Source organism: Molossus molossus, unplaced genomic scaffold (genome assembly GCF_014108415.1).
Source record: "Molossus molossus isolate mMolMol1 unplaced genomic scaffold, mMolMol1.p scaffold_m16_p_1, whole genome shotgun sequence".
In the NCBI taxonomy this organism is placed as follows: domain Eukaryota; kingdom Metazoa; phylum Chordata; class Mammalia; order Chiroptera; family Molossidae; genus Molossus; species Molossus molossus.
Window position 1 is genome coordinate 229,629,347 of NW_023425344.1, and position 123,884 is coordinate 229,753,230.

A 123,884-nucleotide genomic window follows, 5' to 3' on the forward strand; every position below is an offset into this window, starting at 1 on the left:
CCGCTCACTGGCTGCCTGACCTGGGGTAGTCACTTAACCTCTCTGTGCCCAAGATTCCTCATCTGTAGGATAGCATGATAACAGAACCTGCCTGTTCTTTGTCTAGGAAGCAGAAACCACTCTAAGAACTTTAAGCAAAAAAAAAGAACTTTAGGCAAAAATTTTATTTTAAAATCCTCACCTGAGGATATTTTTTCATTTATCTTCAGATAGAGTGGGAGGGAGGGAGGGAAGGAGGAGGGGGGAAGGAGGGAGGGAGAGAGAGAGAGAGAGAGAGAGAGAGAGAGAGAGAGAGAGAGAGAGAGAGAAACACTGATGTGAGAGAGACACCTCTCGGTTGCCTCCTGCATGACCCTGACCAGGGCCGGGGACCAAACCTAAACCATGGTACATGCCTTTGACTGGAATCAAACCTGCGACTCTTTGGTCCATGGCCTCACACTCTAACCGCTGAGCCAAACTGGCCAGGGAGAAAAACAGAACTTAATACAAAACCACCAGAAGGGTTAAAATCTGGGTCTTCAGAGCTGAGCAGAACTGACCCACTAGACAAAAACCACTCCTCAGCCATAGCCAGGAAGGGACCACTGGAGCCTCACCTGTAAGCCAGGGGGCAGGGAGCCTCGCAGCCTGCACCACTAGTGCCTCTGGCTCCTCACCCCCACCCTCACCACCAGGACCAGAGACCGGGCATTGATTGATCTGCGGAGAACTCTTCCTGTCCTCAGCAGAACGCAGCCCGGGCAGCAGGAAGGCGGCCTCCTCCCCCTTCCGCCCTATAAAGCTATCTCCAGTGCATCTAACTGATGGAACATGATCTGTGTTCAGAAACCCTGCTGCAAGGGAGTATTGGAGATGTAGTTTTTAGCCTTCTAGCTTCTGCAGGGAAGGAACACTTGGAAAAGGTGGGAATAGATGCTAAAGGCCATTGACTCGATCCAATGTGTAATCTGATAGGTACATTAAGAAAGTTGGCATACTGCCTGGCATACAGAAATTTTAATAGATGTTAGCAGTTATTTTTGTTACTGGGCCGGGGGGCATCAGCAGGTACTGCCAGGCCCCGTGCACAGAACCTTGGCAAAGAGAAGCGGCAGCCACAGAAATGTGGTGCTGTCCGTGGTGCTGAGTGCCCTTCTGCGGCTCCCTGCTGCTGGCTGGCTGCCTGATTCTTTTAGTGGGCTGGATGGCAAGGTGGAACCCCAGTCCACTCACCCTGTGCTGGGGCTCCAGGGGTATCTGATGAGCCATTTGGGGTTTCTGAAGGAGGTTGACCTCAGTCTTAGGAAGAAGATAGCAGAGGCTACAATCAACATTTGTGGTACCCTAGCTTACAAAAATGTCTCCACGTACCATCTCCTCGAACTCTCACAACCACCCTGGTGTAGGTAGGATGGACATAATGATATCCATTTTATAGAAGAGAAAACTGAGCAGCAAAAGATTAAATTGCAGCTAACAAGCGATAGATTCAGATTTATACCCAGTCTTCTGCCCCCAACTCACATGTTCTCTCCACTCCACACTGTGACCCGGAGAGCAAGACTTGGTCGCCAACAATGTGTTGTGGGGAGGCAAGTGTATGCAAATCACCCACATTTCATTGTTTCTCTCCTGAGTGTAGCCCTGGATAAAGGAGCATCTATCTTTCTCTCTGAGGCCCATTGCATGCTGGTTGTTGTGGGACAACCACGACAGCATGGGCCCTGCCATCAAGGAGTTCTCAGATTTGTTGGAGAACTGCCTGTTCATGTGCATATAAAAGCGAGAGAATAGTGCCAGGCCAGTAAAGAGGTGGGGACAAGTTCCAGACTGGACTGCCCATTGGAGGAAAGCTTCAGGGAGCTGGACCCAGGGGCTGTAAATGCTGATGAGACCAAGGTCTCAGTCCAGCCCAATTAGTGGCTCAAGCCTGGTCAGGGCAGGGCAAGCAGCCATGAGACATGAGGACAGGACAGAGGGCAAGCATGGTGCCCCACGAAGACATGGCCGTGCCAGTGACCTCTGGCACTGGGAGAAATGCAAGAGTTTGGGGATTCAAGTGAAGAGGTGATATGGGCTCTACAGGTCTCCCCAACTTTCCACAGACTCAGAATGAGATGGGAGGGGGAGGGGAGACCTGAGAGGAGGCTATAAGGGCAAGTCTCGTGAGCTGCCCTGTTGCAACATGGTTTAAGGGACACTGAGCTATTGTCCTTTATCCCAAAATCTCCTCATTCTCCCTCCTTATTTAGTGTGAGTCAGAAAACACTTTGGATCTTCAAGAACTCATTTAGATGCAAATAACTGGTAACCTTAAGCTGGTGTTTCTCTGTGTTGGCTACATGTAAGAATTGACTGGAGATTCTCATTCTTAGAGTCTGGAGTGGGGCATGGGTATCTGGATCTACTAAACCCCTTCCAGGTGATTCCATTGCCCTACCCCCACCCCAGGGCTTGACCCAAGCCCAAGAGCCCTGAATGGGGAGCCATAAAACCCAAATTCTGACCCCAAATCTGCCACTTTCCCCAGCCTGAGGCACCTCTCAGTCTGCTGGCAATCCAGTTTCTTCATATATTAAATTGGGAAGCCATTCTTTGCTGTGAAGGTATGAGGAGATCATGACTCGAGAGCAGTGTAGAGCAAGGAAGGGCTCTCTGACACTTAGGAGAAGATGCATGGCCAGCTGGGAAGGGGAAGATGCATGGTAGGCGGGGAAGGACATTAACCGGAACCTTCATTACGGTAACAGTCCTCCCCTCCTCCACTCCTGCCAAGGACCTGGCCTCCTAGCAGTGAGCGGGAGCCTGGACCACTGGGCTGAGGTCCTGGAAGGGGTGTGGGGTAGGAGATCTGAGAGCAGAGAGCATGGAAGCTGATGTGAGGAAAGTCCCAGGGCAGAAGGGGAGAAGGGAACTCCAGTTATGTTTTCAACGCCCAGAACCATGGGAAATAATCCTTCCTGTTGTTAACAAAAAGGCAATGAATTATTGAAGAGACTGAGAAGGTCAGATGGTGGCAGGTGGCATGTGGGGGTGGGCGGATGCAGGTGCTCTGGCTTTGTGCACTCTAGGGGGACAGGACTAGCAGAGAGAAGGTGGGGGTGCCCCCCAGCTTCTTCTCCTAGGACATGGCTTACGGCTACAGTGATTTGCTTCTGCAGATCAACATGCAGTCCCTATGGACCAGCTCCTGAGCACTTATGGGGATGCTGGAGCAAGTGAGTTCTGGGCAGTGCCAAGAAATGTAGGCTGTGTGGCTGCAGACTGTCCCTGAGACATCTGGGTTCCTAGCTCCAGCCACGCCCACAGAGACCTACCACCGAAACCCCTCCCCTTATGGACAGGAGACCCAGAGGAGAGTAGACACCTGCTCCAGGACACACAGGTGGCCCGAGCCCAGCTCTCCTGGGGTCTCTCAGTCCACAGCATTTCCACTGCAACACCCTGAACGGCTGAGGAAGGTTCTGTCCCTGGGCTAGGGTTTGAGAGAGAGTGTCCCCTTCCTCCGCCTCCTGCCCAGCACTGCCAGCCCGGCAGAGGCCCAGAAGGACCTGAGGTAGCAGAACAGTGGCTTATAAACTGCCCACATTCAAGGGCCAGCTCTGCTACTTACAAGTACCATGACCTTGGACAAGTTAGTCAACCTCTCTGGGCCTTAATTTTCTCTTCCATCTAGGGATGGTTCTCGTACCCTAGGGTACTTGTGAGGATTACATGAGCTAGTACTTAAGTGGGAAGTATTTACCCTATAGTAAGTGCTCAATAAATGTTAGCTGTTAATAAGATTGCCCCCTCCTAGGGCTTCCTGGGCCACCCTAGCTCTGGGGTGTGGGCCCCCCCCCAGAGGGCTTAGCCTTGCAATGGGGAGTGGGGAGCAAAGTGCTGGCCTGACTCAGCAGTAGCTGAAATCAGGCCGTGTTGGGAAGGAGGGGTGTGAGGGATGAGCCAGAGGAGGAACAGACAAAGCAGGTTCCTTGGAAGCCTTTGCCTGGTTGCTGAGGAAAACTTTGCCAGGCCTGGGACTGATAGGCCTCCAGCTTTTACCACTGGAGGCTGGGATGGGGGAGAAATGGGAGGGGAGGAAGGCCATGCACCACCTCATCAAGTAGGATGTGCAGCTGAGGAAGGACCTGAGAATCCTGACTCACCAGCCAGCACTAACACCATCTCTCACTGCCCTTTTTTTGCCCCAAAAGCAAGGCTGACATTTGCTTTCCAAGCACAGCAAGAACCGAGGCAACAGCCACCTCCAGGCTGCAGTTTGTGGGGTACTGGTCATCCCTTCCCACACTCCACATCTTTCCTCTTGCCTGTTCCAGAACAGAGTAGGTGGAAGGAGACTAGAAGTGGTCTAGTCTGGGCTAATATTGAGCACATACAGTTCTCAAGGACAGTGCAAAGGGCTTTTTAGGAATTATCTTTTTTTCTTCTTCTTCTTCTTCTTCTTCTTCTTCTTCTTCTTCTTCTTCTTCTTCTTCTTCTTCTTCTATAATCTTTATTGTTGAATGTAGAATGTATTACAGATGTTCCTCATTTATCCCCCATTGACCCCCTCCTCCCCACTCCCGCCCCCCTCCCGCCTTTTCCCACACTATTCTCTGTGTCCATTGGTTATGCATATAACTTCTTTGGTTTATTTCTTCCCACCTCCCAACCCCTTTCCCTTTGAAGTTTGTCAGTCTAGCAATGAACTTGTACTTCTTAATCCCTTCACCTTTTTCACCCATTCCCCCAACCCCCCTCCCAACTGGCAACCAACAAAATGTTCTCTGTATCTATGAGAATGTTTCTGTTCTACCTGTTCATTTTGTTTGTAGATTCCATTGTCAATAGATATGTATTCATTGCCATTTTGTTTGTTCATACATTTTATCTTTTTCTTCAAAAAGACCCTTCATCATTTCATATAATAATGGTTTGGTGGTGATGAACTCCTTTGACTTTTTCTTGTCTGGGAAAGTCTTTATATGGCCATCGATTCTAAATGACAGCTTTGCAGGATAGAGTAATCTTGGTTGTAGGTTCTTGCTTTTCATCACTCTGAATATTTCTTGCCACTCCCTTCTGGCCTGCAAAGTTTCTTTAGAGAAATCAGCTGACAGCCTAATGGGTACTCCCTTGTAGGTAACTAGCCGCCTTTCTCTTGCTGCTTTTAAGATTCTCTCTTTGTCTTGAACCTTTGGCATTTTACTTATGATGTGTCTTGGTGTGGGTCTCTTGGGGTTCATCTTGTTTGGGACTATCTGTGATTCCTGGACTTGTATGTCTGTTTCCTTCACCAAGTTAGGAAAGTTTTCTGCCATTATTGTTTCAAACAGGTTTTCAATTTCTTGTTGTCTCTCTTCTCCTTCTGGCACCCCCAAGATGCGAATGTTGGCATGCTTGAAGTTGTCCCAGAGGCTCCTTACACTCTCCTCATTTTTTTGGATTCTTTTTTTCTTTTTGCTGTTCTGATTGGGCATTTTTTGCTTCCTTATATTCCAAATCGATGGTTTGCTTCTTGGATTTACGTACTCTACTGTTGAATCTGGGTAAATTATTCTTTATTTCAGTTAATGCCTCCTTCATTTCTGACTGTGCATCCATCATTTCTGACTGGTTCTTTATTATACTCTTGAGGCCCTCCCTAAGTTCACTGAGGTTCTCACTAAGTTCATTGAGCATCCTTATAAGCAGTATTTTGAACTCAGTATCTGTTAGGTTGCTTATCTCCATTTTGCTTAATTCTTTTCTTGGGGTTTTGTTCTGTTCTTTCATTTGGGACCTGTTTCTTTGTCTCCTCATTTTGGCTGCCTCTCTGTGTTTGTTTCTGTGTATTACTTAACGATAGGTATGGGGCTAGCGGAGACCAGATACTGCTTGTTTGAAAGAATTTAGGAAAACCTGAAGCAGGATCCAAGACAGGCCAATCCTATGGTTAAGCAAGTGGTGACATCTTGGGTGGGCCTGAAACTTGGGTAGGGCGGGGCGGGGCCTCAGGGAGTCAGCAGGGCGGGGCTACCAGTGTGAGCCTGGTTGCTGGAGTCCCAGGTATGGTGATTGTCTGCCGCCCCTGGGAAGGGCTCACCAAAGGAACAAAGGCCTCTGACTGCACGTTTGTCCCGGAGAAAGCCCCCTCTCCAGCCCTCGCTCCAGTGCCAAACAGCTAGTTCTTCCCTGTATGTCTCTGGTGCCCCTCGAGCTGCCTCCCCTCCAAGCTTAGAGGGAGTGAGTTGGATAAGTCCGTGCGCGGGCCCTTTAAGGAGCTGCCTGGGGCTCCAGCCTCCTCAGCTTCCCTGAGCCTCAGTTCCTGCTGCTTTTTCCAGCCAGAAGTTATGGGGACTCTCTTCCTGGCACTGGAATCCTGAGCAGGGCACCTGGTGTGGGACAGGGACCCTTTGGTCCTCAGGAAGGACCTTCCCAGCCAAGGTGTCCTCCTGATTTTTATCCGCCACACGTGGGTGTGGGACCAGCCTGTCCGCTTCCGCCCTCCTACCAGTCTGGATGTGGCTGCTGCTTTAATTCCGTAGTTGTAGGACTTCCATTCAGCTTGATTTCAGTCGGTTTTGAATGATGGTTGTTCTGTAGTTTAGTTGTAACTTTGATGTGGTTGTGGGAGGACGTGATACCGCATTTACTTACGCTGCCATCTTGACTGGAAGTCCCGGAACTATCGTATTTCATGTTCCCAATGACCCTGTGAGGCAGTAATGCTATTATCCCCACTTTCCAGAGGTGGAAACTGAGGCTCAGAGAGGTGGTCACTGATGGCCCATGGCCACACAGAGTTAGCAAGAGTGGATCAGGGACTTAAGCCCAGACAGTCTGCTCCAGAGAGCCCACGTCTCCCTGACGCCCTGAACAGCCTCCCTGTGCTCTGATGTGACGTTCATGGCCAAAGAGAGGAGTTCCCCGATGTCCCTAACCAGGCAGATCGGGGCCTCTGCTCTGTGTTCCGTTAACCTACTCAGATTTCAAGTTTCATTCTTTCCAGTGCTAGTGCTTTGGTCTGCAGAAAGCTTTTTGTCCCTCTTCTTCACACTCAAGGGCTGGTCTTCCCTCCAGAAGGGAGGAAGGCCGTGGCATGGTGCAGGGGTGAGGGGAAACAGCGAGGTGCTGTCCAGGTTTCCATGGCAGCCGTCCCTCTCATGACCGCCTCTGCTTGCTGCTAGAGAGCTGAGGAGGGTGGTGAGAGGGGGGCGAGGCTGTCTTCTCTCTTCCTTCCTCACCTCCCCTTCAGGGTGGGCAGCCAGGTGAACGGAAAGCTGTGCCCCACCAGCCCTGCTGGATGGACTCCACGCTTGGATGCTGGGACCTTGTGATGGGGGGGCCTCCAGGCAGAACAGCCACCTGGGCCAGGCCTCCCAACTGCACTACTCTTCCGGAATTTCAAGGGCTGTGAACTCCATGAATAGGACCTCATGTCTATACCTCCAGGGTCTCTGCAGGGCCTGACAAGAGTAGATACGCAGTGAATTGTTGTTGAAGGGATAAATGAACAGATGAAAGAACAGACCAGTGAGCCATCCTACACGCTAGCCACGAGTATTCATTTCCACATTCCCATACGCCGTGCTCAGTGTCCCCTCTGGGTCTCTGCCAGGGGCTTCCCTCTGCCCACACTTCCCCACCACACTGTGCTGATTCCCGCATCTGCCCACCGCTCAGCTCGGAGGTCACTTCCTTGCAGAGGCTGCTCTGAATCCTCCACGGCTCCCTTTATCCCGCTGGCCTATCGGAGCGTGTGGCGGCACGCGCCTGGGTGCTCGCATGCCTCCTAGTGAGTCTCGCAGCCTCGTGTGGGCAGGAACCAGTCTTCCAGGCCCCAGAGCCTGGCATGATGCCTGGCTTGGGGTAGGTATTGACCCTTCCTTGTGGAAAGAAGGGAGGAAGGAAAGGAGGGGAGGAGGGAGGGAGGGATGCTTTTGGAATGAGGGAGCTGAGTGAAAGAGCAGCACCCAGAACGCAAACCTCCTTGGAGCCAGATGATGGACACCCAGGGCTCCCCACAGCCTGGGACCCCATCCCTTCCCTCCACATGCACAGTATTAACCAAATAATACCAGCAGTTCGCCAAGTGCTCTCACATCCCGGGCCTGGTTCCAGTCCCCAGACAGACCCGAGAGGGCCTCATAAACTGTGTGCCTCGTGTTAAAGGCGGGGCGTCAGCAACTGGTGCTGGGATAACTGTGTAGCCACGTGGCAAAAGATGAACTTGGATGACGTAAAAATTAACCCAACATGGGTCGTAGACTTCCATGTAAGAGCTAAAATGATAAGATTTGAAGGAGAAAATCTTTAAGACCTCGAGTCAGGCAAATATTTTTTAGATATGATACCAAAAGTATGGTCCGGAGAATACAATTTGATCAATTGGACTTTATCAAAATTCAAAACTTTGGTGCTTCAGAAGCTACCGTGATGAAATGAAAAGACAGGCAGCAGACTGGGAAAAGCTATTGTAAAACACACGTGATAAAGCACAAGCTCCCGGAGCGCAGAGACACCCGAGGGGTGTCACTGCCAGAGAAGACGGCGCGGGTAACTGTCTCCTGGTCTCTCCACTGTATTTGTTCTGCAGCAGGCACGTAGCTGGGTGCAGCCCCTGGCCTGCGTTGGACCCTCACTGGAGAACTGACTCAGGTAGGAAGTCTCCCAGAGGCCTTCAGACCATCGGATTCACCTCCCTCCCCAGTTCTCCACCTGCTTCCTCGGCACGAGCTCCCCCCAGTGGCCACCAGCAGAATTGTATCATCGTTGTAAGTGACCGACATCCTGAGAAGGTTAGATGCTTGCTCCATCCACCAAGAGACCCCCGAAATGCCATTACAGCTACTCTGACCCTCGGGCTGTTAAAACGTACCATGCTCCATGTACACTCCTATAAGTTCACACTTTACTAAACATGTAGTGTAAATGAGTTAACCAGTGACCTGGTTGTAATAAAACGGGGCAGCCTAGGCAGGAGGAGAAGGGAACAGAAAGTAGGGAAACGTAAGAGGCAAGAGGCTCCCTGCTCCTGTTAGACGCTGATCTGGACGGGAGGAGGGTGAGTTTTGTGCTCTTTCCTTTTCCTCATGGCACCCCTTTCCCCCTATTTTCCCGAGTTAGCACAATAAGCCCCAGACCCCCAGGCCCCTCCCACTGCCGCATGCCAGGCCCCTGACCTTTATTCCCTCCCCAGCCCCTCCTCCTAGCTCTCCCCAGCTCCGGGAACCATTCCCCCCTGCCCCCTGGAACTCGGTGTCCACGTTTCCTTCTACAAACATCTGTGGGATACTCCCTGCGTTCCAGTCATTATTCTCCGTGACTGACAGATCTTAACCCCTATTCCTCTTAACAACCCCCAGTTAGAAGCGGGCACTGACTGCTAGCACCATCCCCGGTTCACAGAGGAGTGGATGACGTGGAGACCTCAGTGGTGAGTAGGTGTTGGAACTGGGGTTCAGTGCCATTGAACCATGAAGCCCAGGAACACCCCCCGCTCCTCCTCGGTGTCCCACCCTCTCACTGAGAACTGAAACCCAAGACTTCCCAGGACCCCACTTCCCTTACCACCATCTCATGGGGCGGTTTGTTTCTCTCTCAAGCTACTGGCCTGGGGATGGAAGAGAGATCTTTCTTGCTTCTCTTTGCAGCTTCCAGACTTTCTTCTTTCCTCCCCACTAAAGCCACCGTGTCAGCCTAGACATCTTATTTCCCCTCTTTGTCACAGGCATCGACTCCTCCCCCCAAGTCACTCCCCACTTCCCTGAAGAGTTCAGTTCCTGCCTCACGGTCAGGCCAGTACTATTCCTGTCTCCGTTCTCACTGATTCCGATGTCCACACATCCACAGAGATGACCCTTCCAACGCTCTAGCCTTGACACACCACTCACTCCATGGCCATGCCCTAGACCTTATCACTGCCAACAACCACAATCCCTTCTTAGTATCAATGTCACCCAGCTCGTTTTCCATCAGCCACTTCCTGTCTGTCCGTCCACACCCTCCAGTACTCGGCAATCTTCTACCCATGGAACTCCAGCACCTTTCACGATTCCTCGCCCGTCTCACGTTCCCTTTCTCTCCTTACCTGGCTCACAGTCCTCGGACAATTGTGAAAACGACTCCCTTGCGTACACCTCCAGTCCTCTGGTCTCCTTCTCATACTTGCTTGGGGAAACCTCTAACCTGTTTAAATCTAGCTGTCTGCCTCCTCCGCACCTGCCCCCGCACAGGTGACCACAGCCGGGGGAATGCACAGCGCGTCTGGCTGCTCCATGCACCCCCACTGGGCTCTTCCTGCTGCCTGGCAGTCCTGCATCCTCCTAATCCATTCACCAGATCACTGCCCTATACTCCCATTCCTGTCTGTCCTCAGACATTCCTCATCTGCCCACCAACAGCACTGCACACCTGAGACCTTCCTCCTTTTACTGAGCAAATCTAGCAGTAAGGAGAGCACGCCCAGACTGCACCTACATACCTGCCTCCCCTCCTGCTGCCTGGATCAGCTCTCCGGGGGGGCCGAGGCCACCTTCTTGCTGCGCACTGGTCCCAACCCCTCCCCATCCTCGCATTGCTCGGCGACTCTGTCTCTCCTACATCACCAGGTTTTTATTTTGTGCTGGATCGTTTCCATCGGCGTTCTCTATACTGCTCTTTCTCCCGTTCTAACCGCTTCCACCTCTTGTGACCTTTGAATGCATTGTTCATGTCCACTGGCTCCAGTCTTCTCCTGTCCTTCACTCCCATTCCAGCCTGGCCACCAAGCAGCCTCCACGTTGTTTCAACCGCGGCTAACTCTCCGTTGTCAGCTTACTCGACCACATCAACACAAACAGTCCCTCCCTTTACCTAGAAGCTTTCTCTTCATTTGGTGTCCAAGATACCACCCTCTCCTGCTGTTCCTCCTTCCTCCCTGGCTGCTGTTTTCTTCTGGGTCCTCCTCGTCTACATGGGAGCATCCCAAGGCTCAGATCTTGAACCTCACTCTCGTTGGGTGACCTAGTCCCATTCCTCTAAGAGTCTTCTTGTGCTGGTGACTCCCACGTTTGTGTCTCCAGTCTCTCCTATGAACTGCAGGCTCATATATCCAACTGTCTGCTCCGTCTCTCCACTTAGCTGTCCAAGCTCAACTCCTGGTTCCGCTGCCAGCCCTCACGCCCAACCTGCACGTCCTGCCTTTCCCACCCAATAACAGCAGCTACATGTTCCCAGTTTCATCCTGGACTCCTCTCGCACACTCCCCATCCAGCTGATTAGTGCACCTTGTGGGCTTCATCTTCAAAATAGTCCCAGTACGTGACCGCTTCTCACCCCCTCGGCGGCTTTCATCCTGATCATCCATTGTCTCCTGCCTGGATTACGGCGATTTCCTCCTAACTGACCTCTCTGCTTCCACATTTATTCCCAAGACAAGGAGCAAAGTGAACCCTTTAATATATAACTCATTTCATGTCACCCCCTGGCTCACCCCCCCCCCACCTGCGTCCTTCACTCTCCCCTGTTCAGCCACCTGGTCTGTTCGCTCTCCCTCAGCACCGCAGGCAACACTGCACCCCCAGGCAAAGGCCTGAAGTGCCCTCTCCCCCCTAGCTGCACGGGTGGCCCGCTCCCTTCGTCTTTGCTCAAATGTCATCCTCCTCGTGCAGCCTTCCCGTCCTGCTCTTTCCAATTCTGATCTCTCTCACCCCGCACGGCGTCTTCCCACCGAAGTCCCAGGAGGGAGGGATTCTGTGTCCTGGTCACTGATGCATCACCAGCATTAGTCTAGCCTGAGGCAGCTCTTCACTGAATATTTGTTGAATGAATGAATGAGTGAATGAATGAATGAGCCTACTTTTTAAAAAATGAGAATAGAGTTTCTAGGGTGAGATGAGGGCTGGAGCTAAAACAAACGATCTTTTAAAATCAGGACAACTTTGCAGAGAAGCCCAAGCAGCTACCAGTGGCCTCCCGTTTTTACCCACACTTTCCACTCTTATCCACGCCTGAAGAACATGGGTCCAGGGGCGGTGAACCCTGCCATGGAGTCTTCTCCAAATGCTCCGGCTCACTGCATTGGCTCAGGTCCCCGGGCAGGTGCTGGTCTCCCCCCTGGTTCAAGTTCAACATTAGACAGTGATGTTTAATGAGTCACTGCTATGTGCCAGTTACTCTCTATCCTACCCTAATTTAATCTTAGGAGCATTTGCCTCTCCTGGGAACTGGATCTGAGACTCGTCGGGTGTTAGAGGTGGACACCCGTGAGCCTGTCCGCCTGTCCCGTGAATGCAGTGTTCTGAGACCTGACTCACCTTTGTGAAGTTTGTTCATTTATATCAGGGGTGGGGAACCTTTTTATCTGCCAAGGATCATGTGGATATGTATAACATCATTCAAGGGCCATACGAAATTATCAATTTGAAAATTAGTCTGCTGTATTTGGTCAGGCTAATTTGGTGACGTGTGTGAGGTTAGCTGGTATTGATTTCACAGGCCTGATACAGCCCGCAGGTCGGACGTTCCCCACCCCTGATTTATATACAAGAAGAGCTTCACAAAGGTAGACCTAAGACCATTTAGATATGTGTTTTACAGTTCTTTTCGTAAAGGGATCAAGTGGTGCAAAATGCCAGCGCTCCCCAGAGAGCTGGGCTGTTCTGCCATCACGGCCCTGGGTTCGAAGAGGCAGCTCTTACAGGATGGGCTGTGTGCCATCTCGGGGCACCCTCCAGGCTGGCACTGCACCGGGCCTGCTGTGCACTCGGCGCACCGAGCCCCAGATCCCCGGCAGCTCCTGTGTTTTGCGAAGTGTGAGCGGTTTCTGGAATCAGACCTGGATACCCCTCTGTTCACCAGGGAGCCTCCCAGGATGGTGGTCACGCCGGGTGCCCTGAATGTGGTGGAAAAGTCGCGGAACATGACAGAATCCGAGTGCTTTCAGTCTCGGAGTACTGTCCTGCGGGGGCAGCCCTTCGGGGGCATCCCCACTGTGCTGGTCATCAACGTCATCTTGTGGGTGGTGAGTCCTGGGATGGCGGTGGGCAAACCACAAGGCCTCAGCTGGGGTGGACAGTCGGACTTTCACAAGTGACGCAACAGGGGCCCCAGCTGTTCAATGGACACCACCCCAGTGGTAGGGACTCCCGGAATGATCCCACCCCGGGTGGCCCCGGTGGGTGAGCCTGGGGGAGTGGGGGCTGGTAGAGAGGGATATTTTCCATGTGTCATTGTCCAAAGACCCCCTGGCCGGTGCCCTGGGGCCTCCCCTCACCTTCCCCTTGCTGATTTCTTCAAGGGGTGTCTTTCCCGATAGTTCTAAACATGGCACCAGTGCCTTCATTCAACAAACTCTGAATGTCCACTTTGTGCCAAGAATCTGCTGGGCACTGGGGCTCCAGAGTTGAAAAGGCCCCTACCCTAACAGCTGGCTGCCTAGTGGGGGAGGCCTGGGGACCTCAAGGCCAGGGTCTCTCCCAGGGAAACGTGGGGGCTGGCCCAAGGGAAGGCACCACAAGCTCTCTGGCCCCATCTCCTTTCCTGGCCCGTAGCTCATCGTTTTGATTTACTCCTTCCTCCGGAAAGCCGCGTGGGATTATGGGCGCCTGGGTCTGCTGATAAACAATGACAGGTGAGGAGGGGCGGGCATCATGCCGAGAGCTGCTTGCTCCCTTGGAGAATGTGCTGCAACGGGGCACAGCTCTGATGGGGGCCCAGGCTGCAGCGGCGCCACGTCAGCAGGTGGCATCTCATCGCCCATCCCTTCCCCTGCTCTGGCCCTCCCTACAAGAAGGTGACTTGGAGGGCACCCATCTCTGGGCACGGGGCCACTCATTTCTCAGACCTCAGACCTTCTGGATCCCATGACTCCCAAGATGTGTTGAGCACCTCGTAACAGGGGTGATTAACATTTGTACCCAAAGTGGTGTGCTCAGCAAAGGAGCTGAGGTGTGTCTGCTGCTGAGCAGGAGGCCCTGCAGCCCTAGGCCCAGGGGGCAGGAGAGAAGCAAGGCAGGCACCCGAGGCCTCTTCTCTCCTTTTCTGCCCCCACCCCTGCCCCCGCCGCTTTTCCTGCCCGGCAGCCTGACTTCGCTGATCTACGGGGAGCACAGTGAGAAGACGTCTCCCTCGGACATTTCCCTGGAGATGGAACACAAGGACAAGGTGGGTGCTAGGAGGCCTGGGCCAGGCGGGTGGGGCTCCTGGCTCTGGGCTGCAGCCCTGCTCTGTGCAGAAAGGAACATGCCCATAACTAGGGGCTTTGCAGTCAGCCAGACCCAACCACTTCAGCCGTGTGCCTGTGGACCCATTCCTCAGCTCTGCAAGCCTCGTTTTCCCAACCAGAAAAGTAGAGACGGTGACCTTCCCTACATCCCAGGGTGCCAAGGAAGTATTAGCTAGTTCTAATATTTTATTTATTTATTTGTGTTTTTTTTAATTTTCAAGGTAGTTTTAATTAATTAATTAATTTTTTTTATCCTCACCTGAGGACATTTTTCCATTTTTTTGTTCAGATAGAGTGGGAGGGAGAGAGAGGGAGAGAAACATTGACGTGAGAGGGACACATCGAGTGGTTGCCACCCACACGACCCAACTAGGGCCTGGGACAAACTGCAACCGAGGTACATGCCCTTAGCAGGAACCGAACCCGGGTCTCTCTGGACCGCAGGCCGACGCTCTAACCACTGAGCAAACCAGCCAGGGCTAATTCTAATATTTTAAAGGGACTTTAAAAACTAATTTATCTACTCTTCCCAAACTCCAACCCTCTCACAGCCCCAACCCTGCCCTGAGCTCCCGCTCTGAGCTAGGACTCACCTTCTTCGCATGGAAGATTCCAGATGTCAGGCAGAGCCTCCCAATCACCCCTAGCAACAGAGCTGGTCTTCTGCCTGCTCTTTCCTGTGGAACGCCAGTGCTCCGCTGGTTTGTTCGTTCAGCCAGCTGCCATGTGCCAGCCTCTGGCCTTGGGGCTACGCACTAGGCAGCAAGTAGAATGGACCCAGCCCTGCCTCATGCCACCTTCTTCCTGGGTGAGCGACACAGACAGGTGATACAGGACAGTGGTAAGAATGTGAAGGAAAAGGGGCAACGACAACCCTCACCAGCAATGGAACGGAGCTGAAGTACTACAGACGGGGCCAGGGACGGTCTGGGGCGTAGGAGGACATCTGAGCAAGCAGGACTGAAATGCAGAGAGGGAGGGAGCCGTGAACACTTCCTTGCCCATCACACCCCCACAGCTGCGGGTCCCTCTGCCCTGTCACCACAGCTGTGCTCGCTGTCTCTATTTCCTCACCTCCCATTCACTCCTCAACTCCTTCCAATGTGCATTCCACCCCACCATTCCATTTAAGGTTAATTTCTCCAGACAACTCCCAAGGTCATCAGTGGTCCCATGCCATGAAACCCACGGGACGTTCCTCAGATTTCACCTCAACTCAGCATCCCATCTCATCTTCCCCTCCTATCCCATCCCATCTCATCTTCCCATCTTATCCCATCCCATCCAATCCCATCTCATCTTCCCATCCCATCCCATCCCATCCCATCTCATCTTCCCATCTTATCCCATCCCATCCCATTTCATCTTCCCATCTTATCCCATCCCATCCAATCCCATCTCATCTTCCCATCCCATCCCATCCCATCTCATCTCATCTTCCCATCTTATCCCATCCCATCCAATCCCATCTCATCTTCCCATCCCATCCCATCCCATCTCATCTCATCTTCCCATCTTATCCCATCCCATCCCATCTCATCTCATCTTCCCATCTTATCCCATCCCATCCAATCCCATCTCATCTTCCCATCCCATCCCATCCAATCCCATCTCATCTTCCCATCCCATCCCATCCCATCCCATCTCATCTTTCCATCTTATCCCATCCCATCCCATCTCATCTCACCCTCCCATCTTATCCCATCCCATCCAATCCCATCTCATCTTCCCATCCCATCCCATCCCATCTCATCTCATCTTCCCATCTTATCCAATCCCATCTCATCTTCCCATCCCATCCCATCCCATCTCATCTCATCTTCCCATCTTATCCCATCCCATCCAATCCCATCTCATCTTCCCATCCCATCCCATCCCATCTCATCTCATCTTCCCATCTTATCCCATCCCATCCAATCCCATCTCATCTTCCCATCCCATCCCATCCCATCCCATCCCATCTCATCTTCCCATCTTATCCCATCCCATCCCATCCCATCTCATCTTCCCCTCCTGTCCCATCCCATCTCATCTTCCCATCTTATCCCATCCCATCTCATCTTCCCATCTTATCCCATCCCATCCCATCCCATCTCATCTTCCCATCTTATCCCATCCCATCCCATCCCATCTCATCTTCCCATCTTATCCCATCCCATCCCATCCCATCCCATCCCATCCCATCCCATCTCATCTTCCCATCTTATCCCATCCATCCCATCCCATCCCATCCCATCTCATCTTCCCATCTTATCCCATCCCATCTCATCTTCCCATCTTATCCATCCATCCCATCCCATCCCATCCCATCTCATCTTCCCATCTTATCCCATCCCATCCCATCCCATCTCATCTTCCCCTCCTATCCCATCCCATCTCATCTTCCCATCTTATCCCATCCCATCTCATCTTCCCATCTTATCCATCCATCCCATCCCATCCCATCCCATCCCATCCCATCCCATCCCATCCCATCTCATCTTCCCATCTTATCCCATCCCATCCCCATCCCATCCCATCTCATCTTCCCATCTTATCCCATCCATCCATCCCATCCCATCCCATCCCATCTTCCTATCTTATCCCATCCCATCCCATCCCATCTCATCTTCCCATCTTATCCCATCCATCCCATCCCATCCCATCCCATCCCATCCCATCCCATCTCATCTTCCCATCTCTTCCCATCCATCCCATCCCATCCCATCCCATCCCATCTCATCTTCCCATCTTATCTCATCCATCCCATCCCATCTCATCTTCCCATCTTATCCCATCCATCCCATCCCATCCCATCCCATCCCATCCCATCTCATCTTCCCATCTCTTCCCATCCATCCCATCCCATCCCATCCCATCCCATCTCATCTTCCCATCTTATCTCATCCATCCCATCCCATCTCATCTTCCCATCTTATCCCATCCATCCCATCCCATCCCATCCCATCTCATCTTCCCATCTTATCCCATCCATCCCATCCCATCCCATCCCATCTTCCCATCTTATCCCATCCCATCTCATCTTCCCATCTTATCCCATCCCCATCCCATCCCATCTCATCTTCCCATCATATCCAGTCCATCCCATCCCATCCCATCCCATCCCATCCCATCTCATCTTCCCATCTTATCTCATCCCATCCCATCTCATCTTCCCATCTTATCCCATCCCCATCCCATCCCATCTCATCTTCCCATCATATCCAGTCCATCCCATCCCATCCCATCCCATCCCATCCCATCCCATCTCATCTTCCCATCTTATCCCATCCCCATCCCATCCCATCTCATCTTTCCATCCCATCCCATCCCATGCCCACCCCATGCCCATCTCATCTCACCTCACCTCACCTCACCTCACCTCATCTCATCTCTCAGAAACAGCTGACCCCGTAGACGATCTTTCCTTCCTGCACAGGCACTTTCCATTGCTTCTGTTGACATCATGCTCTCTGGGTTTTCCTTCTGCTTCTCTGTCTGTTCCCCCCTACACCTGGATTTCTCCACAGCTGACCCCAGACCCTCTCCTTGATTTCCACACCCCTCTCCCTGGCAACGTCATCTACACTCATGACTTCAATTGCCACCTCTGCACTGATCCCTCCTACACTTCTATCTCCAGCTAAACCTTCCTCTGGGTTCCTACCCCATTTATCCAATGGCCTTCAAAGTATCTCCATATGGGTATTGTAAAAGTGTCCAAAACATGCCATGATCTCCCTCCCTAGATCCCTGGTCTCAGACTATTCCCACCTTCTATCAGGTGCACCTCCCTGCTCTGGCACAGCCCCCTGATCATGACTAGTTCATGACCACATTGTGTTGCTTTGACTTTCTCAGTTTCATTTCTCTCCACCTCTCCCACCGTCCCCCATCCAGGCCTCTATCATCTTTTGCTTGGATGACTATAGCGGACTTTGACTGATCTCTAGGTTCATGCTTGCCCCGTTCCCCATCCAGAGAGGTCCATGTGAACGGGGACACTCATCCCCTGCATAAACCTTGAGTGGCTTCCTAATGCTCTTGGTATGAATTGCATATGCCTTCACCTCATGGTTTGGCCTCTTGCCCACCTGTCAATCTGTCTTTCTCCTTCCAAATTCTTCACCCCTGGCCCATGGCCATCTTTTAGATCCTCTAGAGTGCTGCCTCCTTCCCCTGCTCTTCCTTCTCCACCTTCCCCCTGGCCTCTCTCTGAGCCTACACAGATCCCAGCCGAAGCACCACTTCTCTACCCCGTCTCTGTTACATACTCACGGGAAAGCGTCCTCTTTCTTCAGCATTCCTAACAGTCTTCGGCAGTACACCTGCCCGTCAGTCCAGTGTGCCCGCTTCTGCGGTGATGTCAGGGCTGACCTGGTCCTCTTACTGCTGCCCCAGTGCCCAGTCCCGCCTCTCGTGTAGTCAGGATCAGACACAGATCTGTGGACCCAGCGAGTGAGTGGAACCATATTCCTTGCATTGTCACCCTCCTAGAGACCAGGGCCCTTTACTTGCCAAGCTCTCTCGATCGGAGCGGGAACCTCAGACAAGTTTTTCCTCCACAGAACCAGGACAGCCCCACCTACCTTGCCCCGTGATGCTCAGGTTTATTTTTAGAAACATCACTTTGGTTGGTTTTTAAATTTTTTACAATGACAAAAATTATTTTATTTTTAAAGTACTAAGAAGAGAAATCGTTACGGCAGCTAAGGGGCAGTCAAACCGAAGAGCGTAGAAATTCAGTGAGGAGGGGGAGTGCTCCAGCGAGCATGGTGGGTCTGAGCCCGGCCGGCTGTGCGAGAAGCACACGGGTCTCACCAGAGTGCCCGAGCCAGTCGGGGCAGCAGTCATTGCCCTGTGTGGGGAGTGGGGAGGATGGGGCCACCAACATAGGTGCAGTGAACTGGGCACTGTCACTCGGTCTTGTCAGCTCAGCTGGCCCCTGAGAGCGTGTGTCCATTTCCTGCAGGAGTGGGGAGAAGAGGGGAGTAACTCCTCAGGCCCACTGTTCAGCTGCTGTTTTCTGAGTGGGTCATGCCTTGCAGAGCTCTGATGTATGTGCAGGTGTGTGTGTGAGAGACAGAGACACAGAGAGAGACAGAGACAGACAGAGAGGTCAACACATGCTCACTTATACATCTGGGTCGACATGATTTTCATGGGTACACGGGCCACACTTCTACATATCAGCTCTGCCCTTTCATGACAGTCCGGTCTTGTGTGAAATCCAGGACATATATGTACTGTGTGTGGTATTCATGTGCACCTGTCTTCGAAGGGGTGGGAGTAGTTCTGGGGAAGGGGTGTCCTTCACGGTGCATAACCACCAGGGACCGTTAAAACCTACTTGCTCCTTTAGTACATCGCCGTCCTGTTCACGCAGAGATGGGCTGTGGAGAGAGTCTCCATGCAGGGAGGGGGGGTGGCAGGACTCAGCCCAGCTCTTGTATACTGTTCACCCCATCCCTGGGGACCCTTCCAGTCGCTGCTGCCAGCATCATGCCGTTCTCACCATTGCTCTGACTCATTCCTTGGCATCTGACCTTATTTTAGTTCCCCAGGATATGGCTGGGGAAACGGGCCCCTCTGAAGTGGACGCTCCCCAGGTGGACATTCCCACTGTCAATCAACCTAACGCAGGGAGGGGGATTTAGAAGGTGGGCCTTATGCTGATGGTAGCAAAGAACTTCCTTCTTTTCTTGTTTGCCTGCCCCTCGTTGCTTCCTTTGGGACATACCCGTTCCCCAGTCCCTGTGGGTTCAGGGGACCGTCAGCCAGTAGGCCTGCCTGGTTCACTAACATGCTCATGACCCAAATGGGGCCAGTCAAGAGCTCGGCCTTTACCAAGGTTTGGTTAAACCCTCTGGGATCCTGGAAGGAAGCATGCACCAGTGTAACCTAACCAGCTGCCAGATCGGGCAGCTTTTATAACCATGGGTCCCAGCCCACCCTCATGCACCCTCTTCCCAAGCTGACTTTCTCTTGAGTCCCCCTCCCTCACAAGGCCAAGGTCCCCTTTTCCCACCACCCAGAAACTTCCGACAGCAAGAGCCCAAGAGAAAGGCAAAACCAACAGAACCCTCAGCTGCAAGAGAAGAAACCCAGCTCACACTAGTATTACAACAAAGGGTAATGTGTGCTTGAGTGTGGGCAAGTCCAGGAGCAGCAGCTGCTTCAGGTACAGCTAGATCCAGGAGTCTAGTGTTGCCACCGGGATCTCCTCTCTGGTCCTGTCTTCTGAACTGGCTTATTTTCTCAAACAAGATCCTACTTGTGGTGTCAAAGGTGGCACCAAGCCACTCCAGGCTTCTTGGTATTTACCAAGGTGCAGGAACTCGGGGGGAGAGAGACCCTGTCTCCCAATACCCATACCAATCCCCTTAGGAGAATTCTGATGGGCCCTGCTTGGGTCATGCTCCCGTTGGTCACCTGACCATTGGTGGCAGCTACCTACTTGAAGGACAACCCATGGGACTGCTACATGCATGGGGGAGGGGCATTCCCAGAAGGAAGCGATGAGGGACAGATGGAAAACAACTCATGTCCACCCTGGAAAGAGTCCCTTCTGTCCCTCTAGCCCAAGCCCTTGTTTCCTATCACAGGATGCCAGATGGCAGGAATGTCAACGCACTGAGGGGAGACATCTCCCTCAGCAGTCACCGCCGGTGCCTAGCCGAATCAGCCTCTTTCCAGGACTCGGGCGCTTTCTTGACGGCTCTTGTCGGGGAAGGAGAGCCCGCATGGAGCCTCCCTGCCTGGGACGAGGCCAGCTGCCTGGGTTCCCAGAGCGGGTGGGGCTGGCCCAGGCCTGGATGTTCTCACGCTTCCTCTCCTCTCTCCCCCAGGGCTGCTATTCCTGGTTCTTCAACACCATCACCATGAAGTAAGTGCCGGAGCCTTCTGAGCTGGCCACAGCGGGGTTGCCTTGTCCGGGGAGGGGGTGGGCAGAGTCGCCTGTTCTGTGACCGGGCCTGGCCTGAGTTCTGTGTGCACACTCCCCACCCCCGCCGACCACCTCAGCTGCTGGGGCAGATGCTCTCCAGGTTCCAGGTGGCGACATGGGAATGGGACACAGCTCACCGTCCATTTTCTGTCTGCCCTCAAGAAAGAACCACTTTCATATGCTTATAAAAATGCTTTTATGAGCTCCAGGCCAGGAAAAAGAAACCCTTCCTGCATGCTGTTTGCTTTATTTCTGTGACCATCATTCATCATATTTGTCAAAACGGGGACAGAAAGAAAAAAACAACCGCTGGGCAGAAGGGCAGGCTTTCGCTCCACCTCGGCGCCCAATGACAGGGACAGCCCCTCGCCCACCCGACCTTCGGATCTCATTAGTGCCGGACCCCGTTTGGCCAGGAGACAGACCCCAGTGACCTGTTTTGTCTTGCTTCCCCATACCAGCCAAACACTTCAGTCAAGCAGACACTTACCAGAGCTCTGTGGTCTACTACGTGTGCGTGTACATGTGCACACACATACATGTACACGTGTACACAGCTCTGCCTCCACCTCGGAGCCCTGTACATCCGAATTTCCCTAAATATCCCCATCCATTCTTCGCTGCCCATCCTTCAAATCCCTTCTCCAGGGCCCTTCTCTGCCTGCTGATGCCTGCTTTTGGGGGCAGCCTCACTGCCCCCCAAGACCTCCCGCACCAGGGGCCTGCAAAGACTTCTAGGTCGTGTTTTTCATGGGCCTCCACACCCACCATTCACGGGCTTCGCTGGGGCCATCGCACATCGTCCCAAGCCCCCAACCACATGAGCCACACCAGGGCACCCACCTCTCTTTCCCTAGAGCTGCTAAAGGGCCTGGGACCTGTGGGAGCCCAGGGCCGCCTGACTGGGCCTTGGGAATCCAAGCCAGGCCTGGGCCCAGTGGCCTCTGGTGTCTGAGCCCCAGTCCCACCGATGGGAGCTCCCCAGGGCCTCAGCCTCCAGTCTTCCTTCGAGATTCAGTCCCCAGAAAGTAATATGGCTAATTTGCTTGTGGTTCAGGAAGCTTAGCCACATGTGGCGGGAGCAGAAGGGAGACTTTTATTTCTTGGCACTTTCTCTGGTTTTGCTTTGTTAATTTTTAAAACATGCGTAAGCTCACATAAACACTTTTCATTAAGAGTAACAGAAAAGTCCCCCTCCGGCCTCGCACGCCCCTTTTCACAAACAGAGGCACTCCCTGTCAACAGTTTCAAGGGCGTTTTCTTTTCGACAAGCATTTACTATTTTTGCATTTTAAAAATGACCAATGACGCCTATGAACATCTGCGCTTGTTTACCCTGGGAGGCTGTATGGGCTGACTCCAGGTTCCTGGGTTTAGCAGCTTCACGAACGATGGGCAGGGGTGTGCTGGCAAATGAGGAAGCCCTGTGCATGGGGGAGAGGGAGGAAAGACTGGATGAATGGGCCTGCCGTTCTGACCACATCCTCAGGTCCGGGAGAAAAGGGACCCGGCAGGAGAGTTTGAGGCTGACTTCCTAGGTTTTCTCTGCTGTCTGCTGACATGTCAACAGATATACACAGGGCAGCGAAGGAAGCGGCTGCGCTGGGAGGGAGGAGCATACGTAAGGCTTCCTGTGGTGGGTGTGTCTGTGGTGTGCGTGTGTGTGTGTGTGTGTGTGTGTGTGTGCACGTGTGCAAGAAGGGATGCAGGTCTCTGCGCCGGTGCAGAGCTGTGTGCACAGCTGTTCATGCATGCACCTGGACCTGGAGGTCGGTGGGAAGTCAGTGTGGGGGTGTGTCTGTGAGAATCCCCTGCCCTCACTCCACCCCTCCATCAGGAACACATTATCCAGGAAGGGAGGGAGGCTGGGCATTGCACTAGGCATCCTGTTCGCTTTGAGGACAGTTGAATACATTTACTGAGCAGGGACAAGGAGGCCAGAGTCCCAGTGTGGTCTAGTTGGAAGGCAAAGGGTTAACAAGGCTCACAACACATAGTTCCTAACGAGGAGGTTATCATTGCTCTGCAAAGCGCATCTAGGAGAGCGAGAAATTACTGCCGACCAGGAGGACCGGGAGAAGTATAGTTTTGCGCTAGGCCTTGAAGGATGGGAAGAATTTTGAGCATTATTTGTGGAGGGCCCATCACAAACAAAGAACTGTGTGAGCAAATGTTTGGGGCAGAGATGGGCCAGGAGTGTCCAGACATGGCAGTTCTTCTGATGTGGCTGGAAGCAAGGGTACATGCGAGAGAGGGGCTCAAAGTTTGAGCGGGGATCTCAACTTCCACACTGAGAATCTCAGGCTTTGATCGAGGGGCAGTAGAGAGCCACTGACTGTTTCTGAGCAGGAAACTCAGGGTGGCGTCTGTTTATAGGTAGGAAAATGGGAGGGTGTCGGGGTGGATGGCAGCTGGGAAAGTCTGAAGGCAAGGTGAGCAGCTAAGGGGGCTTTTCCAGGATCCAGGTCAAAGGACGTGGTGACCAGGGAAACAGTGGGCAGGAGGCGTAGGGGAGAGAGGTCACGGGCTGCCGTCAGTGGGTCATGGTTTCCACCTGGCTTCCATCTGGTTGAGGAGGAGCAGAAATCAAGGTCTGGTTTCTGAGGAGACTGGTAATGCCACTGACTGGAAGAGGATGAAATGTGATGAGTTGGAAAAATAATGAGACAGGGCCAGGGCGAGCATGTGAGTTGACCAGCGAGCTATTGAAAAAAAATAGGATTGCAGCTTAGGAGACAGGTTGGAGGGAGAGATTTAGATGGGTGCACAGAGGTTGACGTTGAAGTCGTAGGAGCACACGGGTCACCCAAGGGAACATGACCAAGAGAGGCCCAGGGAGAGTGTAGTTGGGGCAGTAGGAAGAGGTGGCAACCCCCAGGGCCGGTGCTTACTGGGCCAGTGGCTGGAGGCTGCGGAAATGAGAGCGGAGGAAGGACCTGGGCTTTGACTATCTGGGCCTCCACGGGGAGGGCACTTTCAGGATAAGGAGGTGTCCGAGAAGTGCGGGCAGAGAAGGAAGGTCCCTCTTTTGAAGAGGTGGGTGTGGGGGGAGGGAAGCAGACACTGAATGGAACTCGAGGGGCCACAGGTCAGGGAGCAGATGCTTGAGGAGCTTCTGGTGTGATTTCAGAGTAACAAATGAGCACTTGAACCGGGTTGTAGTTTAAGGGAAGAAGTGTGGGTGGATGTGGAGAAAGGTGGATGTTCATTTAAAGATGAGAGAGAAGGACCCCAGAAACTGCAGGCAGAGAAGGGGAAAGGACGCGAGCAGAGACGGGAGTTGACTGTGAGTAGGAGAAAGGTGATGGCTGCACTGTCATGGTGGTGGCACTTCAAAGAGTGACGGAAGAGGAAAGAAGTGGACAGAGGAATATAGACAGACTCAGAAATACAGCTTCCCTGGAAACTGTGAAATAAGCTGCTGAATATAAGCTGGGCCTCGGGTGGAGATGGAGCAAGGGGCCCAGTTCGGGAAGCAGGAGTTGGCAGCCCCGGAAGGGCAGTCTGGTGTTCTTGACCCCTCCAGTGATGGGCGGCTCCCAGGGACCTCACCTCACCTCACCTGGGACCTCACCTCACCTCAGGCACACGCTTTCTGCCGAGTGACCAGATCGCAGCCCCCAAGTCTGCAGCAGGACGCCCCCTGTTCTCCCTGCCCGAGTGCAGCCTTCTCACCAATCCGCGTCCTTAGGAGTCAGTTCTCAAGTCCAGGGCAGGAAGTGTTTTAAAAATCGAGAGCTCTAAATAATTCCCTAAATGGGGATATTGAAAGCCTGGAAGATACGCTCTTTGCAGTACTGTTCAAAAATAAAGCTGGATGCTGGCCTGGATGCTCCTGGGGCAAGGGGGAGTCAACTGTGGTACGTCCACAGTGGAGTGGGGAGGCCACGTGGTGCTGGACATGAACCAGTGCTCCATACACGGAGGCCACTGCCACCGTTGTTACTGTGCAGCCATGAAATACTCAGACATGTAAAATGGTCAGAAAAGGCTTAAGATGAAGTGCTCACAAAAGAACAACACTGCAAATGCCGTTCATACTCCAGTCACTAAGTTAAACCAGCACAAGAAACTGAAGGAAATGAACCAAAATGCTTCATAGTCATTGTCTCAGGTTGGATGAGACTGTAGGTGAAGAATTTCCTTCTGTTTTGTATTTTCCAAAGTTTCTATAATAAATCTGCATTGCTTGTAAATTTTTTTAATTGAAGTATAACGTGCACACAGGAATGTACACAGAAGCTAAATGCCCAACTCAGTTATCACAGAGCAAAGCCCATGCAACCACCGTCCTGATCAGGAGTCAGGACATTGCCCACATCCCAGAACCCCTTTCCTGCTCCCTCTCAATCATCCACTGTCACCTCCCCGTCTTCACAGGTAACCGGCATCCTGACTTCTAACTCTATAGTTCAATATTGCTTATTTTTTAACTTTGTCTCTAAAATCATATGGTGTGTATTGTTTGTGCCTGGCATCTTTCAGTCAACGTTGTATTTGTGAGGTTCATCTCTGGTCATTCATTTTTATCTCTGTAGAGCATTTTATTTTGTATCTACATCGTGTGGTATATCTACATAGCTACAATAGATCTAGCACTACATATATTTCTCACAATTCTTATGTTCATTCTACCTTTAACAGACAATTAGGTTGTTGCCACTTTGGGACTATTTTACGTACTGCATCTATGGAGTCCTTATACGTGTCTCTTGATGCTCGTGTGCACGTACTTCTGTTGGAAGAAACCTAGGAGTGGAATTGCTAGGTCACAGGGTGGGCATCTATCCGGTTTCCGTAGGTAATGCCCACTGCTATCCAAACTGGCTGTGCCAAAGTAGGTACCCATGGGCAAGGGAGAGCTCCCGGTGCCTCATACCCTGCCAACACTTGATGTTGTCCGACTTTCTGACTTTGGCCACTCTGGCAGTGTGGAGTGATAGCGCACTGTGATTTTAAGTATTCTTTCATAATTTAAAGAATTAAAAGAAACAACTGTTTAAAACTAAAGCTGCATCTTGATGTCACGAGTGGTTTGTCCATTGCCTGCACCATGTCAAGCACTCCAGATGTCTGAATGCTCGATTTCGAGAGAGCTTCTGTGTTCCCAAGCGTGACGTAGCCTCTGTCTTCAATGTGCCTGTGAAATCCAGTAAATACATTTCAGGCATAACAGAGGCTCTAAAAAGAAGGGTGATCTTTCTAAACAACTCAGACTTTGGGTAAAGGCGGTAATCTCTCCCTCCCCCCACCTACCTCCCCCACCCCACAGAGCTGTGGCCACACCGGCCCCTGAGGAATGTCCTCGTCTGTGTCTCTTCCAGGAACGCAGATCTGATCAGCAAGTGTGGAGACGATGCCCGCATCTACATCATGTTCCAGTACCATCTCATCATCTTCGTGCTCATCCTCTGCATCCCCTCCTTGGGCATCATTCTGCCCATCAACTACAGTGGCAACGTGCTGGGTAGGCAGAGCTCAGCGGGCCCCGGGCCTGGGCCACTAGCCCTGAGAGTCAGCCTGGCAGGCAGGACAGAGCTGGGGTTCTGGGAGTCTAGAAATCTACAGTTTAATGCCACTTCTCATAACTAGTTTTGTGACCCCTTAGGCAACCTGTGCTTTGGTTTTCTCGCTGGAGCCCTGGACACTGGAGAGGATGCCTCCTTTGTCCCAAGTTTAACCCAGGGTCTGCCACCTAGCAGACACCTAGTAGTGATTCAGTCTAGAACTGCACGTTTATCCATGACCCCCTCCGGCACCTGGCCAGGTGGTCCTGGAGGCCCTTCCATGACGTGTAAAGTCCCTGAATCTGAGTTCTTCCTGTGCCCGCTCTGATGGACACGGACCGTAAGTGCAGAATGTGTCTCACATTCGTCTTCCCCCAGTTGTTATTACAGGGTAAGTCCTTCCGACTAAATAACATCGTGGGTGAGGGCTTGGGCTTCAAAGACAGACAGATCTCGATCCCCCAACTTTGACCCACATCTACTTCCCAGAAAACAACTTTGCCCAATCTAGCAAGTTACGTCATCTTGTATTTGGTGAATCAGTCTCCCCAGGCCTTGGTTTCCTCAACTGTGACGGGGAGGGAGAGAGAACGTGTGTCGAGTGCCTGCCGTCGCAGGTGCTCCGTGAGTAACAGCCAGTATTTCACTTAGGACCGGGAGGATGCACAGGGCTGTGTGAAGGCTGTGCAGCCGGGTGGTCTAGAATAGACCAGGTGTCAGCCAGCTCCACCCTAGTTGCTCAGGGTTCTACCGGTTTCTCCTCGGGCCAGAGGTAGACCCCGGTGAACCCAACGTGGCGCCGAGCCCTGCCGCCAGCGCCACCGCCAGAGCCTGTCTTTCCAGGGTGTCACCCTAACCGGCGTGTTGGCAGTGACAGTGTGACGCAGGGTTTCTAGACACATTTCACGAAACTGGAGATGTCTGAACGGACAGACACTCTTAGCCAGAAACATTTCCTCTGTCCGAATGAGGGAGCGTCCCATGCTCTGGAGTTTAGGTTATTGTCATTGCTGCCAGTGGGAACAGTGTTACTAATCTCATCCTTTCCCTCGTGGCGGGACTTCAGGTTCCGTCAACAAGCACTGACTGGTGTCGGGGGGTGTCAGCCAAGAACTGGGGATGACACGCCAACACTGGTCTTGCTTCGTGGCTGAAGAGCCCCAGTGAGCAGCCCCAGGGAGAAGAGGCCTCTGCTGTTTTTGTCGGAAGTCAGGGACAAGCTCTGGGGAGCGAAGGAAGAGCAGGTCGTAGGCCAGCATCTCTAGACCCTGGCACTCACTCGAGAACCCTGAATTCTGGCACCCCACAGCAATGGGGGGGGGCAGGCTTGCAGTCAGCAACTTTCTTCTCTTTCAGACTGGAATAGTCACTTTGGTCGGACCACCATCGTCAATGTCTCCACAGAGTAGGTACCTGATCCTCTTACCTCCCATTCTGCGGGCTGGGGGTTTGGGTGGGGAGAGGAGGGCCAGCGTGTGTGTCCATAATGGGGGCACTGCTTTGCTGATCAGAAAAGCCTGGTTTCCTTGGGAACCCAGGCCCTCAGGGAGATGCGGGAAGTTATTTCCTTGGTGGGACAGATTCTTGGTGCCTCAGTGTTCCCTGTGATGGGTGGAACCACCCAAACCAGCCACTCCCGAAGACTTGGGAAGATGGCCCTATTTGCTCAGTATGTCCAGTTCCCAATAGGCAAAGACCTCATAGAGAGTAGGACTTTGAGATATTGCTCCCCTGCCCACAGTCGGGCCAGGTAATGGAGTGGAGCATGTGACTCCCATGGTGGGATGGAAGAACCAGGTGCACGCCCCATCGCGCCACTAGCTGGCCCTGGGTCTGGGACACTGCACCCGCCCCTCTAAGCATCATTCCTAGTGGTGGGGGAGGCCAGTGGACATGATCTGTAAGCCCCTCCAGCCCTCATAGTCTGGGAACCATGGACTGTAACATCAGCCCACCCAGTGGGTGGCCAAATCCATCTGTACCGAGCCACAGGGAGCCTGCTGGGGCGCCCTGAGCAAACAGGCCCACAGGTGCCTTGGCTAGGTTTGCCCAACTTCCTGAGAAAGTGGAAGCAGCAGTTCCAATAGGTGTGACTGGGGGTGCACACTCCTGCCCCCCCTCCTCTCCCCTCCCCCTCCCCTCCGCGCTGCACCCCTGCAGTCCATCGAACTCCCCAGTCAGCAGAATGGAGCTGTGGTCTCCTCTCACCTCCCTTCCGGCCAGCTGCTCCCGGGGTGCCGCCAACCCCAGAGCGGAGCTTGCCAGCCTCTTCCCGGGCCGCAATGGTGTGAGGCACCTCCGCCTCCTAACGCCCGTGAGTCGGTCCGTATTGGCAGAGAGCTGGGATGCTCCTCAGAGACCACGTGGTCTTCTCCCCGCAGGAAACCGGATGGAGGCGTCCAGCTAGGTGGGGAGTGCTAGGTGATACCTCAAGCACCCCAAGTGTTGAGGAGGAAGCCAGGCAGCCTTTCTCTCCTCAAACCACTCCAAATAAGGCAGGCCCCATTTCCGAACAGTCCTCCTGGCCAGATGCCGGGGGACAGGTCACGGGAGCCCAAAGCCCAAGTGCCCACTCTTCCTGCCCCAGGGGAGGTGTTGCGGATCTGCGGGGTCCTCCTTCCTCTGGGCCTGCGTGTGACCCGAGTCCCTCATCCCAGAGGTCGGGTAGCTGAGGGGGTCTGAGCCGCAGCCGCTGGCAGCAGGACAGTGTCTAGGAGTGACCTCAGGCAGATCACCTACCGCCCTGACCCTGACTTCCCTAGGGTAACATGAAGACAGTCACATGGCGAGAGTCTAGTGAGAAAATGTATAGAAAGCGCCTAGTCCCACCCTGGGTCTGGCGTAGAGTAAGCGCTCACTAAATGTTGGCTTTCGTTAGTTGAAGCGGGACACCCCCATCTTACCACTGCCGTCCCTTCCAAGGTGCCTGAGTATCTGGAAGCACCCGGGGGGGGGGGGTCCTGGGGAGACCGTGTGGGTGGGAGAGAGGTCTCACCCTCCTGCGTGTTGCTCCTGGCAGGAGTAGGATTCTGTGGCTGCACAGTTTCTTGTCCTTGTTCTACTTCATCACCAACCTCTTCTTCATGGCTCATCACTGCTTGTGGTTCGTGCCCAGGAAGAGCTCCAAGGTAAGTGAAAGACCTACCAGAACCGCTCCCTCCCAGCGAGAGCCCCTCCCCCGCTGGACCGCCCCACTCCCAGCCTCAGAGGCTGCCCAGCTGGGCACGTTCTGCACACCTGTGGACCACCACCTGGCACCCCTGCACAGCCAGCCCAGTTGTGAGTCCACTGAATCACTTCCAAACTGGGTGGTAAATAGCTGCTCCCAGGTGCCTCCTACCCCTGCTGCCCTGTTCCCTCTCCAGGGACCCCTGGACCTCCTCACCATCTGAAAACTCAAAAGTTAAGAAACCCCTGGACCAGCAGGGTCCTGCATCCTAAGTGGCCAGTGCCCCCTGCTGAACCACTGGGTAAATATTTTCACTAGCCTTGCCTACTCCAGTCATGCCCAAGCTCTTTGGTCTTCCAGAATCTTCCTGAGGTCAGAGACCCCAGGTCCTGCCCGCGTGTCTCCCCACTGTCTTGGTTTGGGTTACCCCCACCCCATCTCCCAAGCAGACCTTGAGACAAGGATTTGAGCAGCACTGGTTTGGGAGGTGATCCCAGGAAGGACCACTGGACTGCAGGGGTGAGGGTAGTGGGCCTGGGAGAGAAGACCTCTGATAAAACGGAGCAGCGAGGGACAGCTCACCCCTGTGGGAGCCAGCACCTAGTCTCATGGGGAGCTCTTAGAATCACAGTAAAGCATGTGCCCTGGAGTTTCTCAAGCTAGTGGGGAGCAGTTGGGGGTGTTTTCCCACCAACTCCCTGTCCACCACTGGCTGAGGGCTGTGTTTGGGGCTTTAACTCTTCTCCACCCCTTGCTCCGCACGTGGGCTGGGCATGTTCCACTCTCATCAACTAGAGGAGAGACCCCAGGTCAGGAAAGACTCGGGCAGAGTCCTGTGCTCAGGAGTCTTGGGTGTGAGATGAGCACGCAGGGCTGTGGGCAGACACCGCAGGGAAGAGGCGTGCCCTGCGTGGGCTGGGGGCCGGACCAGTGCAGAGGAACCACCCTGGCTCCTGGGCTCAGCCTTTGAAAGGTTCAGTGGAGTGCAATCAGCTCCTTTGAGGCCATCCGTCCTAGTGAACTGGTCGACTTTACTTCACCCCGGAACCCACACCCACACACCCATGAGAGATGACCCCGAATGCTTCTACCTGCCAGGTGTGCAAGCAGAAGGCCTGCTCCGGGTGCGTCTGGGCCACCTGAAGACCCAGACGTGCAGGAGTCCATGTGAGCACGGTCTTCCTTCTCCGTTTGCCCTCCCCACCCAGGTCACAAGGACACTGATGATCACCTATGTCCCCAAAGACATCCAAGACCCAGAAATCATCATTAGGCATTTTCAGTAAGTGGGTTGGGTGGTCTGCGCATGGAGTGTCCCCTCCTGGTAACTGTCTGGATTCTAATGTGGGTAGGAAGGGGTGAGAGACACCCAGGTGGTGGCTTGCCCTGGACGGGGCTAAGGATCAGCCTTTCAGAATGGGGGAGACCTGGGGCCAAGGCAATGCTTCTAAAGTCAGGGTCCCCTGCATGTCGTGGTGTCGGGAGAGGTAGTGTCCCCTTCCCTCGCTGCTCCGATGACGAGCCCAGGGAGCTCCTGGGCCACAGTCATCTAGAATAGGTCATCTTGAGACATCTTTTATGACCCAAGTTCCCAGCCCCAGGAGCTAATGATCTCCAGCTCTGCCCCTTGGCCCTATTCTGGGTCATCTGGGAAGGATGTGGCAAGTCTCAGATTACCAGGGATCAACCCTGAAGTTTGGCTTTAGGAGCAAGAGCTGGATTCTCCATCCAAGAACCAGGACCCACAGGCAGCTGAGCCACCCAGCCCTGTGGGCTGTGGTGCTGGGCACAGGGTAGGGTGGCACATCCCCGACCCTGCAGCTGGCTCAGCACCCATGTTTGTGGCTGCAGCGAGGCCTATCCAGGGTGCGTAGTGACCAGAGTCCACTTCTGCTATGACGTCAGGACCCTGATTGACTTGGACGATCAGAGGTGAGGCTGCAGCGGGCCTATCTGGACCTGGGGTGGGGGTAGAATGGGAGGATGTGGCTCTGCTAGCCCCTGACCACAAGGCCCCCCAAACCCCCACTGCCTGCCGGCTGACAGGCGCCATGCGATGCGCGGCCGGCTCTACTACACAGCCAAGGCCAAGAAGAACGGGAAGGTGATGATCAAGATCCACCCCTGCTCCCGCCTGTGCTTTTGCAAGTGCTGGAGCTGCTTCAAAGAGGTAAGTGGCACAGGTGTGTAGGGACACAGCGGAGGAGGGGCTGGGACACTGGGTCTCCAGGCTCTGTCCAGGGCTCAGGCAGTGCCCCTCACCCACACCCTCAGGCCCAGGCCCCATCCAGCCTGCTCCGGTGCCGTAGGACCTTCCTCCTTCCTGCTCACCCACCCTGCCAGCCTGTTGAGAATGTAGAGCAATCCAAGGAAGCTTGCTCTGGCCCACCTCCGGTCTCGGATGGGCGGGCCGGAGAGAATACAGTAGGCTGCTGCAGCCTGCCAGGCCGCGGGCTTGCAGAGAGAAAGGACGGGCACATTCGAAGGCAGTGGGCATGTCTTATCGCCTGCTCACTGTGGCTGCAAGGCAGCCTCAAGGCTCGAACCTGCACCCGGGCAGCACTGAACTCCAGTCCAGAGATGGAGTCATCCCCCTTTCCTGAAAATGCCGCCGACACATTCTTTCACTCCTCTGGAGTCCCCCCTAAGTCTCAGTGCACCCCAGCCCCCAGCTATGCCTCACTTTCCCCAGATCTAGGAGCAGGGAGTGAATTTTGGAGTCATAGCCTCTTCCTATTCTAGCGTTGGGTTCTTAGAGCCCACCTGGGGTCCTGGGCCCGGCTTCAGAGGGAGCTGGGGTGGAGCCGAGGCCTCAGGCCCACGGCCCTGGGCTGCCGCGGGGAGAGAGGTCCCATGTCCGGGCGAGGCCTCCCTGGAGCTCAGCCCCCCGCTCTGAGGGCCGCACCTCACCCCAGGTGGACGCGGAGCAATATTACAGCGAGCTGGAGGAGCAGCTGACGGACGAGTTCAACGCCGAGTTCAACCGCGTTCGGCTGAAGCGTCTGGACCTGATCTTTGTCACCTTCCAGGACGCCAGGATGACAATGCAGTGAGTGCCAGGGCTGGCGACTTGCTCTGCCCAGCCCCCAGAGTGGCCTCTGCTTCTCTGAAGCCACCCTGTTTCACCCCCATTTCAGCCGAGGGAAGGAGGAGAGAGCCCTCCAGCCTACAATATCCTGACCTCCTCGGCACCCCCATGGCCGCCTTTGTTCCCCCCAGAAGCCAGCTCAGCTTGTCTCCAGAGACACCTGGGCCCTGGGCTCCTCACTCCCGTGTGTCTTGCTTCAGCATGTGGGTGTCCAGAGTAGCCTCTGAGCGCTCGGTTCCTCTTCTGGGGCAAGATGATGCCCGTGTTCACTCTCCACTCCTCACCACAAGCCGCAGGGTCGGGGTAGAGAGGCTCAGCTTCCATTTCTGCTCTCCTGCTGCTGGCCCCCCTCGTTCATAGCCCCCCTCCTCTGCCCCAGCCTCTGGCTGCCCCATTTTGATAGGGAGCAGAGTTGGTCTACTCTGGAATGTTCTAGAGGCTCCTTAGATCCTTAGCACTGGATCAAATAGATGAGAGCCCCAGAATCAGTCTCTTGAGGATCGTGGGGCCTGAGGAGCCTGGCCGTGCACCCCACTGTCCTGTCCCACCCAACCTTACAAAGGAGGTGGGGTTTACAAATCAATGTGTGCAAGTTTACAAACCACTTGCACTCTCAAATTTCTTATCTGTCCAGTTTGGTTACTTATATCTTCCCTGCCTGCCTCCCGGAGGCTTCGGAAGGGCTGTGTTCTCACCGGGCGTGTCACATGCAGCACTGCACCCGCACAGCAGAGCACCGCGTCTGTCTGAGCCGCCTCTCGCCCTCGTGGGTGTGGGTGGAGCGGAGTGGAGTGCGAAGCCCGAAGAGGGGAGTGTGGTGCCAGCACCTCCCTGGCTGTGTCCTCGGCACCTCGATGTAGTGATCTCCGCGATCGGGATCGTGTTGACCGCCAGCCAGCACGGCGTCAGGCACACAGGAGGAACTCCGTGATTGCTGGAGACTGGTGTTTGGAGGAGGGTGACATGAGTGCCTCCCTGGCGAGCTCAGGGAAAGAGCACGTCTCCGTGTTGTCACTGCTGTCAAGGGGCCAGGACATTAACTGCCCCTCCCTTCGTGGGCAGTCCCTCCCTCTAACACCCCTTTCCTGCAGCAACTAGACTTCAGGAACTGCCCAACTCAGGTGCTGGGAGCCGTGTCCCAGGATTCAAGAGGCCCCAGGAAGTGCATGAGCCCCCACCTGTGGAACGCTGGTGGCATGAGATCCCCCAGGCCCATCATCCTCACCCCCAGACTTCTGTCTCCTTCCCCACCTCCGCAGCATCATGGAGGATTACAAGTACGTCCACTGTGGTATATATCCCCAGCAGTCCTCGGTGACCAGCACCATCAGATCCTACCGCTGGAGGGTTGCCTTTGCCCCACACCCCAAAGACATTATTTGGTAAGACCCTCTGTCCGTCCCCTCTCCTCTGAGCTCCTCTGAGGCAGAAGAAGGCGCTGGGCAGCAGAACGGGGCGAGGAATCGGGCCTCTCCTCCCACTTCATTGCTCACTTGCGGCCCCCACGGGGCTGGGCCATGTCCTCTCCGGAGCACCGCAGCCCCTGCCCAACCTCAAGCCCACCCCACCACACGTATGGAAGGCACCAATTCTTGGGGGGGAAGCTTTCCCTGCAGAAAGAACTTGTCTAATTTTTGGCTCACCTATGCAGTGTATCCAGAGCTTCACAAATGGTGTGGCTGAGGGAAAGGCCCAGGGCCCGTTGCACGCAGGTCTAGGTGGGAGGGGCCGAAGTAGACCAGGCAGCCGGGCCCACGGGGGGCAGGCAGGACAGCATGTGGGCTCTGGCTGAGGGCTGGGACCTGGGGTCCTCAGGGCTTCTCCTTCCTCCATCCCTCCGCAGGAAACACCTGTCCATCCGCCGCTTCCATTGGTGGGCCCGCTTCATCGCAATCAACACCTTCCTCTTCTTCTTCTTCTTCTTCCTCACCACACCCGCCATCATCATCAACACCATTGACATGTACAACGTCACCCGCCCCATCGAGAAGCTGCAGGTACCTCTCTGCTCTGCCAGCGCGGGGCGCCCAGGGCGGTGAAGGGAGAACTCCGGCGGGGGGGATGGGGGCCGACGGGGACACGGCTGCAGAGCCCACGCCCTGCCAACGTGGTGGAGTCTCCTTTATTCCAAAGGAGATGAGCGCTGGTCACTGCCCATCTTGGGGGCTGGGGCTGGGGAGCAAAGGAGAGTGGGGGAGCTGCAGGCAGGTTCTGGGGTGAGTTGGGGTAAAGGGTGGGCCAGTCAAACATGGACTCAGAGGGCCCCTTTAGGTCCGCCACCCAGGCCCACCAGCCGCAGAAGAGGCAGCAGAGAGAGTGACGAGTGTCACCGCTCTGTGCTCCCCAGTCCCCTGAGCGGGGGTGTTTGGGGGCTAGGGTTGAGGGCGGGGAAGAGTGAGGGAAGTTCCAACACAGCCATCTGGGAGGTGCAGGACCCCAACTCTGTGTGGGTCCTCACTTCCGGACACACCCTCTCCAGGATGCGAGTGCTTGGCTGCAGGGGCCATTCCCAAAGTCAGAGGATTCTTCGAACTGACCGGTCCAGAGGGACCAACTGGCCAATCCTAATTCTACAGCCTCCAGGCTGTCTTCATGGGCCTAGAAGGCCTCTTTTCAGATGATCTCATCCCTATTCCAGCAACACACTATACACACGCACATGCACACACACACACTATACACACATGCATGTACACACTACACATGTGCATGCACACACACAAACAGCATGCACACACTATACACATGTGCATACACACGCATACTATACACATGTGCATGCACACACACGCACATGCACACACACTATGCACACACACATGCGCACACTTATACACTATACACATGCGCATGCACACACACTATACACACATGCACACACTATACACACTCACATGCACACACATGCACTATACACACACTCATACACTATACACGCACATGCACACACTCATACACTATACACACATGCATGCGCACACACACTATGCACACGCACATGCACACACACACTATGCACACATGCATGCACACACTACACATGTGCATGCACACACACAAACAGCATGCACACACTATACACATGTGCATACACACGCATACTATACACATGTGCATGCACACACACGCACATGCACACACTATGCACACACACATGCGCACACTTATACACTATACACATGCGCATGCACACACACTATACACACATGCACACACACTATACACACTCACATGCACACACATGCACTATACACACACTCATACACTATACACGCACATGCACACACTCATACACTATACACACATGCATGCGCACACACACTATGCACACACACATGCACACACACTATACACACATGCATGCACACACTACACATGTGCATGCACACACACAAACAGCATGCACACACTATACACATGTGCATACACACGCATACTATACACATGTGCATGCACACACACGCACATGCACACACACTATGCACACACACATGCGCACACTTATACACTATACACATGCGCATGCACACACACTATACACACATGCACACACACTATACACACTCACATGCACACACATGCACTATACACACACTCATACACTATACACACACACGCACACACTCATACACTATACACACACATGCACACACTCATGCACTATACATACATGCATGCGCGCACACACACTATGCACACGTGCATGCACACACACATCAGCACACACACCTGCGGCTGACTTTTGTTCTCCTTTGTCATCTTCATAACAGGCTCCGGGAAGGAGCTCCACAGCCTCCCTGGGGATTCCTTATTCACACCCTCCCCTCCTCGCACCGCTTCTCACACAGCATCACATTAAAAACGGTGTCACCTCCCTGCGGTATGAGACATGAGTGACAGCAGCTGGCTGTGGCCCAGGCTGTCCCTCAAGTGACCTCAGCATAGAAGGTCTATGCCCCTTGGGGATGCCACTTGACCTTGGGGTGTCAGCCTCTGCCCGCCCCCGGTTGGGCAGACCTCAGGCCAGGAAGGCCAGTGAGAAAGGCCAGGCCCACTGTGCAGCTCAGGGGAGCTAGGCCTGCTCTGGGGCTGAGCCAGAGAAGAGTCAGGTGTGTGGGAGAAGGCGGAGGTGGCCTGGAAGGGGAAGGGGCATTCTTGCACTGATGTCTCTCTGCCCTCCTCTGCTCCACCCCCACAGAGCCCGATCGTCACCCAGTTCTTTCCCTCCCTGATGCTCTGGGCCTTTACAGTGATAATGCCTCTGATTGTCTACTTCTCTGCCTTCCTCGAGGCCCACTGGACCAGGTGAGCTGGGACCTCCTCCCCAAGGCCTGCTCTTCCCAGCCCCTCCCCTGCCGCCCCCTATGACCCCAGCCTGGTGCTCTGTCTTTCCATCTGGCCTAAGGGACGGACTTAGATACCTGAAACCATCCCAACATGGGATGGCTGGGTTGTCTCTGGGCCCCTGGCCTCAGGGATGCTGAGACAGGGCCACCACGTAAGAAATGGGGGTCTGAAACCAGGTGTCCTTGGCAGCTCCCTTAGCCCCCAGCTATGCACTGAGGGGGTGGAGCTGTGGACAGGGACACAGGCAGAGGGCACAGATGAGACAGAGAGAGAGAACTTGTTTGGAGAATGTCGGGAAGGCTTCTATGGCCATAGCAGAGGAGCCCATGAATTCAAACTGACTGGGGTTCCATATTCCCACACTTTAAACAGTCGGGAACTACTTCCCATTTGTTAGCCCTAATAGTTCTTTGGTGGCGAATTGGATAGAGAGTATATATCCTGGGGCATGTGGACCTGCTTTGGCTTGAGGGCTACATGGGTTTCTAAAGTTATTTCCTGCACCCAAAGTTCCTACCATCCTACCAAGCAGCAAGCCAGGAAGTTTGCCCTAACTTATCCTTACTGGTCTCTCTTATGGCCAAGAACAGGGCTTATGTTGATTATTGAAGCTCTCAAGGGATTCTGAGTATCACTGATAACGTCCCTTTAACAGATGCCACGTATATGGCACATACACCTCCCCTTCCTGGGCCCAAGGCAGACATCACTAGTTGCACATGCTCTTCTTTCCTGCTGCTCCGTGTCACAGCACACCTCACAGACGGTACCCTTCATCCAGTGTCTCCATGGAGACGCTGTTGGTGTGCACTATTAAATCAATCGTCTAGGCCAGGTAGTGGTCTCTCTTCATTCTGTAGTTTTAAGCCTTTGGTTCTTATCACATCTCACTCACTCATGAATCTTTCTCTTTGTTTCCTTCCAGATCGGGTCAGAATCAGGTCATTGTGTATAAGTGCTACATCTTTCTAGTGTTCATGGTGATCATCCTGCCCTCTATGGGGCTGACCAGGTACCTCGCCTCTCATCATTTCTCCTCTCTCAGCATGTGCCGGGGATCATGCGAACTCTAAGGTGTCAGCCATGAACTCTGACCTCAAAGAGCTTATCATCAAGCTTATCATCATGCCTACCAGCTACCCAAAAGCCCAAGCTGGGGAAATGCAGCCAGTGTACAGTAGAAATTCAGAAGGAGGAGGGAGCACTGTGGGAGAAATGGCTGCAGAATTTGGCTGAAGGAGGTGGCCTTGAGCTGAAAGGCCAAAGGGTTAGGAGCAGGTGGCCCAGGACTAAGAAGGAAGAGAGGCCCTGGCTGGTTTGGCTCAGCAGTTAGAGCATCGGCCTGTGGACCAAAGAGTCCTGGGTTCAGTTCCAGCCAAGGGCACGTACCTTGGTTGCAGTTCGTCCCCAGCCCCCGTTGGGGTCGTGTGGGTGGCAACCAATGGATGTGTCTCTTTCACATCGATGTTTCTCTCTCTCTCTCTCTCTCTCTCTCCCTCTCTCTCTCTCTCCCTCTCTCTCCCCCTCCCACTCTGTCTGAAGATAAATGTGAAAATATCCTTGGGTGAGGATTTAAAAAAAAAATTTTTTTTTTTAAAAGACAGGCGGTGTGGACTGGCCAGCTAGAATATTAGGGTGCAGGAGTCATTGGGGTTTGGGTAAGGGAAGCCAGTGCAAGAAGAATTGACCGCCAGGCGTTCGTTGATAAATTCACTAACTAGAGGGCCTGCCTTGTTCTTGCTTCTAGCTTGGATGTCTTTTTCCGCTGGCTCTTTGACATCTACTACCTGGACGAGGCATCCATCAGGTTCCAGTGAGTACTTCCGGGTGCACTCCCAACGTGCACTGGGGCTCTGCGGGTTCCCACCAGGGGACCTGGGCACCCTTTACCTGCTCACACAGGTAGCGATGGTGCATGCGACACTCTCGTTAGGCAGCCTCTTCACCTCTCCTGTGCCAGTCTGGTAAAGCCCAGGGACCCCTTTCCTGAAGTTTCTGAAACAATTGTAGATTCACATGAAATTAGCCCCCCACAGTGTCCTGGGTTCCCTTCATCCAGTGTCTCCCAGTGGTAATATCCTGCACAACCCCAGCACAGCAGCACAGCCGGGAAACGGGCCTGGAAACAGTGCACACAGCGTATCCAGGTTTTGCCAGTTTTACATACGCTCTGAGTAGATATACTCTGTGAATACACAAAACACCTGGATTACAAAGAATACCAACCACACTGAAGTATAGTTACCAAATATTTTTAAAAATCAAATTTGTAACATGATCTTTGTAATACATTTAATAACAGGACCATGCATTTTAAATATAAGCAAGCTAAAGGTACATTTTTATTGACTTACGGGCATCAGTGGGCAAGCTGATGGTTCTTAGTTGGAAGAAGACTACTAATGGGGGTGGGGGAGGCCTGTGACAAGGCAACGGGCAGGTCGGGCTGAACATCCAGCCAATTTCACTTTTTAAGGTTTACAGACGTTGAAAATCCCAATTTTCGAATGACACCCGAGCTTCCTTAGCTTACTCTGTAGAGAAAGTGCCAGAATTCTCCGAGCTTTCTGTACTTTCTGCAAACTATAGTTACGAAGGAGTGCATCTTTGGCCATTTAATGTCTTGAATACGGTTGATCTATGAGAAAGAAAGATACTGGGAGCCCATGACAACTCTGACACCATGAGAAAGAACAGCTTTTGAAGGAGTTCTGAAGTATGTTCAGGGTTCGCCGATCTCTCTTTTCAAGGAAGTTGACAGAACTGTGTAGATGGGGACCCTGGAAAGCAAGAGGTGTCTGGGTCACCAGTGTGGGAACAGGCAGCTTGGCCATTAGATGGCTGGGTGACTTCTAGTTGAGGTTGGCCAGCTGCGTCAATATGGGTCTGCGGAGAGTTTCAATCACGTCTAGTTTAGCGGCGTGTCGGATAACTAGCATCATTTTGGTGAGCACAAATGGTACTGTAAGATGTCAGCAGGGACTACAGCATGACATGAAAGCATCTTAAATCAGTGGATGACAGACCCACAGCCGTGGCTGACATCGCTGTGGGTTTTTGCTCATGTTCTTCATGGAAGGAAATGCTAAACTGCAGTTAGAGGTTAGTGGAAATAAAGATGTAAATTGTTCTCCATTTAAAGTCACAGGTCCCCCTAAACTCTCCCCATGGGCTCTCCAGGGCCTGTGGGTCCAGGTCGAACAGCCTGCTTTAGATGAAGCCGGCACACGGATCCCCTAACACCGCCACACGTCCTGAAGACTTCTCTACCCTTGCCCTAAAGGGCCCTGTTAACTGAACTGGGCTGGGAGCATCTATATATGAAACGCACGCCCCCCATCTTGACGGGCAACAGGCAGGCCATGGTGGACGTCCAGCGATTTCGATTATTTTTATTTTTAGGGTTACAAACCTTGAGAATGTCAATGTTCAAATATGTGAGCCCCCCTCCCTTGGCTCTCTCCTCCTCCCTCTCCACCCTCTGCCCCGCCCTGGCTGCTGCTGCGGTCTCCACTCCTGCCACGCCCAGGTGTGTGTTCCTGCCCGACAACGGCGCCTTCTTCATCAACTACGTGATCACGGCAGCTCTGCTGGGCACAGGCATGGAGCTGCTGCGCCTGGGGTCGCTCTTCCTGTACAGCACCCGCCTCTTCTTCTCCCGGTCGGAGCCGGAGAGAGTCCACATCAGAAGGGTGAGGGCAGGCTCTCCCCTGAGCACACCCTCAGAGTGTCCCGTGGGAGGGTGTCACGAAGGGGGCCTGCTGGCAGCCCCGAGTGTGGGCGGCATGGTAGGGGGCACGCTGCTTGGACTCCAGGTTTGGAAGGCAGGCTGCTGACCAGCACCAAGAGGACAGATAAGGAGCCACAGGAGCAGCCACGCCAAGGGAACCAGGCCACCTTGGGGTGACTCCTGTGTTCTGCCGTAGGACCAGGCCATAGAATTCCAGTATGGGCGCGAGTACGCGTGGATGATGAACGTCTTCAGTGTGGTGGTGGCGTACAGCATCACCTGCCCTCTCATCGTCCCTTTCGGTGAGTCACCCAGAGCTGCATCCCCTCAGGCTGGAAGAAGGAGTCGAGCCCCACAACATCAGGCCACGTCCTGGAGCAGGAGGACTCCTGGGCTGGCCTGTGGGCAGGGCGGGAAGTGTCAGGACCGCAGCCTGGTCGGGGCAGAGGCTGCATGGTGATTGACATGGGATGTGTGTTGAGTGAGTGCAGGAGGGAATGACTCCACCGAACTGGCAGAATAGGTTCTGGGGGCTCAAGAGAAGATGCTGGTCCCAGAGGCCGGCCCCACGGGACTGCCACAGCCTGTCCTTGGCCCTTGCTGCTCTGACACACTGAATCTGACTTCTTAGTTGTGTGGGGACCTTGGGGTAGCACGGGCCCCGACGGAGGAGCAGCCGCTGAGCGTGGCTCCATCTTCCGGTGCCCAGGGCTGCTGTACCTGTGCATGAAGCACGTCACTGACCGCTACAACATGTACTACTCCTACGCGCCCACCAAGCTCAACGAGCAGATCCACATGGCCGCCGTCAACCAGGCCATCTTCGCGCCGCTGCTGGGTCTGTTCTGGATGCTCTTCTTCTCCATCCTGCGGTTAGGTAGGTACCAGGCCCGCCCAGCCAGGCCCCCACCTGCCCTGTGCTCCATAAGCCCCCCCACAGCTCTGCCAGAACAGAAAGGCCACAGGAGCAGGGCGCTGCTCAGCAGCAAGGCCCCCAGCAGCCTCTCTAGGCCTCAGGGGCTCCCATTAGAGCCCTTGAAGATAAGGGGAGGCTTGGACCAGCGCCATCCAGATCATGTGCATTTTGGTTTACCACCCTCGGGGCAAGAAACATCACATTCCTTCATTGTAACTCGGAGCTGGCAGAAATGATGTTAGCTCTCAGGCTCAATTCCCAGGACATTCCCTCTGGGATCTTACAAGATGCCTGGTCTTGTGAGTTGCCAAAAAGCCTGCAGGATTCCAGGTCTGCCCAGCAGCCAGCTGTTGCCCTTCTCTTGGCACAAAGCTGCTGTCCCTGTTCCCACCGGCCAGAGACTGGAAGCGCTCACACTGGCCTCCCCATCCCCCTTCCGCCCACACTGTTCTCTGCTTCCCCCTCGGGGACACTTGGCCTTCACCTTCGCAGTGGCACGAGGAAGGGAGAGTTCGTGTGCGCTTCCTCCCCCATCACCATGGCATCTGTAAACACTGAGCTCTCAGTCACCGTGTACATTACCCATTCGTGGTTACTTGTCCCCCTGGCCTTTGTCCCTCTAGCCTTCCCCTGCCACCTCACAGATTTCATTTTGATAGTGCTTTTCTCTGAGCATGAAGGACTACATGTTGATTATCAAAAGCAGATCAAAGTTTGAATCCTCTGAAACCCGAGGTCAGCTGCCCCCAGACCTCATCTGTGTGCATGCTTGGGGGGAGGGGGCAGGGCAGAGCGGGAGGGAGTTGATCGGTTTATTGCCGCTTTCCAAAACTGTGAGCTTCATTTTGTAACATCCAGTCCTGTCTCCCGAGCCTCTTCACTGAACATTGTGTTCCGAGCAATCTCCTGTGTTATTAGAACGTTATTTCACTAGCTGCCCTAATCTACCCATTTTAGTCCGTTCTCCGTTGTTGGACGTCAGTGTGTTTAGCATTTTTTGCCATTATAAAATCATGATCATCAGCGTTGTTATACAGTAATGATGTAGACTGATTTTTACTACTTACCTAGTTAGAAAACAGCTACCCTAAAAAAGTTACCAAGGGAAACATGAATGACTTTCCGATGCTGGGTTGCTTCTCAGGTCTGTGAGCACTTGGAAAGACCACTGTCTGTGCTCACTTGGAAAGGGCTCCCAGAAGGGTGGGGTCAGAGACCGTATTTTGGAGCAGTGGCACAAATGAGCAGCTCGAAGATACTTCCCAGGGACTGTGATGTGTCAGGGAACTGATGGGTGGAGAAGGACATGTTTAATGGGCACTTAATCGGACACTTAAGTCAATTTTTTCATGGAGTCCACAAGACGCCAAATTCTTTTTTTTTTTTTTAATCCTCACCCGAGGACTTTTTTTTTGCATTTATCTTCAGATAGAGTGGAGTGGGGTGGGGGTGGGGGGGAAACATCGATGTGAGAGAAACACATTGGCTGGTCACCACCCACATGACCCCAACCAGGCCAGGGAAAAGCTGCAACCAAGGCACATGCCCTTAGTGGGAACCGAACCCGGGGACTCTCTGGTCTGCAGGCCGACGCTCTAACTGCTGAGCCAAACCAGCCAGATTCTAAACTGCTCAAGCAGCACCACAGGAGAATGTCGCTGTGCCAGGCTCACGATCCCAGGTGTCGGGAAGAGCATGGCCGCTCTGCTAGGCGTGCAGCCCTCCAGAGGTGCTGAGGGGGCCCCAGGTGGCCTGCAGTCTGGGTAGCATCTCAGCTGGCAGACTCCTGGCCACAGCTCCAGCACCAAGCCCCTCGTCTCTCGTTGGCAGGTTCGCTCCACAACATCACCATCTTCTCCCTCGCCAGCCTGATCATTTCCCTGATAATTGCCTTCCTGGGCACCTGCATGGGGAAGTTACGGAGGGCAGGTGACTATGAGGTGAGTGGCCAGCCTGCCTTTGGCTCTCCCAGCCCCCGGGGGGCCGAGGGCTGGGACACCCTCCTGACTCGGGCACCCACAGCACCACACAGATGAACGGTTCTCGCCTTCGTCTCTGATTAGGGGGCGTACAAACTGTGTGTGTGTGTGTGTGTGTGTGTGTGTGTCCCTTGCACTGGCCCGGACACTGCTCCCCTCACAGGGTGGGGTCTAGAAGACAGACCGCTGTCCCCTCTCCTCCGCCGACAGCAGGCTTCCGGCCCGCCCCTCCCACAAGCTGAGCCTGTTCAGCCACTGAGCTGCGGGCACCATTCCAGGGCATGGGGGTTGAGAGAGGATGGAGTCAAGGGGAAGGGGTGTAGTCAAGGACAGTACCTGGGGAAGGGGGCATAGTCGTCGCTTTTCGGAGTTCCAGGACACTGACCTTGAGGCTGTCTGGAGGGAAGCCCGGCGTTCTGGGCTCCGTGACTCCTCCCTTTTGCCAGTGGGGCCCAGCCTGGTAGGTGGAGAAGGGCGCCCATCTGTGCCCCCTGAGAGCCGCGCCCACTGGGCCGGGTGCTCTCGGCGGCGTTTCCCAGTGAGGTGTCGGTGTGTACGTCCGGGAATGGTCTCCAGTGGATCAGACGCTAGTTTTCATGGTTACCTGTTTATTTATTTTTCTGCTTATAGCAACTGACACAGTTTTCTGTTTATAGCAGTGAAGTGTTTCCTTTTAAAATGAATGTGTATACGGAAAAGAAAGTAGGTTGCTCTGGAGTGCTGGCCCCCGTGGTCGGGGGGGGGCCTCTGGAAGAGGGTCCTTGTGCTTCTGGTGGGTCTGCCGAGTCTGGGGGCTGGGCCCAGGCCCCGCTGCCCTCCCCGCCCGGCCCCTCCTCCACCCCCAGCCCGGGTGCCAGACCACCAAGGAGCAGAGCGGATGGCGCCTCTGGCTCCGTCTTCCCAGTTCAAGGAGGACACGATTGTGTTGCCCAGTGTCCACTGGAGAAGGACGGTGGCGGGGGACCGGGCCATAGTGGGTTAGGACGTGCTCCAGAGAGAGGGGAAATCCTGGGAAGAAAGAAGAGAGAGTTGAAGTCAAGGCATTTCCTAGACTCAAAGCAGGATCATCTTTGAACCCCAATCCCAAATCTGCTTACTTCCTTCCCCCTGTTTTGGTTCTTTAGAATGGAACATTCCCGAAGGGTCACCCTAGCATCCCAGTCACCTCTCCGTCCCCCTGAGCTGCAGGGCTAAAAAAAACAGATCAGTTGAGTTCAGAGGGAGCGATAGGCCCCGGTGCAGGGTCCAGGCTCCTCTGGATGTGGGGAGGGAGGGGGCCGAGGGCAGATACCCCCATTCTGTGACCCTCCGTGTTTCTCCCCACTGCTGCAGCCTCGGCAGGAGATGGAGGCCGTGTTCGACATGGAGCCCAGCAGCACCTCCTCCACGCCCACCTCCCTTGTGAGTCAGTGCCTTCACCCTGGGGGGCAGATCAGAGGGGGATGCTTAGAGGGGGGGCTACTCCAGCGGCATTGTGGAGGCACGAGCATTTGGTGCCTGCCCTGGGTAATGGGGAGGAGCTGGGCCCCCCTCCCTGGGCTCCCTCCTCTGATGCAGCAGGACTTGGCCCAGGTCCAATTGCTGCCGTGGCCCTGGCTGAAGAGCTGGGAAGATAGAAGATCCAAGTATAACTGGAGAATCTCTAGAAGGCACTCAGAGAGGAGGAGAAGGGTCAGGGAGAGCCCAGCCACAGCGAGCTCAGTCGTGTAGACGCAGGGACGTGCTGGGGCTCGGCCTCAGGACCGAAGGCCGCCTGCAAGGGCACAGGTGCGCAGACAGGGCCGCAGGGAGCTATTGGTCTGGACTGAATAGTGAGGCCAGGGCAGCACCGGCTGAGTGAGCCCGTCGGCGTGTGAAGAGACAAGGCCAGACTCAGAGTGCAGGGGTGCAGCAGGCTGGGCGTTGGCTCCTACACGCGGCTCAGCCCCGAGGGGCACGAGCACCCGCCCACACCCAGCCACAAGCGAGGACGCAGGGCCACCGATGCCAAAGCCCAGGCGCCTGGGAGGAACACTGACGGGCACTCAGGGAAGGCTTCCCGGAGGAAGGAACACCTAATCCAGCTCCAGGAATGGGAGTCGGGTTGCCGAGTGGAATGGGGTGTGGGGGAAGAGCATTCGAGGAAGAGGCTCAGCCCGTGCAAAGGGCCTGGGAGAGATGACCGGGAGCATGTGGGGAGCAGAAGTGAGCCTGCTGGAGAAGCAGAGTGGGCTCCAGCTGTGGCAGTCAGGTGAAAGTGGGGGCACACCAGGGCTGGACATCGCACCTCAGTGCACGGAGCCCCGCCATTCTCGCTCTCAGCTTATGATGAACCCACACAGTAAGGGTGCCTGCATTCATTTTACAAAGAGGGAAACTGAGGCCGGACAAGGTCAGTTAAGTGAGGCCCTGGGGCACTACTAAGCAGGCAAGTGGCAGAACAGTGGGAGCCACGTCCGACTCTAAAGCCTGAGGTTAAAAAAAATTACTGGAATAGATTTTTAAATATTTCATTATCACAACAGTGGTATATGAACCTTGTACATATGGAGAGACACAAAGAAGCAAAAATACGAAAATAAAAAGTTCTTATTTTCACCACGCAGCAATGACCAACAATACCTAAGTTATATTCTTTCATATATAACAATTTTTGCTAAAATGAAATATTACATACTGATTTATAACCCGCATTTTTTGTTAACAATCTCCATCTTTCCATATAAATTTTTACCTCTTCAAATACTCAGTCCATCTTCAAATTGTCCTAAGTGTTCCAGAAATATCTTTTACAGCTTGTCCAGAAGAACCCATTCCCTGTGCCCCTTTAATTCAGCACCTGTGCATGTCCCTTTAATTCCAGCACAGTCTTTTTTTTTTTATCCTCGCCCAAGGACTTTTTTGCATTTATCTTCAGATGGAGTGGGAGGGAGAGAGGGAGAGAGAGAAACATCAACATGAGAGAGAAACATCAACTGGTTGCCACCCACACAACCCCAACTGGGGCTGGGGACAAACTGCAACCGAGGTACATGCCCTTAGAGGGAACTGAACCTGGGTCCCTCTGGTCCACAGGCTGATGCTCTAACTGCTGAGCCAAACCAGCCAGCGTTCTTTTTTTATTAAATTTATTGATTGATTTTACAGAAAGAGGAAGGGAGAGGGAGAGAGAGAGAGAAACATCGATGAGAGAGAGCATCAATTGGCCGTCTCCTGCCTGCCCCCCACTGGAGATCAGGCCCACAACCTGGGCATGTGCCCTGACTGGCAATGGAACCAGCAGCCTCCTGGTGCATGGGTCAACGCTCAGCCACTGAGCCACACCGGCCAGACTAGCCCTGTCTCTTTTTAATGCTCGTTTGAGAGACTAAGCTGGTAGTCCGGCAGAATGTCCCACCTTTTGGGTTTTTCTGACTGTTTCTTATGACGTCTTACAGCAGATTCCACTATCTCTGGTATTTCCTAAAAACGGGAAGTTTAGACCCAAAGCCTTGTAAGATTCAAGTTCAACACTAGGTGCTAGACCACAATACAGGTGGCGCTGTGCCTCACGCCAGGAGATACAGTGTCCCATTCATTCCCGTGAATGATGCCGACTGACTCCTGACTGGGGGATGACAGCTGGCTTCTTCCATTGTTCAGTTCCAACAGTTTTTCCACTCACCTCCAAAAGGTCACCTATGCGGTTTACTTTGGCTTAATGCAAATGTCTAGATTCTTCTGTAGGAAAATTGTTCCCTCGTTAACTAGGGAACAATTGGTTTCACTGATATGAATTCCTACAGGAAAGGTTCAATTCTATCCCATAATGATCTATTTTCAAAACAAGGGGTTGGTTTAAAAGCCACTTCAGAGGATGACAAACAGCGCTATCCCTAGTACCTCCTGTGTTTCTTCCTCAGTTCAAATCCTGGGTCACAGGCCAACCAATGACAGCCCAGGGGAGTTGTGGATGGGCCTCTGAGCTGTATGAGAAAGTGCACTAGCTCAGGAGTGGGGGGAGAGTCTCCCCAGACCCCAGCCAGGGGAGCCACAGGTCCTTCCCCGGGTTCAGCCTGACCCGGGACAGAGCGGAGCGGGCATGGCCCCCGCGCTGAAGGAACAGTGCCTGGGAGTTGGGAGACCTGCACTAACGGGCCCGGGAGCTCGCAGATGCTCACTCAGTACCAAGAGCAACGGCAGGAGATGGCAGGACCTGGGCATGGGGAGAGGGGCAGGGGCTCGGCGGGCAGGGCGTAAGGGGAAGGGTATGTCCGGGCCTTGCCCCGGTGTGGCCTCACCCCCACCTCCCCTCTGTCCTGAGCAGCTGTACGTGGCCACCGTGCTGCAGGAGCCGGAGATGAACCTGACCCCGGCCTCTTCCCCCGCCCGGCACACCTACGGCACCATGAACACAGCGCCCGAAGAGGGAGAAGAGGACAGCGGTGTGAGGGGCTTTGCGAGGGAGCTGGACTCGGCCCAGTTCCAGGAAGGCCTGGAACTGGAGGGCCAGAGCCAGTACCACTGACCAGGACCCAAGGCCTCCCCTGACTTCTCCAGCCAGGAGGGGTAGCCAGGGGAGGGCCAGGCAGGAGGAGGCACGAGGGCGGCCTGGACCTCCCCACGACTTCCTGCAGACTTTGGAAGGGCCTAGCGAAGACGTCTGCCCATCTCGCCATTGGGCGCATGGAGGCCCCAGCCCGCTGACCAGCTGCAGTGGGAGGTGCTGGGCAGTGCACAGGGACCCCAGGATAGAGCAGAGGACAGGCAAGCTCCGCATCTTGGGGGAGGTGGCTGAAGCCCTGGACACAGACTGACGGCTGCAGACCTTCCTGGGGTCACGATGGAGAAATGTGTGCCTAAGAGAAGAAGCAGAGACGCCCACGGAAGACTCCGGGGTCTTCGCCACCCTTCCACCAGCTGCTCTGCCAAGGAGCTTCTGCAGCTGCTCCGACCCACCCGCCCTCGCTCCTGGCCCCTCTCCCCTGCGTCTGAGGAAGCAAAGGTATGTGTGCTGGCCTCGTCAGCCACACAGATGAGCCTCTCAGCCAGGCTTCCCTGCATGGGGTTCTGCAGAGAAAGTTTCTGCAGCCCACCGGAGCAAGGGGCACCTGAGACCCAGGACTCCAGAGAAGGTGACTGAGGCCCTTCCTGTTCCTCTGCCCCTCAGCAGATGTCCCCAGGAGCAGCAGGGAGAGACCCTTCTCCTTTCTATTCCTGTAAGGGTAGCTGGGACATGATCACTTGGGGCTCATTAAACAGGACCTGTGTGCATTTTGATGAAGGCAAACCTCGGCTGTTGCTATAAGGTGGAAGGAGCAGAGAGGCAGAATTCGCAGAGGGAGGGGGTCTTCTCCCAAAACACTGGGTGATGGGAAACCAGATGCACCTCACCAAGCCCCAGGGCCTAATCAGAGGACCCCCAAGGCCCAGGATGTGGCCGCTGAGAGCTGCTCCTGCCTCATACCCACCTGAGTGCGGGGCCGCAGCTTAGGATAAGGAGCTCATGCTTCAAACCGAAGGCCCTGGCATCCCCTGCCCTCCAGGTATGTCCCTGCTCTCCTCTTGGACCGAAGACCACTCCTGGCTACAACACTGCGGATGCCCAGCGAGGGGTGAGGTTGGGGTGGGGCTGTGTCCCCCAAAGAGAAGCCCTTCCTGGTGGAGTAAGGCTTCTAGCAGGGCAGACACAGGGAAGGGATATCTGGGGCCTCAGTGGACCAGAACAGGCCAAGTCCAGTGGGCTCTGCATGCCCCAGAACTCTCTAGAGCTCCTTCCTCCAAAGGTCAGGGTCCCTGCCATCCACCTGTTGAAGGTGCGCCCCAGGCTCTCCTCACCGGGGTGTTTTTACTGGGTCCCAGGCACATGGGTGCCCTGAACTCCGATCCTTGCCCATATCCCAGCTCTAGAAGTTTCAAGCTTCGTCCCAGAGACTCTCCTTGGCCAAGACTTTGGCTTGAGGGATCTTTCCAGAGAGCTTGCGTCTACTAGGGAGGAGGCAGCCTCACCCCCTCCTTGTCCAGCTAGGGAAAGGAGGACTTATATCCAGCCAGTCCTTCATAAACCGAGGCCTCACAGGCCCCCTTCCCCCTAGCATTTCACCAGCCGACGGGGGACGGGTCCTTTCCAGACAGGGTGGCCAGGGCCCAGCGGGGAGCTCCAGGTGCTGCCTGGCCCCGTGTGTACTCGGAGTGTGAGGACGGGAGGGAGTCCAGCCAGAAGCTGGCCTGCGGGCTCGCCTTCCCTGGGCACTACTTGCTGGCACCTACCTCTAGTGTCTGGCCCTGCTGGACTGTCCCTCCTCTGTCCCCCTGCCCACCTGACAGCCTGTGGAGGCTGCACATGCAAAGGGTCCCAGCACATGACAGGGCGGCATGTCTCGGGGCTTCCCCCTCTGAATTTGGGTCAAGTGCAGGCTGGTTCTGAGAGGAGGCATTGCCAATATTCGGAAAGTTCCAGAGTCCACTCACTTCTCTTCTCTTCCCTTCCTGGAGCCCCAGGGCAACTGGCAAGGCCCCACCACAGCTGTCTGACCACTCTCGGTCACTGTGGGGTGCGGGCCTGCTTCCGATTCCTTACGCCCCACACCCGGGCCCCTCCCCCTCAGCTTGCTCTCCACTCACACCTGCCTCACACTGGCCTCCACCTACCCCACTGGCCTCTTCCCAGCTGCCCCTCCCCCAGCTGCCCACCGCAGCGCCCCTCCCAGACCTGACCATCCTGGAGGGAGCTGCCCGGGGTGGGGGCGCAGCACCGCCTAGACTGGAGCCTTTGAGAAGCGCCGCACTGGCCTGGAGCAGCTCCGGGCCTGCCTGCCTGTCCCTCAGGCGCTCTGGAATCAAAGTGCCTATCAGCAGCATTGCGTCCTCCGGGGACGGCGAGGGGTAGGACTTCCCTTGGCCACCACTACTAAAGGAATGTGCCAGAATGCTGAACCTCCTTGTGATGAATGCTGTGACCGTGCCTTGAATAAACAGTCCTCCCAACCTCTGCTGGCCTGTGCTTCTGCCTCTGCACCGCCCAGCAGGCTTCCCTGCCCCGGGCGGGAGGAGCCGCTCAGAGTCTCCTTCCAGGGCCAGCAGGTCGGGTCCCCCAGACGGCCAGCCCTGGGCCATTCCTTGGTCCAGCAGACCTTTCAGGGGACTTTGCTCAGGCAGAGGCAGACGGAGAAAGACGGAGAAGCTCAAGAGGCAGGGCTCTGGTCCCTCAGGCATGAAGTCCTGCAGGGAGAAGGGGCTGGTCAGTCTTCCCTGTCCCCAGCAGGCCAGGAGGGCTGGAGGCCTGGAAGATGGGACTGGGCAAGAGATGGGACTCGGGGACAGGTCGAGAGAGACGCCTGGTACAGGGAGGCCCAGGCGCGGTCTGGATGGCCGCTTCCCAAGAGGCACCGGGGCCCCGCAGGGCTGCGAGGGAGGCAGGAGAGCCCCGGGCTCCAGGAGGCTCTGCCCGGAGGCCCCGCCTGAGGTGCTGCAGGCGCCTCCAGGGCCAGCTCTCTGCACTCTCCCAAAGCCATCAAGCTGGAGGAGGAGACTCGGGGTCCTACATCCGTCCCAACTCCAGGTTTCTAAGTCCATTGTGTGGCAGACATGGGGGAGCCTGGGCCTTGACAGCCAGCAGCCCAGCATCGCTCAAGCCTCCAATGCTGGGTTCTCCGTCCTGGCTGCAAGAGAGTCTCCTGGGAGATGTTCAACAATCCCAGTGCCCAGGCCCAATCCCAGGACACGCCGCTTTCTGGGGTGGGGCCTGGGCACCCCTATTTTACAAAAGCCGCTCTGCCAGGTGACTCTTGGGTGCAGGGAGAATTGAGTGCGTAAGGAAACCGATCCCAGCCTCCAGTCCCTGGAATGGGGGACGCTGGTCTCAGCACATCACACTGTGTCTCACCTGGGGGCAGTGTGGCCCTGCAACCTGGGAATAATTACAGGTCCCCAGGCTGGGAAACCTCCTTCGCTCTGCCTCCAGGGAGCTCCAACATCAGGCGCCTGGTAGGTAATCAAAGCTTAGGCCAAAACAAACATTTGCTTTCCGGTTTGTAGGGGATTCATACCTAGCTCTGGCACAATGCTGCTGTAATCTTACTTTGCAATAAGTACTACTTGTGGGCCACACAGACACACACCGGCCTCAGGGGTCACTTCTGGCTACCTCATCACCTTCAGCAGGGTTTAAAGCATCTCCTCCTCCCTCCCCTCCAAACACAGAGCTCAAAGTGGCCATCCGGTCAGCCTTCCCTTCTCAAATGTGATCGATTATCAGCACGATAAACGTATAGAGTGGCTGGCATGTAGGGATAAGTGCTTTGAAGGACAAATCAAGCAGGATAGGGCGAGGGTAGTGACTGGAGATGGGGAGGATCCCGGACAAGCTCTGTGGGCATGAGACGTTGAGACGTGACACGAGCGTCACATGAAGGGGGCCGGGCAAATCTGGAGCGTGGAGCATGGGCTCCGACCACCATGCAGACGGTGGTTAAAGCACAGACCAGCTGAGACCTCTGTGGGAGCAAGTGGAGGTAAGAGGTCTGAGGCAGGGGAGGAGAATCCGCAAGGGAGACTGCGGGAGGAGGAGCAGCGAGGAAGGAGAAAATCAGGAGAGCCTGTTGTCCCTAAAGCCCAGGGGAGACAGGAACTCAGGAAGGAGAGGGCCCCCAGCTCTAGCCACACTTGACAGTAAACACAGGCCAGAGAAGAATGACTTCAAAGACGCCAAGGAGACGCATCAGCCAAGTTACAACGCTGGATATGGCTGGATATGCCGTTAGACAGACAAGCTGGTCTCTCCCGCAAATCAAGGGCTGGGGGATGGGAGAGGGGCTGTTGAGAATGAAAGGTTTAAGAGACACACCAGATGTGACGTGTGGCCCTGGGGGGCACCCTGAGTTGAACACACAGCTGCAGAAAGACATCTTTGAGACATTGGGCTTTCAAATAGGGACTGGGCATTAGGTGAGGCTGAGGAGATACGTTCATCTTGGCAGGTGTGTTGATGGCGTGAGCTAAGAGGTGAAAAAGTATCAGCTAGAAGTTCACATGGAAGACTTTGCCAGTGAGAGACCAAGGAGTCTGGGCTTTGCTTTAAAACTCTCCAGCCAGCCCTGGCCGGTTTGGCTCAGGGGTTGGAGCGTCGGCTTGCAGTACAGAGAGACCCGGGTTCGGTTCCCACTAAGGGCACGTACCTCGGTTGCAGTTTATCCCCGGCCCTGGTTGGTCATGCGGGTGGCAGCCACTCGATGTGTCCCTTTCACATCGATGTTTCCCTCTCTCTCTCTTTCTCTCTCTCCCTCCCACTCTATCTGAACAAAAAATGGAAAAATGTCCTTGGGTGAGGATAAAATAAATAAATAAATAAAAATTAAAAAAAAAAAACTCTCCAGCCAAATCAACTCTCCAGCGCAGGGGAGATCTTGACTGCTCACCATTGATGCTGGGTGAGGGGTACATGGAGATTCACTGGGCTCTGATTTTTGTGTATGTGAACACCTTTTCCATAATAAAAAGTTTAAAAATAAAGGATAGAGTGATCAGCTCTTCCCAGTGCTGCTGAGCAGAAGAGCAAAATGAGGACTGAGAAATGGCCCTGAATTTCGCAGGATAAAGGTGGTTGATGACCTTGATGGTAAGATCGGGTGTGTGTGTGTGAAAGACTGGTTGAAATAGGTTACCATTTGCTCATACAAGTGAGGAAACAAACAATTGTGAGGACAGACAACTCTTGTTTTTTTTTGTTTTTATCCTCACCCGAGGACATTTTTCCAATTTTTGTACAGATAGAGTGGGAGGGAGAGAGAGGGAGAGAGAAAGAGAGAAACATCGACGTGAAAGGGACACATCGAGTGGCTGCCACCCGCACGACCAACCAGGGCCGGGGACAAATTGCAGCCGAAGTACGTGCCCTTAGCAGGAACCGAACCCGGGTCTCTTCAGACCGCAGGCCGACGCTCTAACCGCTGAGCCAAACCCGCCAGGGCAGGACAGACAACTCTTTTAAGAGTTTTTCTAACAAAGGAAGTAAAGAAGCAGGGTGGTAGCTGGAGAGAGAAGAGGGGAGCAGGGTGGGGTGACTTCGCATAAGACGGGACATGTGAATGATGGACTGAGGAGGAATATGGGAGAGGACTACAGGGCTGAGGGAAGAAAGGAACCACACACACGCACGCACACATGCACACACGCATGCACACACGCATGCACACATGCACAAGCAGAAGGGTAGTCTTCACGACAGATAACAAGCACTCATGCTTAGGGTGGCTCAGGACACAGGTCAGAGGAGAGTGCTTGGTCTTTCTGAAGCCAGGTCACCTGACAGGATGTCAAACATTCGAGAACCGTAGGCCAGGCATGGCCTCCTGAGTCTGACTTGTTACCGGATCACACAGTGGAGGAGACTGTGGGGCTCAAGGAAATAATGCTTTCGGTGCCACCATGGGAAAAGCGTCCCTAACGCTCCAGGCCCAGCGTCTGGGGTCGCACCACCTGCAGGCCTGACCATGGGCGCCTGGCTGGGAGCCGTGAGCTCTGCTGGTACCACAGCACTGGTCTGGGGGAGGAAGCCAAGCCTCGGGGTGAGGGTGGTGGCCGGGCTCAGCCCTTCCAGCCACTCACAGCCCAGCTCCAGGACCCCACACCCTGGAGGCCAGGAGCATGTGGGGGGTTAACCCCAAGCCTGTGGATAGGATGCCTACTCTTCATTGAATTTATTGGGGTGACATTGGTTCACAAAACCACACAGGTTTCAAGTGTACAACTCAACAAAACATCATCTGCACACTGCATCGTGTGCCACCGCCCCAAGCAAAGTCTCTCTCCATCCCCATTGTCCCCTTTGCCCCCCTCCACCTACCCCACCCTCTCTCCCTCTGGCTGTCAGCACTCTGTTGTCTGTGTCTATGTACTGTGTGTGTGTGTGTGTGTGTGTGTGTGTGTGTGTCTGCTTAATCCCTTCACCTTCTTTCCCTCCAGCTCCCAATCCCCCTCCCTCTGACAGCTGTCAGTCTGTTCCATGTATCCATGCCTCTGTTTCTATTTTGTTCGTCAGTTTATTTTGTTTATTAGATTCCACACATAAGTGAGATCATATGGTATTTGTCTTTCTCTGACTGATGATATGCCCACTCTTAATGCTGTTCCCAACCCAGGCCCCTGGCTGTCTCTCTACCCACTGTCTGCCTGATCCTCCTAAACACACACACACACACACACACACACACACACACACACACACACACCTGCACTTCAACTCCAATGTACACTCCAGTTAACTCATTCACTGTCCTTAAAAAGCCCTCCTTGAGCCTGGCACCTTCCCCCCAGGGAGGATCTACAAGCTTTCCTGAGTCCCTGGTGCCCCTCACTGCTGTCTTGGCACCTGGCTCATTCCTATCCCTGGCCTCACTTTGTCTGCCAGCAGGTGGGCTCCCAGGTCCCTGACCAATGACCTGCCTCAGACTCTGGATTCGTGTGGCACGTGTTGTAACAAACCAACCTCCCAATATATAATGGCACAAACACAGTAGAAGTGTGTGTCTCTTTCCTGCAAAATTCAAAATGGGTGAGTCCCTGCTCTACCTGTTGGAGAAGTACCCAGGCCCCACCAGGCACTTCTGATTAGTGGGCTCTCTCCCCCAAGCAGTGACTCTGGGACCCAGGTTCCTTCCACCTAGTGGCTCTGCCACATTCAACACATGGCCCTCAGAGTCACCGTGAGGTCTGCATGAGCCAGCAAGATGACAGAGCAGAGGAGCAGGCAGGGGTTGTGGGGGTCCAGGTCTGGGACTAGCACACATGTCCACACATTCCATTAACCAGAACGTGGTCATATGACCCATCTAATTGCAAGGGAGGCTGGGAAATGTAGTCCAGCTCTATGCCCAGGCAGAAGACCGGGATTTGGTGCCCCGCCCAGCAGTTCCCACCACACACCCCTAGCTCCAAGTCCACCACTGGCTTCCCCAGGCCTCTCCTGCATTCTCACCTTGGCCCTCCTGACCCCATTCCCCTGCCTTCCCCCGTCCATCTCTCTGCAGCTTCATCTGATACAAGCCGACACCAAAGAAAAGACCAGGTCAGCGAGGCACACAGAAGAGGTTTATTCCTCATGAGTTTGCACAACCACAGCACAGAGCAGAAGACAAAGGCAACACAGCTCAGGGCGAGGGGAGAGGGCCTCTCCGCAGCGTCGTCTACCCCCCACCTGAGTGCAGTACGCGGGTGTGAGGGATGGGAGCTGAGGACCTGCCCTCGGAGCGGGCAAGGCAGGAAGGAGGGTGGGGACACGAGGCCCAGGTGCTGCCGGAGTGGGTGCTGAGGAAGAGCCGCCGACTCAGGTCTCAGAACGCAGTCACCCCTCCTTCCTTGGCCTTCTGCAGCCCCTCCCCCTCCCTGCTGGGGAGCTGCTCCCTACAGAGCCATGATGACGATGATGGAGCTGCCCCCAGAGCTGAGTGAGGGAGGGGGACACTGCAGTGACATCGCAGTAAGCCCCGGAGACCCCGGGGAGCGCCTCACACCGCAGGTCGCCTCTCCTTCCTCAGCGGTCCTCCTGAGACCTGCCTGAGACCCACCATAAGGCTACAGCTGGCCTCGCTTTCCTGGTGAGAAGCAAACGCCTGGGAGAGAAGGGCACTGACGAAGGAGCTCGGCCATCCCACGCCCGACTTGTCGCTGGGCCCACCCAAGAAGGGTGGCTTACAGAAGAGCTCCTTCCCTCAAAGGCCCATACCTTCCCGGCCCAGGCCACCAGGGCCACCAAAATGCCGCTCCTCCTCATGGCAGAAGAGGGGACCCCAGAGGGACAGAACGTGGGCAGGGAAGAAGCCACCGGGGTGCAGGGAAATCCAGAAGCCCTTTCCTAAAGGAAAAGCCACACCTGTCTGCACCTAAGTGGAGGTGGGGATGGAGACCAGCCCTGCTCCATCTCCCCTCCAGTATGGGCAAGGGGACAAGGACCAAGCTGCAGGCAGGCCCAGGGGAGCCTGGGCTACAACAGACACAGACCACAGACAGACACAGGCAGGTGAAGGCCACCAGGTGAAGACCACTGGGCAGAAGCTGCCTCTTACTCGCCATCCCAGCCTCGACTCATGGCCTGGACCACGGCCCGGTAGAGCTGGCTCCAGGCTGCGCGCACGGCTGGTGTGAAGGCGGGGCCCAGGCACTTCTCCAGCATGTAAAGCAGGGACTCCCCCACCGTCTGCAGAGGCAAGGAGCACCTGGTCACTCCCTTCCACAGGTCGAAGACTGAGGCCAGGGCAGGGGAGGGCTCCTGGGCCTTTCTTCTCTCCTGCACAGGGTCCATGCCTCCTGGGCAGGACCAATCCTTGGGGACCACACTGTACCCACTTCCCCCCACAGATGTGATGCTTCATAGTGAACAAAGCATTTCACCCCACTCCCAGCCTTGCAACTACCCCATGAGTGAGGTTGAGGCATTGCTGGGACCCCAGTTCAGACCAAGCAAAGTGCTGCCTGCAGGCCTCAGTTTCCTCCTCTGCAACGCAGCACTCGTGGGCTTAAGAGCCTGCGCTCTGCAGCCAGATGGACTTGAGTTCACTTTCTGATTCTACCACCTACAAACTGTGACCTCGAGCAAGTTATGTCACCTCTCTGAGCCTCGGTGGCTTCATCAGTTAAATAGAGAAAGGGGGGGGGGGTGAAATGATTAAATGAGCTCTCCTATAAAAAGCTCCTAGCACAGCATCTGTACACAGTAGGCCTTCAACAACAATAATGGCTCTCATGTGTTATTAGTCAGAATACATAAGGTTTGTTTATTCCACAGATGTTTACTGACTGTCCACTGGAGACCAGGCTCTGTGCTAGCGCTGGGGATGGAGAGCACAGGACAAACTTGGTCCCTTCCTCAGGTGCGTAGCTAGGTGACTGGACTATCTGGTAGGCTTGTCACGTCAGTGGCCCCCAGTGAACCCACCTTGAGCAGGGGCCCTCCATCTTGACACTGGGCTCATTCATCGGCATGACTGGCTTTGGCCAATGGGACATTAGCAAGAGTAATGCAAACAGTCTGCAAAAGCACTTGCACACCAGCCTTGTCCTTTTGAAACCCTGCCTCCTAGAACTCAGCTGCCCCTCTGTACAGGAGCTGGGCTAGACCGCCGGGTGATGAGGCCACAGGGAGCGAGACCCCAAGGCTGCCAGGCCGCCCTGGACAGTCCATCCCAGCTGAGCTCCAGCTGAGTGCATTACATGAGTGACTCTAGCCACACCACATGGAACAGAAGAACCGCCCAGTAGCCCAGAAAAATGAGAAACCATTGTTTGGGATGGTCTTATACACAGCAATAGACAACTGAGCAGACCAGCCGAGCTCCTTAACTTTCTATGGTTCTAAGAGGAGTCACACCAGAGAAGAAAAATTGAAGGCTCAGAGAAGTCAAGGCAGCACTAGGGTCACACAGCACGCATGTAACAGATGCAGGTCCCCAGCCCTAGTCACGTGAGGGTATAGGGATGGGGAGATCAGGGAGGACTGGGAGAGAGTGGTGGCCTCGGGAGAGGGCCCCTTTACCCACCGAGAAGGAGCTGAGCTTCACACCCACTGCACGGTGCTTCCTGCCCAGGCCTGCAAGGTACTCCTCCAGTGAGGACAGGTCCTCCACATTGGTCACCGCAGCATCAATCACGAGCATCACCTGTCAAGGCCAAGGTAGCAGTGAAACAGAGAGGCCAGAGCAATCTCCCTGCTCACAGCCACATCCAGAACCCGGGTCCCGACTGGAGGTAAGAGTCACCAGAAGTGGAAAGCAACCTGTGTCTGCGTACAGTAGGCACTCAGTGTGTGACGGCCAAACTGCTAGTGCTACATGGTGAAGGAAGCCTCTGTCTTCTAAGGGGCTCAAAGCCCTAAGTATGCCTGGGACAAGGGGAAACTGAGGCCCACAGGGAGCCTTTAAGGAAACCCCAACTTGGTTTTCATAGGCAGATGGCTCCTAATGGATGAGTGCCAATACCATCTAAAGGAGCCAGGGGACAAGGTCAAGGGCAGTGACAGAGCTGGGACCAGCTGGCTGAGCACAGGGTGGGGAGAAGGCTGCCGGCCCCAGACGGGGTCCAGCGCAGCACAGAGGGAAAGGAGCAGGAGGGGAGTAAGACCAGGCCGGAGCAGGAAACGGAAGCGATTTTCACTGTCCCACGTCCCTCGTTGTCTCCCAGGAAGGCGCTCTGCTGGATCCCAGAGGTCACCCGGGCTCGGTCTTCCCCCTCACCTTCCTGATGTGATCCAGGAACTCCGGGGAGGAGAGGCAGTCCTCGGGGCTGGAGAACTGGCGGCAGTTGTACTGGAAGAGGGGCAGCAGGTGGGGCTCCAGGTCAAACAACCTGCAGGGGAAGGCCCAGGTGTCAGAAAGGGATGTTAGCCCCTGCAGGAGCCCTGCTGCCCAGTGGGAGTGGGGGTGGGCCGGAGTTTTAGCCATAAACTATAGCACACTCTCCAACCTGGTACTGACCCATGCACCAGCTGGGACCCCCTGCCTGGAGAGGGCATGTGTCCCCAGGCCACAGCATGCTCAGGGGTGCTGGGACAGGAAGGATCCTCAAACAGAAAGCCTGGAGAAAGCCTCTCTCTCTCTCTCTCTCTCACATCCCCCTACCCTTCCTATTTTGGGGTCAGAATATCTTAGTCTCATCATGTCTTCTGACGTGGCTCCAGTCAGTGATGATAATAGTAGTATTAAGAATTCCTTACAGCCCTGGCCGGTTTGGCTCAGCGGTGAGAACATCGGCCTGCGGTCCAGAGAGACCAGGTTCGGTTCCCGCTGAGGGCACATACATTGGTTGCAGTTTGTCCCTGGCCCTGGTTGGGTCATGCGGGAGGCAGCCACTCGATGTGTCCCTTTTACGTCAATGTTTTTCTCTCTCTCTCTTCTTCTCTTTCCCTCCCACTCTATCTGAACAAAAAATGGAAAAATGTCCTTGGATGAGGATAAAAAAAAAAAAAAAAGAACTCCTTACACTTACTGAGCATTGAGTACTTTACACGTGGTTAATCCTAAACAGTTACAAAAATTGGGATAACAGTGGGTACAACAATTATACCAATTTTATGGAGGAAATAGAAAACCAGAAGGGTTAAGTAACTTGCCTGAGGTCACACAGCTTGGGAGTATCAGAATCACAGAGGGTGCCTGGGTAAACAGTGGGCTTGGGGAAAGCCGAAAGCCAAAAGCTGGGAGACACAAAGCAGAAGCTCTCAGCTGGGAGGGCTCATCTGGGTTTTGTGTAACTGAATTTATTTCCCTTTTTGGGGGGAGGCAGGGGCCGTTGGGGGAGGGGGAGGTTTGCAAAAGCTTCCTCGGAAGTTCTGTGCTGGCTTAGTGAGCCAAGGCGCTGAAACCCCACGGAGAAAGGGCCCTTTGCCGCTGGTGATGATGGAAGGAGACCCTCAGGCTGAGGCTGAAGATGGCCTCCCCCTTTGGGGCTGGCACTCCTTACCCTCTTCCCTGTGGTGAGACTGAGGCATCTGTCACCCCTCACCTGCTGGTTCTAGCTGGTCTCTCCTCCTAAGGTTTACCTCCCGTTAGTTGCTGGAGGTGCACTTCCTGCTCCGCCAGCAGGCATCCAGCCCACTCTCCACACGGGAGCGAGGGTCAGCACCCCAGTCTCCCCTTACTGGCAGTGGTGAGCACCCCTGGAGTTACCCTCCGAGGAACAAACGCTCAGGGGTTACAGAGCCAGGGACGGGCGCAGCGCCTGGGGTGGTGTCTGCTGGCCCCAGTGTCAGGAGATCCTGGCGAGGACCCCCGCCCGCCCCCGGAGGGCCTGGCAGGGACGGCGTGCGGCTCGGCCGAGAGGAGCGGAGGGGGTCGCCGCGCCCAGCTCCTCTGGTGCACATCTGGAGGCGCCCAGAGCGGACGGCGAGTCAGTCTTCCCTCCTCTGGAGCCCCGCCAGCCTCCCCGAGCCCATTCCTGGCCAGGTCCCCTGCGCCCCCGGTCTCTGTACCACCCTCACCTGGTGAACAGGACTGTGCCATGCTCCAGTGGGCTGCGGCTCACCACCTGCCAGCTCTGCCGGATCAGCTCGGGTTCTGGGCGCTCCATGTTCGCCCAGGGACGCGGGGCGCAAGCTGGGACCCTTGGCGCGAGCACCGTCACCGCACGTGCCGCGCCATCTCCGTGGCGACGTGGGCCACTCCGCGCCTCTTGCAGCCCCTGCGCCTCGGTGGGGCTCTGCCACTGCCCCCTCCTCGCCCTGGGTGGAGGCGCGCCAGCCCTGCTGGCCCCTCTGGCGCTGCTGGGCCGCTGCTCCCTGCGCCCCGCGGTGCGGAGAGCGCTCTGCACCCGCACAGTCCCGAGCCGACTGACCCCGGCGCTTTAAAGCAACCGCGGCCCCGCCCCTCCGTGGGCAGCCCGGCTTCAGAGCCTAACAGAAATCGTGGAGCCTGGGTTGAATTTGATCGCTTTGGGTAGTCTCTGCATGAGCCACCTCTCCACAAGCCGCACTCAAACATTTCCCGGAAGCATCTGAGTTTGCCACCCCCTGGGCACAGGGTCCCTCCCTCCTCCCCCCCTGTGGTCAGTCCTGGGAATGCCAGGGCGCCTACCTGTATGACCAGGTCGAAGCTGGGGGTGCCCTCTGGCCTTGTTCTGGATCTGAGCCACCCCCACACCTTGGGGGCCACCAGGGCTCTCAACCTTAGGGACAGGGCCAAGACCATTTCCTACTAGGCTGGGTTTTCCTGAGACTCCACGTTTAGACTCTATGGGCTCCAAGTTCAGCCCCAGCTCTGCTTGGCCAGGGTGCGGTCTCAGGTGCAGCACTGTGAGCATTGCCTTACCTGGACTTTGAGGGAGTTAAGCTCCAACATTTTACTATCCCATGATTTTTTAAAATTATTATCTCTTTATTGATTGTTAGGGAGAGATAGAAACATCAGTGAGAGAGAACATCAATTGGCCGCCTCCTGCATGACCCCCACTCAGAATTGGGCCCATAACCTGGGCATGTGCCCTGACCAGGAATCGAACCTGTGACCTCTTGGTGCATGTATTGAGGGATGCTCAACCACTGAGCCACAACGGCCAGGCTAAACCATATATATATTTTTTTTATCCTCACCCGAGGACATTTTTCCATTTTTTGTTCAGATAGAGCGGGAGGGAGAGAGAGGAAGAGAGAGAAACATCGACGTGAAGGGACACATCGAGTGGCTGCCACCCGCACGACCAACCAGGGCCGGGGACAAACTGCAACCAAGGTACGTGCCCTTAGCAGGAACCGAACCGGGCCTCTCTGGACCGCAGGCCGATGCTCCAACCGCTGAGCCAAACCGGCCAGGGCTATACCATGATTTTTAATAGACTTTTTAAAAAGGTTAAATAGAAGTACTGTTTACATTATTAAAAAGAAGTTCAGGCCCAGAATCTCACACTTGTCATTCAGGGTATAAAGCTGGTCACCTGTCAATCAGACCTACACTTTCTCCCGGGTTTGGGAGAGCAAGCATTTCTCACCCTCATGTACCATTATTGGGGAGTGTCTGAGCCTGTCTCCTCTGTCTATCACTTGTCTCCTCAGCTGTATTCAGTGTACAGGTGGATTGGATCTTGCGGTCTCCAGGGGCCTCAGTCCACCTCCTTTGTGTTTATGGATGCAACAAAGTGGGTTGGTGTTCTGGGGTCATCAGTTACGGACAGGCTGCAGCCCATGGCCAGCCCTGTGCTAGTCATGAAATGTTGAGTCCTTGCTTCTAGGACTTCTCCGTCTGGCCCTGAATCATGACTAAGGGCCTCAGCAGAACTCATCTTTCCTGCATCCAACCAAGCCCAATGAAACCATCCAGCTGCTCCCCCTCCTCCAAGGACCTGGGGTTTGAGTGCCCACTAGTCCTTTCTTCCCCATCTCTCCACACATCTCAGGTCTCTGGACTAGAATAGGAGAGCAAGGCTGTAAGGCAGCCTGGCTTATGTCCTAGAGTCTGAGAGATGCTTATGTAGGAACATGAAGGGACGGGAGGCTGAGGGGAGAAGGTCAGGGTACTCAGAGCCTGGACTTTCAGAGTGGTATCCGGTGGCCCTGCAGCAGGCACAGCAGGTCACAGGGGAGGTCACGTCTCCAGCAACCTTTACTCTCTTTCAGTGCCCAGATGCTCAGTGCCGCATGCAGGCCACCTGGCGCATCGAAGGCTTCAGTCTACACTCGGGCCCTTCTTGCCTCCCTTCTCCTTGGGACAGGGTCTGGGGTTTGATGAGTTAATAGGAAGGAATGGCCTCAGCTAGTAAGTGGTGAAGTCAGCACTCACTCCGCCTTTCTGGAGACAGGAGAGGGCTAAGTGCACTCTGACCATGGCTCCCCTTGGAGAAAAGGCCGGAGAATCTGGCTAGGCCTAAACAGTCAAGGTGGGTATTCCAACCAGAGGCGGAGGGTCTGAATCCATATCTGAGTGGCTGGGGGACAGTCACAGGAGTTCCCCTCCCTGCCCGGCATCTGCCCCGACTTGGGCAGGAGGTTCTCACTGAGGAGAGTTCAAATACTGTCCTAGAGCCAGCGCCATCATGGGACCCGCTGTCATCAATAACAAAGAGCTAGCATTTACCGAGCATTTATGTCCAGGCACCACGCAAGGCACTTTGCACCATGAACTCTTTTCATCCTCACGATAACTCTGCAAAATAGGTACTACTTACTATACCCTTGTTCTACCATTGAGGAAACAGAGGCAAAAAGGTTGAGTAACTAACCCAAGGTCACATAGTAAGTGGTACGGTCAGGAACTGACCTTACTCGGGCCTGTCCTTAGGTCTCCATGCTCCACTGCCTCCCTCAATGTAAGGATTGTGACCAAAAGTCGTGTCCACAGTTCAGATCAAGCCAAGGTCACTGGGCCTGGGTGAAGAGTGCATTGGAATTGGTTCTTAGATGGCTTGTGCGAGCCCAGTATATGCATCTTTCCAGCTCATAGGGACATCAAGTTGGTAGCCTGAGACAGGGCATGGTAGGAGTATTTACACCACGAAAATGGACAAATGCTACAAATCAGGGCCTTTTCCCACCAACGGTCTGGGTGCACCAGGAAACACCAGCCCTAGATGAGCTGTCAATGCGTTAAGCAGAATGTGCAAAAGACCAGGCTAAATCTGGACACCTCTGAGCTGAGCCCAGACCTTCTCACCAAGGGATCCAGGTCTGCCAGGTTGCTCTGGGAAGGTGCTTCTAGTCCCAGGACCAGCTGCAGAAGCAGAAAAAGCCCAACTTCATCCCAGTTGGGTGGCTCAGTTGGTTGGAACCTTGTCCCATATACCAAAAAGGGTGCCATTTCGATTCCTGGAAAGGGCACATGCCCAGGTTGTGGTTTTGATCTCTGGCCAGGGTGGGTATGGGAAGCAGCGATCGATGTTTCTCTCCCCCTTCCTCTCTCTCTAAAATTAATAAAAACATATCCTTTGGTGAGAATTTAAAAAAGAAAAAGCCCAACTTGGTGCCTAGTCCAAGTTCCACAAATTACTCATTGTGGGACCTTAGGCAAGTGATTTAATCTCTCATAGGTAGAATGGGGATAAAAACAGCCATGACTTCCCTGGGCCTTTTGAGGATTAAATGTCAGATGTGTAGGGTCTAAGCTGCGCCAGTCAAGAAGTGTTTGTTCCTTCTCTACCCTGCCTGTCCTCAGCATGTACCATCTCCTAAGAGCTGATGATCCCTGCCTTCTCCGCTGCCAGCTACTCTTGGTCCCAAGAGGGACGTGGTCAGTTAGCCCAGAGGCCCCCAATCTCACAGTGTAGTGCTCCCCTCCTCCCCCATCTGCTGTCCAACACAAGTCAGCTCTTCCCTACTTTGGACCCTCAACATCGCTCCTGACAACAGAAGACCCCTCCCTGTCAGATGGGGGCAGAGCGGAAGCTACTACACTGCGGGGCCACTCAGCTGTCTCAGAAGTCGACGACTGGTACTTTCTCACTCCTTTCTATACGGTATGAGCAGGTTAAAAGAGAAAAAAAAGCAGGTCCAGCTTCCTACTTATTTCGGAATAAGTTTAAATAAAATAAAATAATCAACATTATTTTGGGGTGAAATCAGCTCACCGGCCCAGCCAGGGCCGCTGCTGGAATTAGAAAGGCCTCAGACAGAGACACAACAGAACGGTTCTCGCACTCAAAACGTTCTTCTTCTCTTTCTGGGAGCCAGTGGGCAAGTCCAATTCAATTAAGTACAACAAGAACAATGGCATTCAAAATAAGAGCTATTTATTACAAAAGTAAATGGCCCCATTATCTGTGGAAAAAAATTTTTAATACAAAATGTAGCTCAAAAGCTGGCTGGAGGTTGGGCCGACTAACAAGTATCTTCTTCCTCCACCAGCAAGTTTGTGGAACATGTCACATTTCTGCCAATTCCTGGGGCTGGAGGCCATATTCCAAGCACCACCCGACAGCCCCTCTCCCCACAGCTGGCAGCAACAGGACCTCAGCATTTGAGGCTGCCTCCAGCCACGTGGCCTTGCCCCCAAAGAAGTATCTGCCAGTCTGGGCAAGGAGAAAGAAGAGGGAGTGAGCGGACAATTCTCCTTCGCCCATCCTTGGAAAGCAGTGGAGGGGACAGAGGAACCCTTTGTCCCCGGTGTGGCCACATTAGCAGGAGAGATGGGCAGGAAGCTGCCTGCGACTCCTTCCTCACCCTCACTCAGAGTGGCTACCCCTCTGGCTTCTTCAGAGCTCCCCGCTAACGAGTTCCTATTATGAAGTTCGAGGCCAAGGGAACACCAGCCATCTCCTGGTTGTTGCTGTGGGCCATGGCTCTTTGCTAAGGTTCCTGCATTCTACCTGCAGGAGAGCCCATCCAGCTGCCTCTACCTCCAGGAGAGCCCACCCAGATGGCTCTACCTCCAGGAGAGCCCACCCAGAGAGCTCTACTTCCAGGAGAGCCCACCCAGAGAGCTCTACCTCCAGGAGAGCCCACCCAGATGGCTCTACCTCCAGGAGAGCTCACCCAGATGGCTCTACCTCTAGGAGAGCCCACCCAGAGAGCTCTACTTCCAGGAGAGCCCACCCAGATGGCTCTACCTCCAGGAGAGCCCACCCAGAGAGCTCTACTTCCAGGAGAGCCCACCCAGAGAGCTCTACTTCCAGGAGAGCCCACCCAGATGGCTCTACCTGCAGGAGAGCCCACCCAGAGAGCTCTACTTCCAGGAGAGCCCACCCAGAGAGCTCTACTTCCAGGAGAGCCCACCCAGATGGCTCTACCTCCAGGAGAGCCCACCCAGAGAGCTCTACTTCCAGGAGAGCCCACCCAGAGAGCTCTACTTCCAGGAGAGCCCACCCAGAGAGCTCTACCTCCAGGAGAGCCCACCCAGAGAGCTCTACTTCCAGGAGAGCCCACCCAGAGAGCTCTACTTCCAGGAGAGCCCACCCAGATGGCTCTACCTCCAGGAGAGCCCACCCAGAGAGCTCTACTTCCAGGAGAGCCCACCCAGAGAGCTCTACTTCCAGGAGAGCCCACCCAGAGAGCTCTACTTCCAGGAGAGCCCACCCAGATGGCTCTACCTCCAGGAGAGCCCACCCAGAGAGCTCTACTTCCAGGAGAGCCCACCCAGAGAGCTCTACTTCCAGGAGAGCCCACCCAGATGGCTCTGCCTCTAGGAGAGCCCACCCAGAGAGCTCTACCTCCAGGAGAGCCCACCCAGAGAGCTCTACTTCCAGGAGAGCCCACCCAGATGGCTCTGCCTCTAGGAGAGCCCACCCAGAGAGCTCTACTTCCAGGAGAGCCCATCCAGATGCCTCTACCTCCAGGAGAGCCCACCCGGATGGTTCTACCTCCAGGAGAGCTCACCTCCAGGAGAGCTCACCCAGATGGCTCTGCCTCCAGGAGAGCTCACCTCCAGGAGAGCTCACCCAGATGGCTCTGCCTCCAGGAGAGCTCACCTCCAGGAGAGCCCATCCAGATGCCTCTGCCTCCAGGAGAGCTCACCCAGATGGCTGCCCCCACCCAGCCCAGAAGAAACCAACTCCACCTATGGGAAGGAGAGGAGGGCAAAGGTAGGGCGGAAGGGGTGAGCAAAGCTCTCTCCATCCCTGTTCTCCTTCCCTTCCAGAATGCAATTAAGCAAGCAGCCCAGACTCAGCACACAGGCAGTGCTTCCTGCTAGGGGAAGTCAAAAGGGCTGTAGCCCTGGGAGAGGGAGGTCATCAGGTCCCAGATCTAATTAACAAACCTGCCTTGCTTTTGATGTTGCTGTATTTCCTCTATTAACATTAATGATGGTTGGTCTGAATGTCCAAGCATGGCCAGAAGCTTCAGCTTCCCTCCCCATCACCCAGTAGGGAGCACAGCCTGTCCCCGGGACCAATTTCCAGTCTCCGTGGCAACCGCCTCTGAAGATGCTCTAAGAGCTCTGACCCTGCCAGAGTCAGTAGGGCTACAGAGGAGGGAAGATGGAGTGTGGCAGAGATTAGGCATTAACCTTGAAGCATCGCAGTCCTCTGAAACAAAATAAATACCCTGTCATGCACTGGCAGGAGCGAGGCAAGCGGAAGGGCTGGCCTTGGGTTTTCTTAATCCCTTTCATTTGGGAGGAAGTGAAGGGAACAGCTCTGAGCTTTTTGCTTGGGCTTCAAAGTGAGAGAGAAGAGAAGCTTTCATGCACTTCTAGGTGCTCTGGGTTTTGGGAGAAGAAGAGATTGGGGAAACAGAAACGCTGAGAAAGGGAAATGAAATGGATGAAAGGGGGTGTCAGCAGGGGAGGACTCAGGAAGTGAAACTAGGGAGCACTTCCTGAGTGACACTGAGCCCCAGCCAAGCACCACACATCTACCTTGCTAAGCAAGGGCCCGTGGCTCTCCCGGCTGTCAGAACACACCTGCCCCGTGGTCACAGCCGGGCTGGATGCAGCGCGAAGGATGGGTAGCAAGAAACTGCTTCTGGCCCCAGGGCCTGGGACACAGAGCTGCCAAGGGCAGGAGCCATTCCTCCCACCAATCTCATCACGTGGCGTCCCAGCGAGCTGGTGCCTCCTCGGCTGCCTGGCTCTGGGCCAGTCCTCTGCGCACCGACCCGCCACCTGCTGCCACACAGGCTTCCCGGCAGCAGCCACGCAGGGAAGCCGCTGGACGGCTGGCCCTTGCTCCTTTGTGAGGAGAGCAGCACAGCCCCGCCAGTCCCATCTCCGCCGCTGCGCCGTCCAGGGCGGGGCAGTGCTCTCAGCCCTCCTGGAGGTCAGAGGTTGTTGCTGGGTCTCACTCACAAACCAAATCCAGTGTAGAAAAATACCAGAAAACACTGCTGCAGCCCTGGACTGTCTCTTAGTTTAGGACACTCAGCTGCCTGCCGTCACGGCCTGTATTCCACAGGTATCAGGACGGCTGCGCCCTCACACCCCGCCCTCCCGCCCACTCTCACACTCATCCCTCCTGCCGCACACGCGGAAGCGGGCTGAGAGGTGTCCTCCGTGGCGGGGCCATCCCCGGCGGATCTGCACAGAGCCAGGCTCTCTAGCGTTGGGTGAAGTTCTGGGTTTGCCCTGGGACTTGGTCCAAGCAGGCACCAGCTCCTCAGGCTCCTCAGGCAGCTTCCGCCACAGCTGGCAGGGTGCAGGGGCCGGCTCCACAGCTGGCTGTCTCCAAAGTTCCTGGACTGAGTCCTTGCAGTGGCTTCAAAAGTCCCATGATTCCAGCCACCTTAGTCCTGCCATCGGACTCCGGGGGTCCTGGGCTAGGGGACCAACCATCCCGTAGGCGAGAGGGTGGAAGAGGTAGAAGCTGTGAGAGAGAATCAGAGGGAGCAGTTGGCGTCCCTCCAGATCTCTGCAATGCAGCTCCTCCTGCTGGAGCTCATCAGGTCTTCTCCACCTCTGAGACCTACTCCTTTTGTCCCCACGTCTGCCTGAGTTCACCATCGGCACCCGGGGCCTGAGAGCTTAGTAGATGCTGACTGAGTGACAGGGGTCTGGTCGTGGGCTGTTTGACCAGAGCATTTGCTAAAACACGAAAGTGCTCTCGGGTCACAGGCCACCAGTCCCTGCTCGTGTTTTTAAGTTGCCCCTGACCCTCCAGGCCAATGGCTTTCCACGGGGGACCTGTGAGACTTACAAGGGGGTCAGGGAGGGGGCTTTCCAAACACCCTCCCTCCAGTTTCTCTGAGCCACACCCCAACCCCATACCCCTGCACGCACCTCCTCACCCCCACCGAGCGCCATCCCGGGAGGGAGCCCCAGGACTGAAGAGGGCACCCTCCAGTGTGCCAGCGGTTCCAAGGTGGAAGCCCCCAGCATCAGGGAAGAACGCAGTCAGCCCCATGTTTCTCCTGCCTGGCTGCATGTCGGGGTCCCTGAGGAGCTCTGACAACAGCTGACAGGGCCCAAACTGGGCTCAAGTGAATCAGTCATCCGGAGACGGGGCCCAGGCTCCAGCAGGCTTAGAAAGCACCCCAGGGGACTCTAAAATGCAGCCAGGGTGGGGGCCGGGAGAGCAGTGCCAGGGCCGGGGTGCCTACCTGTAGGCAGTTCCCAGGAGCAGGCTCAGGACTCCCACCACATGGACACCACTGGCCAAAGAGGAAGCCAGGCTCCAGGCACAGAGCCGCAGCAGAGTGTCCCACAGAACGCCTAGTGGAAAGGACAGGGACTGGGCACAGCCTGTCGGAGGACGGCTCCGGGGACGCAGAGATGCCCTCTCGACATGGCTGCTCCACGGCCTCCTCCCCTGCCACCCCCGCCCTCATCGCCCGGTCCAGGTGGATGGTGCTGACCTGTCAGCATGCTGGAGAACAGCATGGCTGGGAAGTAGTGGTGGAAGTAGAGGACCCGGCCCATCAGGAAGAATGGGAAGTAGTGGAGCGCCCAGCCCAGCAGCAGCTGGCCACCTCCTCGCAGCAGGACCTGGGAGAGCCCTGGGCCCGAGGGGCACAGCCCCAGTCAGCAGGCAGGGAGGGGCAGAGATCCTGGGCTCCCGTCCAGCTCTGCCCCTGCCTTGCTGTTGACATAATAGGTCACATCGCCTAAACGGGCCTTCCTCTCACCTGGACCAAGCCAGCGACCCCTCCGGCAGCTGGCAGAAGAGGAGCGACCGGCTCGCAAGAGCCCAGCTCACACCACCCAGCCTGGCGAGGCCTCAGCACCCACAGCAGGGGCACCAAACACCAGCAGGAGGGGCATGGCCTCTAAGGAAACTCAAACCTTGCACACCTCACAGACAGCTTCCCCCCACCTCCATTCCCCACCTCTCTGCTGCCGCACAGATCTCTGGGCGCAGACAGGCCGAGGCGAGGTGGGAGAAGAGGAGGTGGGAGAGAAGGGAGCCTGGCACAGCGGCTGTGCAGACGGCGCTGCAGGGGCCAGCACGGCCTGTGTGAACGTCTCAGATGCTCTGGTCCGCGGCCTGGCAGCCAGAGTTCCCAGGAGCAGCACTAGGATGGGAATCCACAGACTGTGCCCTGGCGCCTCCTCTCTCCCCACCAGAGGACAGGGCCACGGAACAAGGAGAGCAGATGGGCAGCTCTGTGCAGGGCACAGAGGTTAAACATGAAGACTGAACTCGCTGCTCGGTCTGAACCTCAGCTCTGGCACTTACTAGCATATGTCCTGGGACAAGTCTCTTAACCTCTGGGCCTTGGTCTCCCAGTCCACAGAATGGGGTCATGATCCCTATCCTAAGGGTTGCTGGGAGGATGTAGTGTTTAACACAGCACCAGGCCTTTGGTGACTGTGAGCTTTAAAAAGCAAAGGAGAAGGGCCCAGCCGGTGTGGGTCAGTGGTTGAGTGCTGACCCACGCACCAAGAAGTCGTCAGTTCGATTCCCGGTCAGGGCACATGCCCAGGTTGTGGGCCCCATCCCCCGTGGGGGGACTGCAGGAGGCGGCCAGTCAATGCTCTCTCTCATCAGTGTTTCTCTCTCTCTCCCTCTCCCTCCCTTTCTAAAATCAGTACAGAAAACGTCAGAAAGCAAAGCAGAAGGGAAAGAGTGGCCCACAGCAGGCAGCCCTCCCCAGACGGCAGGCACCCTGCCAGCACAGGTCAGGAGGGAGAAGCCGAGGGACCTGACCTTCAACCTCGGCCGGCAGATGTGCCCCTCTCTGCAGGGCGACAGCCATGATGCTCCCTGAGAAGAGGTAGAGGGCGATGCTCAGCAGATTCAGCCACCAGACCACCTGCGTGGAAACGGGACAGGAGGTGAGAGGGACGTGTGCTCTCCACAGGCCCGCTAAGGGGCCAACCTGGGCATGTGGGGGTGCTCACCGGGTTGCCCAGCAGGTACACTCGGAAGTCCGTGTCATTGACCCCTGAGAAGCGCAGGCCCTGTGGAGCAGAGGACACGCTGCTGATCCGGGCCCAGCCCACCCCCGCTGCACGCGCCCCGGGGGAGGACCTGGGCACCTTTCAGAGCCTCTAGGAAGGCTGGTCAGAACACAGAGCCCCGTCTCCGGCCACCCCGTGCCAGGCACAAGGCCTCACCCTGTCACCCCAGCACACCCCACCTCCCCCAAGTCTCAACAGTCTCTTTCTGGCTCCATTTCCTGGGAGGAGCTCTAGCCCCGGGCCCCACCTGGTAGTTGATAGGCCAGTGCCAAGGTTTGGATGTGAATTCGTTGTCCTTGGGCTTGAGGCCACTGTTCCCCTGCAGGAAAGTGGCAAAGAAAAGCCAGTCAGGACAGAGGGAGCGGCGGGCTCTCCAAGGATGGCCGCGCACCAGGAGAAACCCTCGCTCCTCTCCCCGCGCAGAAGAACCAGGTGCCCGCTGGTTCTCCGTCATGCCCCCTGCGACAACGGGCAAGTCCCACTCCCCGAGACCGTCCAGCAGACCCTCTCCGCCTGAGGCATGACGGGCTTGTTTCCCACAGGTACCCGGCTTGCAGGCCAAGGAGAGGTGTCCGGAGGGTGGGAGGGGGCATATAAAGTCAGGGCTGACTTGTTTGTCCCCTCAGAGGCCAAGTTCAAGCACACACCTTTGAGAAGTTTATTTTCAAACAGTGTTCTCAACTTTTTAAATTGTTGCCACTCCCAGATTTTTTAGGCATTTTCCCCCCTAGACGCCCCTCACCATGACGTTGTAATACCACAGCTATACTGTAAATCTGTTGATATACTACCTGTGCTTCGTACGTTAAAAAGTTAAGGGGGGTTTGCCCTCCAAGAACACATTTCACCCACTGCAGTGATGAGAATGCACGATGAGCCTAAGGGACCCAGACTCCGTCCCTTTAATCCAGGAGCCAAGAATACCCAACAACCTGTGTCTATATCCAACAAACCTGGCCTTTCCACAACAAGAAGGAAAGGGGTCGGATCCTGGGTGCTAACCACCAGGACTAGCATCAGCCTCCTCCTCAGGGCCCACTGCGAAGGCATCTCCCGGAGTCAGGGGCTACGGGTTGGGTCAAGGTTTCTCCACCTCGGCCCCCTGCCACTGGGGCTGGAGAAGCCTTTGGTGCAGGCCTGTCCTGTGCAGGGTAGGATGCTTGGCAGCCCTCCCCCTCGGCATTGCCAAACAGCCCCTTAGGAGGCAAAACCACCGTCCGTTGAGAACCACTGGTCTCGCCCAGGAAAGATCCGGAAGGTCTGACCGGTGAAACACCGCCCAGGGCCTTACTGGTCCACCCACGTGAGGGGAATCGCCTGCAGGCCTGCACATGGCAGCTGGGCTGCTCTTCCAGGGTCCAAGTGCCATGGGGTCAGACCCAGAGGGCCCAGCTGCACCGCCCTTGAACCACTGAGGCCTGTGAAGAGCCTCGGAATAAAGAATGAATCATTCTGGGCCCCAGGGCATCTGCTGAGGGAAACCAGTTCCTTCAAACCAGTCCAGCCCGGCCCAAATGCGGGGACTCCAGCCAGAGCTATAATAAGCCAAGGGCATCCTGTTCACTACTTTAAACTGAGAAATCCAGTCCCTTTACTAACGTAAGAAATGAAAGGAAGGAGAAGTCTGTAACCGTCACAGGCATAGGCATTTGTCCAGTTCTCTATGCTTAAAACCTAGAGCGGGCTCGTTCCAGCTAGCCTCACCGGCAAGGGCCTTCCCCGCCGTCCTCGGGCCCTCCGCTCCGCTGGCAGCAAATCCCTCTCCCCGGCTTTCTGTGGCCCCGACTTCTGGTCTCTCTACATCGGCTAAGTGAGAAAGGTCCCCTATATCCCTTTTCTTCTTCAACTCTACCTCTTCGATAAAAAATAAATGTCCCTTTTCTTCTCGGACTCTACCTCTTTGGTAATGAAAGAAGAAAGGAGACTATTTAGACTTAGTCTTAAAATCATACCCAGACCCAGAATACTTTGACTGACAGGCACATATCAAAGGAGCTGCATCATCAGGCCACAGTGACGGCTACAAGCAGCGAGTCCAAGCAGAAGTGACCCAGCGATCGCTTGCTGTCAACTCATCACATCCCAATGTGCACAAATGAAAAAAATTTGAATTTTAAAATTGAATCTGGTGATTTAAGACACCTGTAGTTACTGGGACTGCTTACATAATCACTTCCAGGACAGTCCATCTGAAATGGCACACCAGGCAGAAATAACAACCGCTACACCTCTCTGCAAGCCTGCGGGCTGAGATCCAGTGATTCTAACAGCGTCCCCACAGAACACCACTTCTCCCTAAAGCAGAGTAAAGGGACTTCCCCCGAACATCAAAACTGCAGCAGGGCTTCTCCAACCATGGAGGGGAATTTAAGCCATTGGGGAGAATTTCTCGGTTTAAGGATTTCCTCTCCCAACTGTTCTTAACCCTTTGCTAAACTGCTGTCAGCTACTAATGATACAGAGCACGATGAGTCTTAGAACGCCTTAAAAAAGAATCAACCACGCCCCCTAAGACAGTCTGTTTCTGTTTGGGAACACAAGTGGCTCATGGTTAGGATTTTATGCTGCATGTAAACAACACACTCAAATTAGCTATCCATCCTAACTGACATAATTTCATGTGATGGAATGAGCTACCAAAGCCTCGTGATCCTCAGCCAAGAACACGGGTTTCCAGGGGCTCTGGCCCGTGAACAGACTGGAGAGGCACTTTGAGGCAGGGGCTGCGGTGGGGCCAGCACTGACTGGGAAAGCCTGCCAGCCTGGCTCTGCAGCCCGGACCCTCCTCTCGTATTTGGCTGTGTGACTCTAGGCAAGTTCTTAATCTCTCTGTGCCTCAAGTCCCTGCTCTGTAAACTGGGACAGTAGTGAGTATTACGTGAGCTAGTACATGTACAGCGCAGCGCTGGGAGCAGCGCCTGGCACGTAAGAGTCACACAGGTCTCGCCGATGTCTTCTCTGCTGTCTTCATCATTTTCACCACCGTCCTCATTCTGGGACACACGAAAATACCTTTGAAAACCAACTAAACCAGGAAGCGAAGACACCTTCAAAGTCCTCCATGAGGAGGCAGTGGACCTATACCACGGCTACGGATCTGTGACCCGAATTCGAGAAGCCACCAAATGGGAGAGGCCATCGTACCCGGATCATCACCATGTGGGACTCCAGCAAGATCTCGGGGAAACTGGGCTGCAGCACGTCCAGGCTGATGTTGGGCACTAGAAGAGAAACGACAGAGGAAAACCTTGGTCACACACGCTCCCTCACAGCGGTCCTGACAAGCTGGCTACCAACAGGCGACAGTGTGGAGGAGGCAGGAAGCTCGGCCCAGCTCTCGAGTCTGCACTCAGCCTGTCCCAGCACTCATCGGGCAGTCAGAGAAATACAAAGGCAACAGATGACAAGGCCCGGCCCTGGGTGCTCCCGCCGCTCTCGGCCGTCACCCCTCGCCTCAGTACTGATGCAAGTGCTGCCCTCCCCCTAGGCCGAGGGGCTGTGAGGAGAGGGACCAAGCCTACCCCTTTCACCAGTGTACCCCAGGCCCCTGGGTTCTGTCACACTCGATACAGAGTTGCTTAGCTGATGTATCAGCGGGCTGGTGCGATTGGGTGGTGAACAGAGCGAATGGGGAAGCCCGGAGAGGAGAAATCAAGTAGAAGCAAGAAGAGGGAAGTCTGGGAGAACAGACGACGAATCGAAGGCCCGCTGAGCCGGAGAAGACACCGAGTGGAAATGTTGAACTGGAGCCTGGGAGTTAGATCTGGGGCTCAGATCAAGGGCTGTGTCTGCCGCTCTCTGTAAACACGTAGGCTGGATGTGGGGAGGGGCACAGAGGGAAGGCACCAGCCTACTCTCAGGCTTGAGGGTGGGGTGCCCGGGCGCGGAAGACAAGAGCCCAGGAGACGAGACAGACGGACCCACGTCACAGACGCCAAGGAGGAGTCCAACCCGGCGAAAGGCCAGGAAACTGAGGAGAGGCAACTAGCTCTGGCCTCCAGTGAGGTCACCAGTCACCCCAAGGGGAGGAGGTTTAAGTGGACAGGAAGAAAAAGGAGCCACCCAGCCACTCGATGTGTTCCTTTCACGTCGATGTTTCTCTCTCTCTCACTGTTCCTCTCTCTCCCTCCCACTCTACCTGAACAAAAAAAGATGGGAAAATGTCCTCGGGTGAGGATTTAAAAAAAAAGAAAAAAGAAAAAGAAGCCACCTACCTAGACAACTCATCGGAAGAGATTAGGTTTAAAAAAGGAGAAAGTGTGCCCTGGCCAGTTTGGCTCAGCGGTTAGAGCGTCGGCCTGCGGTCCAGAGAGACACGGGTTCGGTTCCCGCTAAGGGCAGGTACTTCGGTTGCAGTTTGTCCCCGGCCCTGGTTGGTCGTGCGGGTGGCAGCCACTCGATGTGTCCCTTCACGTCGATGTTTCTCTCTCTCTCTCCCTCCCACTCTATCTGTATAAAATGGAAAAATATCCTCGGGTGAGGATAAAAAAAAAAAAAAAAGGAGAAAGTGGAGACAATGAGATAAAGCGGCAGCAGAGTCTATAATGGATTATTTTTCTAAGACAAGTTACTTATACGTGCTTCCCTTCAGAGCCAGCCCAGGAAGTGACCTCACTCACATTTGGGATTGATGTGGTCCTCCACATTCCAGAGGGAGCTGAGGGTCTCCTTCAGGTATGGAGAGCACGTCACTTCCAGCTGCTCCCAGCCCCTGGGAAAAGCAGTCACAGAAGTCTCTCAGAAGACCTCACCAGAGTCACGCTGTCGACTGCCCTTCAACCCATGGCCATGCTCTTTTCAACCTCACACTATCCTAGGAGTAGTCCATCTACTAGAGACATAGATCCAGAGAGCGCACATCTGTGCATCAGGACACACAGACCACCAGAGTGCTGGACTCCGCTCTACAACACGCCCGATGCCTTCTCTCCCTCCATCTACCACTAAAAATGCCCAAACACGAGGTGAACACTGACGACAGGGGACGGCAGCTTCTGGAACACCTGCAGCATGACAGGAAAAGCATGAGCCTTGGCTAGAACACTGAAACCCCAGAGACTCACCACTTGGGCAGAACCTTTCCCGAGGAGCCCAGGACACAACCTGTGACCAGGTGAATGAAGCGAATTTGACTTCTCAGCACTTTGATCCGGTTTCCAAATTTTCTGTTCATAACCTCAATCCGCCAGAAATCATTTGAGTCCCCTGTGCCATTCTGCCACATAAGTGAAGGGAAAAAAAAAAATACAAGAAAGTAAGATGACTTTAGAGAAGACATTTTGGATGCCACCATGTTACAAAGGTCACAGACTGCCCTGGCCAGTTTGGCTCAGCGGTTAGAGCGTCGGCCTGCGGTCCGGAGAGACCCGGGTTCGGTTCCCGCTAAGGGCACGTACTTCGGTTGCAGTTTGTCCCTGGCCCTGGTTGGTCGTGCGGGCGGCAGCCACTCGATGTGTCCCTTCACGTCGATGTTTCTCTCTCTCTCTCCCTTCCTCTCTCTCCTTCCCACTCTATCTGTACAAAAATGGAAAAATATCCTCGGGTGAGGATTAAAAAAAAAAAAAAAAAGTCCAAAGGTCACAGACTAAAGCGATCTCGCCCTGGCCGGTTTGGCTCAGCGGTTAGAGCGTTGGCCCATGGACCAGAGAGATCCGGGTTTGGTTCCCGCTAAGGGCACGGACCTTGGTTGCACTTTGTCCCCCGCCCTGGTTGGGGTCATGTGGGTGGCAACCACTCGATGTGTCTCTCTCACATCGACGTTTCTCTTTCTCTCTCTCTTCCTCCCTCTCTCCCTCCTGCTCTATCTGAAAATAAATGCAAAAGTGTCCTTGGGTGAGGATAAAAAAAAAAAAGGCTAAATCGATCTCAATGACTGAGGTGGGAAGGGAACCAGGGCCCCGGAATATTCCACGTGATGGACATTGCTCCAGCACTCAAGCTCTCACGATGACAACCAAAAAAGGCAGTCTGACTCCTGATGTCCAATCCTTTACTGCAGGACAAGAGTTTAAATTCTAAACAGGTGTTTTTGCCCTTAAACCAAACTCCAGATGTCATCCTGAGCCAACAGAAATAGACGTGGGCCTTTGTGCCACTAACGTGGCCATCTGGACACTCCCCGTCTACTGGAAAGGTCTGGCCTGGACATCACACTTTGGAAATTAGGACTGTTGTGTCTAATTCTCCTCGGGAGATGCCCACAAGAAAAAGGTGAAGTTCAGAGTGTGGCTCTAGCACACACTGGGATGAGCAAAGAGGGGGCTGGAAGTCCACTTGATGAAACCCAGACTTTTTACTGATTCACCAAAGCCCCTGGAGGGGAATGTAACTGATAGTCATAAGTGTAGTTATCCACTGGTTGCTTTTGTTTTCAAATTACCAACCCATAAGTACTCATTGAGCTTCCTCTATGAACTGCATTACTCCAAGGTAGTGAAATCCAAAAGGAACGTGGTTACTATTCCTCTGCAGAACAGGAAAATAATCCTTAACCACAAGGCTAATCAGAATTTGGGACCTGGCAAAGGATAAACATATATAGTCATCTGGGGTCATGCTGTGGATCTTAAAAGGGACCCAAATAGTATTCATATTTGACATTTTTAGGTGTCAGAACATAAAAATGGCGTGGTTAGCAGGGGAGGACAGAGATGGAGAGAAACAGACGTCATAGGCTGCTTTTCCCACAGCAAGCCAAGCCAAAAAGTCCCCAAATGTTCCGAGTCCCTGTGCAGCCTCCAATCTTAGGAACACGCCAGAATTCTGGGGAGGACGTGTTCCGCCACATGGCCCCGAGCCGGCTGCTCACACTCCAGTTGCTACTTACTATGCCATAGCCAGTGACCTGGTAGTGCTTCCGGGTCAGGGGGGCCTCATGATAGTGGCTGTGCAAGTTCCGAGAAGTCCTAGACGTTACAAGAGACAAGCGCCATTATCTTGAAGAAAAGAGATGGGCACTGTTTCTTCTTTAACCAAAGATACTTAGACTCACCCGTTAGGATAAAAAAATAGAATCTGAACATGAAACTCAACATATCAGGAACTTCTTGCCCATTTACTCACAAGAAATATTAGAGAACTCGAGGACTGCTCAAACCAGGAGGAACGTGGGGCAGGAAGACTGGACTGCGTGCACAGAAGGGGTAACCAGGTGGGGGGTAGGGTGCTGACAGCGCAATTGGTGGCTTTGAAGCACCTGGCTTGCAGGTGTGGGGAGAAAATTAAACTCTGTAATCTACCCATGCCTGAGAGACTAACCCCCCTCTCCCATCCCCAGTTTTATAAAGTTTCATTTAGCTTTTATTTACTTTGTGCTTATTTTAATCCATAATAAAAAAATAGGTGTTCGTTTTTTAAATTTTCAAAAATAAAATATAATTACAATAAATTTTAATTTATTAATAAAATAAAATTTATTTAATAATTAAATTAAATTTTTAAGTATCCATGATCATACACACCAGAAAAATAACACTCTCATAGCCATATATATAAAATCCCTGATTTTTTTCAAAAATCTGTACCTGATAATTCTAGCACACAAAACTTTTGAGGGCTGCTTCTGCTATCCATGGTTCCTATTCATTCTCGTATGCGGTGTGTTTAGTTATTTCTTACTGTGTATTATGCACCATCACTGAGAAAACATTTGTGGGAATGGATGACGATGTCTTTCCCTAAAGAAGACTCACATCTGCTTTTAGCCAGGCAGCTCGGAGACATTACCAATCTCAGATCATGTTCATTTAAATTCCTGGCTTGAAGATTCTGAGACCACCAGGTGAATGAATTTGGGCTGCAAATCCATGTGAGGACCAACTGCAAGTTACAACCTCTGAGGAACCAGAGACCGCCCCCAGCCTCCTCCAGCCCTCCCGAGCACACTGCTCAGCACCGATGTAACTTTTCAGGGCAAATGGACAGGGCAGATTTACCCTTACCCTCACCCTTCTGGGGCTCCCAATTTGGGAGAAGGATCACTTAGTAAATTTACCACTTTGAGTGAACCTAGAACGTTGACTTTAAAACTCCGTCTCTCAAGAGGCAGTTCCCCAAAGATCAAAACTCCAGATTGTGGGATCACGGAAGAAGTGGCTAGTGTCTCCCTTATTTCTCTGGATTCCCTCTTTCACTTAAGATTTTGGCCTGGTAACTCCTGACTAGCTTGTCAGCTCTTTGATGCTTTCTAGAAGATTTTTTATATTATTCCAGTTTTTATATGTATATTCTAGTTATTACATTTGTCATTTTCAATGAGAACATTGGTTAAATAAACTAGCTTGCCATGTTTTTGGAAACAGACTCTTACATCTTTCTAAAAGTAGCCGATTAGGCCCTGGCCGGTTTGGCTCAGCAGTTGGAGCATTGGCCCGCGGACCAGAGAGTCCTGGGTTCGGTTCCCACTAAGGGCACGTACCTCGGTTGCAGTTTGTCCCTGCCCCAGTTGGGGTCGTGTGGGTGGCCACCATTCAATGTGTCTCTCTCACATTGATGTTTCTCTCTCTCTCTCTCTTCCTCCCTTTCTATCTAAAGATAAATACAAAATTCCTTGGGTGAGGATTAAAAAATAAAAGTTAAAAATAAGTAAACAAATAAATAAATAAATGTAGCCAATTAGAAGCAGTTTGGGGCACCTGAAATTTTTTCTTTTGTCCTCTAAGAACAGGGCAGCATAAAGATACCTTCAAACTTTGAAGCTCCCAAAGGCAAAATAGGCAGGCCAAGGCCAGTCTGCCTGTTTCATGAACCTTCACACAATGGTTCCGCCCTCCTCCTACAGCAGCCTTGTTCCATTTCCCAGAGCCTCAGCCAAACCTGACTTCTGGTTAGTTCCAGCTTAAAAAGAACCCCCTACCTTTGGTGCCTACCACTCATCCATCCCAAACAGCAAACTTACTTACTCTCTATGTTCCAGTCGAACGATGTCTCCATGCCTTACAAACTCCACGGGGATCGAAGGGTCCAGGGGATCTGCCGGGAAGAAACAGCACCGAGACCTGAAACCGCTGGCTCACTGGGCCAGTTCTGACGGAGGGCCTGCTGGTGGAGTCATGGTATGTGGCACGCGTGGAGGTGCTATCCGAGTGCTGTGCGGCCAGAGAGAAAGGCCCCGACTGTTTCAGAGGACTGGAGAAGGGGGTCCCAAAGATAATGTTGGGAGAACGCTGCCTGGTGCACAGTGCGGGGAAGGCACAGAGGTGTGAAAGAACGAAACTCGCTCGACAGCTTCCTGTGGTTAAGGTGGTGGGCAGGGAGAGGTGGAAACAGAAACGTGCGTGAGCAGAGGGCCAGACCGTGCACGCCAGGCTAGACCACGTGGCTGCCCCGGACAGGCACTGAAGCCCCCACTGGAAGATTTCTGAGCTAGGAAGCCGAGTAGTGATATGATTTCCTTTTAGCAGTAAAAATAGTCTTCCAAAAATTAATTCATGCAAGTTAGTATTTTCCCAGCTCTCCTCAAAATCAAATGTTAGACCCTGCGAATTTTGCCAGTGATGATCTTGTCCCCAGCAATGCACTTGTGAAGTGCGAGGTGAAGAAAATGATGGAAAAAAAGGGCCCCCAGTTGACGCTTGAACAACACGGGTTTAAACTGTGTGGGTCCACTTACATGTGAGTTTTTTTTTCAATAAATATTATAAATGTATTTTCTCTTCCATATGATTTTCTTCCTTATAACATTTTCTTTTCTTTACCTTACTTTAAGAATATAGTATGTGCCCTGGCCGGTTTGGCTCAGCGGTTTGAGCGTCGGCCTGCGGTCCGGAGAGACCCAGGTTCGGTTCCCGCTAAGAGCATGTACCTCGGTTGCAGTTTGTCCCCGGCCCTGGTTGGTCGTGCGGGTGGCAGCCACTCGATGGGTCCCTTCACATCGATGTTTCCCTCTCTCTCTCTTCCTCTCTCTCCCTCCCTCTCTGTCTGTGCAAAAAATGGAAAAATGTCCTCGGGTGAGGATAAAAAAAAAAAAGAATACAGTATGTAACATATGTGACATACAACATATGTGTTGACTGACTATTATCAGTGAGGCTTCCAGTCAGTAGCAGGCCATCAGTCGTTAAGTTCTGGGGGAGTCAAGAGTTACACGTGGATTTCTGACTGCGCGGGAGGCCAGTGCCCCTCAGCCCCGCGCTGTTCAGGGGTCAACTGTACTTTTCTATATCACCCGGAAGTCAAACTGACCAGGCTCTAGAAAGGTGATGACAGTGGAAAAGGAATCAGCAGTAATCACAGCAACACAGAAGAATCCTTGCAAATTTCTGTCCCAAACAGCCGGATACTAACACTCAAGGTCAGAAAGACAAATTTACCAGCACAAATCACTGCTCTCAAGAGAATCAATCTGAGAACTCAACCAGAGATGCCCACTCCTATGTGGGCTTCTTTTAAGGTCTCTTTACATTTACATGATTAAATAATCAGCAAGATGACAGATCAAAAAAGTCAATGGGGCCCTGGCCGGTTTGGCTCAGCGGTTGGAGCGTAGGCCTGCGGTCCGGAGAGACCCGGGTTCGGTTCAGTTCCCGCTAAGGGCACGTACTTCGGTTGCAGTTTGTCCCCGGCCCTGGTTGGTCGTGCGGGTGGCAGCCACTCGATGTGTCCCTTCACGTCGATGTTTCTCTCTCTCTCTCCCTTCCTCTCTCTCCCTCCCACTCTATCTGTACAAAAAATGGAAAAATATCCTCGGGTGAGGATAAAAAAAAAGTCAATGGGGAGGGAAGTTGTATTTCATATAAATGGGGGGGCACGTTCATAGCCATCAAGAACTCAAAGACCTCAGCCCAGACACTCCCCACTTACACAGTGCTCGTAGCTACCTGCCTTCACACAAACCCTTAGCTACCTTAACCTAGAAGCCACAGTGAAATAACAGACCAGGGACACTCAAAGATTCGGCTTGTGCCCACATGACTTTGGAAGTAAAGGTGGTCTTCCGCACATACCTCATTGTCACAGACCACTTAAGTTTGGCCTGTTGAGTCAAAATCCATTCAGCACCAGTATTAAAAAGGTAGAGACACAGACACTGCCCGAGAGTGCTGCAATTCATATTACCGAGGAGTAGGATGTGAAGACAATGACTGGGCGCGCCGCATTCTAACCCAGGACCATGGCAAGAGGAGGAAGCAGGAAGGAGCGAGGAAGGGGCCTCAGCTGGGCATCTGCCACTCCCTACAAAGGCGCAGGCTGGCTCAGGGCAGGCTGAGCGGGCAGGTTTGCTGGGGAGTCACAGCGAAGTCTGTGGCACAGGACAACCTGCAGGGGCTCAGGAGGTGAGTGGGAGATGCCCTCTGTTCTCTCGCACTGCGGCAGAAGGCACGGCCTGCAGGTAGCTAGCTGTCTGACCACAGAAGAAAGACCCAGATTAGTCCATGGCGTAAAGCCCCGAGAGCCGACCAGTGTGCCTCAGAGCAGCTGTGCCAGGCCAGGCAGAGGCAGATCAGCACGCACCCAGTGAGGTAGCACACACCAGCCTCGACAAGCCCAGCCACAGGGCTGGCAGGCCCTCAGATCTCCAACTGACTGGCTCAGGGATGACTAGTAGGCAACCCTCTACCATATCAATTCGACCTGAGCTACCCCTATGCTGGGGTCCGCAGTGCTTGGCGTGCTCTAAATTAGAAACGAGAGCAGCCACCATGCGCCCCAGTGGGGCTATTCACCAGCCCAGGAAATCCTCTGGATCGAGTCCAAGCCTTAGCCCTGCCCTCTGGCTTCAAAATGACAGCTCTAAGAGTGAGATGTTATCTGTCTCGATCACTGCTAATCCCCTAGGCTGACAACAGCACTTTGAACGTAGTAGGTGCTCAGTAAATAACTGTTGAAAGGATAGCTGAGAGAGTAAACATGTTATCAAAGATGCTCAGGAAAGCCCACCTCTACACCCATGAGAAATGTGAAGGACGGCTCAGAGTAAGTAATAACACAGGAAGAGTCAGTTCCCTACCACATTACCTGAGTTTGTATTATGTTTCTTGATAATCCACAGATTGTTGTAGTCCTTATGCAAATAGGTGGTGACCTGGGCAAGGGTGGGGGGAGGGAGGAGAAAGGGGGAGGGAGAATACCATCACTATCAGCACAGCAGCCACAGGACAGTCAACAGCAAACCAACATTGCTTAAGCCTTTCAGAAACCCCAGCCACCAACCCGAGGGGCCAAGTTTCCCAGCAGGACTCAGAAGTAGTGTTGGTGAGTGAGAGTCTCTCCTTTCTGCATTGAGAGGACTTTTCCCACAAGAAGGAAGAACCAGGATTCCTGTGTAACACAGTTTCCAGTTCACAAAGAGGGTTTAGTGCATTTAAAAAAATAAATAAAACTATGCCTCAAACTCCCTAAATGAAAAATTCATGCTATATGTTCTAGAATGTAGCCAAATGACACAAAAAGTTCCAGAAAAAGCTCATTCTAGAAGCCTGAAGGTTTAGCCCATAGTCATTTTGTATACACTGATTTTTTTAAATTATGTGTGCATGTGTGTATACTTGCATGTAACGCTGTGATTAATCTCACAGCAAAAACTTGGAAAAAGTATAAATGCCCACTAGTGGAGGAACAGTTAGCATGATGGCATGTCCACAGGACAGAATGTTACACAGCCATGGCCAATGTGTCACAGCCTGCTTTTTACCAGCCCAGCAAAAGGTTTACAAGGTGCTGAAAACGGCCACCACGTATCACCAGGCTCTGTTCTAAGCACTGGGCAAGCCCTGTCTCCGTGCTGTAGGCTCATGCTGCATGGGAATCACTGCCTCACTCACAAGGAGACTGAGGTTAAGTGATGTGCTCAAGGTCACAAAGCTTATCAGCTGGAGAAGCAGGAATCAGGACAGAGGCTACATACATACAATTACACCAGTTATGTAAACAAGAACATAAACTCCCAGAAACAACAGAAATATAGGCATTTCTCTTACAACATAAATTTGTGTAACTCCAACTGGGCAAAACATGGCTGATTTACTTGCAAAGAGATTTGGAATTAGCACTTAGGAAAGTAACTATGCATGTATTATGGCTGATTTCAGTGGCTTTGCATTCTCAGAAAAAAAGTAGGGATAATGGTATTAAGGATATACAAGAAGCTAAAAGATGTTGGTGCCAAACCACTCCTGAACAAAGCTGCATACAGTCCACCCAGAGTGGATGTGCCCAAGGGTGTTCACGTGTTGTGGTACTCAGGTGTGTATACTCTGTGTATTTTTTTTTTAACAAATCATTATTATTAAAATTACTTCTTTATTCAAGTATAGGCCATGGCCTCTTTTCCCATCAAAACATTTGTCTGCAGTAGAGTGTTTTGCAGCCTAAGGCTTCCTCAGAACACAGGTCTCCTGCTTCAGCACAATGCTATCCATGAACCCCGACGGTAAACACTGACCTTCTGGGACTCTATGAAGCTTTTGTTTTATTTTTTATACTTTTCATGTCTTTCAATTTTATTTTTACATGTTATGCTTTAAAAACATTTAATTTTTGAGACCTAGAGATGTTAACAAGACATTAAACTACAGGGTGAGTGGGGCCACTGGAGGCTGTTGAGCCCGGTTCCCAGCCCGCCCCTGCCCCCTCTGCAGGTGAGGAGACAGGCTGAGAAGGGCTCAGTGACTCAGGAGCTGACCAAGCCAGACTCTTGTCCCTTGGCCTGCTGTGCTCTCTCTGTACCACCATCATTCACGCCTCCACACCTGGGCTGCACATGTATCAACAAGGTCATTCAGAACTTGGCCCTTCTCCCCCGTGTACAGTGTAGATGTTCCTGGTCACCACGCCTGTAACTTTATTATCTTCTACATGACACTGGTTGCAAGGTGTCACCATGGAGGGGCTAGCTGTGAATTCTGCCCTGGCTGCACATTAGCCTCTTCTTCGGAACTTAACCCCAAACAACAATGCACAATGCATGGGCCGCATCCTACATCAAGTCAGCGAGAATCTCTGGGGTGGAGCCCAGGACTCTGATTTTTTAAAAGCTCTCCAGTGGATTCTAAAGTGCAACCAGGGCTGAGAACCACGGGACTACAGATGAGTAGAGAATCAAGAATGAGACGCTGATTAGAAAACCCAATACCCTGGGTAACTAGTAAATAAGGAAATAATAATAAAATATTTTGAAAAGCAAAACGTTTCTGCAAAGTAAGGACACTGGTCATTTTGCAAGAAGAGAAACTTCACTCCCAAGCTTCTCAGAACAACAGCATGCCCTGTCGCCTCCACTTCCTCACCTGCCGTCTACTCCCAAGTCCCCAAACCCGAGACTTCTGCTGCCCTTACTGCTCACTTCCTCCCTTATCCTTGCCAGAGTCAGGAGGTCTCTGCAGCACCTGAACTACTCTCCTCTCCTCCTGGATTCTCTCTTCCCTGTGCTGTCTCCTCCAGCCTTCCCCTCCACTCCTCGTCAGCCCCTCCTGGCGCCCCTCGGGGCACTCTGCACACGACCTTAAATGTTGCTGCTCCCCAGGGTTCTTTCAATGGCCCTCCTCCCTCTGCACCCCCTTTCTGGCAATGTCACTCAACCCCACCATGCCGCTAACACCCATATGTTACACACTCAGATCTCTCACCTGTGACAGGCCCCAGATCTAAAATACACACAGGAAACTCCCAGCTCCAAAGTCATTCTGCCTCCTTCATTTCTGATTATGGTGCAACAGCATTATCACACATACGCCGCCCTCCAAACTACAGGCCTGGACACAGCTCGTCCCCGGCCCCTTGTTATTGGGCCCCAGCCTGTGAAGTATTTCCTGAATCAATTCCTACCCCTATCCTCCTAACTGGTTCCTCACCTCTACTGTGCTCCTTCAATCCATCACACTCCTGTGGAGGTATCTTTTTACACTAGAGATCTAATCACATCCTGTCACCCATTAATAACTGCCAATGCCTCCCCAGTGTCTATGGAACAAAGTCAAATCTGCTGTAACAAACAAGGCCTCCCGGTCTGGCCCACCCCCTCTCCAACACCCGCTTCTGCCTCTCAGGCCCCGTGCACCACAGCCACACCTCACACTCCTCACAAGGACACGGACACAGTGTCGCTCGCTCACTCAGACAACTCATGGTTAACCAACATGCACTTACGTGTATTATCTCATCAATCCTCACAACCACCCTAGGATGGAGGGAGGCACTATTTATTTCCCCAATTTAAAGGTTAAGGAGTTTGTTCCAAGTCACACTTGAGTGGAACCAGGACTGAAACCCAGATAATGTAGTCTGGTCCCAGGTCTGAGTATAACCACTACACCTTACCCATCATCCGCTCCGTGCCAGCCTCTGTGCTGGGCACTTGAGCCTCCCAGGAGGTAACAATCAAGAAGCAGAGACAGGAGGAAGGCAGCGCTCAGCATTCGACGTGAAAAGCGTTTCTACAGGGGCCGAGAGAGCCTCTCACACCAGAGGCACCTAATCGAGTACCAGGCAGAGGTGGGCCATGGTGGTCAGAGGGGAACCCCTACGCTGAAGCCTAAAGAAGCTAGAGTAGCCAGAGGAAAGAGGAGGAGCGTGCGGAAGAGGAAGAATGTTTCAGGCAGGGGAAGCAGCACAGGCACAGGAAGGAGGCAAGAAAGGGAAGGGGCTCAGTGCCACAGGCAGCTCGGTGCTGCTGCAATACCGGCGCAGGAAAGGCTCACTGACCTGCTGCTGGCGGGCGCCCACGCCCTCAGGATAGAGGTGCCTGTGGGAGTGGAGATAGCCAATGGCCATGCGCAGGTTCTTCACGGTGATCACCGAGCCGAAGGCCAGGTCTAGGGGAAGGAAGGCAGTGAGGGTGTGGGCAGGCGCAGTGCTAGAAGCTGCCCTGACTGGGGGCCTCCCAAGCCACGGGCTCACTACCCTCTTACAGGCTCCACTGCGCCCAGGATGCTGAAAGCAGGGTACACAGCTGCCTCTCACTCCCATGGGGTCAATCAGGAGGGAGGGAGCTCCAGAGTGCCCTGCCCTCCTCTCCCCACCCCGCCCTGCCCTCCCTCCTAAGCCCTTCAGAGAAGCTGGGCAGTAACAATGTTACTAAAATACTGTGTAGTAAATAGCAAAAGATTAGACCCAACTTGTCCTTCAGTCAAGGTCTAGACATACGTTCAATGGAATAAGAGAGAAGCATTTTACGTCATCATCTGGAATGTTCCCTAAGACATAATGTCATAATAAACTGTTAAGAGACTTTCATGTTTCTGAATCTTGGACCATAGGAAGTAACTGTTTAAGGGTATTTGGGGTTTTTTTCCCTCTGAATTAAAAAAACAAAACAAAAACAGACTGAACCCACTGCAGGCCCTGGGTTACTGAGAAGCCTCCCTTCCCACTGCCCCCCTTTCCTCAGCCCCCTGACATCTGGCTGCTCCGCCACTCCCTGCTGCACCGCAGGTCTCACCCCACCAGAGCTGGCCTCCTCCTGTCTCCCTCTGCTCCCCACCGGGACAGGCTGCACCAGTTACACTGGGATCCGAGGGCGGAGCAGGCCTGGCTGCAGCCGTGACTGTCCCCGTCTTGGGGAACATGGCTTCGTGACTGATGAGCACAAGGGGCAAGTGCTCCAGCAAAGGTGACACTGTGCCGTGTGGGAGCCCAGAGCAGGGTAGGATGGACTCTCACCCACGGAGTAAGAAGAGGGTGGCTTGATGGAAGAGACCACAGCTGAGCTAGGCCTTCTGAACGACGGACAGGAGCGTGCTAACCCCCACAGCTCCATTTCCTAAGCTCTCCGTGCACCAACCCCTGCACACTGCTGACCACCTTCATGCCTCCTTCTCGACCCCACACTCCCTCGTGAACTGCTCCTCTGCCGCCTCCTTCCCAAGGCCCCTTCCTCCTGCGTTTCCCAGTGACCTGACCTCAACCTCGTTCTCTTCCTTTCTTCAGTTTCCTTCCAGGTCACAAGCACTGCCACAGCCTTAATCACCCCTTTACCTGGCTGATTCCTCCTCTGAAAGCTTCGGCCCCAAGCCCTCTGGCCCCTTGTACGATTTCCCCGAGCACCTCAAAGTCAACCTCTTATACAGAGCTCATTATCCGCCTTCCAAACCACCGTCTTTGCCTGCTCTTAGAGTTCATTCCTCCCACTGTCTTGGAGGGCCAACTGTTCTAGGCACTGTGCCAGTCCACGGAGATACTGAAGACATAGTCCTTGCCTCCAGGAAACAATCACCTGGGCTCAAGTCCTTCGTGACATCTTATTCCTCCCCTTCCACGTCCAACCTCCCTTGTATGTGCCGTCTGCCTTACCTCTGTGGCTGCTTCCTCTCCGCCCAGCTCAGAGCCCACAGCTGCTTCCCAGAGGATATCTCCAGCCTCCGACCCCATCCTCTCCCCGGCCATCCTGTACTTTGCCACCAGTGTCATCTCCCTACAGCATGGTCCTCCTGGCCTCCTTGCCCAAACACCTCCACTGAGGTTCCAACGCCTGTTTCAAACCCTCACAATCTGGCCCAACCTACCTTCAACCTTATCTTCCAGTACTTTTCTGCATATAACCTGTGCCTTGAGTTCTGCCCCGTCCTTGGCCTTGATCATGCTGTCCCTTCCGCCCGATATGCCCTCTCTTCCCTCTCCATCTGCTGAAATCTACCCATTCTTCCAAGGCAACTCACTCTGTGTACCTCTGATCCCTTAACCCCCGGCAAAAGTGCTCTCTCACACCCTCCGACTCCCCGAGCTCTGTGTTCCTTCTTTATACTCTTAGCACGTACAGTCATGTCAGGTAGAGACCTTGACACCAGACTCTATACCTGGCGGGCATCCATCTACCCTCTCCAACGTGGCTCACACTTGCTCGGCTACTATCTGTGGATAAGTGAACGCATGTGAGTCGCAGCGCAGCGTGGTGGACACTGAGCGGAGGCCCAGAGGTCCTTGTTCTTTCATGTCTTTCTGGCTGGCGTCCCCACGCAGCTGGCTTCAGTGTTTTCTCTGCCTCAGTGGAGAAGCCCCTCTTTAGGGTCAGAGTCCGCTGCCCAGGACGTCTACCTCTGCACCTCCTGGGACCCAACTCGCTCACGCTCACGAGCACTTGAACTAGAAGTGACTGGAACTTTCTCCCACTCCGCCACCTACAGGCTAAAACAACTCAAGCTGTCTTACTCGTCTTTTCTCATTCAAGTCCCAGAAAACCTCTGCCCTGCAGCAGGGCCGGGACACTCACACTCAGGGATGGAAGCGTTGTGAAGGTTGTTTCCCGAGAGCCGGGCCTGGAAGGCCGAACTGAAGAAGCCATCGCCCGGACCGCTGCGGGAGGGGAGGAGCGGAGGACAGCTACGTCAGTGGAGGGAAATCATGACTCCCCGGGGCCCCAGAAAGAGCCTGCTTGGCTAGTTTAAAAGAAGTACACCCAGCATGGCAGTGAGGTATCGTGAGATAGACACGGGTGATGGAGGAGGAGAAACTGGTTGAGAAACTCAGCCACTTACTAGCTGGGTGACCTTCAGAAGACACCTAACTTAGCTTAGCCTCTGCTCCTCATTTGTAAATTGTGAAGAACTCAAAAATGATTATGATTAAATGAGATAATGGGTACAAAATGCTAAATGTAGTTCCTGACACTTCGTAGCTACTTGTTAAGTGGGAGCTGCTGCTGGTGTTACTGTTGTTATTATTATCCTCACCCCAACTGCACACCCTTAAGGTGCCCCATCCTTATTAAGCACAAGGGACTTTGTTTAGGAATAAGGGGTTTTGGGGAATTCTTTCCTAAGGGTGCTGGCCTTTCTGAGCATTTTGGATACCCGGAAGACAGAGCCTAGGAGAACACAAGCAGGAGAATGCCCGGTGCCCCTCCTGTCATCCAGCCGCAGACCCAGGAAATCACATGGCCCACGCATCGGCTTCGAGGCAGGAGGAAGACAGCGAGAGGCGGGAGGGCTCTGCTGCACCTTCGGTTCAGCACCGCGAAGTGGACGGCATAGATGGCAGTGTAGAGAGACAGCGGCAGCACAATGAGGCACAGGATGCGCGCAGTCAGGTGTTTTCCCACAGTCACCTGCAAACAGAGCCGGGGGTGGGGGGGCATATGGGCTTTGTTATTCCTCATACCTTATATGTGCATTATATATGTCTTTATGTATAAGTCATAATCATAAAAAATTAAACACTAATAGCCATAAAGAAAGACTATGTGGAAACCCCGAGCCTTGCCACAACCCCACCACTGAAACAGTGCCGGGGACTGGACATGAGCCAGCCCTCTGCAGCCCGGGCAGGCCTTCACCCTGGACCCGACTGTCACTGCGCCACCAGCAGCGCTGCCTGCATCTTCAGCATCGTCATTCATCAGCCCTCTTCAGCCCGTCTCAACGACCCCTGCACCTTCCCCACGCTTCCTGCACTGGGCCAGCCCACCCACCACCTGGACGACTGCTCCTTGCTTTAACGTCAGGCCTCAGCGTCACCCCAGAAGCCCTCCTGCATCACCGGAGATGGGGTTCATGCCCCCTCTGTGCTCTGCAGACCTTGAGGGCCGAACTCTAATTGCCTGTTCACTTATTTCTCTCTCTCCTCTCTCGGGAGCAGGGATCGTTGCTTATTCATCTGCACGTTGTGTCTCACACTTAGAGGACAGCCTGTCTACATTTTCTGACTAAATAATAAACTTGTTGGGACTTGGTTCCAAGGCAATGGAGAAGCATTGCAGTCTGCCTCCCCTCAGTCTGAACCCTGGATCTGCCTCTTACTACCTGTATGACTGGGGAACATTATTACCTTCTAGATCTCGACTTCCTCATCTGTAAAGAGAGGGTAATAACCACCTACCATATAGGATTGCTATGAAAATAAAATGAGATCAGGAAGGCACAGTTTGCATGTGCCTAGCACAGAATGAGCCCTTAATAAATAATATTGTAATAAACCCTAAAGGCCCTTACTGGCTTCCAAATCTGGAAACCCTGGATAGGGAAAGAAAACTGTGAGTTCAGAAAGTCTCCCTAGCCATTTTACCTCAGGTCCCATGCAGTCAGTGCCTAACATATATTTGGCATGAGCCCAACTGGACAGACTCCCCTGGCTGGGCAGTTTGCAGAGCATTTGAAAAACACAGCAGAAACAAATGCCAAAAAAGAATTCCAAGGATGCAAGTCTATCCTCCCCCTTTATAGCTCTCCAGCCTCTCAGCCATGGAGCACTCCCTGCTGTCCTGCTGCCTGCCGAGGGGAGCTGGCCCAACCGGCCCAGCCCACAGCTCAGCCACCCCGTGCCTGCAGCAGAGGAGGAGAGAGACACTGGCTCCGCTGAGCAATGCTGGGAAGCAAAGACACTTCTACAAGCACTTGGGTTCTCACCAGTGAAAGACTGAGGTCTCCAAACAGGTGCCAAAGGTCTGATACGGTGTTCCACCCCACTTGCAGGATGATAAAGAGGCCAACAAACTTGACCCCTAAAGCACCAGCCAGATTAATGCCAGTCAGGCTGAGCCAGAACCACCAGGGGGCAGAGAAGGGCCTGAAAACCAACAAGACACAGAGTTCAGTTAGGCAGCTGGAACCAAACTCAAAAGCAAGAGCAGCCGTGGGAAAGGGCACAGGTTCTCGGACTCTGAGGAGCTGTGCTGTGCCCTCAGGGCCCCATGGAGCTCCCAGGACGCTATGGTTTGTGAAACCCTTGAGACCACAGGAAGCACAGTGTGAGAGTGAGGATCTTTTTCTGTGGAGAGGGGTCACAGCCTTCAGGCTAAGCACAGAACTTAAAATAATTCAGTAGCAACCAATCACACGGAAGTGGCAGGGAAATCCAGAGAAGCCACTGGACCCAGTCGGCCCTCTCCTTTGTGTCACCTGTGGACCCTGTAGAAGCCAGCATTGATTGCGTGCTTACTGTGTGTCAGGCACTGTTCCAAGAACTCTACGCATACTAACTCTTTATCCTACGCTAACCCCATGAGGTGATCCTTATTATCCTCTCATCACACATGAAGAAGTACAGAGAGCTTGCCCTGGCCAGTGTGGCTCAGTGGTTGGAGCATCAGCCCATGCACCAAAGGGTTACAGGTCCAAGGGCACGTACCTGGGTAACAGGTTCGATCCCAAGCCCTGGTGAGGCAACCAATCACATTGATGTTTCTCTCTCCCTCTCTCTCTCCCTCTCCCGCTCCTCTATCCTCCTTCCCTTCCACTCTCTCTAAATATCAATGAAAAAAATATGTGAGGATTAACAACAAAAGCACAGACGGGTTAAGTAATATAGCTAGCAAGCAGTGGAGCACGGTTCCAACCCCGGCGGTTGGTTCCAAGGTTTGCTATATTATAGCCCCTAGTACACTGGGCTACAGTTTTCTCATTATCTGGCCACTTCCCCTGCCAGAGTGAACGCTCCTTAACAGCCCAGACCTAAGTACCTCTGCACCTCCAGCACCTGGAACAGTACCTGACACATAGTATGTATTCAAGAAACAGCAGGTGGAAGTGATGTGGTAGAAATACAAGACAATCCAAAGCCAGAGAGAGCTGTTGGCCACTGGATCAGGCTTTATTACATAACATAATTTAATGAGCGTTGCCATGGTGAAACAAAGTTGGCTCTGGAAAGGCCTAGGAGGAGCCAGCTCTTTCGGTTTGAATAGAATGAATGCCCTGCTCTCTCAGAGGTAGGAGAATGATCTGGAGCCGACTATCCTGGGGAAGTCCAGGCCTCCAGAACAGCTTTAGAACTCAGCAGGGCCTGCAGGGTCCTCCTGACTGCTGTGGACCAATCAAGCCAACCTTTATAGACATCATTCCCACCATAAGGTCAGGGCTGGATGTGACCACCACCGAGGGCAGGGAGACAAACAGTTCCCAAGCAGAACCTATTCTGGTTCCCTCCCCTCTAGGATGGAGAATGTGAAGGATACAGTTGTCCTAGGACCTCCTAACAACACCTGTGCCAAGGGGTGGCTTATAAGGTGGTGGGAAGGCATCAGGACCCCTCCAGAATATCCATAAACCCCTATCTAAATCCACCCCCGTGTAAAAATGGTAATATTCTTGAAAAATATAATAAAGATTTTCTTAGCCTTATGTAAAGCAAAAATAAAAGTATCTATAGAAAACTTTTTTTTCTTTATTGATTTTAGAGAGCGAGAGGAAAGGAGAGAGAGAAACATTGATGAGAGAGAACATCGACTGGCCGCCTCCTGCACGCCCCCCACTGAGGATCAGGCCCACAACCTGGGCATGTGCCCTGAACAGGAGTCGAACTAGCAACCTCTTGGTGCATAGGTCAATGCTCAACCACTGAGCCACACCGGACAGGCTATAGAAAGCTTTCTATAATCTATTTTTATGATCTAAAATGAGCACTCTAGCCCTGGCTTGTTTGGCTCAGTGGTTAGAGTGTTGGCCCGCGGGCCACTGAGTTGCAGGTTCGATCCCAGTCAAGGGCATCTACCTTGGTTGTGGTTTGGCCTTGGCCCTGGTCGGGGTCATGCGAGAGGCAACTGGTCAATGTGTCCCTCTCACATCAATGTTTCTCTCTGTCTCCCTTTCTCTCCCTCCCTCCCACTCTCCCTCTCTCCCACTCTACCTGAAGATAAATAGAAAAAATATTCTTGGGTGAAGATTAAATAAATAAATAAATAAAATGAGCACTCTAAGTTTTAAAACAAGTTGGATTGCCTTAAATTCAGCCTCAAGACAAGTTCTCTAGGCCCCACCCTGTCCCTGGCCATTACAGAAATTCTAGAGCTGCCACAGCCCTGACCCCCACTCCCAAACACGGTGTTTCTGACCTGTCAGCACAGGAGTTGTACTTGACCATGCTCAGCATGGCGGCCATGATGAAGAACATCAGGATGGGGTCAAGGAGGATGTACTGGGACAGAGTGAGGCATCCTGTGTCTGAAAAACATGAGCTCAGTGGTCAAAAAGTAGAATCAGAGATGGGCCCTGAGAACCAAACACCCCAGCAATAAGGAACAGTCCCCCTTGTGCTTAATTGCACATAAGCATGTATGCAGTCAGGACTAGATGGGTCACTGAGTCATCAGGGAGGCAGAGGCCACAACTTCGGGGTACACCACACCCCAATGACATGAAATAGTATCTCACGCTGCTTCCGGGCCTTTGACCCAGGAAAGGATCACGTCACTCATTCAGACAGAGCAGTCCTGAAAGGCGGGCTCTTGCTCATTTCCATCACCAAAAAGGGAGTTCTGCAACCTTGCTTAAGTAGTCAAAACGATCTACACCCGGATAGACAGTCTTACCGTTTTACAAGAAGTACATTTTACATGCAGGGCCAGAGTGATTTTTTGAAACAAAATTTCATTGCATCATGCCCCTGCTTTAACTCTCTAAGGTCTCCCCATCTCACTCGGACTGTCACACTCCTCATGCTGCCCCAAGGCCCGCTCAGGTCCCCTGCCTATCCAACCTCCTCTCCCACACCCTCGGCCTCACTCACTCCTCTCTGGCCCCACTGGCCTTTCTGCTGTCCTTGCATCCTCCAGGACCACTGCACATGCTGTTTCTTCCGCCTGAACACGCTTCCCTCACATCTCTGCGTGGCTTAATCTTTTGCTTCACTCAGGTCTCTGCTCAAGGCCCTCTCCTCAGGGGGCTCTTCACTGACCACCCTCCCTAAAACAGGATCACTCCCCACAACTCTATTCTTTACCCTACTCTAGTTTCCACATTGCACTTACTGCTTAGGATGTTACATTACAGACTTAGTAATTGACTGGCTTACCCACTGTCTGCCCAATAGTGAGTAAGCTCCGAGATAACAATGTCTCATCAGTGTATCCTCTAAGGTCACGAAAAGTGGCCTGGCACAGAGGAGATGCTTTAAAAACAGTTGTTGAATGAAAGAAAATGAATAAATGACTGAATGAATAACTGAAAGGGAAATTAAAGACACGAGGAAAAGGCCACCAGTCCTCTACAGGGAGGCCCTATGATCTTGCAACATATCTATCAAAACAAGGCCAGAATTACCCCTAAATACCCACCTAAAGGGGTCTGAACTTCTCTAAATGTTAAGTTCTATAAGGTCATGAATTCATATTCAGAAGAGCAAGGCTAACAGGGTCGATTTCTATGGATCAGCTCTCATTTATTCACGTGAGGATTACCCACAGAAAAGATGTGAGTTCCCACTTCGCTATCCCCTGCTACCTAGCTACTTCTGAGGCATCTGCCCTTGCATTCAGTTTAAGGAGCACAGACTAATCTTGATAGTAACCTAAGAGAAGCAGAATTAGAATTGTAAGCCTCTTCTCACACACACACACGTTTATCTTCTTATCCAATTGAAACTGTAGATCATCTATGCCAACTCTGTCCTCCAATAATGTAAAGGCTTGCTACATACAAGTGTGTGTGTGTGTATGTAAGTATTACTAGTGAATAAAATAAGATTTGTAATACATTTACTTAATCCTACAGTTACTTAAGAACTGGGCCCATAGACAGATCTTTGAACGTGTTATTTCCAGCTACAATCGTAGTGTAGTAGTCAATTTCCCAAGACAGGTGGTATAAGACAGCTTACCGAAGGTGAGGAGGGCGGCGCTGAGCAGTGCTGCCGGGAGGGACTTGGACAGCTCCAGGACAGTGAGGTAGGCAAAGGGGATCAGCAAGGAACCAAGGAACGCACAGAACTACAGGAGTAAAAGAGAAGCAGTCAAATAAGCAGCTAAGCCAAGCCTCAGGATACAAGCTCAGGCTTAAGATGGAGGACCCTAATGAGGGCATGACACAGTGACCTAAAATCACCCGGAATGTGCATGAATGAGAAAGGAGTGGCATGACAGTGGACATCATATCGAGCAATGTCTATGTTCCCACTGAGCACCAACTTGTGCACTGACACGAAATCAGCAAAGTTCAGCCAGGAAGGCGTGGGCCAGAGGGCACTGGTTTCCAGTGGGGGTGCCGGGGTTGGACTGCCCCATCACTGCCGGCTATGACCCCGAGAAAGTCACATCTGTCTGCATCTCAGCCTCCCATCTGTGTAATGTGAAGAATAAGAGTTCCTACCTCACAAGGGTTACTCTGAAGATTAAATAACCTGAAGTTTATTAACACAAAGGAAGTACTCAATAAACATTAGCTTCTATTACAAAACTGTGGTACAAGTTAGGTAAGACCTCTCTGAAGGTGTTTTAATATTTTAGAGAATTCTATTGTTATTTCTCCCTTGGCCCCTTTCTTCAATCATACCAGGAATCCCTCTTTAATCTGCAGGTTGTATTTTGATTTTGGAAAAAAGACTGCTTCACATTTCAGTATCTGGAGGGGTTTTTTTGTTTTTGTTTTTGTTTTTTTTACTTTGTTTTGAACCACGAGCCTTCTCTGTACCTCCCTACCCTGTCCATCAAAAGCAAACAGACAAGCCCAGCAAAATGGAAATTCTCACATTTGGGGTCACTTTCTGTCCACAGAAAGTGATGTGCCCCAGTGTGAAAGGGAACGAGGCTGTTATGTTTGGCTTTTTCAATCCCCACAGCAGGTTCACGGTGCGCCAGGCCTATCGCCAATTATGCATGCCATGTGGTACTCAAAGTCATTAAGAAGACACAAGATCACTTAGAATATGAACTTGAGGGTATGGGACACTTCTTCAATATGATGTGATATGACCATGCAAATTATCCAACGATTAGCCAAATAAGTACTTTGCATGTATCTACAGTGTCTGAGCTCCGTAAGGAAAGGGGTTTGTAAATGCAACCTGCTTTGAGAGCTCCACGCTGAAGGCCAGTTTCTTCAGGTTTCACGCAGCTACAGATATGGGGTCCCCAGAGCTGGGTGTGCAGGCCCTGCCATGCTCCGTCAAGGCTGGTGCTGGGACTCGGGGCACAGAGGAAGCAGGCAGACATACAGCCTCCCTCAAAGACTGGAAAACCCCTGTGTGTGCCTGAAACCTTCATGGGAAAGAAGCAGGAACCTAGAGACAGGAGTGTGGGGATGCTGAAATCTTAAGAAAAGGCCCTCAGAGATAAGCAATACTCCAGCAGTCGTGGTCAGAGAGAGGAAGAATATGTAGTTTGCCAATGTCCTGAGGCCAATGTTGGGACTAGAGGAGACCCCTGGCTGCCTGGGTCCTATCTGCAGTCTGATGCCTCACATGGGCAGGTACCAGGTAACAGGGTGGGCTTGCTTCTATCTATGTAATCTCCATATTACCTGTCCTCTCCTTCCCTTCTTACCCACACCAGTTCTGAATCTACACCTAAATTTCTACTACAGGAAATGGGTCCAGTCCCCCTTTCCAAAGTCCATTTATCTACACCTGCCACCCCTCCAGGGCTTCCAACTGTAACATTTCTGAGTGTGGCCCCAGGGTTCAGTGCGGCTGTATCAAGTCAGGAAGCCTTACTCCTCTCATCCCCATGTAGTTGTGATGCTCGTATTTGTCCCCCGGCTTCTGGAACATAAAGGTACCATTGTATCCACTCAGGTAGCCAGCAAGGCCTATCAGCATCTGAGAGGAAGGACAAACAAAACAATGAGAGACCTTCGAGAGGAGACTCCTCCATCCGCGAACTTCCCTCCAGCTGCACCCACAGTGTGGCTTCCCTTGACAAACTGTCCATAGAAGGAGTTGACAATGTGACATTTTCTCCTGCAGCTGTTGCAAAGCAAAGAATCTTTTGTCTATAGAGCTTATTGCTTGAAACAAATCCTCTCTTGTGTTATGGCCAAGTTCTTGGAACAGTGCAGGCTGAACACTTAGAAAGAAAAATCCCACTGGCAGGGCCAGTGAGGGGCTCTCATTCAGCCTCCTTTCATTTGCTATGAAATCAAACCTGACAGCTCATGGGGGTGGGGGGGCAGGGGAGGAGAGATGGGCAGGGGCTGATTCCTGGGAGACTGGCCCACTGAAAGGAAAATGAGGTTCCAAGTCAGAATGAGGGAGAACAGTGGCCAAGTTTCTACACACTAGTAATAGAGAAAAGGGGGAAAATGGGAAAGACAGTTGCATATGCCCAGAGGGGAAGAGAAAAATTCCAGTGAAAATATGCTAAAAAGCCAGAAACTGGCTTCTCTTTTTTCCAGTATTACAAAGGGAGGCAACCTCGGCACATCCCAAACCAGAACAAATCAACCATAAGCTAAGATGTGAACCCTCCAAAACATTCGGGAGCATCAGCCTCTTTCTACCTTTCCTTGGCCATGGACAGTGTAAAATTCTTTTTCCACAAGCAATCAGAAGCAGCTAAAACATAAAAACTGCCAGCAAATACCAAGCATCTGTAATTGCCCCAGGCTGCCCAGCCCCGCCCCCTGTGTTCCCTGAGGCTGGTGGAGGGGAAACCCCTCCCAGCAACGCTGCTTGTGGGGGCCTGGATCTGGACCACTAACCAGCCGACTCATCTCTCTAAGTATTTCCAAACGGTGACTCTATAGTTCCATGTCACGTATGGAAGCCAAAGTTCAGCAGTAAATAATTATAAAGTCTTGTTTTAAAAAAAAGAAGAAACCCCAGGGTCCAGAAGTTAATTTAATATAAAGTAATATAAGGTATTGGAAAGACAGAGTCATCCAAATACCCAGATGAACTAAAATTGACAGGTGACCATCAAAACAGATGCTCCTGGACCAGCCAGTGTGGCTCAGTGGTTGAGCATTGACCCAGGCACCAAGAGGTCACCAGTTCGATTACCAGTCAGGGCACGTGTCCAGGTTGTGGGCCAAATCCCCAGTGGGGGGCATGCAGGAGGCAGCCAATCGATGTTCTCTCTCATCAATGTTTCTCTCTCTATCCCCCTCTCCCTTCCTCTCTCTCTAAAATCAATAAAGAAAAAAAAAAAAAGAAAACAGATGCTCCTTCCCACCTGGGATCCCAGAGACAAACCTGCCTGGTCCTGGACTCAGTTCCCGGACTGCTTGGCTGGTCTGGCACAGGAAGAAATGCACAGATGGGTTGCATGTCAGCACCCACATGTCAGCTCCCTGACCGTGGACGATACTCACTACCTCTGAGTTACAGGTATTAAACCAGGGAACGTGAGCTAAGAGGAGACGCTGTAGGAAAAGCACCTGGCCCCGTGCCAAGCACTTAACAGGCACTCAAAATACTGCTCCTTCCTGGTTCCCTGAAGGTTAAACGTAGCCCTGAGCTAATTTCCCAACTAAACAACTCATTCAAATCAGTAAGGAAAAGAATAACTTACTAGAAAAATGGGCAAATTGATAGAAAACAAAATACAAATAACTAATAAGCATATGACAAAGAAATGTCGGGCCTAACGCCCGAAGACCTCCCACTGAAAGCAGGATGCGCATTTCTACTCTCCAGGGGCAGTTCTGACAGCAGGGTCACGCCGGCGCCACAGTGGTGCGGGGACACACGCACTCGTACACTGTCGTGGGACTACGCATGACCACCACATTGTTAAGGAAAACGTGGCAATGTCTAACACAAATTGAAATGCCCATTTGACTCTTTAGTTTGCGTGTTGAGAATCTTTTAGACACACCTGTGCAACTACGAAAACACAGGTACAAGGGTGCTCATGCAGTATCTTTTGTTATGGCTAAAAACTGGAAGCAACATAAATGCCCACCAATTAAAGAGTAAAATTACTTAGGGCACACCTCTATAATGGAATCATAAACAGTCATTAAAAAGAACGGAGGATATTTGTATGTGCTAATGGGGAAAGAAGTTAAGATAATTCATGTCTAAAATACAAGTTGCTGAACAATCTTAGTTTGACCCTGTTTGTATAAGGTATTGTTTATGCGAACTAATATTTATGTGTACAAATGTATACACACTTATATTTGTATAAAATGTCTCTGAGAGGGCCCTGGCCAGTGCGGCTCAGTGGTTGAGCATCGTCCCATGCATCAAAATGTCGCCCGTTCAATTCCTGGTCAGGACACATGCCCAGGTTGTGGGCTTGATCCTCAGTGGGGGTACATGTAGGAGGCAACTGATTTATATTTCTCTCTCCCTTCCTCTCTAAAATCAATTTTAGAAAACAAATTTTAAAAACGTTTCTGAGAGGATATATAAGAAACTGTTAACAAAGGTGACCACAGTTACCTCTGAAGAACAGAAATGGGGAAGGTAGCTTTTGACCTTCTATTTCCTTCTGTACTGATCAAACTTGTCCCTATGTGCAGGCATTTTTATTTCTTTAAAAGTACCTATTTGACGCGAGCCCCTGGGTGCCGGGCTGGGGCCTGTGGCGTGGCAGGTATGGGCTTCAGCACTACAGGAGAAAACCTCCTGCTCACACTTACAGGGGCTTTTGATTCTTTGACTGGCTTGGCCTCAGAGCCTATGGAAGCTACTCCTTTCTCTCACAGGTTTCTGATTTGCTTCTCGCTCTTTCAACCAGGAAGAGCACAGGACCACTAGGAGACAGATGAGAGGAGCAGACGGCCTGCAGTCCCTGGGGGCAGCCTGAGAACCAAGCCTCACGTGTCTCCCTTCACTCGGGCCAGATGTGAGGAAGGGGAGGCTGCAGGAAAAACAAATCAGCCAGTGTTTTCCACGTCTTCACTGTGCTGAGCACAAGGGGACTCCAAAAACAGCCAGGCGGTCAGTCCCCCACTGAGACTCGGCTGGGTTTCCTGTGAAAGCCCTCCTCTCCGCGGCTCTGGTTCCCAGGCTAGCCCAACGCAAATATTCCACACACTGTGTTAGCAACAGATGCAGTCTGAGATCTGAGGCCAGGCCTTCTCAGAGGGGTTTGTTTTTAGAGTAAAATGAGCCCTGGCTGGGTTGGCTCAGCAGTTAGAGCATTGGCCTATGGACCAGAGAGACCGGGGTTCAGTTCCTGCTAAGCACGTACCTCAGTTTCCATTTGTCCCCGGCCCTGGTTGGGGTCGTGTGAGTGGCAACCACTCAATGTGTCTCTCTCACATCAATGTTTCTCTCTCCCTCCCGCTCTATCTGAAGATAAATGCAAAAATGTCCTCGGGTGAGGATAAAAAAAAAAAAAAAGTAAAATGAATTCTGATTGGTGGAATTTCTAATTGTAAAACATGTGAAAGGAACATGTCAACAATGTATGTGTGGGGAGAGGAGCTCCAGGCCCTGTGGATATCAACTCTCTAAGCCGTTTCTGCTTCATGCAACATATTCCCCTCTCCGTTTCTTTTTTCTTTTCTTCCATTGAGATAAAAGTCATACACCATAAAATTCACCATTTTAAAGTACACTGAGGTTTTTAGTTTATTTACAAGGTGGTGCAACAATTACCACTACCTAATTCCAAAACATTGCATCACCCCAAAAAGAAACTCCGCACCTATTTGCAGTCACTCCCCAAACCTTCCTTCCCTCAGACTCTGGCAACTACTAACCTTCCTTCTGTGTCTATGGATTTGCCAGTTCTGGACATTTCATATAGACGGACTCATACAATATGTGCCCTTTTGTGTCTGCCTTCTTTCACTTAGCATAATTTTTATAAGATTCATCCATGTTGTAGCATGTATCAATACTTCATTCTAGCCCTGGCTGGTTTGGCTCAGCAGTTAGAGCGTTGGCCCGTGTACCAAGGAGTCCCGGGTTCGATTCCGGTCAAGGGCACGTACCTTGGTTGCGGTTTATCTCCGGCCCTGGTTGGGTCATTTGGGGGGGTGGCCAATTGATGTGTCTCTCTCACGTCGATGTTTCCCTCTCTCTCTCTGATGATAGATGGAGGAATATCCTCAGGTTAGGATAAAAAAAAAATAGCCCAACTGGTGTGGCTTAGTGGTTGAGCGTCACCCATGCACCAAGAGGTCGCCGGTCCGATTCCTGGTCAGGGCACATGCCCAGGTTGTGGGCCACATCCCCAGTGGGGTCATGCAGGAGGCAGCCAATGGATGTTCTCTCTCATCGATGTTTCTATCTCTCTCTCTCCCTTCCTCTCTCTCTAAAAATTAATAAAGAAAAAAAAATACTTCATTCCATTTTTATAGCTGAATAATATTCCATTGTATAGATATACCACATTTGGTTTATCCATCCATCAGCTGATGGACTCTCTCTCCATATCTAAACCCAGAGGACCCCTAAAAATACCAAAGATTATCCATGAAAACAACTAGTCTGAAATGCCAGGGAATTATTTCTACAAGGCCAAGAATTACATCTCAAACCAAGACTTAGCTGTTGTTCACCACACTGCTCACCTTTCCCAGGGGTGGGTGCACATCAAAGAAAAAGGTACGGTTGATATAGTAACTTCCCATTTTTCCAAAGTGAGTCTCATCCCAACTAAAGGAAAACAAAGAGAAATTAGAATTTTTTAATTATTGTACAACCCAAATAGCCTTAGTAAATGGTTTAAATTACAGTTAAAACCAAAGACTATGAGTTTCAAGCAATTAATGAGAAAATTTGAATTAAAAAAAAAGTTTTTGACCTAATGATTTGAGGACACAAGATATCAAGCTGGTCATTAATCTTCATTTAGATAAATCAGAAAGGTTAGCAAATATTTACCAACTAGTTACCATAAATTTTGGTTAAGTCTATACTTATTCTGTATCTTGAGTTTCTATTTATTTTAAAAAGGCAAACAGTTTCCCTATAATATAGAAAGGTTGTATTAAAGGTTTTCTTCCAAGGCTATTAATTTCAAACTCTGAGACCATGTTTGCTATTAGAAACTATATTACTATTATCACAAACTACATCATATGCTACTGGTCAGAGAGAGCCTATAAACCATGTATGTCACAGAAGTCTAATTTTGTTCATCAATCTGTGGTAGTTAACCTGCTTACTAGGAACTCGCTGGTCTTATTAAAATGAACTATTATATAAAAGTTGAGGGCTTTCTTACTAAGTTAAGGGCCCAACTAAAATCTATTCTCATTGCACAAATAATTTTGCAAGTAAATAAGTGATTCTAACACATTATCTTTTAAACACAATGCAAAGTCTTGTTCTTCTATACACCCACATAAAACTTTTTACACCCTACATGAAAGCTTTACGGCAGCAGCCCCATTATCCAGCAAAGCCTGGCCGTTTCTGTTTGTCGGTCTCTCTCTGCAGCTCAGAAGAATGGTTGCTTTCTAGTGACCATCCAATCTTCAGGTCAGCTTCCATAACTATTTATTACTGACCTACAACATAATGGGGAAAACATGCTTTTCCCAAAAATGGTGATGTCAAAGGGAGAAATAACTTCCAAGCAGTGTGACAAAACAGATCTGCAGAAAAAGAGATCCTGCCCCAGCACCAGTACTTCCTAACAGCATCACTCCCCTTCTCCAGATCTCTGCTCATCTGCACAGGGAAGACAGCAACAGTACCTGCCATGTCCCCTCGAGGGAGGTATTAGCGCTCGATTCAGAGGATACATGTGAAAGAACTCTGTAAACTATAAAGTCCCACACATCTGGGGCACTCTTTAAACTGAACCAACAATTGTGGTTGGGTATGAAGTCTGCTTGGAAGCATACTGACAAAGGGGTATGAGATTTTCACCTCAACAATTTCCCAGGGAAAACGAGTACAAAGCCCACACTTAAGGTTGTCATAGGTTCTGTGACTTTAAGTGAAACAATGTATAACAAAAACAACTTTACCACAGGATAAGTTGTATAAACAAGAGTTAAGTTTCTATGGCATCTCAATGGTACAACAAAACTATGTTGAACGAAACCATTAATCAACGTTAATTGAGAACCTGCTATTATAATATCCACATTTCATCGTGGATGTATTACATGCTTGTGCTGGGAGGGAGAGACAGCCCTCCTGGGCTCTCTCTTGCTCCGACAGACTTTGCAGGGTATGCCAAGAATGCAAGGTCCTGACCACTCTTTATTCGGGCCGTTTCTCAGGGTGATGTTTAAACAAGCAGCCTTGAGGGAAGAGTTAGCGTCTCCCTCTGTAACACAGAGCAGTCTGTTTACTGCTTATTACCACACAGTGGAGTCCTAAGCCCGATATTTCTCAGCTGATGCAGCCCGGTGCACATGCAGGCATTCACCCAGACCCATGGCCACAGGGGCTTGGGGGCAAGGGGAACCGATGCCAACGTGCTGATGCTCATCCTGCTTGCTGTGCCATGAGAAAAAAGTCCTTTGTCTCTGACCCAGGTCATTGTCTTCTGCCAGCATCCATAAAACAGTGACAGGCTAACTTATAAGCTTGCAAGTAGGGTAAAATAAATCTCAGATCCCGGCAGTTTTTGGTGACAAGCATAGGAGGCTGAGACACAGCCTTCTGTAATGAAAAGGACAAGGACCCCCTCGGGCTGGGTTAAAGGATATAAGACTCCCCAGTGTCTTGCCCAGTGGTAGGCAAGGAAGGTAGTAAAAGTCTCCCACTGCCCTACCTATTACTGAGGCTGAGCAGAGAGAAGCAGGATTGAAACCACCCATCTAAGAGCTGCCTTGGTTACTGCTCATTCTCTTTTGGGTGGAAGGAGGAAAAGATGTAATCATGACCATGGGGCAGCAAAACAAGGAGCCCCAGCCAAAACACAATATGGAGGTGGCCGCTGAATCAAGGAGTCTCTAAAGCTTACATAAATGTAAGGACCTTGCTACACACTATACAACTTTGGGTGAAATGAAAACACTGGAAGATCCTTGGGGGAGCTGTGTACTCAAGCCAAACGTAAATGTTCCTTGCTTAGAGCCATTTTCTACCTGTGTCCCATGATCCATCCCCCTCTACCACAACCTGAGCTGCTTTTTTTTTATCCTCACCCAAGGACATTTTTGCATTTATCTTCAGATAGAGTGGGAGGGAGAGAGGGAGGAAGAGAGAGAGAGAGAGAGAAACATCGATGTGAGAGAGACACATGAGTGGTTGCCACCCACACAACCCCAACTGGGGCCGGGGACAAAGTGCAACCAAGGCACGTGCCCTTAGTGGGAACCGAACCCGGGTCTCTTGGGTCCATGGGCTGATGCTCTGACTGCTGAGCCAAACTGGCCAGGGCACTGAGCTGCTTTAAAGAGTGAAATGATTAAAGGTAGGCCGAAGTCTCACTGTCCCCAAAGAGGGACATACACACCCATCCTACCATGCTGGGGAACTCCAGAGAGGAGAGGGACTCAAACTCAGGACTCTATTGGAATCAGGGGCCCATATCTCCACCCTACTCAACACCATGGGAGGAGGATTTGCTAGGCGCGGGGGTTACCGAAGGTACTGAGGAGTGCTTGGACAGCCACAGCAGTGTGTAAACAGGGAATGAAAGAAAAGGGCCCCTGCCTGGCTGAAGTGGTTCAGCTGGTTGAGCATCTGTCTCGTGCACCAAAAGGTTGCCGGTTCGATTCCCAGTCAGGGCACATACCTGGGTTGTGGGGTTGGATCCCCAGTCAGGGAGCATACAGAAGGCAACCGATCTCTCTCTCTCTCTCTCTCTCTCTCTCTCTCTCTCTCTCTCTCTCCCCCCCCCTTTCTTCCCTTCCTCTCTCTAACCATGTCCTTGAGTGAAGATTAAATGAACAAATAAATAATTTTTTTAAATAAAAATAAAAGGGCCCCTAGGCCTAAGGGCTCTCCAGACACACATCAGTACACTGGGGAAAAGTGGTGCCAAGCCTATCAAGGGGCTAAAAAAGAAAAAAAAACTTCCTCCACCCTCTGCATCCAGCATTCCCCATACTCCCAACTGAGGAATGGAGTGACCTCTGAGCAGCTGTCACAGTTGCCACTGATGCCCAAATTCATCTGACAGGGTTTGAACCAAGTTCCCGGTGGGAAAGAGAAGGTAATGTGACCTTAGGGGTAGGGCTCTTTACCATCACTGCGGACTCCGCCCGCTGAATGTAGAACTGGTATAACTGGTACTGACCCCATCCAGTAAAGGAGGGTTATCCCATTCAGGGACTGCCACCTGCTGAGAGTTGATCCTGTCCCCTCCTTGCTCCAGGAGAAAGGGAAATCACAGCTTTAAAGACGGAATGGCTGGCCCTGGCTGGGTAGCTCAGTTGGTTAGACTATTGTCCTAAAACACCAGAGTTGTGGGTTCAATCTCCAGTCAGGGCGTATAAAAGAATCAACCAATGAATGCATAAATGAGTGGAACAACAAATCGATGCCTCTCCTTTCTTTCTCTCTCCCTCTCCTTCTCTCTCTTCAAAAATCAATAAATCAATAAAATGTTAAAAGATGAATGGCTGCTGGAATGCTTAGAGGCCATTCTCCAGGGTAACAGCACCCCCTGCTGGACGCAGACACCAAATACATACTTCTATAAAGGGGCAGCTATCAACCTATCACCCTACTAAACTAAGCTCTTGTTGAAATTGAGTACCTGACTATGAAGGCCTTGGGAGCCCTGCCACTTCCGGGTGGGTCAACTTGGAACCTATACCTAACAAGGAAAGGGCTCAACAAGCCTCGCTGGTCAAATGGAAATGGTATATTGAAGAGTATAGCCAACCTGGCCCTAGAGGCATCTCAATTTTATATGAAGAGATGGCAGCTCCCCTCTTGGGAAAAACTATCGTCCACTTCATCACCTAAAGCAAAGCCGCTGTCTCAGTGGAGACCTTGATTCACAGAAGTTCTTCTCAACGCTTGTGCCTGGCTCACTGACGGTTAGGCTAAACTAAAAGCTGATGGTGTCCGCTGGGCAGGGACAACTCCGGAAGGCGGACTGCAGGCAGGGCTGACAGGCACAACGGGCTGAACTGAAAGACTTCACCCTTGCCTTAGGCAATACTCCTAAGAAACAGACAAGTTATATTTGTATTTACTCTTGGGAATTTGACATTGGCCTGGCCATCTGGTGTGCCACTTCGAAGACAATATACTGAGAAAACACCCCTCTTCGTAGCCAAGAACTGTGAGGAAAGAAATCATGGCTGCCTGCTGATGGGACAATCTGGATCACTCACATGGATGACCAAGGTAAGCGCCAGTACTCTGATAAGATGGACTGAAATCAAGCTGCTGATCAAGCTTGTACTGCCCAGACTTCCGCCAGTGCACCAGGCATGGAAACACATCCATCACGGACTGGGCGCAAAGTAAAGGACTATATGTTTCTGAAGTAGAAGACATCACTGCGTTGTGGTGGCTTGTGACTCCTGCCAAATTTGTCAAGAGAGCCAAATGCCCGGGGCACTGACCCTGCCTGCTCCAAGGAAACTGACAGCATTAGGACTGTGCTACCTCTCTGGGCTATCACTGGTGCCTCATGGCTGCTGACAGCTTTTCAGATTATGGTGTTGGTGATGATGATGCAGTACAATCATCTGACTCAAGATACAACACTGTGGCCCTTTAAATTAAACTATGACATGTTTTCAGCTTTCCGAAGCATCCACAGTCTAACTATGGTACCCCCCCCTTTTGACAATAACCACCCAATAATGAGCCAATAGTCAAGGTATCTGATGACATTCCACACTCCCTACCATCCACAGACATCTGATATCATCAAGGACTGAATGGCCCTCTCAAAAAGATTTCTGACTCTACGTCTCTCCTGGTTCACACACCTTAGTAAAGCAGCTTGGTCACCTAATGCAGTCAGCACCAAAAAGGTTCATCTCCTCTTGGCCACTAAATGGGTAATGATTAGGATAAAAGGGGTAGAGGGTTGTATACACCTATTTTGAAAAGATTCTTTCCAAGCCATTCCTGGGCATGATTTGTCTTTCCTTCCCTAACAGCAATTCCAGATCAGCCTGGGGACATCTAGGGGATTCAAACTTAATTCTAGTTCAGTCACTGGAAGTTGGAGTGACATGGTCCTAGAGCATAAAGTAATTGACCACTCGGTTGGGTACACTGCTTGTCAAGTCCCCCTATACTGGCTCATGTGGGAGACATAATGATAAATGCCAATTTTCTAACAGTGGCCTTGGCAAAAAACAGGACTGGATATTAGTAGGAAATAACTGGAAAAAAGCTGAAGTTACAGGTCTTAAAGTGAGACACACTGATATAATTATATAATGGCAGTGGAAGGAAAGAAACAACTCTGGAGCTGAGGAGGTAACATCGTAGACCCCTGGAAATGTAACGAAAAGGGGCCCAGCAGATATGGTTCAGTGGATTGAGCTTCGGCCCACAGGCTGAGAGGTCCCAGTTTGATTCCCAGTCAGGGCACATGCCTGGGTTGCGGCTTGCTCCCCAGTAAGGGGTGTGTGGGAGGCAGCCAATTGATGTTTCTCTCTCCCATTGATGTTTCTTTCTCTCTCCCTTCCTCTCTCTCTAAAAAATCAATTAAAAAAAAAAAAACATATTAGGAAAGAGAAACAGTTAATGCTCTTTTTGTCCTCTAGGTCCAGCACCAAAGCCTGGCCAAACATTCAGATGGCACACCTAAATCAAGTGGCAGCTATAGCTGGCAATCGACTTTCTACTGAGTTTGCCAGTGTACTGTGGAATCAGAAAAATGCATGCAGCCATGGCCAGTTTTGAACTATTCTGAGGTGCCTGATAACATCAACATCAACTCCCAAACACAGACCTCCTTATATGTGTGCAAACACACAGATTGGCACAACCTTCTATCAGTCTGACTAATACAAATTCATATGCTTCTCCTAATACCCTAGGGGCCTTAGTTATGCCTTGTATAGTGATTGAGGCTGCAACAACTCAGTGACATTCACTGGCCATGTGGCTTAACCAAAATAATTTAATCTAAATCAAATTGGATGGTGATCCTAATAAAAATCTTACAAAAAGTCCTGAACTGGAGTGACCTGCACCCCCTAGCTTGTAGGGAAGAATGGTCCATGGAATGCCTTTCCATTGGGAATGGGAGTTGCTTTTTTTCCTAACAGGGGACCCACTGTAATTACTGGCAATGACACTAAAGATTAGAGGTCAGTCTAAACACTTGTGCAGAGATCATAGTAGATAATAGATTGGTCTCAGACTACCTCCCAGCTATCTGACCCCCCATACACAATTATTCACAGGTGGTTGAACCCTGGAGAGTATGGTTAAGGTAAACACCACAGGTTGGTCTCATCCTGCTGCTTAGAGTGCCATTGAAAGCAGCCTTAATTATGCCCTGGCTAATGTGGGTTGAGCATCATCCCATGCACCAAATGATTGCCAGCTTTGATTCCCTGTCAGGGCACATGGGTTGTGGGCTCAATCCCCGGTTGGCGGCGGGGGGAGGACATGTAGAAGGCAGATGATCAATGAGGCAGATTGATGTTTTGCTCTCACATCAATGTTTCTCTCTCCCTCTCCCTTTCTTTCTCCAAAAATCTAAAAATCAATAAAAATATTTAAAAAGAAGAATGCAGCCTTAAATGCTGTAGACATAGTGAACAGATTTGGTCCCTGCCTCTGACAGCCAGGTTAATCAGAATAGCCAGTGGAGTTGCATGTTCATGTGAGAATCTGCTAGAAGCGAAGACAGGACTGAGAGGATTGAGGGGTGAGACTGTTAGGAGAGATAGCCCTCCATGTGTCTCTAGTGCTTCCACACACCTTGATGTACAAGGCCCTGACTGCACTTTACCTGGGCCATTTTTCTCAGAACTGTGTTTACACAAAGTAACCTTGAAAAATGAGGCAGTGTCTTTCTCCAGGGCAAAGAGTAAGCTTGTTTACTGCTTGCTATAAAATAGTAGATTCCCCAAGCTGTTGTTCCTCAAAACTGCAAAGAAACCCACTATGTTTGCAGTCATTTATCTGGGCCCATAGCATCACCCTGTGGGACTTTGGGGGACAGGGACAAGGGAAATTGACTCCAACATACCGATGTTCATCCTGCTTCCTGGGTCATGGTAATATGTTCTTTGACTCTGACCCAGGAGTCTCATGTCTTCTGCCAAGACTCATAAAACAACGGCAAGCTAATTAATTAACTTCCAAGTCGGTTAGCCCTGACAGTTTGTTAGTTTGCTTGCTTTTTAGTTAAGAGTTATATTTCTAACATCCCCTACACTAACTTCCTCCTCAGTGATAATGAGAAAATATGGTATCACTTGTTGCCCAAACAAATTAACCATTTTCAGACTGTATAAAACTCTTCCTCCTTCCAGCTAGCCACTTTTTGAGCTTATCTAATGAAATTTGACCATACCTCAGTTTTGCAACTGACTACAAACTAAAACCTTTCAGAAAATAAAGCTCTCCTCACAGGATGATCCAGATCTGCTTCCTGGAACCTGTCACCATCCCTGGACACCCAAGTTGTCCCTGTTCCAAGTTAAGAATGTTCCCCTCCACTGATGCTTGGAAATTCTGCAGATTAGGAACTCAGATCTTAGGAAATTCAGTACTAAGAATTTCTGGTTCTCCTTGGAAGTTTCAAAGCACCCTTAAAAGCCACAATTTGAGAGCCAGGCGAGACCCTGCAGCATCTGGAAGGCATAGACAGCTTCCTCAGATCCTAAGAATCCCACCGCCGGAGCAAAGATTCAGACCCTTACACAGAGGCCAACACAAGAAACCTCAGTTTCCCCTCCAGTGCGACTCCGCCCATCTTCCTGAGTCCCGCCCCCTCCATGCCCCAGGGCCAATCAGAGGACGCGTCCCCTCCCTCCAGGTTACCATGGTGCCCGCCGAGTCCCGCCCGTCACTCACCAGACGTGAGGCGGCAGGTCTAGGCGGTGGAAGCGGGTGGCGAAGGACAGCAGCGTCACCAGGGCCAGCAGGGCCCAGCGACAGGCCTCCTCGAAGAGCCGAGTGCCCGGAGCAGGCCGTTTGGGGCTCCGCGCTGCAGCCCCTGCGGCCCCCTCCGGGCCCGCGGCCCTAGCAGCCTGCAGCCCACCGCGGCCCCTCCGGGGACGGAGCTCGGACCCTGCCTGGCCTCCGGCCACCGCCGACGGCATCCTTCCCCTCCGGAGGGTCGCCCTCCGGCCCGCAGGCACGCTAGGTCTTGCTAGCCGTCCAGCCACGAAGCCACAAAGGGGCAGCTCGGGTGCCCTGGGAAATGTAGTTCCCTGCGCCGGCAGCGGGCGCGGGCCTGGGCCGCGGGCTGGGCGGGAGCGCGGCGGCCTCCCCGGCCGCTAGGAGGCGGCTGCGGCGCAGAGCATGACGGGCGCGAGGGCCGGGCGGGCGGGCCGGGCCGGGGGAGGGCGGGCTCCAGGAACTGCAATTCCCAGCAGCGCCGGGACGAGCGAGGCGGCAGGGCGGGGCGAGCTACTGGGGACGGCACAGACCACTCAGGCCAGCCCCTCGCTGCACCGAGACGTGAGCCCGGCCTGACGTGCCGCAGGCTCCCGAGCCTCGGCCGTCGTCCATTCCGAGAGCCCCAGGCGCGAAGTTTCGGGCCTGGACGAGGGGTCGCCGGCAGTGCGAGATGCAAGCGGGGAAGGTCTGTGCCACGCGTCCCGGGAGAGGGGCGCTCCTCAAACACTGAGAAACCTTGGGGCACCCGGTCGAAGGGAGTCTCTCGGCCCCGCCCACATTCCGACCTCGACTCGCAGCCCGCGGAGCCCCGCGCTGATCCCGCTCCGCGCCTGCGCGCTGCCGGACTGTGGCGGTGGCCGGGGCGTCTGGGTCAGGGAGCGCTGTCCCCGCGGCCGCGCACCTCTCCTGGGGACGTGCGGGGCGGGGCGGGTAGCTGATCGCCCGCACTCCGCCCGATTGCCCACCCCTCTACGAGGGCTCCCAGGCGTGTCTACCTGATCTGCACAGCCCCTTGGGCTCCTTTCCCGGCCCATCGGCCGGAAGAACAGTTAACACGGCTTTCCAGGGTTGCTTCATTTTGAGAGAACATCAGGGGCGAAGGGAGGCAGGGGCACAACCACCCGAGGAGCTTCCTGGGCCCACCCCGAGCCACAGTATCAATCTCTGGACAGAGGGGGCCCCAGATGCGCCCCAATAGAACCATTATTGTAGCTCCGAGGAGGGTGGCAGGCACCATCAGGTGCGATATAGCATCACTTTCATGCAGTAGAGCCCTCCCACTCCCAAATGGGGTTTTAGGAGCCTTTCTCTAAACTCATGTGTAAGAGACCGCTTGAAAAATCAATGAGGCCCTGGCTGGTTTGGCTCAGTGGTTAAGAGCGTGGCCCTCCTAGGGGTCTTGGGTTTGATTACCCGTTAAGGGCATGTACCTGGGTTGCAGGTTTCCTGGCCCCTCCCGGTGTTGCAGGAGGCAACCGATCAATGTGTCTCTCTCACATCCATGTTTCCCTCCCCTCCAACCCCCTCCACTCTATCTAAAAATCAATGGAAAAAGATTTGGGTGAGGGTTAACCAAAAAAAGGAACATGGTATGGTTTATGTAATTATCATTGGTAAAAGAAAAAGTGGAAACTGCCCTTCAGTAGGTCTGCTGATGGCCCACACGTAGAAAACCTGAGGGCAGTGGCACTTACAATGACTCTGGTCACCCTTAGTACAGGTCAAAGGTGTAACATTTAGTAATTAGGAAAAGCATTTCTTCAAGGATTCTAAGCTGATGTCTGCCACTCTCTAGTGGTCCATCCCTCACCAGCAGTCCCTGTCTTGGCCCCAGGGGCCCCTCTAGCCTGGCCAGGTAAGGGGAAGAAACCACCTCCAAATATACATCCAATTGTAGCCACCCAACTTGCCCTTCCAAGAACACCTGCAGCCCATCACCTGCCCTCTGTGCCAGGACTGCCTTCACTTTACCCACAGAAGGTGCCTTCAGTACAGGCTGGAACTTCTAGGCTCAGGAACCAACCCAAGGGCCTGAGTCATCACTTGTGCCCTTGCCCACCTATAAGACAGAGCTGGTAGTTCAGGGTGGTGTGAGCAGGTTCAGATAGCATCTTGATGTGCTGGAGGGTGCAAAAGGGAGAGGGAACTTGGGGAAAATGTCTGTAGTCAGAATAGTAGACAAATTCTGTTGAGTTCTCCCTCATCCATATGGATACATGTATCTGCCTGAAGATTCATGAGTGCTAATTACTGGGTACTCTGTCCTCGGTCCTGCTTTGAAATGCAGGTTACCCAACAAGCACCAGAGGAATTAACTTTGAGTCCCTTAAACTTTAGAGGTGAGGTCACACACTCAGCTGCCCCCAGACAGCTGAGTCTGTTGAAGACAACAGAAAAGAGAGAAGTGGGCCAAGTAGGGGCCATGGCAGATCAGAGGGCATGCCCAGACTTAAGGGGGTCACTAATCAGGTTTAATCATTTGTGACTCAGGAAGACAAGTCCACTGTCTATAGATTTTATAATGAAAAAACAAACAACAGGCTTTGTATATGAAACATCCTCAGTTTTAATTTGGCAACTATAATCATCCCTCAATATCCACGGCAGATGGGCTCTGAAACCCCTACCCTCCACAGATACCAAAATCCAAGGCTGCTTAAGTCCATTATATAGAATAGCATAGTATACTTTAAATCATTTCTAGATTACTTACAATACCTAACAGTGTAACTGCTATGTAAGTAATTGCCCTAGTGTATTTTTTAGGGAATCATGATAAGGAAGAAGAAAAAAAAAAGCCTGTACATGTTCAGTATAGACCCAACCAAAGCAACCATCACAGACTTAACCACATAGTACACAACAACAACAATGTAGCATTTTTTCTGAATATTTTTGATCTGCAGTTGGTTGACTTCACAAAAAGAATTAGAATTCCTGGTCCTTCTGCTACTGCTGCAAGGAATCTAAGCCATCATGTTAGGCAACTCAAGGCAGGGGTTGTCCGAGGTCACACGGCTGGTTCCTGCATGGGGGTCAGACCCCAGGATGCCAGCTCCCAGCCCACTGCACCGCATGAACTACTTACCTCAGAACCAGGCTACCTTGCCTGCCCAGGACACCAAACCTAGCTCCACCAGGAGCATAAAGAAACCTCCCACAAGTTGGAAAAGGATGCCCCTTCTGACCTGAGTCAAAGTCTCCCTGACGCCTGCCTAGCGCAGCTTCCCCATTGGCTCAGGGGATCTACCCCTTCAGGATCCCTCCCCCTGCCCTGCTGCTCAGTGACGGGACATTCCTCAGGAGGCCAAGGGTTACCACAGCACCATGACTGAGTCTGGCAAGGTAAGGAAGGCCCTTGCAGGCTAGCTGCCCTTTTGGTGGCCTGTCAGACCTCAGGAATGCAGGACAGCACAGTTGCCAGCCAAGGGACTCCACAGGACTCCTGAGGCCTCTGACCCCGATTGCTCCGACTTGGCCTGAGTTGCCCAGACACAGCCGAGGAAGGAGGCCTGGCGGGGTGGGAAGGAGGTGCTGGCCCGGACCCCCTGGCTGGGAACCCACCAAGCACAGGTTAACGTACACCTTGTCCTCTCTCTTCTCAGCCGATCCTCTATTCCTATTTCCGAAGCTCCTGCTCCTGGAGAGTTCGAATCGGTAAGAGCTGTGCCTCCACCAACAGCCTTGGTAGGGTGGGATAGGGTGAAGGAAGCCCTAACATGGTCTGGGACAGAGGGGAGCTCTATCAGACAGCGCTTCACCTCCAGTACCAGCATCCCTGGTCTCCTGGAGCCCTCAGCACTGAATGGCACCTCCACTAGGAAGTCCGACAGGAGGAGCATGGGGGTGCCAGGCAAGGAGGGTTGTTTTTCTCTTGTACCTGCCGCCTCTCGCACCCTACCCTCCAAAGCTCCTTAGCAACCATGCTTAAAGCAGGCTTACCAATCTAGAGGACCTTGGTAACTGGCAGGAAACAGCTGGCCTTCCTCAGTTCTTATCTTACTTGGTCTGGAAAATTAAACAGAACTGGCCATTGTCCACCCCAACTTAATCCTTCCCTTCCTCAGTTTAACACAGCCCTTGGCAAAGGTCATAGTCCCAGCAGCTCATGCTGAGGGAGAATGTGCTGAGTGCTTTTGTGTGTATAATTCCATTTAAACCTCAACAACCCTAGGAGAGAGGCACTATTATTGTCCCTGTTGTACAGATGAAGAAAGTGAGGCTCAAGAAGTTACTTGCCCAAAGCTTCACAAGCTAGCAAATGAATGTGATGAAATCAGAAGCTGACCCTAACTGGGAAGCCATCCTCCATGACCCCTCCCCCATCCCTTGGGCATTTGGTAATTGCTGGAATCAGTAGCCAAGAGCACTGGGATGGCCCTGGCTGGTTTGGCTCAGCAGTTAGAGTGTCGGCCTGTGGACCAGAGAGTCCAGGTTCAGTTCCCGCTAAGGGCATGTACCTCGGTTGCAGTTTGTCCCCACCCCAGCTGGGGTGGTGTGGATGGCAACCAGTCGATGTGTCTCTCTCACATTGCTGTTTCTCCCCCTCACCCATCCTGCTCTAAATGAAAAAGTGTCCTCAGGTGAAAAAGTGTCCTCAGGTGAGGATAAAAAATAAAAAATAAAAATAAAGAGCACTGGGATGCTAGAGGACACATTTCTCCAGGAGATGCCTTCCCTGGACCCAGAGCCTCTGCCCTGGCTGGGCCAGAAGCCAGAACTGCATGAGTACTGTTGCTGCATGGTCTGCATACATCCATCTCCCACTGGGCCCCAACCACTTTCACTCTCCAGAATGGAGCTGACCAGCACTGAGGAGGGCCCCTTGTGTCCCAGGCTCTCTTCAGACTGGGACACATCTCATCCCCCTCCCTAGCTCCTCTGCCCTTGCCTGCGGCCAGCCATCACCATATGTGGTGCACACACTCACATACTAGGGTTGGCAGAGTTTTTACCCTCGCCTTACCAGAGGAAATCATTGAAGGGGATGGAGAGGAACTCTGGTCACTGGAGGTCACAGCAGATGCTGAGACCACCTAAGAACCTGATGCTCTGCTTGTAATCTGCAATAAACAGAGAGCAAAGAAAATGGATTACAAAGTGATTCTTTGAACCGTGTCTCTGCCTGTGCGTGCACTTTATGGTCACACGAGCCCCTTCCCTTGGCCCTTAGATGCCTCCATGAGGGAATAATTGCATGTCTCCAACACAAGCCCTGCTTACCCCTGTGAAAGGCCCTGGAGGGGGCAGAGATGAGGAGGACACTTCCCTGCTGTCCTCAGAGCCCACAGTGTGCCAGGGCAAGAGAGGCAGAGCCTCATGGACCTGGGTTAGGGGAGTGGGAGGGGACCAAGGAAGCCGGGGAGAAGGGGAGAGGGCCATGCTGGGCCTTGACGCCTAGAGTGTGGAGAAAGAAGCCTCCCTCTGCGGCCTCGTGTCACCCTGGGAAGTGGAGCCAGAGGCTGTCCCCTGACCCTGCTGTCGGCTGTCTCTCCTAGCTCTGGCCTTGAAGAGCATCGACTATGAAACAGTGCCTGTCAACCTCATAAAGGATGGGGGCCAGCAGGTAAGGAGGCTGCCCGCAGGCCTCTGTGGGAGCTGGAGGCCTTGGAGTAGAACCCAGCAGGGGTGCAGACTTCTTCCCCAGGAGCTCCCCTGGCAGAGGAGCCTGCTCTGTTGGCTCTCCCTGGTGGGAATGGGTGGCCAGCTGGGCAGCGAGCGCAGCCGTGGGAAGGATGCAGGCTTCAGGCTGCATACCACAGCCTGGCCTCTCAGGGCCTGACCCCAGGAGAGTGGGTAGCGAGTGGGGCCTTGCCCCACGCTGGGCCAGCGTGTGAGGCACACAGGCCATAGGGATGAAGCCTAGAGCAGCAGGCACCAGAGGCTGGGGTACTGCACAGACCCCAGGCATCACCGTGGGCCTCGGAGCCGGGCCTTCCCCAGGGGAGGGAGGTGTGGGGTGGGCAGCGGGCCTGGGCTCCTCCTACTTGCATGCTTCTGCTTTAGCCAAGTCAGGCCAGGCCACCCGGCCCACCAGGACCTTTTCTCCACAGTTCTCCAAAGAATTCCTGGCACTGAATCCCATGAAGCAGGTGCCGGCCCTGAAGATCGATGGCATCACCATTGGCCAGTCGGTGGGTGCAGGGCTCGGGAGGCCCCTGGTGGGCTGGTGCCTGGGAGGGCCTCACACCTCTTCCGGCCTGTGTCTGGCCAAGGCACTGGCCCTTAGCAGAGACAACGTAAATCTTTGAGGGAGGAAAGTTGGTTGCTTGCTTTGGGAAGGGAAGGGAGGAGATTCAAGCATATGGGGAACCAAGTTCAGCAGGAGGAGGTTCCAAAAAGAGCTCGGCCCCCTGGGGAGCCTCTTGGCTTCACAGGCTTTGAGCTGAGTAGGGCGAGGAGGAGGCGGCGGCGTTTGCAGGCCCTGTCCCCTCTCCAAGGGCCCTCGGCCCTCGCCGTGCTCCGCTCACTGCTCCCTCGGGACAGCTGGCCATCATCGAGTACCTGGAGGAGACACGGCCCACTCCGCGGCTCCTGCCTCCGGATCCAAAGAAGAAGGTCCTCGTGCGCATGATCTCCGACCTCATCGCCAGCGGCATCCAGCCCGTGCAGGTGCGGCACTGGTGCGCCTGCGCCTGCGCCTCTCGCTGACTGGCCAGCCCACGGGGAGGTGCCCAGCGGAGTGTGAGGTGGCAGCATAGACCTAGATCACGTGGTGGGGCAGGGGGGAGGGGAGGGATCCCAGGAATCACCCATCTGCTGCGTCCCCAGCCGCATTCCCGAAGCCCTGGGTTTCCAAGCATGCGGCCAGAGGTGTGGAGGGGTCAGGCCCAGGTGACGGGAGAGGCTGAGCAGCACAGGGCCAGCCTGCCCAGCTTTAACCGGAGCAGCCTCCCTTTCATCTGTTCTGTATCACAGAGTGGGATGCCCATACGATTTTTATTTTTTATAAAGTTAACACTGGTATTTTTTAAAAGTAATAAAACAATTTATCTGTGCTAAGCCCTGATTTTGCAAATGAGGAAGTAGCCCCGGGGTGGAGTGACTTTGCAGTCACTCAGCTAGTGTGACGGAACAAGGAGCAGAGCCCAGGGCCAGTGGCTGTGAATCTGTGTCCGGCTCCCCACCCCTATCCCCCACCTCGCCCCACGACACTTTGTGCTTTGTAACAAAGGTTGTAGCGGTCGTCCTCATTTAACGGATGAGGAAACTGAAGCCCAAAAGTGTAATGGCTCCAGGGGTGCAAGGATGGGACCAGAGTCCAAATTTCCCGAAAAGCCAGTCGTGTGTGTTCCCCCTGCCCTGCCCCCCATGTCGCACTCCCACTCTTCACAGGGGACCTTGTGAGGGAGAAGGGACGCAAGGGAGACAGGCCTGGGGTCGTGGCCACACCCGTCACAGCCATGGCAGTGTCCTGTCCCCACCTTTGCACATCTCTGCTGGAGGCACAGGTGTCCAGACTAAGGGCCAGCGGGGCCGCCTGCGAAGGTGGCTGCTGAGACCCCCGCCTGCCGTTAGCCTCAGGGCCCTGATGGGAGGGAGGGGCTCATGGAGCCTGAGGGCGTGGGGGAGGAGAACAGGGCTACAGGTAGGGACACGTGGGACTGAGTTTCCCTCAGGGGGCTTGGCTGAGCAGGCCCAGCCTGGCCCCAAAGCCAATCACACATTTTCCTTGGGCCGCACAGAACCTGTCTGTCCTGAAGCAAGTGGGACAGGAGAACCAGCTGACCTGGGCCCAGAAGGCCATCACTTCGGGCTTTCACGGTGAGTTCTTAACTGCTGCGAGCTGTGCCCCAAGGTGACCTCGCAGAGAAATGGCCCTCGTGCCCAAGGCCTGAGCATCTGAAGTAGTTTTCCAGGCTCTTCGGTCTTGACAGTGGCATGGATGAGGGTGGGGGCAGGGCTGACGAATCCAAACCTGGCCTCCACCTCTGGAACCTCAGAACTTGAGGCCCTTTGGAGCTGGATGGCCCACCTCTGCTTCACTGCCCACTCCCGCCAGGAAACCAAGGCCAGCAAAGTGCCCGCTGTCAGCGTGGGAGCTGCTGCCTTGGCCAGTGGCAGGTCCTGTCCCCTCTGGGAAGGGCAGCGGGACTTGAGCCCTATCGGCTCACTCTAGATCTGGCTGCCCTGTTCCCGCAGCACACATCGCGGCCTGTCACGCAGACGGCCGCCCATTCAGAACTGTGGAGGCCAGGGCTCAGAAAGGCTGATCTCCCCTTTCTGTGCCCAGAGTAAGCTTATCCTGTGACCTCCCACAGCTCTGGAGCAGATCCTGCAGAGCACAGCCGGGAAGTACTGTGTGGGAGACGAGGTGAGCGCCCAGGCCTGCCCACAGCTCCTGCCGCACGCTGACCCTCTCCCACTGGGACTCAGCCATCTCCCTGGGCAGACTCAGCTCAGAGAGCCGCCCCCCAGAAGGCGCGGGGGTCGGGGAGGAGAGGGGGCAAGGCTGTCCTCTCTCTGCCAAGTAGAACGTAGCTCGTGGGAAGCTCCTTGCTCATTCCTAGTCAGCGTCCTCAATAGGAGTGAGTCTCGTTCCTGGAGGTACTCAAGCTGAAGACCTCATCTCCGAGATGAGAAGGCAGTCTAGACAAGAGATGAGGGAGTAGACTAGAAGATGTCTCCTTTCCCTCCCACTTCTGAGATTCTGGCGCTCAGGTGCCATTGGCTCCTACCGGCTAAGGCCCTGGGCCCACACCCCCACGTGTCCTGCCTTGTGGAAGCTCTCTCTCACTAGGGGCCTGTGATGGTGTTTCTTAACAGCACAGGACATCCGCTAAGACAAGCGAACCTCCTCTGGCCACCCACAGAGTTGGTTGTCAGGGCAACTGGAGCATGGCCCCGGAGAAGCCCTCAGCTCTGAGGACAGACCCAGACAGGGAGACGAGGAGGGGGAGGGGCAGTGGGGACGGATGGAAGAGCCAGAAGCTGTCGCCAGTAGACACCCAGACCAGCCTGTGGATCTGGGGTCTACACCCTGATGCAGACGCACCCAACTCTCTCTCAGGTGTCCATGGCTGATCTCTGCCTAGTGCCTCAGGTGGCAAATGCTGAAAGGTAAGAGAGAACTCTGCCACCCTCCCTCTTCCTCCTGGCTCTCCCCCTCAGAGCGCCCAGCCTCCTCCCACACTTCCGCTACTGAGGTCTCATCTCAGGCAGTCTCCATGACTGGTCCTTGTGCTGAACCACAGGCAGACGTACTCAGTGGAACACCCCGTCATGCCCAGCCGCAGGCCCGGTGACCTTGCATAGCCCCTGCTCCTAAGAGGCAGCGGCTCACCTGGTAGACACCCTAGAACAGCGGTTCTCAACCTGTGGGTCACGACCCCTTTGGGGGTCGAACGACCCTTTCACAGGGGTCACCTAAGACATACAGTAGCAAAATTACAGTTATGAAGTAGCAACGAAAATAATTTTGTGGTTGGGGGGTCACCACAACATGAGGAACTGTATTAAAGGGTCGCGGCATTAGGAAGGTTGAGAACCACTGCCCTAGAAGAAACCACCCAAGACTCTGCACTCCCCAGACATGGCGTGTCTGTGCCCTGCAGTGGGCTCCATCTCTGCCATCCTCCATCAGCCCTTCAGTAAGGCATGGACGAGAACCTCTCTGTGGAAGGCACTGCGATAGGTACCCTTAGGGATACAGAAATGTATAACCCATTTCCCACCCCCAGGAAGCTTGTGACACGGGTGGAGAGCTCATCTGTATTTATAAGTGCCTGGCACTGTGTCTTACACATAGTAGGTTCTCAATAAATAGCCATTGCTTGGAATAGGAACAGTAGGCAACAGAGACACCAGGAGATACTGCACAAGAGCGACCCCTCCCCAGAGAGCTGTCTGAACAAGGCTCCCCACTTGGCCACCTGCCTAGCCCTTCCCTGGCCAGCCCCAGGGGCCTCCTCCAGCCCTGCCTGTGTGCTTCCCTCACCACCCACAGGGCAGTCTCCCTGGACCCCTGCAGACCTTGGCTGAGGTGGGTGTTTCTCTGCCACAGGTTCAAGGTGGATCTGACTCCCTATCCTACCATCAGCCGCATCAACAAGTCACTGCTGGCCTTGGAGGCCTTCCAAGTGTCTCACCCCTGCCGGCAGCCGGACACACCCCCCGAGCTGAGGGCCTAGCTCTCCAGCCATGCCCCGCTGGTGCAGGAGCAGAAGCTGGGCGGGCTGAACAGGTCTGGAAATGAGCAAGCCCTCACTGGAGAAGCAGGAGACTTGCACTCCGAGCCCTTGAACTTGAACTGTAGCCCTGGATATGCCTTCACACAGAACCTCTGTCTGCTTTCGTCCCTTCATCTGTCACATGTGGTCAGAGTACAGTGGGAGGATGCTGGGAGGGAGGGAGGGGGAGGCAGGAACATCAACTGCTACCTGTGTCACGGTGCAGTCATTAAGATGACGTGGGATGTAGACTCAACTGCCTGGCAGGTTGACCGGAGAGCCATACAGAAGTCTGTGTGCCTCTCCCCCTCCCCTTCACTGTACCTGACTCCAAAGAATGCCTAGACTGCAATTTGATAATAAACAAACCCAGGCTCCTAGTTGTTCAGTTAAGGCTGAGATGTTCACTTTTCAGTGAAAGCAGTTCCCAAAGATGAACTTGTTTCCAGCTGGAATCCCCACACCTGGACCAGGGGAGGAAGTCGGCCAGCCCCTTGCCCCCCTTTGGTAGTCCTGGGCCCCTGGGACCTAAGCCCAAAAGACTGCCTGAGAGAATCGGGCAAGATCCAAAAGAGAACAGATACAAGAAGCAGGAAAGAAGGCATTTTGTGACCAGCTGCGTTCCCAGGGCTAGAACAGTACCACTGCTAAGTATTCACTCCAGCTCGGAGAGGGAGTTGGCCCTCAGCCCAGTCCCTCACCTGCAGAGACAGCATTCTCTGGGTCAGTCCAGGGTCAGGCATTTAGGGTAAACCCCCTCATGAATGAATGGTCCGGGAACTGGAGGCAGCCTTCTCCATGGGCAGTGTGATCAGCTACTGACCAGACTAGCTCAGGAGACCACCCAGGCAACAGTGTGCTTTGGTTCCCATGCCTGGCAGAGGTCAACTGGAACCAGAGTCACCACTTGGCAGAGATGTTGTCGGGAGACTGGGTTCCTTATGGGAGTGAGACAAGATGATCCCTATGTCCCACATCTGCGACTGCATTGCTCCTGCATGGCTGAGGTGTAAACAGAATCAGGGAGTGTGTGCGGTTCAGATGGGAGCCACCTTTCTCAGCCGTGAGTGCCTTTTCTTCCGCCCGAACCCCAGGGCATCTAGTCTCCCCCCTCATGCTGGGCTCCTTCGTGGCCTCTCCTCTCTTAGAAGACCTGGGTTCCAGGCTCTAGAATGACCAAAGTGGCCACTCTAGTTCCCAAGGTGAGTTGGTCCTGGTGGAACCAGAAAGCATAACAGGAAAGTAGCTAAGACACAGCAATGAGGAGACAGTGGTACCTCCTGTCCCACCCTGCTGCCATCCGAACCCTTTTCTCAGGTTACTCTAGACTTGCCTGGCTGCAGAAAGCTCCCCTGGCCTCTCTCCAAGGAACCTTAACTTGAGACAAGAGACTAATCTTCTCAGCCTGGTTATCAGGAGTCTTTACCTGATTTGGGCATTGGAAATAGAAGGTGATTAAAACTGGACGTCAGTGACAGAATGAACTCAGGAAAGGGCAGCCCCACACCTTCCGACTGTGCTCCTGCAGCTCCCACAGCAGGGGGTCTCCTGGCCCTGGAGGGACAGGGACCAGCGAGGAGCAGCAGGCACGCCTCGGGGCTGAGCTGGGCCAGATGGGGTGCTGCTGCTACTCCCCTGGGGTTGAGGAGGCAGCTGGCCCTGCCTTTCACCGACAGGCCTTTGGGAACCACAATGACCTGAAACCATGTCCACCAACACTGAGGTCCCAAGGTTCCCCCACCCCTTTCTCCTCCCAGTCTCATCTCCAGGTAACAGAGAAGCCCAGGAGACTTCTGGGAAGTGAGGGAACTAGAATCCACATCTAGGATAAGGTACAGAAGCAGACGACCTGAGCCCACTCCCCTGCCATGAACGATTCTAGAGAGAACTAGGTATACTGAGGGGTGAACCAGGGCTTTTCCCAGAAGAAAACAATCATGTCGGTCCTACTCCAGCTAGGGCTGGACTTACCACTTCCCTCCATCAGTCCAGCAGCACGTGAGCCCTCCCAGGTGAACCCACGGACGGGGAGCTGGGCTGTGGGGTATCTGACCCGGAACGTGGCAGACATGGCCCCTGCTCTCGCTGAGCTGACGTCCCTCTACTTCTGGAAATTTCTTCGGCCAGCTCGAACCCTATCTGCTTGTCTGAGCCAAGATGACTTCTAAGAATTGACATATTTTTAACTTGGGTCTCTTCCCTGACAGTATCAAGACTCACCCGTTTAACCTGGGGCTCCATCGGCCATCCTAAAATGGATAGCAGAAGCTCAGTGGAGGCCGTGCAGCCTCCATTATCGAACATTTAGAAACTATCCCTGAAGTGGACAAAACTCATTTCACATATTTCCCCCACAGTTCCCACAGCTCAGGTCCTCTCGTCCAACAGGAGTTTCCTGGTATGTGTCAAAGGAAGCGAGAAAATCAGCCCTGGGTGAGGGGGGAAGGTACAGAGCAGATGCTGAGGCTTCTCCTGGGGACTCAGCGGAGACCCTTGGGGTCCAGGACACTTCTGAGGCCCTCCTTTCTCACTGGTCTCCGCAAACCCAGACACACCTGCCCTTCCCCACAAAAACAGAAAGGTATCTAAGCCAAAGAAATTCACGCTAGGCTCCTTTAAGGGGACTCACCTGCACAGCTGCGGGGTTTTTGCAAGCATTCCCACATCGATGACCTGTGCCACCAGGCAAAGTGACCAAACCTCTGTACTACTCAGCTGCACTGGCTTGAGGAGGAAAACAGTCCACCTCCTTGTCTCATGATATTTTTGCAAGGGAGATTTTTTTTAACCTGGAATGTAAGCCACGGGAGCTCTCCACAGTCCAGAGCAGCACAGGCTGGTCTCCAGGCCAGGGCTGGGACCACCTTGCTGCCTGGAACCAAGGAGAGGACCAGCCCAGGACCCACGCAGCTCTCAAGGGCCTGAAACAGATTCTGACGTCTCCTGTGGGCTTCAGGGACTGGAGCTGTGAGAAATGAGGGAAACTGGGCAGATGGAATTGGGAAGGCTGCAGAGAGAAGGCAGCCCAGGTTGCCACCAGCTCAGGGTCAACGGAAGGACGGAAGAGCAGTGTGTGTTGGGGGAAGGAGGGGACCAGTGGGCTGAGTACAGGTTGTGGCCTCACTGAATGAGCACAGCTAATGAGAAAGGGGAGCAGTCTGTCTGGTTTCTGAGCCTGCAGTTTTGAGTCACAGTGAGACTGTCATGTGTTCCCAGCCCTGGGATCTCCATGGAGTCCAGGTCAACAACAGGGTTAACTGC

The 123,884-nt window shown here is 53.1% G+C and overlaps 4 protein-coding genes across 6 annotated transcripts; 2 read left to right on the forward strand and 2 right to left on the reverse strand.

Annotated features, from left to right (window-relative positions):
- The first annotated feature begins 8,701 nt into the window (after window positions 1-8,701).
- Window positions 8,702-48,462, forward strand: TMEM63C (transmembrane protein 63C). The gene is made up of 24 exons (XM_036277246.1): window positions 8,702-8,720; window positions 9,312-9,382; window positions 12,787-12,949; window positions 13,479-13,558; window positions 14,010-14,091; window positions 20,980-21,017; window positions 26,402-26,544; window positions 27,941-27,989; window positions 29,604-29,712; window positions 30,962-31,035; window positions 31,605-31,685; window positions 31,800-31,923; window positions 32,669-32,802; window positions 34,101-34,223; window positions 34,685-34,838; window positions 37,040-37,146; window positions 38,114-38,200; window positions 38,936-39,001; window positions 40,718-40,880; window positions 41,115-41,220; window positions 41,628-41,795; window positions 43,665-43,774; window positions 45,146-45,214; window positions 48,099-48,462. The coding sequence occupies exons 2-24, from the start codon at window positions 9,363-9,365 to the stop codon at window positions 48,297-48,299; spliced, it is 2,451 nt and encodes an 816-aa protein (XP_036133139.1). The 5' UTR covers window positions 8,702-8,720; window positions 9,312-9,362; the 3' UTR covers window positions 48,300-48,462.
- An 8,290-nt stretch (window positions 48,463-56,752) lies between these two features.
- NGB (neuroglobin) lies at window positions 56,753-60,904 on the reverse strand. The gene is made up of 4 exons (XM_036282071.1): window positions 60,738-60,904; window positions 58,996-59,107; window positions 58,303-58,422; window positions 56,753-56,963 (listed from the first exon to the last, which is right to left on the reverse strand). The coding sequence occupies exons 1-4, from the start codon at window positions 60,824-60,826 to the stop codon at window positions 56,829-56,831; spliced, it is 456 nt and encodes a 151-aa protein (XP_036137964.1). The 5' UTR covers window positions 60,827-60,904; the 3' UTR covers window positions 56,753-56,828.
- Window positions 60,905-68,122: 7,218 nt separating this feature from the next.
- On the reverse strand, window positions 68,123-110,851 carry POMT2 (protein O-mannosyltransferase 2). Its single transcript, XM_036265985.1, has 21 exons — window positions 110,407-110,851; window positions 102,060-102,144; window positions 97,300-97,404; window positions 95,470-95,578; window positions 93,707-93,815; window positions 91,284-91,443; window positions 89,880-89,986; window positions 89,153-89,235; window positions 86,650-86,759; window positions 82,966-83,032; window positions 79,911-79,980; window positions 77,837-77,915; window positions 76,074-76,225; window positions 75,630-75,721; window positions 74,155-74,231; window positions 71,258-71,329; window positions 70,951-71,010; window positions 70,757-70,862; window positions 69,465-69,605; window positions 69,210-69,321; window positions 68,123-68,476 (listed from the first exon to the last, which is right to left on the reverse strand). Exons 1-21 carry the CDS (start codon window positions 110,652-110,654, stop codon window positions 68,371-68,373), a joined length of 2,250 nt encoding a protein of 749 aa, XP_036121878.1. The 5' UTR covers window positions 110,655-110,851; the 3' UTR covers window positions 68,123-68,370.
- Window positions 110,852-110,948: 97 nt separating this feature from the next.
- Window positions 110,949-120,776, forward strand: GSTZ1 (glutathione S-transferase zeta 1). 3 transcript variants are annotated; one of them, XM_036279891.1, is made up of 9 exons: window positions 110,949-111,139; window positions 114,060-114,111; window positions 115,953-116,020; window positions 116,508-116,588; window positions 116,941-117,066; window positions 118,140-118,218; window positions 118,716-118,768; window positions 119,221-119,514; window positions 120,458-120,563. In XM_036279891.1, exons 1-8 carry the CDS (start codon window positions 111,125-111,127, stop codon window positions 119,476-119,478), a joined length of 732 nt encoding a protein of 243 aa, XP_036135784.1. In that variant the 5' UTR covers window positions 110,949-111,124; the 3' UTR covers window positions 119,479-119,514; window positions 120,458-120,563. The 3 variants fall into 3 exon arrangements, with proteins under 3 accessions (XP_036135784.1, XP_036135793.1, XP_036135799.1); XM_036279900.1 differs by having other exon boundaries at window positions 110,957-111,139; window positions 119,465-119,514; window positions 120,458-120,776; XM_036279906.1 differs by lacking the exon at window positions 110,949-111,139 and adding an exon at window positions 111,990-112,309 and having other exon boundaries at window positions 119,465-119,514; window positions 120,458-120,776.
- The last annotated feature ends 3,108 nt before the right edge of the window (window positions 120,777-123,884 follow it).

Excerpts from the sequence above, each read along its gene's own strand:
- TMEM63C (XM_036277246.1), top strand. The coding sequence starts at position 9,363 with ATGACGTGGAGACCTCAGTG. Across the intron at positions 29,713-30,961 it reads TGCCCAGGAAGAGCTCCAAG|GTCACAAGGACACTGATGAT; the intron begins GTAAGTGAAAGA and ends CTCCCCACCCAG. Across the intron at positions 41,221-41,627 it reads CCCTCTCATCGTCCCTTTCG|GGCTGCTGTACCTGTGCATG; the intron begins GTGAGTCACCCA and ends TCCGGTGCCCAG.
- POMT2 (XM_036265985.1), bottom strand. The coding sequence starts at position 110,654 with ATGCCGTCGGCGGTGGCCGGAGGCCAGGCAGGGTCCGAGCTCCGTCCC. Across the intron at positions 70,863-70,950 it reads TGTACCTGCTGGGCAACCCG|GTGGTCTGGTGGCTGAATCT; the intron begins GTGAGCACCCCC and ends GTTTCCACGCAG. Across the intron at positions 69,322-69,464 it reads GTTCTCCAGCATGCTGACAG|GCGTTCTGTGGGACACTCTG; the intron begins GTCAGCACCATC and ends CCTTTCCACTAG.
- NGB (XM_036282071.1), bottom strand. The coding sequence starts at position 60,826 with ATGGAGCGCCCAGAACCCGAGCTGATCCGGCAGAGCTGGCAGGTGGTG. Across the intron at positions 58,423-58,995 it reads TCCTGGATCACATCAGGAAG|GTGATGCTCGTGATTGATGC; the intron begins GTGAGGGGGAAG and ends TGGCCTTGACAG. Across the intron at positions 56,964-58,302 it reads TGAAGCTCAGCTCCTTCTCG|ACGGTGGGGGAGTCCCTGCT; the intron begins GTGGGTAAAGGG and ends TTGCCTCTGCAG.
- GSTZ1 (XM_036279891.1), top strand. Across the intron at positions 114,112-115,952 it reads CTCCTGGAGAGTTCGAATCG|CTCTGGCCTTGAAGAGCATC; the intron begins GTAAGAGCTGTG and ends TGTCTCTCCTAG. Across the intron at positions 116,021-116,507 it reads TAAAGGATGGGGGCCAGCAG|TTCTCCAAAGAATTCCTGGC; the intron begins GTAAGGAGGCTG and ends TTTTCTCCACAG.